Source organism: Rhyacophila brunnea, unplaced genomic scaffold, assembly GCF_057557595.1.
Source record: "Rhyacophila brunnea isolate RB1 unplaced genomic scaffold, BYU_Rbru_1.0 scaffold_14, whole genome shotgun sequence".
Classification (NCBI taxonomy): domain Eukaryota; kingdom Metazoa; phylum Arthropoda; class Insecta; order Trichoptera; family Rhyacophilidae; genus Rhyacophila; species Rhyacophila brunnea.
Genome location: NW_028232796.1, coordinates 10,186,389 through 10,330,567, shown reverse-complemented (window position 1 = coordinate 10,330,567; position 144,179 = coordinate 10,186,389). Strand labels below are relative to the sequence as shown.

Here is a 144,179-nt window from a genome sequence, read left to right as displayed (position 1 = left end):
CCCCCAGTGACTTTTTCCTTTTCCCAAACTTAAAAAAATGGCTAAGTGGACAATAGAGGTGGGAAAACTGGTCGATTTTGAAGACTAAGTATACCTACTACCAGTATAAAAAAATACTTGGTATCTAAACTTGTTCCAAAATACTTACTAGTATTTGAAATATCAGCTTTAATAGAATCGTTAAAAATACGTCGGCTTTTTGAAATGTCCCATTTTCGAGACAGGTACAGCTGGAACTGTGGCGCTAGTCACTCATGTTTCAGTAGTTATCCATTTATACAATCACGCATATAATTTGAATTCAGTTTATGATTACAAATTACAATTATAACACTAAAAAATCGAGAAACTTGACGTGACGAAACCAGATAAACGCGTAGTCAGTTAGCGTTATCAGAACTCCGTTATTCCGGCTTGCGACTGACGTCAATTCGATGTAAATGTCTTACTCAACTAAAACTAAAATTAAAACCCGTCGCATACTAAACATACGCGAGTCGCGACGCCGAGGCGATGATTTCATACGTGGCAAGACTACGAACTAGCTAGCGGTCGGCGAGATCTCATACCATGCATCGAACTCCTGGACTCGATAAAGTTTCATACTCTACTGAAACCAAAAACTCTTAAACCTAAAACCCTAAGGCGAACTCAAAAGTATCCTATAAAACGAACACGTGACCATTTCTGTCCTTCACTATACCAACTTTACAACAGAGGAGAAAGGGAGAACAATGACAGTTGAGTATAATATCACGGCTAGACATACGTGTATCATGATATCTCGCTCGCGCGCATTTAATATCAATAGCGCTGAATAGCGAGTCACGGCGCAGATATTATCGAATGCGTTCGAATTCGAACATCTAATACGTTTCAAGTTTCTTGAAACAAGTTTATTGGGCAACAAATACTTAGTATGGGTAGTTTCATCCGAAACTTAAGTACACAAACTTGTGACAGTATTTCCAACTCACCTCTAGTGGACAACGTTTTTTTTCAAATGAAGAAGTCATCGATCGGACAAATGCTTATTTTGAGGACCTTCCGAAAACTTATTTTTCTGACGGTTTAAAAAAAATTGAGAAACGTCTAACCAAGTGTATTGAGCTCCAAGGAGATTATGTTGAGAAATAAAAAAAAATACAAAAATAAAAACTGTTTTAATGCTTTTTTCTAAGGAATTATTGACCCACCATTGTATTGTGATTTTTTAGTGAACCAGTTTAATTCAATTGTAGGTCGCTTACTTATGCCCATATTTATAATACATGCGAGAAATCCTTTTAATTTTGCCATAGAAATATTTGTCCATCCTGACGTGTATATTGTCAAAGAAGCGCTTGGTTGTGAAAAATGATTACTTGCGTAATCATTCGTCAACTTGACAAAATCATTTAGCAGAGCGTCAGTGAAAAACAAATTAAAAATATGCAATTGGTGACGCAGTGGGTGGAGGTGCACGTTTTGGCCCACATAATTCTTGGTACTGATTAGATTTAGGTAGGCTGTCACGATCTTCAAAAACTTCTTCCCAATCGTCATTTTCACAGTTTTCTACGTATTCAGTATTTTCACGATCGATTGGTTCGGATGAAGATAAAATTCGTCTGCGAGATCTAAGCGAACTAGAAGTGATATCAGAGACATCACTACCCGAAGAAATTCCCCACTGCTTTGATCGTGCTGCGTTGATTCGTTTTCGCTTTCCAATAAATCGTCAACAGTTATTGTTCTTTTAGACATTTTATAGGATTTTTTTAAATATCACTTTAAGGGCACACATGCTTACCTAGAGTTTCTGTTTTTTCATTTAAAGTTGAACTATGACATTGAATACTAGGTATGATTTTTAAAGTGAAAGTGATATTATGTTACATCTCTTTTACGCATGCTAATATGATTAAAAAGTTTTTCTTTCTCTTTCTGTCACATTCGAATTTGATTACCAAAGTTTAAACATTTACTATGCGTATTAGCTGACGTGCTTCGTCGTTTACAAATTATAACATGAATTTAAAAAATATATGTATTTATAATATTAAATATATTTTATAATGTACACAGATTTTTTTAACAACTATATTATATATACTTTTATTTATTTGTCGCATATTCAAAATGTTCTTGCTATATTAAAATCTTTTTTTTAGCCGGCCAAGTAAATCCGTATTTTTGGCCATAGACTAATAGAAAAAACTCTCTGCTGTCAGATTATGTTGATAGCAAATTGCAAGATACCTAACGAAGGAATTGTGTTTTATATCAGGAATAAGAAACACTATCTGTAAGTACAATATTATGTTATTTATTACTGTAGTAGTATTCTGTGTGTTTTGCATATATTATTCAAGTGTTAATTTATTGTTTTCTTAGTCTACATTAGTTGCGTGGTTAGTTTAGAGGTTATTGCGAGAATGCCTGTGATTTCATATTTATTTGTTTGATATAATCTAAGGCGTTCTAGTTGTTATTAAACATGTTACCTACCTGATTACTTTATTTTAGTTAATCAATCTTTTTTGATGCTTTGTATTATCACTAATCCGTTTTAATTACCATTCTTCAAACAGTCGCACACTATAAAAGATTAAAAATCACACTATTAACAGTTCATATGTTATGTTTTTTGCAGATGGAGAAAATGTCTACCGAGATCTTTGCTTGTCGACGGTTTCATATGAATAAGATGGAATGAAATAAATCTTTTAATTAATAATGAAATAAATCCGACTTTCGGCGTACGATCCGAACATGGCGTGATTCATATAATATTATTTATGAAGTAGACCATCAAGCATATATACCCATTTTATAGATTTAATAGTACAATTACAAAAGGTAAATATAAAGTGACTAATGTTTGTAACCTATAGCTATGTCTATCTCGCATACATATTTAAAAAATAAAACAATTTTATAATTACATTTTTGCACTAAATTTATTATCGATAATGATATAAAAGTTGCTAAATTGATTCATAATATTCTAAAATATAATATAATTTTGCATATCAGTTACTTGTATCATATCAGGTATGTCATTTGGTAGAGCTTACTCTCCAAGTCTTTTCTTTTTCATCCTCAATATCACTTTGATATTAGAAACATTGTCTTTCTAACACCATTTCAAAGACTTTAAGTTTTCTAGATGCTGTATATTAATTCTTCTCTTCGGCTATATCTGCATCTTAGTTGCAGCATATGGATACAATGCGGCGCCTCCAAGAATCTCTGTCACTCTAGTTTTTTTGCATCGTTCCAGGTCATACTAGCAGCCCGTAACTCCGCCAGATATGCTATATAGATAGTATTTAGCGGCCATCCAGGACGCCGGAATCCGGTTGGCTTGAAGAACAGGCAAACCAGATTGGGATTCTCTTCAGGCACTCGCAGCACGTGGCCGGGCCAGGTACAAAGTTGCGTATTCACTCTCAACGTGATGCGAGGCTATTTGGTGCGTTCTTTTATCTCCCGTTACTTCTAAAATTACCGCACACCCAGTATCCGTCGTAAACATCTGTTCTCGAAGCTCAGTATACGGTTGCTCGGAGCCTTTGTAAGGTGCCATGACATAAAAACTAGTAAGATATTTAAAATAGCTGCTAGAATGAATACATTGTTGAAAGGAAATGAAAACTGATAATATGATATATCAATTAATTTGTCCATCTGAAGTTGTAGATATCAGTTAATAATTATGTGTTATACCAGTAATTAAATGCTGACTTCAAATGAAAATTGACTATTAAATATTGAAATAATATATTACCAGTTTTGATTTTTTTAAGTACTATACTATATCCATGGTTCATATTACAATGTCATAGTAAAACTTAGAAGAATAAAATATGTCGTAAGACGAAATCAATCTTGGGGTTTTAATATAAGTTAAATAAATAGTACACAGCTAATTTGTTATTACTTTGAATACATGCCATGTCTTTACATCAATAAAAAACAGAAAAACAATTTAATAATGTATAAATATTTATATAAGACTTAACAACGTCTAGTTAGACATCTAGTTAGACACGATGACCTCCATTTAATTTCCTCTTATTTTAAAATTCACCAAGATATATCCTAATAAGTAGGTAAGTATATTACATTTGTACATATAATAAGTAAATCAAGTACTTAACATAAATAATTATACTGTAAAATTAAATTACAATTGAAGCAGTATATATGGACCCCACAGAGTAATTAACAATATAATAATTTATATAATTATATCGGGTATATACTATATTGACACATTTTAATGAAGTCTATTTTTCTTGGTACCTACGTTCAATGATAAATGTTGTTTTATATTGTAACATAAACAATGGTAATATGCATTGATCTTTCTGATTTTTAAACTGTGATATCTATTTTATATATCTATTGATTTCTATGTGTATTATTGATACATTATTTATTTCAAATACAATAATTTCAAAACTAACAGTAAATAATATATAGAAAGCGTCATGTTGTTTAGTTGGAACATCTACTAGGAAATTCCATCCAATCCAAATTCAATTTTTACCAGGTGGGTACTTGTAGGTCAGTTATTTTTGGAATAAAATGAATCCCTTAAAAAATATGAAATAAGAATAGAATGATAAATATTTGTGAAAATTTACCAAATCAACATGTTTAACGTGAATATTTTCACACTAAAATGATAAATATTGTTAAGAAAATATACACAAACAGTTCATTCAGAAGTTATGACGTTTAAAAGATCCCGCGAGTTAACTCGTGCGTGGCACTGATCATGAGGTGATATCAGTTATAATCATTTATGAGGAATGGTTATAAGCCATTGGCACAACCAATTTGGTTTTTGACCTTGAGAACAAAATGTACTTTTTACACGGAACCAAAACTCACGGCTGCAGAGACGAATGCTTATACAAAATATGGCGCAGTGGAATCGCCAGCAAGATCAGGTATCATTATTTAGATGTAAGTATACATATTATTTTGAATTTCATAAAATTACACTCGTTCTGGGTGTCTCGTAACAGTAAACTATATTAGTAAATTAGATATATCTTGATGAACTATAAAATAGTGATGTAATATAGACTTGTTGAAAATATATTAAGCATAATAAAATTTAAAATAAAAATTTAGAAATTCAGCCTTTCTGGTTCTCTAATATTCATAGATCTACTGGTTCTGGGATCTACTATTTCTGGCAGTAGACAATTCATATAAAAGTGATATATCTTTTTTTCAATCTTTTCAATCCAAAATGTCTCGTCTTTTTTGATTAATTCTATTTTAACAGGAAAATTATGTCCCGTCCAAACTCCAAATAAACAGACATCTTTCTTAGTAATATGAAGCTGCCCCTGAATCTGGAAGTACCAATCGTGATTTTTATCTATTACCATATTCCTGTCTTTATCTACTTTCCAAAATTTAATTTTTTTCTGTACAATAGCTTCATCTGCACTTATTCCAGCAGCTGAGAAAGGACATTTTATTTCAATAATTGTATCATCATCGCTGATGCCATCTGGCGTTGCACCGATAAAATCATACACATCATCGATAAACAATCCACATCTCTCAATCTTAATCCGTTCTTGTACACTAAGCTGTTGTAAAGCTATTGATTCATTTTCTTTACCATATTTTACCGCTTTCACGTTGGCTAATGATTGGCTATATAATAAACGTTTTACCAAAGGCCCAAATTTTGTATTTTCTCGCCGCTTACACACCTTACCAAAAACAGAGGCAGTAAGAAGGTTTCGTCGCCTTTCTAGCCATTCTGCACATTCAGATTGTAATACGGTGCGTCTTTCTATATCCCTCCTCTCATAGTTTGTCAGTTTGAGTTTTTTCAAAAAAGTTTCTTTTAACAATTGATATTGATTTTTGTCCATATCAGGTTTTTGGCAACTCTCTCCATAATCTGGATTAGATAAAGGAACAGTATGTATTGGTTTTCGCCAAGATTTTCCTATTTTTTTTTTATTTATTTTCAACCTTCTTGATTCTAAGCGATTTATGAAGGCTTTTGGGCTATTTTTATAAACTTGTTTTTGAATTGTGCAATGTAACTTATTTGTATTAAATGCGATTACCGCCGCTGCACATCGTCCCATGTACGATTGTCTTTGAGAGTAGTTAATTCTCTTGCCGCCTACAAATTTTGCAATCATGTTATTAAAAGATTCTGAAATATTAGTAGAAAAATTATAAATTAAACTTTTTGAATTTAGCACCAAACGAGAATTATATATCATTAATTGAGAAAATAGACTGCATTCTTTTAATGCTGGTACATAATTTACATCAAGCATGTCCTCTGTATTTGGTTCATTTGTACAAAAATATGGTAGACAAGAAGTATGGTCTCCAAAAACATGGTGCGGTCCATTAAATAAATCTTTTTTCAGAGCGATAACCTTTTCTTCGAAAGTACTATCTTGTAGTTTTCTATACTTGATTGCACCTATGACGGCTTTCCGCAGACGTCTTTTTCTTGACGCAATGATTTTTCTTACATTCAAGGGATATCTTGTGTCTTTGGTTAATGCCTCTATTTTGCCACAATAATTTCTAATTAAATGGTTTTTACATTCAACTTTCTCGACAGTTACATTCGGATAAGGGTGACAATCAAGAATTTTTTTGTATGTGCTGGAATCTCCATCAGCAATCAATTTTGAATAAATCAATCCATGTGTATTAATAGATTCTTTAAAGCCTTCTAATATTGCTGTAGATTCCATTCCACCTGACGGACCGGTATAATTTAAAAAGCATTTATGTTGTTGAGCAGGGATATTTTTATTTTTAGCTTTGGCGCACAAATCGCAATATTTATTTTTCACTGACATGTACAAAATCTTTCCGGTTCTTTGACCAATGATCGTGGCAGCGCCAGATGCTGCGGAATAATTGCATCTGTATGAACGTTTCGACCAACAGCCGTCTGCAACAACTGATATCATGGGAATACCAGAAGAATCGACGTCACCATTTTCGATTGCAAGTTGTCGCTCTTCTTTCGCAGCGTTTTCCATACTCTTATTTTTGGTTTCTTCAAACCACTCGTACACCTTCTGTTGACTCTTTCTGTATGTTCTTGCTGTAATCGATGGTACGTCAATTGCTGAACACATTTCTTCCAGATTTGAAAATCCACTGCCGATACTGATTATTCTGGATACAAATGCGTCACACAGATTCATTTTGTTTTTGTTCATTTCAGTGGTATATAATTTTAATTTTTTACCACAAAGTTTACATTGAATAAAAAATGTACTACTAAAGTTATCCCGATTTTCCCCAAAAATTTCTAAATGTGATAAATTACAATTAAATGGAGAATCATGGTGGCTAATTAATTGAAGTTGTTGGAAAAAATATGAAAAGTCTATAATTCTACGGCCTTCTACACGGAATTTAGGGCTTGAATCTTCAATTTCATTTTCTATAATAAATTCTTCGTGTTCGTGTTCAAATGTGGGATGAAATTCTGGTTCAGGTAGTATGCTTTGAGGATTTCCATGCTCAGGCATAGTCTTCGGCAATATATCAATACTATAATACATTCAAAAATATTAGTTTAGTAGATAGTTAACAGAAAACAAAATGTATAGCTGCTATTAATTATTGTACCAGATTATAATTTTTGTCACAGACACACTAATTTCGAATAAGACATGGCACAAACATAATATAAAAATAATATAAGTACAAATGATCATTATACTTAATTGTGTGTATTAATAAGTAATACGCAAAACTTCCTTTTGCAAGATAAATAAATATTGTGAACCAAAATTTTCTGTGAAATGTGGTTTTTTCAACTATGTATAATTATGTCAAATTATAAAATAATAATTTCAAACCTTTGTGTTTTTAATGTATTAATATTTCCATCTTTTCTCCTACGTCTTTTTTTGGAACTTCCAGCCATCGGATAGTGAGTTCGTGGCATTTTTTGTAAGTACAATCGATATAAATAATTGTGATAATATTGTTAGGTACCTATGTCAAAAACCGAGGATGAAAATTTCGCATTCCCGCTGAAATAAATGACGTTCATAGTATTGCCAGGCTAAACTTTCGAAATTAAAGTTAGTTTTTAAAAAAAAAATTACATTGGAAAATATTATGTAAGTACAGGCATCCATTATTATGTTATTTGATGAAAGTATTCTTTAAAATCATCTGTATTATTATAATCTCGCAAATTCATAATTTAGTAAAAGTTAAATTTTCTGTAATATAAACATCAGTAGGTACCTAACCTATGTTGATTCATAATTTTGGCTAAGTAAAAAATATAGATATTTTTACTTCGCGATGTGTTTGGGGTGTTCTAAATTATGTAAGTATGTTTAAATAACAAATGTGAAATTCGTAAAACCTCATGTGTATTATTTATTAAATAAAAATAGTAAAACTAATAGTAGATACAAATGGTGAAAAACTTCATTCTCTTATTTACTAAAATATCAATTCAATAATATTTTAGTAGATATGGCAATACTGGACGACCCGATATATGTCACTGAAATAAAATAAAATCTATCACAATTTATAAAATACATACCTACTACAATCATAATTATTTTGAATGTAGAGGGAGATAGTTATAGAAAGGGACAGAAAACTGATTGCTATGTTGCAATATTAGGCAAAATAGATTGCAACAGTGTTAAAAATTATAATGTATGATTTAGTATGACATAACGTAGAATTGACGCAAATACAAATTTCTTCAGATTTTTTTTTGTTTTGTCCTCAAATGTCAAAATATGTTTTCCTTTTGAATAATATGTTCGAATTTGTGTTTGTTTCGCCTATTTTTGTGTTCAATTTGTAGCATTCACTTTTATAAACATATTTTTGTACAATACTTGTGTGTTGGCGTATTTTTTTGGTCATATAAAGTTAAAATAATACCAGCTAAAGATTCCATACATCATACACCAATTCGCAGGTGGGTCTGGCGGATATCAAGATGGTCGAATATTTCGTGGAAACAGTTGTTTTAAAAAGGTCTCTATTTAGTATTACAAATTTATAACTAACAAGATATTTCATCATTTATTCAATGATTAATGATAAACCTTCTGATACGTAGCTTTATATTATTTCGTATGTCTATAATTGTAGCATATTTAAATAACAAAATGTCCACTCGCTTCCATTAGATTTAGAACCAATAGAAACTGCAAATATTATAATTATACTGAATATATTTTACTACATTATGTTTTATAACATTACAACTATCTATAATAAATCGTTTGAGATAATAATTAAGGGAAAAATTTGTCATCATCACAGCCTATTAATGTCACAAAAATATGGCTTCGTTCTCAATTATCACGTTTCACGGTTTCAAAGAATATTATTTTACGTCATAAAAATACTTTATGTAGTTATCAAATGTTTTACATAAATATTTGACGATGAATAAGCTTCATAATGATATAAATAGTTTTTCTACAAATCTTACGTACTATTCAGGCTTAACCTCTGAAAATACCAGAAAATAGCTGACATGGAACACCTTCCCCCTTAATACTTATGTGTAAATACAACGACTGAGATTCGCGAAATCGCACGAGAATTCTTCAAAAAAATCCGGTTAAGTATCGAGAACTACTGTAAGAGACTGAAGTATAATTTGTTAAAAATGTTTCATAGCAGCACCAAATAAGCAAAATGTTAAAAGCTATATTATATTTTTTCACATACTACGAAAAGAATAGTGGATATTCTTTGTTACATCATCATACTCATGTGCAAGTTTATGAAAAATCACAATATCCCATTCAATATTCATATATGAAATATAAAACAACCAAAAGGAATATAAGAACTTCCTTTGTAATAAATAATGTTTTATGATTTGTATGACATTCATTATTTTGAATAAAATTGGTTCACCATACACTTATGAGTTATGACATGACTCAAAATATAAAGAGTGCAGAGCAAATAGTATGGTTTATCCACACCAGATGAACAAAGACCAAAAATAATTGAAGAGTGACATTCCAAACCGGCCTTAGTCCAAAATTACAAATTTTCATGTTTTGATGGAATCCGATAGAGTGTGTTGAGATCTATATTCTCACTAAAACTTATATTTTACAAAAAATCCTAAGTCTCTTAAATTTGATGTCGAAATGTGCCTTTTTTCTCAAAACAGCACTAAGGTAACGGTTGATTCTTTGCAAACTGGCCTAAGGATATATGCGCATGCGCAGTTGAACTCTTTTTGCTACATTTACGCTTCAAGCGGCCATAATATAATATTGTAACACGTCAGATTAGAAATGTCAGACGAAATATTAGAGAATTTGTGTTTTATAAGTTCATGTGCACATTTTTATTGAAAATGATCCTACATTGTAGTATTATTTGCCTTTTTTTTCTCAAAACAGCACTAAGGTAACGGTTGATTCTTTCCAAACTGGCCTAAGGATATATGCGCATGCGCAGTTGAACTCTTTTTGCTACATTTACGCTTCAAGCGGCCATAATATAATATTGTAACACGTCAGATTAGAAATGTCAGACGAAATATTAGAGAATTTGTGTTTTATAAGTTCATGTGCACATCAGTAAACTATTTTTTTATTGAAAATGATCCTACATTGTAGTATTATTATATAATATATTATTATGCTGTAAAAGTTACAATGTTTACCTTTTTATCAAAAAATGCATCAAAGTGAAAGAAATTTTATATAATTTTTATTCATTAATCATCCCAACAGAACTGTCCATGACCACATTCTATTACACAATCATAATTGTATACACAAAAGACACTAAACTTTATTTTATTGTGTCCCAAACTGTACTTAGTACAGACTTAGGGCCATTTTGAAAAAAAAGTCAGTTTTTGAATGAATTTTTTTGGAGTTTTACTATACTTTTTAAAGTTATTTATATACTATGTTTTCGAGTCTTTGAATTTTCTATAAAATTGCCAAACATTATAGTACCGAAAAGTTAAGAGGTAAATTGCAAATCACAAAAATATGATTATCTCAAAATCAGATTTTTAGACTTAGGCCGGTTTGGAATGTCACTCTTCAATTATAACAAGTCGTAAATTTGATTCCAAACTACCGGCCGATCAGATGGGTAGTGTGGACAGAAATATCGGCCGGGCAGGAGTAAAAGCGTTAACAGCCCCTCCCTTGGCTATGTTAACTTTTAGAGTGAGATAGACAGTTTTGACAGTTTAGACCAGGGGAGGGCAAACTTTTTGGATGGAGGGCCAAATTCAAGAATTCGAAATGAGCGGCGGGCCGCAAGCAAAATACCATTTTTAGATATACACTATTTATTATCACGAAAAATAAACATTACAAAAAAAATATTGAGAAGAATGAAGTGGTGTACATTTTTTAAATTCAGGTGTTAATTTTGTAGTTGATTTTCTCAAAACTGCTTGTAAATGGACATCGGGGATATTTCACCGTAAAGAATTTTTATTGAGGTTCATGATCGAAAATGTTTGTTCATATATATAGGTTGATCCAAAAATAACGAACATTTTTCTTGCATAATCTTCAAGTTGGTCGAATTTGTCTGAATTAAGGGCATTGTAAAATTTGGAGATTTCTTCACGGCAATGCAATTCTCTTAAATCAGTGTCACACTGCAGATCAATAATCTCAAGTTGTAGCTCTATCGGTACACTATCAATATCTATTGAAAATGGATCGCGTACTATTGCTAAACTTGTCTAATTTTTCGGAAGTCACCAAATCTTTGTGAAAAATCGTCATTCAGGGCTTTAATAATTTTACCATATTCTTCAAATTTATATTCTGGTATATTCAGCAACTTCAAAGTTGGAAAGTGGTCCGCGTTGTTATTTCATATTTGTCGAAGGAATAACTTGAGTTGTAATTGAAATCCATTCAAACTTTTTACCTTATCTTAGGCATTATATTTTTTTCCTTGCAACGCAGAGTAACAGTATTTAAATGTGTCACGATGTTCAACGTAGAAAATAGTGGTTACATAGTGTGAGACGAGACGCAAGAAAGACGTACTGAGATAATACATTTTTACGAAACAGCAAAAATTCTTCAAATTGTAATCTATTGTCAATATTTTTTAAAAGATTATAAAAAAGTTATTCGTAATCAGAAGTACAATTAATGATTGCGGGCCGCAAAAAAATACCCGGCGGGCCACATGCGGCAGTTTGCCCCCCCCCCTGGTTTAGACGGTTAACTTATTGAAGTAATTAACCGCCTCAATACAGAAATATGATAGTGATAATATTTATCAATTTAACCGTCGATAGCCATCTTGTGTATAGAATAGCTTTGGTGAAGTTCTTATAATATTTACCTTATTCTGTTAACTAAATACATATCTTCATTCTATAACTCTAAACCTCATAAATTTAAAACAACCTTTAATCAAGCGATCATCTAATTTCATTTGAAATAGATTTTTTAAAAAATACAATACGCAAGTACTATAGATTCGACAACAATAATACGTGTATTCAATAAAATGGACTTATTGAGTTTCACAAAATAGACTAACATAACAATAATATATGATTGGTCATGGTGCTCATAATATAAGAGACTTATTCGGATAAAGTTGGACATTTCTTTATATGTATATGAAAACAACTCTTTAGAAAAACAACATAATACAGTAACACCCTATTAATTCAAAATGAGCAGGACCTAAAATTAAGAAAATATTCGAATTACTAAATATAAAATGTATGAGAAAAAACAGAACACGTTTTCCGTTTCCAATCCAATTTCTTACAGATTAATATTAATTCTGTGGTTTCAGGGTAAAAGTTCTTAAGTCGCATTTTTACGAAATTAAAATTTGAATGACAATGTGTGTAAAGAATAAATTATTGTGCTCTTTTTGTCTGTCATAAATTTTGTCAAAAATGTAAGCAAAATAAATCGATATTTTAATTTGTAGAAATAAAATATTTAATTTGTAGAAATAAAATATTTGTAAAAATGGAATAGTACAAAACTTAAATCCATTAGAATTTAAATTCAAATTTCATCAAGTATCTTCAAGTGTTTTATTTAAAAACCTATTATCTCAGCTTCAACCAAACTAACTCAAGCACTTTTACCCCAATACCACAGAATTATTATTACATATTACAGTAAATTTATCGAAATAGTGGAAATCGCTATAAATAGGTTTTATGAATTTTATCCAAATATTAGATATGATTTACAGCCAATTTCGAATTAATCGTGTTCATATTAACAGGGTTTCACTGTAACACTGTCAAGTGGATTTATGTGTAATTAATATATTACGCACAGCTAACTTTTGATTACATTATATGTATGTATGTCCATTCGATATTTCAATGTTGCCACTATTGAGAAGTGTCAGGCATTGGAAGCGAGTCGGAAAGCTATCTCCACCATGTTTTGGGGAACTGAATCATGATAGCACACGTACACTTCCGCAGTCTGCCGGTTATCGAATAAACGGCTGAAAAAATACAAACCATAAATAATTATACATATAATTATAATGTTAGCTACAATAAAAAAAATAAACAAAACATAAGGAATAATAATTTATATTTGAAAGAATCAAGTGACTGAAATAAAAATTATGTCTTTATTATTAGGTACATAATACCATTATGTATATCTAAAGGGCTAGAGGGCGCATAACGGCATTACTGAGAGGGTCAACAATTTTCAATACATACCTGAGATTCTCCATTAAAAGTGATAAACTCCTGAAAAACGATATCAAGAGAAGGTGCTATGTTCCAAAGCATAAAAACCGAAACATGAAATGTACAAAACTGAAGAGAAGCGGATTTGGATAAACCTAGATGGAGGCAGGTGCTAAAGGAGGCCAGGACCCACATATGTGTATAGTGTCAGGTATTTTGAAAATGTTATGTTATAAAGACTACTGGACACTGCATAAGTATAATTCTGTCCAAATATTTTTAAAATGACGATTTTGGTATTCACAATTCTCGGTTGATAAGTCCGTGTTCTGAATTTCATTCATGATAATGGTATCCATTTTAACTGAATGACTGATGTGACTCTGTGTCATAATATTTCCATCAGTGCTTCAGTTTCTTTTGCCAATGACACACTGCCACCATGTGAATAAATTAATAATTAAATGCCATCAAAAATAGTCCGAAACAAAAGAGAAAAAAGTTTTATTTCAAGGCATGGAATAATTTAGCAATATTGCAAATATCGACATTGAAAGTGGGATAATAGTAGTGAATTTTAGTGAAAATTTAAGTCACTTACCCGACAACCCAATAATTAAAACTTTCTCCGGGCTTCTTGGTATTTGTCTGCTGACCAATTAGATTGGATGGCACATCGAACAGAACTCCATGCTCTTTGATCGCTACTAAAGATTTATTCACAGAGCTCGAAGGAGACAACATCTTTTTAAATCTAAAATACAATGATAAAAATATTTTACAGCCAACACTAATGGAAAATTCTTCAAATAATACCTGTACAGAACCATTATACAGTAAAACTTCGATTATCCAGACCAAATGGGGATTAAGATAGTTTAGATAACAAAAAATCTAGATAACCGAGAGAAACCAGAATCTGGAGCTTACAAACGCTTCATTCATAATTTTGTTACATGATATTTCGAGTGTTAACAAATTAACAAAATACTTTCCACGTGATCACTCCACTGTGAAATTCATCTATCTCTTACCCAACCTAGCTGTTGCGTAGGTTAACTTTTCTGCAAATTACATATTTCTGTTTGATTTTCTTCACATTTTTCAGGAGACTATAAAGACTTCGCCAGGCTGATACAGCAGTTCACAGACAATTGAGTTTGAAACACCAGAACAAAGACACTAAGACAGAACATACATGTAAACGTATGAGAGAGAGCGAGATAGATAGGGAGAAGACATATGACAATATTGACAGGCGGTACTGCCACCTCGTAATATTTGCTAGTATTGAGTAAATCTAAAAACTGCAATGAAATACTTGTGATTTTTAACAGATGTGAGCCATAATGGTGTAAAGTTTTTTTCAAGTTAATCCAATATGCGAAATGAGACTTGAAGCCAATATAAACACAAGTGCTTTCATTTTTTCATTGTCATTTTCATAAACTTTGACTCTGGTTTTAGAGTGTTTCTTCAACAGACTCAAGTAGTTAAGATAAAATTATTATGATAAGGCCATCCGCTCACGTGAATACTCAAAAAAGACAAGACTGAAACTCCAGTATCTAGCTAATGTATTTCAATGGCGGCTTGCTGACGGCAAGACTGGAATCTCTCAGTTTCAAAATGTCCGCAACTGAAACAGAGGAGACGCGACATGCTAGTCTCCCAGTCTCTCAGTCTACCAGAATATTCCCGTAAATATATTACGGAAAAAGTTCAGAATGAAGTAGGAAATACAATGTGTTTGACAGTTTGAGGTTATGAGATTATTAGGTTTCAGTAGCGCCGTGGGCGAAGCATCAGTCACTGGTTAGTTTATGAACCAACCAGTTCGTCAGATTTTAGTTTCTGCGTGAGCTTATGGCCTAAAAGTTATATTTTATATTGATATTGAGGTACCTTATAGTATTTTGTAGTAATGTATGAATTTTTTGACTAGCTTTTCTAAAGTTTGTCAGAATGTGTCTGTACAGCTCGCTGTCGGATTCCTTTTGTATATCCAGCGTCGGAGCTAATAAAACGCCGCGTTCACTTTCCAATTTTACAAAATGAAAGCACACATTCTCCTCTCCGGCAGATATTCTATAAAAATAAGTACATACATAATAATAGTTTCATAATTGTTAGGGAACAAGGTTGTCTCTCAAATCCCACTTCGTTGACACCAAATAGTGTTCATCAATATTCAATTTATACATTATTATTATTCGTTTAACTTGGCAAATAATACAGAACGCAAAATGTTGCAATTTATCCAAAATTACGAATCAATAAATTACAAACTCAATGATTTATAAGATGAGAAAAGACAGGGCTTCATAATGACACACTTATACATCTTTCTCAAAAAGTCTACATATTATTCAGGCTTAGCTATTAACCCATTGCAGACAGATTTAATTTTTCAGGATCATTTAAAAAGGCACACTGATTACTAAAATTGATATAACTCTTGTATTATTCATTCAATTCAAATAAATCTTTGAAATATTTATAGGTTTTGAATTTTTCTGTTATGTATTTACATTTTAAGTAAACTTTGTGTATAAGTGGAATGAAAAAAACATGTCAAATATGGTTTTTTGGTTTTTTTTAGCCTTTTTTTATACAAAATGACATAGATAAAAAGTCTATGATAGAAGTAAATAATAAAAGGAAGATAAACTAAAACTGGAGCTAAATATAATACTCTTTAAGATATTTAGAAGATGGAGGGCCATTTTATGTTTATTACTGTCTCAAACACCTCATACCTACCGAACTGATCATTATTTTGACAAATTTAAATAAAAATAGATTTTATAAATCAAATATTTCTTAAAAAATATATCGGACCGAATATAACTAACATCATAAAATGATAGCTACATATATTATTAAGTAATTTCAACTTTAAAAAAAATCAAAATATGATTAAAATTTTTTTATTTTAATCATGTCCTGCATCCTGTAACACCGGCGCCAATTTGGCGCCGATAGGGCGCGATGGGTTAAAGAAGTTACAACCCGAAATTCTTAACTTTTGATCATCAAACGTCACAATACGATGAATTAAAATTCAAGGACTTAATTAACTAAATTATGTAATTGGTCAAAATGAATATAAGTAATATAGTCAAGGCCCCACATCCTGAAGTGGGCTCCCAGGCCAGGATTTTTGGCAGGCCCCCTACCTATCTCTAAAGATAAAGGAAGTGTGACGCTCTACAGTAGCGTTTTCCAAATGGTGTAAGCGGTAAAATTAATGTGTATATTTAGTGTTTTTTTTGTATATTTTAATACTTACATCCATTTGAATTATTATGGAGTTGTCGAGTAATCCATACACAATTAAGCATCGCACAGAAATTGTGTAAAAATATTATTGAAGGACAATAGCGCCGCAAGCGACTTTTGTGACTATTAGAGCAAATTTGTGATATGTGTTTATCACACTTATCTGGTTAACTTGCCACGCCGGGCCCCACCTGAGCACAGGCCCCCAAGCTAGAGCCCTGTCAGCCCCCTCTTGTGGGGGCCATGAATATAGTTATATCTTATTTTTAAAGAATTGTTGCACTTACTTGGTGGGCAATACCACACCCATTTTGTCCATCAGTGAATGGCTTAAATCAGACATATCGTAGCTTCCACTTATTTGGCTATTGGCCTAAAACAATAATTTAAATAAAAAACAAATTTTACCAAAAAATAAACTGTATGCAGAGGAATGATAGAATCTACTGGCATTGCAGCCACAACAAAATCACTTTGGAACGGTGTTATTGTCATTTGAAAGTATGTTGGCAGCGATTTTATGACGCTGTATGCAATGGTAGACTTTAGCAGAGGTCGAGGGCGCATAAATATGCCAGAAAGAGCCGAGGGGAACCGTATTTTATCAGATCGCTACTAAGACATCCACAGCCATGATATATTGGTAAAGCTATGGTGTAATATGGCTAAGGCTAGATTACTCTGTATTATTCCATGTATTGGATCATATTATGTGGCACTGGTAAAAATGTGGAATGCAACAATAATCACATTGAATAAATAAACTGCAGTAAGATATATTACTGTTACCTCATAGCCCTCCCACTCTCCATCAGAATCGGAAGAAAATGAATTGGCATTAGGATTGCTCTCTCGTTCTCTCGCAACTCGTCTTCCCTGGACTCTTTCTTCTCCGGCTTCGCTGAAATAATTTACGAAATTTATCACAGATTGTCAAATTACACCACCCAAGTTAACTTACAGTTTGACAATCGGAGACAATAATAATTATTGGTGTCTTAACATTGACGGGCGTACGGTGGCCGCGCGGCTTAAGCGTTGGACTATCATGCCGTGGGTCCCAGGTTCGAATCCTGGGTCTGGCAAGTACACATATTATTTTTCAATTTGTGTGTGAGTCAGGGTATGGACCTAATAAGTTGAGCAAGTGGCTGACATCCATTTCTCGTAAAAAACAAAATCTGTTAATACAAACCTCTACTCAGTCTACTCTGTGGAGGCCCATATGATCCTATTAGGATCGGACATGGACAAATAAAAAAAAAAAAATTGACGTTTTCATATACAGTGAAACCCCGAATTTACATTTTTGAAGGGACTGACATTAAAAAAGTATAATCTACTTATCGCAATATCTAAAAAAATATATTATTTATTACTATTATATACTTATTATACAAATTGGTTAAGTGACAAAAATGTCGAAAAAAACCTTGTTCTATAAAGATAGACTGTAATTGTATAAAAATTGAAGCAAAAGAAGTGAGCAATCCACTGATTAAGTTGGCTACAAGTGACTTCGCATTGCAGGTTCGTTTTCATAGAACTACACACTATTGTTTTAACATTTATTTTCACATTTGCCCATTTACAAGGCAGATGAAAAGACAATTCGTCACAATTAGTAGACAAGGAACTAATACTAAATTCTGGCATTATTATTTAATATAAATACAGTAAAACCTCGTTAATACGAATTCCAAGGGACCGAAAATCGAAAAAAAAAAATGAATTACGAATTATGAAATGTCTGGGAGAAAAATATTAAAATTAAAAAAAAAAAAAAATGGATTTTCATCAATATCGTTTACGATCATAGATGTGCCTACCAAATTTCCGGTGCCGTGTGTGTTATTGGGTCATAAAATGTCAGGATTATTTTTATTACCTTCTTAAAATAAGTAATTTATGATGTTTTACGAAAATTTATGAAAATTTAAGAAAATTTATGAATCGGCGAATTTAGAATTATCCGTGTTCTTATTAACGAGGTTCTACTCATACTTCTTGTCAAAAATGGTATATAACTGCACTCGAGTAAATAATCACAAGCAACATAAAAAATGACAACTATTGTATATAAGGCTCCTTCTATTTATAGTCAAAATTCTTTGGCTCAACGTGTTATTTGACCTTCAAGAATGTCACTTTTCTCTTGATCAGACTATGTTTCTCTATGCTGAGACATTTGAAAGGGTGTAAACAAAAAAAAAACATACAATCGATAGTGTAACCTTGGTGTTGGGCAATGCAGACAATATGTCTATAAATAGAAACACACACATGCATCTGGAATTCATTCAATGATTACCATCAGTGTTGCCAATGCCGTTGACAAAAACATACCAGATGGGGTATGAAAACAAGCTACTTGGCAGGAAAAAACGCTAGATTTTGTGAAAATAAAATATCAACTAAATGTGCCTCTTTTACCAAGAATGAAATTACCTTAGCTTTTGCGTATCGAAAAAAAAGTGCAAAAATCGAAAAAATTTCAATACGTGTAAAAACCACACATTTTCAGACAAACAGAAATGTATTTAAAAATTGACAACAAATACTTATATTTTGTCTACGGCGTTCAAGTGTCGTTTCATGTTTGAAGGCGAAAGCTTCTTTCTTGTAGTACAGACATAGAGAATTAAAGAATATACCTTTTAGATGAATAATAATGTTAAATTATTATATTATATACGCGGAGATTCGGAATAATATATGAAAACATTAAATAATGCATGAAATTGTTTCATCGCGTTTATTTCTTACTAAAATAGGTACCGTCCTACCTGCATTAAGTATCTGATAGTCAAAAATTTGATGCGCATGAAAATAGATAAACTAAATATCTAGCGTTTTTCAATATATTTAAATTTGTGGGAGGCTTCAAAAAAGGCTAGTAAAATCGTCAGATGCGTTTTTTGCAAGCTAGATGCCTATAGAAAAATGCTAGATCTGACAATAAAAATGCTAAATTGGCAGTGCTGATTACCTTGCACTGAATTGAATGTGTTCAAACAGTGAATTAAATGTACTAAAATGAAACAGGGCTGCAGAAACTACACGCAAAAAACAGGAACGGGAAATAACTCTATATTAAAGTTATAACGATCTATGATTGAAAAATAAAGAGTAGGTACCTTATACTCTTTTGGCTTTCCGAATCCTCAGAATAAGTGGTGTCCAAGTTGGATCCGGCGCTAGACTGGCTTTTGGGCCACTGTCCAATGTTGCTGATGTTAGATTGGGATTGGGATTGACTGGAAGTCGGAGTTGTCGCTTGGCCATCGTTTGAGCTGCCGTGGGAATTGTTTATTTGCTCATTGGAGTGGTGGCGCCTTTTCAGAATCGACTGGATTTCAGGTGACTTCTTGGATACGGGTGACGGGTTTTTCTTGGTGAAAGCTGAAAAGTTCATCAATAATAATAAAAACATTACCACCTTAGCTATGAAATCGGAGCATATCAAGACAAATTGTACTTTACAGGAAACAAATTTGAAAAAAGAATTCTATTGGTTTCATGATGTTGTAAGGTCCAATGAAACAAATTGATGGATACATTTTATGATTAACTTTTAAGAGAAATCAATAGCCATCACTTTAATAGTGTTAACTGTCAATTCAACAAGCAACAGCAATTGGAATGGAATTTGAGAGGATTGGAGGTTAATAAATTTCACATGAAATTTTTTTTGTGAATTCCTTGAAAAAAAAATCGAAAGTTTTTTAGCATTTCTCATAAAAATGCAATTAAGACTTTAATCCCAAAAAAAAATTATTTATTCCTGATTTTCACTGGAATTTTCAAATTCTCAGTACTCAATGACTCAGTACAGTGGAACCTATCAAAGCATATAAAGTTCTTACGGGAAAAATCCCTACTGGTTTTCATTGAAGGGAGAAGGCGGTCGGGCCTCGTTATAACTTGCGGCCTGGCGTTGCATTGAAACCACTGCTGGAGAAATTTGTCAAGACCTACATCGATTAGCAGATGGAGGCAGCTTTCACACTCCTCCACATAGAACGCTGACGGTGGAATATCACCAATTGCCTGAAAGCAAACAAAATTCAAAAGACTATTCTCATAATATCACATGTCCACTTATGGATCCGTACATGTTTTTCCTTACACCCATACATGTTAAGTACTCTTCAAAAAAGTGTCAGAAGTATCCCAGGAGCAACCACCCAAGACATTTCTTCTACAGAACTGGAGCCTAAATTTAATATTGTATGAAATTGAAGCACAAAATTTGTTAAGGCTATACCTCAGCTGGGGCACGGTCTAAAACGATTGTGCAAATGACGCCTGCAGAACAAAACATAATTTTTCATAAAAATTCAACATGCGTCTATTTAATGTTCTGTTTATTGTTCTATTAGTAACAATAATAATATATTCATTGACATGTTTTCTTTTTCAAGTAAATGGGTAAAGTTTTTTAGTCATCTTTCACGATTTAAGAATTAATACCCCCGTCGCCATCACGAAAAAATTTGACGTGTTCACAGCTCAACGTTCGCTCTCTGATTGCCAGCGAGTCAAAAATTGCGTCGCACCTATAGTTGAAAATTATTTGCCATTTCACTGAAGTATGCTCTTAATGATAAAAAAATTAAGTATTTAATTAATTAATTATTAATTGAACTGGGATTTACGTGGTAGAACTCCATTATAATTATAGAGCCAAGCAGCAGTCAACGTAAATTAATTACTTTTAATTGCATTAGTATCAGAGGTTTAGGGTCTCCCTGTGGTCATTTAGTGCCCCTTGGGTACCATTGTGTGACCACATTTCAGCCCCTTCGGGTCAAAGTATTTAGTATCTTAATTTTTAGCAATTTTTCATTACATTAATATGGTACTGGACATAAATCAACAAATTACGATAAATGACAAAGAGATTTATCAAAAAATTCAATAGAAATAAGACAGATCAATAAGTATCTCAGTAGACACTTTCATCTTAATGTCAGTAAATTTACTTGCATTTGGGGTCTCCTGTAAATTCCATATTTCTATGACCCTAAGGAGCCGATTGGCAACCTCTATCATAAAAAACTAATAACCCTGGAATTGAAAATTCTGTACAGGATTGAAACTGCTGAAAATAACTTTACTTTGAGACTTACTTTGACAGCTGCACCGCCAGCTTCCAACAGTGTCACGAGGAGGAAGTTTCCTTTTCCAATCACCACAATAAACCAGCGGCCAGTAGGAACCCTAAAACAAAGAAGTATATATATAACGAGAGAAAGGGCGACTGCTTTGGGAAGAAAACATAATATATTACAGTTATGGAAGATTATGATATACGGCTAGCTCATTACCAGACACGACTATCTCACATTTCTTAAATATATAGTTTTTTCCTTCCAAATTACTTTAAGTCAACAATTCATCAGTGCCAGTCACACTTAAGCCGTAATACAAATTCAGTACAACACTGACATCTGTGATTTATTCTGGCAACTATGATTTTATTTTTTTATTTAAACAAAAAACGACTAACCAACATTCAAAATGACAAACAGTGACAGCTGTGATTCATCTTTGTGGATGTGACTTGTGCTTTCATACGACCACTACAAATTATGAATGATAATTATGGATGTTTTAGAATATCTTATGGGTGGAAGAATATATGAATATGTGTAATATTAAGGCGCTAAGTACCAAAAAGTAGTATCGCGTGTGGTTACAAAATACTGATTTGTCAAATAAAATTGCATGAAGTAGACATTTTGAAAAATGTGGTTTCACAGTGTGAAGCAATCTTGGCAGCTTCTATAATTTTAAAACTTAAATTTATTTTGTATTTCCACAGAAGATAACTTTCAAATTGAGATTTTCGGTCATGGTCTAAGTATCACACTAGGAATTTTAATATAAGGTCTAAGTACTAACTCAGGGATGCTGGCAGATCTAAGTACACACTGGTGGCATTCGCAATAGAGATGGGCAAAATTTTATAAACCACAAAATAAGGTTGTTTGAGACTTTTGTTTTTAATAATTCAAATATATATTTACATAATACAATCATTGAGAAAACAAGACGCCATAGCAATAAAGGTAATTAATTTTACCATTCAAAAAACGTTCTTATTCAACTTATTTTTAAATATTTAAAATTTTTTTTTACACAATGTAAGCATCAAACAAAATTTCTTGCGAACATTTACCACTGAAAGATTTTCACTGTCATATTGGAGCCATTGAGCTTTAGCAATACCTAATTTTGTGGCCCACGGTGGCCGCACGGCTTAAGCGTTGGACTATAACGCTGTGGGTCCCAGGTTCGAATCCTGGGTCTGAGAAGTACACATATTGTTTTTCAATTTGTGGGTGTCAGGGTATGGACCTAATAGGTTGAGCAAGTGGCTGACACCCATTTCTCGTAAAAAACAAAATCAGTCAATACAAACCTCTACTCTGTGGTGGCCCATATGATCCTATTAGGATCGGACATGGTCGAAAGAAAAAGAGAAGGAATTTTGTGTTATTGATAAAATGTAGTGGCTGCGTTTTGAAAATCAAAAAAGTCGGTCAATTTCATAGGTAATACATTAAATGGATTAATGTATTTTGATTCCTTAATCTAATCTAAATAATTATAAAATATGTTCTTAAATTATAGGAGGTATATTGCTCATAACGCACGAATAATTATTATTAAAATCTGTAAATGAAGTAATTAATAGTAGTTACAATGTGTTTTTTTTAAGGATTGCAAAGGGACTAAGTTATAATATTTCAAATCAAGAAAAAATATGTATTATTTCGAAAAAATAAAAGTATAGCTTAATATCAATATTATAACGATACGCATTGAACATCACTAGCGCTTTCTTTTTAAATTAGCGGATTGTGTTGAAACAATTATAAAATGTATTTACCTCCGAATTTGGAAGTTTTTTTGGCGGGAATCACTTTACTATTAAGTGTGGAGTACTCCTGGCTACTGTTTTTTAGTTTATTTTTTTACATTTTGGACACTTTCCCCTTTTTGACAACGTTTTTTAACAGAACTCGCGAGTGTCAACACACTGTCATCACCCATTTTATATAGAATACCATTAACCACTGCAGTGGTACTTATACCTATCTCTTTTTTTTAAAAATACTGTTTTATATTTCTTTGTTTCTAAATGTCATGTTGTGAACGTCTTAAACTTATAATTTGTAATGTGCACAATATGTTAAAAAATAAATATTGAATTGAAAATAAATTGAATTGAATTATAGATAAAACACGCCAACGGACTTGCAACGTCGCCAGATTTAAATATTTTACTGTATTTTTTTGACTTGCTTGAGGCACTTAGCCCATTGTTGAGGTTATTGGCGTTGGTATGTAGAACATTTTTGTATACAAATGTCACTTTTCAATTTTTTGGTACTTAGCACCTTAATTAATACATGTATTCATATATATATGATCTTATTAGGATCGGACATGGTCGGAAAAAATAGAATAACTGAACCGCATAATACATTTAAAAATCAAGTGACATTTTACGAAACAAAGACAGTTGGCTGTAAAGATTCATCATTTTTTAAATAACATCTCTGTGCTGGTGGGGTGATGGCAGAGGGTCTGCCTCTAATGCCTTGATCATGGGTGTGTATCGAGCAATTTTTCAATGTGTGTTCGGTAGTGGCTAAGAACCACATTGGATTGTACAGTAAGTCCTCGACTTACGTGATTAATTCGTCCCGAAGGTTTTCGTGTAAGTCGAAAAATCGCGTTAAGTCAAATAAAACTTAAAATCGTGCAATTTTTTAAATAATATGTGTTGGTTTCAAAGGATAAGTGAAAATAAAATGGACCTACATACATACATTTAAGAAAACATTATTCATTGATGAAGTGGTTTGATTTTGCAATCCCCAGCAGCATTTCCACTAAGTAAAAGGGTTAATCTATCTTAGACACATTCAAACCCCGCATAGATTTTTCTAGTTGGGATATATTATGCGTCAGATTTGCATGTTTTCCAATAAGCCCAGTTTCATCCACATTAAAAAGTGGCAGGTAATCCTCATTTTTATGGTTTCTGCTACTCTTGATGAAATTCATAGCTTCTTCTGTATCTGCCAGTGGCGAAGGGTGGAGGTAGGCTGTTAAGACACGCCATTAATAATGCACATTAAATTTTGTTAGTCATACTTATTTGTCTTTATTGAACTAAGTCTACAATTTACAGATGGTGGTGGTTAGTTTTTTAAAAATCAATTAAGCACTGCCTAAACCAATCCATACTAGTTTTGGTATATTTTGGGCGATAAGACAAAATTGTGCACACTTTTTCATTCATATTTATTTATTTTCGTTGGATTAAGAATACATATAACACATATTGTTGGTTCATTTTTTTAAATTCATTAAGGTGACGCATCAGTGAAACGCCAAATAATTTTCAACTGTACGCGCGACGAAATTTTGGACTCGCTGCCATTCACTGAGAGAATGTTGACCCGGGAACACGTCACTTTGCTGCGTGATGGCGACGGGTCAATTAATTCTAAAATCGTGTAAAGATGACTAAAAACGTTACCCATTTACTTTAAAAAGAAAACATGTCAATGAATATATTATTATTGTTACTAATAGAACAATAAACAGAACATAAAATGGACGTATGTTGGATTTTTATGACAATTAATATTTCGTTTGACAGGCGTCATTTTCACCCGCCACCCGCAATCCGCGCATCGCCTAGCAATGATCTTTTTAGACCGTGCCTCAACTAATGCATGGCCTTAAGCCTTACTTAACCAAACTGTAATAGATAAAAAAATATTATTCTATCTATAAATATCCAAAGTTATGTGTGATTTAATTGCATATGTTTTTAGATAGACAAGTATTTTTTGACTATTACTTATTATGGCTTGGTTTCGCAGGGTTTGATTGAATTTTAAAAACTAACTAACACCATCGGTAAATTGTAGTCTTGTTTCAATGAAAACAAATACATATGACTGACAAAGTTTAATGTACACTATTTATGGCAGATCTTAATAGCCTACTTCCACCCTTCGCCACTGGTATCTGCACAATTTGGCAGCCTCACCTGTTACTTCATGTTGTGTAGATTATTACGGCTTTTAAATGTTTAAAACCATCCGTGGCTTTCAATGAATGTATCAGTATTTTTACACTTTATGTCTTTAAAACGACTCAAGACTTTATTCTGTATGAGTATAAGGCTTATTGGAATTTGTTGCTGCATATGTTCCATCCATGTAACCAATATTTTTTATTCCTTCTATTATTATTCCTCTTTTCTTGGTAATTATCATAGATTGCACTACTACTATTTTTTTTTACATGATCCTTAATATATAACATCATATTGTATGTAAACACAGGCGCGGAAAAACAAATTGCAGCAAAAAAAAACATATTTTTAAAAATTGCGTAAGTACGAATTCACATAAGTAGAATTCGCTTAAGTCGAGGACTTACTGTAGTACCAAAGATGATGATGATAATGCTGTCCAATTAATATAAGTGGTTGAAAAGTTTCAAATACCTGGGGGTACACATCACAGGAGGTGGCATTTTGCAAAGAGAGCTTGATATCCGAACGGGAATGGCTGGATCAGCATTCAACTCGATGAGTGTCTGGGACTCAGAATGTACTCAATTAAAATCAAATGCCGCCTATTCAACGCTTGCATTCTGAAAGTAGCGAATCATGGCACATTACGAAAGCTCAGAGCAACCATATTCTGAGCTTTGAGAACAGATGTTTGCAACGGGTACTGAGTATGACTTTAGGAGTAACGATGAGATAACGAGCGAACCAAGCAGCCTCTCGTCATTCTGAGAGTAAAGAGGCGATGTTGGACCTCGCTCGGCCATGTGCTGCGAATACCAGTAGGGAACTTCAACCTGACTTGCCTGTTCTTAAAGTCAACCGTATACTGGTATCCTGGAAGGCCACTAAATACTATCTATACAGCAGAACTACGGAATATTGGTGTCTACTGTGGTGGATACTGGTGTCCATACGCTCCAGCAAAGAACAAGAACATGGCCAAAAAAGATTAATATAAATGTTTTGGAGGCTCACTTGTAGGTTTCTGTCATGCGTGACTGGGTGTCAATATGCAGTCCTCTGTTACAGCTGCTAACGAAGACTTCCTTCCACACGACGAGGCGCTGCAGATTGTCTTCCCGGGACACGCTGAGGAAACCCTGCATCCGGAGGAAGGCGTGGACGTCTGTCAGATCAGAGTCCTGCAGGTGGGATGCAAGCAAGTGGCCTGAATAGTACAGGCAGGTGCCTATCACTATGAATAGACGTTGGCAATCAAAAGGGTCATCGTTCTGAAGACAAACATACAAACAATTAAACTAGATTTATTAATCTTTGGCTTTGTTTTTTGGAATAATGCGGGTGAGGGGGTGACCATTAAAGCCAAAAGCCCTTAATATAAAAAAACAAACCAAATCCTGTTTATTCATATTCAGATGATATATCCAGACACACTCGTGTGGAGTGACATTAATGTTCGATGTCAATGCGCTTGCATTCGGTAATCCTGCTTTGAAAAAAGAATCAAATTTTGTTTGCACTTTTGAAGTCTGCTGTTTGTTTCTGTGCTTTGTCCGGTGGTTGTTTATCCAGTACAAATCTTGCAATCGATTTTTAACTAACTTCCCGACTAGCTAGACATTTGAAACTTTTAGAATATATCAGAACACGATGCCAATGCATTCTTTTAATACTTTTAGCCATCTTTAAGCAGAAGTTAATTCATTTTCAGTTAATTCTGTTTTGTATAAAAAGTTATTTCGGAAGAAATCCGTAATTCAATCCACTATTATTGGTTGCTAAGGAGGTGGTCCTAGCAACTAAATTATTAATATATACGTGCGTTACTATGGAAATCAAAATGACATTTCAGTATTCTATATTTGTTTGTTGCAAAATAGCAAAAAAATGATTTGCTGACAATTGCCTTATTTGTCCTAAATTATCAATACATAGGATTGTCAAGTTTATATGATTCAACAGAAAATTGTAAGTATATAAAGAGTTCTTTTTATCTTGTAATTATTTATAATCAACTCTCCAAAATTACGAAAATGCGTTTACATTTATTTCGTTATCTGACGAATAGTCAATATGTACATGTTATTAGCGTGACTTTGTTTTTGGACGTGTTGTTTCGTTTTCTCGCTATCTTCACTTCCATCCTCATTTTCCAAGATCATAATTTCATCTGCTAGATATGCAATGTATGTACATACCTATTGTGATCTTAAATTTAGTGTCCCAATTAAGCGAAATGTTGTCCCAATTGATGTAATTTATTGTTAGATCCTTGGTATAGATTCCGTTCTTTGCAATCTGACCCAAATGAGCGGAATAGTTTATATATTATATGATATACATACAGTGACGTCCCGTGGGGGTAGGCAGATTGAGCGTCGCTTGGGGGCGGCAGTTACTCAAAGGGTGGCAAATGGAGGAGAATCATTAGGTATATATAGAAAGCTACCTAAACTTAGTAATAATGGAAATATCTTTCCATTCAAAAAATCAGCTCACTGGTTGGAAATAAAATCTATCTATTAATTAGATAAGTACTATAAATTTTCAACAGGACTTTATTTTTTTGTCGGGTTTGCGATGTCTAGTTCACTTCCGTTGTCCTTGGACGTCACGTTCTTCACAGTCACTCGCGAGTTATGGAAGTTGTCAGGTGTACTTTTAAATGTACCTATCTGAAACCGTAGACTTGCAATAATGTTTATTGAAGTAGAGATGGCATTTTAAGTTAGATTTAGTAGTATAGGTACCTATGTCTTGTTAGTAATGTACAACACAATTCTTAGATATTGGAGTCATGAAAGGATGATAAAAAGTACTGTATAAAAAAAATGTGGCGGCATTTTGGCACTGCCTAGGGGCGGCATTTTGTCTAGGGATGTCACTGTATACATATTATAAAAGGCTCTCGCAAATGTGTCTACGGTAATATTAATCCATTAAATGTTATTAGCATGGTGGTACCCAATGGGCGCGAATTTCTATTAAAAAAAAAACATTAGTAGGTATTATATTAAAAGTATATGATAAATTTCAGGTAAGTATTTCACCAAGATTTCAAGAGATGAGAGTGTGTACAATATATAAAATTATTCAAAACAATTGACTATGACTAGTATAATGACTGTAAAGTACAGCGTGTATACACACACATATTCTATGGCTAGCCACGTGTGCACGGAATTGTAGAGCGCATAAACGAGCTTGTGCTATACATCGAGTTAACATGTAAAAAAAAAATCAACAAAGTTGTTGAAAAACCTGATCTGAGCATAATAATTTTAAGCGATACTATTGTCTATAACGTGTCTCATAAAAATATATAAACAACAACTAATTAGACATATTTTGACAGAGTATCGTTTACTTCAACAATGTTGACTGTCAACTATCCAAACCTAAAAACTTACCCATTCTCTGTAGTCGGCAGCCTCCAGTTCAGTCAGGGCGTCATCGATCTGCAGGTGAGCCTCCCAGGGTAAATTCACAATCTGCGCCATCGGGAGGCACTGTTCAAACAGCGGATCGGCAATTGACTCGCTTAATGACATGATATTCTCCAGGCGCACGCTTCTCTGCGTATCCCAGCCATAACCGCATGACAATATTTGCGCAAACAGCCTCGAAAACAGATGATCCAACTTACTCGCATTCCCACTGTTCTTAAAACAATCATCCAAGCTCTGGTAGCAGAACTCTAACATCCGGACCAGTTCAGAATTTACATGCGACATTTCAAACACATTGCATCTCTTATCGGGCAGAGCCAATAACATCAGTTCGCTGCCTTTCGAAGTGTACGCAACGTTTACGTAGCAATCTTTGACAAATACGGTTGATGTGATCGGCTTCGAATGTTTCATCACGTCGGGTATTAGGTGATTGAGAGTTACGAAAGCGCCACGTGACGTACAGAGAAAGTTATGCTTTTCGGGTCTCGGATAACAATACAAGACTCCTTCATTTTCCGGACCGTCTTCCGTTAGCCCATCAGTCGTTAAATAAATAATAGATACCGGCAAGTCACGTAAAACTTGCGTCAAGACGACTTCGTGTTCATTGGTGACATCTGTAAGATGACGCACGAGATCTGAGTAATGGTTTTTACTAGCTTCGAGAACGTCATCTGATACTTCCGTCCCGGCGACACGTTGAAAGACCAACTTGACCTGCACTCTTTTGTCAGCGTAGTTGCTGAAAATCTGTTCGATGTTATCGGATGTGATGTCTTGGCCGTCGATGCTCTTGACCCAGTCGCCGATCTTGATCTGTCGGCGGTGAATGGCTCGCCCATCCGGCATTATCCCCGACACCATTATACGTTTCCCGTCGTCGAAGACGTTTGTCGAAATTCCAATCAACGATTCGAATTGGCTTATTCTTCTGCCGTAACGTAGTCTGTTCGCGAAATCAATCTAAAAATACACATTTTATTATTAATTAATATTACAATGCATTTCCACAATGAATTGACGGTAGTTAACGGACAGAAGAAAAGAAAAACATTTTGTTAAGACAGAGAAATTCTGAATATTATATTCATCACACAAATCACGTAACATAAAGTTGTTTGGATTCTTCTCTGTTGTTCACTGTCTTGGCAAAAACATGGCATCAGAAAACCACCGATCGATCGATCACTGTATTTTTTTAAGACCTAATAAATATTATTATTATTATAAGGATATTTTTCAAAAGTTAATTAATTTAGTTAGTTAATTACGCCTATAATTGTCATACTACTACATACTGATACCAATTACATAATAAATATATAAACCCAAATGAAATTTGTAAATGAATAAAATTTTGGTATTTGTACTGTACATTTACTACGTAAACGAAACACATGTCTAAAATGTAGTGAAAACAAAACAGTAGATAAATTTTATAAACAAATACGTGGGGGAAAAGGGGTTGAAAGTGAGCATCTTTTACAAATTCAATAAAGCTATGTCAATAAAATTCTAGAATGTAGATATTATATTACCTCCATGATGATTTCCTTCACCTCGCCTTCTTGACTCTCACTGAATGTGACCTTTCCAGAGGTATTGACGTTGTCAGGATTAGATATTGGATTTTTCGAATTTAGATTTTGGGTCAATAACATACCGTCTTTGTCCTTGGTCAATTTTGATTTAACCTGAGCACTGTTTCGCTGCTTCAAAATTTTCAACAGTTTACCTAAAAATGTTAAGTTCTGCTAAATTGAATGTATACATAATAATATAACATTGGTACCTAAATCAAAAAATATTGTGCTGAAAATGTGACAGTACCTACATCAAATTGAGTTATCAATATTTAGTTATGGTTTTAAAGTTCATGTTTCAATTGGGGAACGATAATATTTGAATGTGTAACCCATACCCAATACTGGGAGGTATAAGAATGGCAGTATCTCCACGGGCCGGGAATTTCTATGAAATAATAAAATCTTTTACACATTACATATCTTTTTTGTAAACATATTACAAGTATATCATAAAGACTTGTATTTCAGTTAAGAATTTCACCATGATTCCAAGAGATGGCAGTGTGTGTACTATGGCCCCCACAAGGTGGGGACTGACAGGGCTCTAGCCTGGGGGCCCGGCGTGGCGGGTCGGCCAGTTAAATGAGACACAACACATATTTGCTCTAATAGACAGTAGAAAGTAGATAAAAGTCGGCTGCGGCACTATTTCACGGGTAGAATTTTATTTTATAATTATTTTTAGTGTATTACCTGACTAAAGAAAATGACTATTTTTCCAATATGGCGAACGGTCGAATGTTACTTGGCTATCACAAAACGGGGTCGCGATCAACGCTTCATAATACGATGCCAAAAATACCAAAAATCACTAAAAATATACGGAATACTCTTAATTTTACACGGAACCCTGGAGTTCCACGGAATACCATTTGGGGCACACTACTGTAGAACATTACTCTGCCCTTAACCTTAGTGATAGGTTGGGGGACCCGCCAAACATCGTGGCCAGGGGGCCCGCTTCAGGATGTGGGGGCCATGGTGTGTACAGTATATTAAATTATTTAAAAGAATAAACCAGGGCTAGTATAATGAGTGTAAAGTGCAGGGTGTATACACGCTCATTTCTTATAGCCGGCCTTGCATGTACGGAATTGTAGAGCTTGTGGCATACATCTTGTTAATCAGTAGTGTTAGGAAGTGTTTTTTCGGCATCGCCTTTGTACATTCAAGCTTCATCTTTTAGAGTAGATTTAGAGATCTAGATAGTAGATCTTTGGATGAAAATAGAGCATACTACGTGCTTGTGACATACATCCGGTTAGTATGTCAAAATAAATGTGTGCCGCCCCTTCCTAACATATTTCGTCATACATTTTTTTTACATCCATTCTATCTATAGTTTATATAGAACTGTAAAGCTAAGGAAACTTAACCTGATCAGTGCCACGGACGAATTAACTCGCCAAAGCATGTATGTCACGTCAGGCCACGGACGAGTTAACTCGCGGATTCTTGTAAACGTCGTAACTTCTGAATTAACTGTTTGTGTATATTTTCTAAACAATATTCATGATTTTAGTGTGAAAATATCCATGATAAACTTGAGAAACATGTTGATTTGGTAGTAAGTTTTCACAAATATTTATCATTCTGTTCCTATTTCATATTTTTAAAGGATTTATTTTATTCCAAAAATAGCTGGCCTACAAGACTTGTAGGCCTTACTTTGAAAAGGTTCTAATTGCAGTCGACCATGTTTTGAGCTATGAGTGTTTGAAATTTGGAATGGTCATAGTTTGCATATAAAAAGACATGTAGATAGAACTCCAAAATACTGTTAATTCCCATATTTGACAATAGATGACTCTGAAATGAATGTATATGACAGAATATGGCTAATGGAACCTTTTCACACCAAAAAGTCATTTTAGGCCAAAATGTCAGTTAGAACCTTTTCAAAGTAAAGTAACGAAGTGTCAAAAATCGGCACTGGTATCCAAGCCATTTACCATGCGTAAAGCGTTTTAGATTTCCGGTACATGTACATGAAGAGAGGAATGTCTATAATAATCAAACCTCTGGAATTCCTGCGGACTGATTGTCTTTTGAAGCCTCCGCGGCCTACGGTGGGTTGGTTATTGTCATCCTGCTTGGAAGAAAGAAGAGACGGGGCTGCGGAATTGGCGAGGCACGAATCCTTCTTCAAGTTGCACACAATGTACACAAGTTCTCCACCCGGCTGTACATTCGGCTCCCATTCAGGTACCGAACTGAAACAACAATCACAATTTTATAGGAATTGGATATATTACAGAAGCTTTAAAACTTTACCTTCCATAGTGCACTAGTGCATAAAACTGTGTGTATTTAGGGGCCAATTAAAATTTCTCCCATATGATCAAATTTCAATTTATGCACAATATTTTTGGGGAATAGTTTAAGATTTCATCTGTTATGTCAGTAGATTTTTGAGAATAAATAAATCTGAAGAACACGGCACACTAAAATAAAGATTGAAGATTACTGTCGCAATAAAGTTAGAGCAGTTTATTATTGTTAATATTATTATTGTTTTTAACACAACAGCCTATGCGTTCCAATGACAGTAGTGTAATGGAACAGAGTATTATAGTAGTAAAGTGAAACGTACATAGCCATTTAACACATCTTTCACTATCTGGGTGAATGCTCTCACCTTTAAACTATCGATCCTTCTATGATTCATGCAAATTATTTCTAATCACTAAGTATCAGCGGCGAAGGGTGACTTTTGGAAAGAGGTAGGCTGTGAAGATAGAGGAAAAAGAGCACACTTGTCAGGTAACACACGCCTAAAAATATATCATCGGTAAATATTATCAACAGCCCAATATGACAAACAACTAAACAAAAAAATTCTATACTTATATGTTCTGTGACTGAATTAAATGATAAACAATAATCACGAGATAAAATTATTAATTATTTTTAAAAATATTCTATTTTTATATGACATGGTTGAACAAATAAAAATTATTTTTTTTGATTATCGCATTATTAATTATTTGAATAAAGCGCCAAAGCAACAGTCCTTGACACTAAATATATAAGCTTTGCCTTATAATCCTATAGATTCGTATGAATAAAAGCAGACTTCCCCAATGCCCTCGAGAAGCAGTTCATACAATAAGCTCGGCAAATTATCGTCGAGTGAATCAATATTAATTCAATACTCGCTAGAGGCGCTGGTTTGTCACTTATTATTTATTTATTCTATATTATTCTGACAATAGATGGCTCTCATTTATGTTTTTTTTTTAAATATTAATAATTATTCCGACGATATATTCAATTGGTTCCCGCACATTAAGTATTTAAATTTAAATACTTTCTATCTATTTTTCTTAGAAGGTAGGCTTCAAATAATCGCCTACTATGGAGCCTTCACCACTGCTAAGTATGTACCTATTATCCGAGGTACTTCACATTCCGCTAGTCGGAGATGGTCGGCTTTGTAATCAATTAAAGATATTAGGTACTAACCATGCGCGGCTCCCTCCTTAGGTCAATTAGTCAATGACCTCCCAAAATAAATACCTTACAATCGACAGAATAATATTAATAATATCTACAATGTCATATATAATAATAATCGGTGGATTTGAAATTATAAGGCGTACGCTTGTTTTTGTTTTGTATTCTCGATAGGCGAGAATTCCCCGCCAATTGCCGGACAATTCAATTCTTGACCCAAAATTAATATTTTTATAAAATTTTCTCTCTCATTTCTCATACATTAGACAGAGAAAGATAAATTCAATATTCGACGCTTTGAGTTCCAAAGATCCGTGCATTACAGGCCTCTCGCCCATTGTCCGAGTGTGAAACAAAAAATATTTTCAGCTAATTTTGCGAAACAGAATGATAAAGTCGACTGAATGATGGAGTCCCATGCTACTGCCACGCCGAAAATTATTGTATACTGTATTTTGTTCTGACAGTTGACAAGTTTCGACGAATGTCTTTTGGTTGTTTTAAACGTATTTAAATAGTTTTTGGTGTAGTTATTATACGAATTTACACACAAAGTTTGGTTTTTAGTGATTTATTACATTTTCGTGAAGTTTTGTGGAATTTACGACGGTTTATTTGTTTGAACTGACACAAAATGTCTAATTCAGTGGATTATATTTTAAACGAAATAAAGAATGAGACATTTAACTATGATAAACGTCTACAAGCGAAGATATTAGGCAGGTACATGCCGGATATGAAAATAATTCAAACAACAAAAGAGAAAAGCAAAGATGTTAACAGATATTTCAACAAGAAAAGCTATCATTTTTGTGAATGGATATGTGGTTGCAATGAAAGGAATTTATTTTTTTGTTTTCATTGTTTAATTTTTGATTGCAAAAATGAAAAGCAATGGACAGAATTTGGTGTTGGTGATCTAAAACATCTTAAAGAAAAAATAAAAAAGCATAGCAAGTCAACAAACAGCACACATAAATAATTCTATGAGTTTTGTTTTATTAGGAACAACAGACATCCGAATTCAGTTAGATAGTGCATACCGCAGATCGATTGCTGATCACAATGAAACTGTCGATAAAAATCGTTTAATTTTAACAAAAATTTTAAAGTGTATTCAATTTTGCGGATCGTTTGAGCTGGCCTTACGAGGCCATGATGAGTCTAAAGAGTCTGATAATCCTGGTATATTTCGTGGATTAATAAATTTCATGCAGGAAATAGATATTGTTATGAAGGAGCATTTAGAAAGGTCAACTTCATTCAAAGGAATTTCGAAGACTATCCAAAACGAATTGCTAGATTCAATATTAAAAGTCACTCAAGAAGAAATTAGATGTGACATAAAAAAATCTAATTACGTAGCTATTCAAGTTGACGAAACGACAGACAGCTCTACAAAAACGCAAATGGTTTTCGTTGTAAGATATTTAAAAGACAATATAGTATGTGAAAGATTTTGGAAGTTTGTAAATCCAGAGGTGTGCACGGCAACAGGATTAACAGAAGAAATTTTAAAAGAGCTGAGAATCTTGGAAATTCATCCTCGACAGCTAATAGCGCAAAGCTACGACGGAGCGGCAATAATGAGTGGGAAAACTGGAGGAGTTCAGACGAGAGTCCGCGAAACTTTTCCACTAGCACAGTACATCCACTGTTATGCTCACCAATTTAATTTAGTTATGCAAAAAGCATCCACCATAACCACTGGTCTGAAAGTTTTTTTTGCCACCGTCCAATCATTTTCTGTCTTTTTTTCGAGATCACCAAAAAGAACGAAAATATTAGATGAATTCGTCAAAGTGCGTCTACCGAAAGCAGCTCCAACTAGATGGTGCTTCAATGCTAAATGTGTGGAGACAGTTTTTTTGTACCGAGAAGACATTTTACAGTGTTTAAATTCAATACTGGACAGATAAAATGACACCAATACCCTAAGTCAAGCCCAAAACTTAATAAATAATTTGGAAAAAAACACTTTTATTTATTGGTTGACTTTTTTTCACAAAATAATGCCTCATTGTCAAATTTTATTTAAACAAATGCAAAAAAGAAACTTAGACGCTATTAAGATAAAAACATACATCGATAATTTTAAAAAATATATTTCCGAAATCAGAAATGAAGCTAGCACTAATCCGAATTCCCGCTGTGCAACGGGTGACCATAAAAAGAGACGGATAGATGACAATAGCAACGCAGTAGCAATTGAAGTCTGTGATACAATTATAGCGAAAATAGAAGCACGATTCACATCCAACGATCATCTCATTATATCCTATTTGTTCAATAAAGAAAATTACGCTGATTTTAAAAATAATTTTCCCACAAGTCAAGTAAATTTGGTAAAACAGTTAGAAGAAATAAACATAACCAAGTTAAAAAATGAATTATTGGTGTTTTATCAACGAGATGATTTGCATGGCGCTAATAGTGCAGTTTCTCTTCTACATTTTTTACTCAGCAATAATTTCAATGAAACATTTTCAGAGTCGATCAAAGTTCTCCAATTTATTTGCGTCATACCAATGATAACAGTTGAAAGTGAAAGATGTTTTTCCACTCTCAAAAGAATAAAAACCTTTCTACGCAATACGATGGGCCAAGATAGACTGACCGCTCTTGCAATGCTCAGTATTGAAAAAAAATATGTGGGAAAAATAGACAATTTTTATAATCGTGTGATTGATGATTTTTCAAAAAGTAAAGAAAGAAAAGTGGACTTAATTTACAAAAAATTATAACGCGTTGTGTGCAATTTCGGTTAATGATGGGTTGGCGTTATGAAAAATGGACATTTTTTGAAGGGTAAGTAGGTACCCACCTATAACAATTTCTAGCACTTATTATATAATGTATAAAAAGTCAATTTGCAATACGTCTTTTAAGTATACAACGAAAAGGCAAATTGAAATAATATATTCAAAATTGACCTACCAGTTTTTCGGGCCTAAGGCCGCCAATGGTACTAACTTAATTATAACCAACATAACACTTTTAGGTTGGCCGTCAGTCACCTGTGTGAAGCCCTGCTACCAGTTTATAATGAATGAATCAATTTATGATGAATTATTTGCACCAAAAGTAATTCTCTGAGATAAAAAAAAAACTAAAACAAATTTAGAATTTTACTGAATATCAAAAAAATGGGGTTTGAACAAACGGGGATAAACTGTAAATATATTTTAATTAACTATGTGTATGTAGGTATGTATGAAACATGCTATTAAAATAGATTGGTTAAAAATAATTAAATTATCAATTTTTTTATATTTTGTATGAAACTCGACTTACAACCAAAATAAAGTAAAGTATCTTCACGGTCGTAAGTCAAGAATTACCTGTACATCATTGTTATGGAACGGCGGGATCAACTTCATATACACCTTTTATATTTTAAACTGGCTTTATTAGAAGGTAATAGGTATATATTATAATAGATTATGTTTTAGACAATAACTTGTTAACAGTCTGATTTGATACGATGATTGAATGCAGTCAATGCGTCCTTCTTTAAGGTTAAATTAAAACTGAATTGATAAGCTATTTTGATTCTATATAAAACAAACATTAATAATAGGCATGGCGTTCTCAGACATTTACTTTAATAATAATAATAATAGTAATAATAATAATAATAAAACAATATCTGTTAGAGGGAAGTTTGAAACAATGAGGGATAAAGATGCATTGCATTCAATCTAATATTGATATTATCAAATGCATTTCCAGCCATTCATTATACATGCTCATTAATACTTGATAAGAATGCAACGATAGGCTCAAAGCTGCGGGGGCTATAACAGTGTCGTGGGGTCAAAACGGATCGGCGAGACATTCTAGTGGGCTTCTTATCGGTGTGATATCTGGGTACCTAATAGATTATTACTTTATTATGTTTAAATACTAATAATGCCATAAAACATCGAAAACTACAAACCTTTCAGAGTCCGAGTAGTATGAGCTGGTGGAACCGGGAGACCAATTATCGTCAGAACTGGAACCTGAGCTATTATTATCCTCGCGGGTCTTATTGCTTTGAGACGAATATTGCCTATCCGTTACCAGCAACGGCTTCCGCTCATGGTTATTCATTTTGTATTTTAAAAAAAACTTCTAAAATCGCCAGACCTATACTCCAGAGAAGAAAATTATATTGAGACCAGAATTTACATCATTGTATTATTCTAGCTACAAATAAAACGGTACACTTTAAATGGCTTAAAAACAAAAACAAACATAACAAACATATTATTATTCAACAAGTTGTCATGTCAAGTGACCATAGATATTATATGTAAAATGTGACAGTTTCAGTGTTGCCATTGTTAGAACTTGCGAGTTGTAGTCACCCGGTCGACATGACGTAATATGACATCATTGTGACGTACTACCGGAGTGATAATAGCATTCGAGAAAATAACGCTAGTCAAATACTGGCGTTATTCATTGTCCCCATACACAAATAGGTGTTTCAGCATATCTATGGTGAGCAGTGTGTGTTGGGCGGCTTGCCTCGAGCGTGTATTGGCTTACGTCACAATTACGTCATGTCGTCGGGTGACTTTATAATTATCACCAGTTATAACAAAGGCCTAGAGCCTCCAAAATTATAGTATTTGGGGAAAAAATATAGTAGGCATTGTCATCTGTTAAAAATATAAAGGTTTGTTTCTCAGAAAAAAATTACCGATAATTTGAGAAACTCCGAGACCCCTTTTTATTTAGGTACCTCATCCATCCAAAAATGCTTACCAAAGGAATTCATGAAATTTCATTTTGAACCAAAGTCAAGGGTTTTTTTACGTTTTTCGAGCATTTTTTTCCAAGTTTTCCAAATCTTCTTATATTGCGAAATTATAGTACTTTGCGCTAATTTATCGAACGAAAATATCGAAATTATAATACGTTTTACATATTTTTTCCAATATTCAAAATTATAGTATTTTGGGCGTACTATACCTGTTTTATATCGTACATAGTACGCGGACCAAAATTATAGTACAAATACTATAATTATAGTACCGTTGGCAACACTGGACAGTTTATACATAACTTTTTTTTTTCTTTGTATGGAGAAAATAAAAATACGAAGGAGTCCAGTCCAATCTCTTTGGTATTCGCTTTGAATTGGTTATTTATTTTTTTACTTGAAGGTATGACTTCTTTCAGTAGTTAGGTAGGTACCTACCTATCGATACGCATTGATCTTTGTTCTCGTGTTTTAAACAATGTTCATTTTATATTATGTTTTTTGGAAATTGCTAGATTCATGGAGCTTTTATCTGAGAAAATCTGACAATTTACCTTATAAGAGATTAGAATGTGGAGAGTGAACGAACACGTACGAGCTACAAAACAGAAAAAAGTCTGTTGGTATTACTGTAAGCTGTTACTTCACTATCGCTTGCTTTTGTGATGTAAAAAAAACATGGCGGATAATTGTTGTATGTTGAGTATTGTATTTTACAAAGATTTCAGATGTTATTCGGTTAAAAAACTGTTTATTAATGGAAGAATACAAAGGAGTAACAGCATTTCGGAACAATATATGCATATTATAAATTATACATTGATAGGTTTCCTTAACCGTCTGTTACAAGTTACAATAACAATTATGTCAAACGTCAAAATGTTTACTCTCCAATGCAGTGTTGCCATATTTTGAAAGTGGAATTATAGTACAGAGCCTCCAAAATTATAGTATTTGGGGATAAAATATAGTACGCGTTGTCATCTGTTGAAAATGAAAATTTTCCCAATTTTTCGGCTTGTTTTTTTTAGGAAAAATATTTAGTCGCGGGCCGCAGGTTTCCAATTTTTCATGGTCGGCTTGTTTTTTTTAGGAAAAATATTTCGTCGCGGGCCGCAGGTTCCCAATTTTTCATAGTCGGCTTGTTTTTTTAGGAAAAATATTTCGCCGCGGGCTGCAGATTTCCAAATTTTCGAAGACCACTCGATTGCGAAATGGCAAATGCAAAATTATAGTACTTTTATATTAAATTATAGTACGATTTTCAAAATTATAGTATTTTGGGCGTACTATACCTATTTTATATCGTACATAGTACGCGGACCAAAATTATAGTACAAATACTATAATTATAGTACGATTGGCAACACTGCTCCAATGTCATGTGCCAGAACCGTACTAATATTATTTTGAACCCAAAATATAAGATGTTTTTCAAAGTAAAAAATATTAGTGCTGGTTAATGACATTCATTATTTATTTAGGAAAAGAGTATTACGGCATTACAGCGATTGGCCAATGCGCCATAATACATAATAAATACAAAATTATAAAAATATCTGAATTACAAATAACAACTAATATAACAAGAAAGTAGAAAAGACAGCATGTTTTTATGTAAATATTAAAGAAACATGATAATATTATAAACAATTATAAATTTAACCTATTTAACACCTTCACAAACATTATATAGTTAATAAAAAATAAATCAACCTTTATGGTGCCATCAAATAAGTTAATCGCACGATACACATCATCATGAAACATAACATCTGTCCTGCGACGAGGTATCTTGAAGACCGTAGAGTTACGAGTGATATTGGTGGGAACATGAAATATAATATTTGCCAGTATACCTATACGGATTGTAAATCAACCCACGAAGAAGTTAAATAAATGCTTTAAAAGAGCAATCACTCTTCGGGTGGTCAGGGATTCAATTGATAGCATACCCAGAAGAAAACGAGTCGGGAAATTCATTTTATTATCATGTCATAAGGAAAGAACCCGTATGTTCTTGTGAAATCTATTGTGGACTCGATCCAACTCAATTGTGTGGATGGACCTATTGGGACTCCAAATAATGCTAGCATATTCAAGAATATTCAATACAAATGATACGTATAATGTACGTAGCACTCGGACGTTTTCGAATGATTTTGAAACCCTCATAACAAAACCAAGCATTTTGCTAGATCTAGTACTGATGTTAAGAATATGCTGATTGAAAGTGAACTTTGCATCATACAATACACCCAAATCTTTTATCTCCGTTACCCTACTCAATATTATAATGAAATAATATTACATTTGGAGGTAGCGAATTCAAGTTTATTCAAGATAGAGCATTGCGAGATAGTATCTAGATCAGACTGCATCATGGCACACCATAATGGAGTTTCAATAGTTTAAAAAAAGTTTAAGATCATCTGCGAATAGCAAACAAGAAGAATTGGTTATAACTTTGACAATATCATCAAAAAAAATTAAAAACGAAATTGGACCAAGATTTGAACGTTGAGGAACACCAGAGTTTCTTCTAAAAATCCGCGATTCATTTCCATGGTAATCGACAAATTGACGGTGATTTTTCAAATAAGAAGCAAAAAAACATATTATACTATATGACGCGCCAAATGTACAAAGCTTTCGTAATAAAATATCGTGATTAACACGATCAAATGCCTTGGAAATATCTGTGTACACAGAATCAACTTGAATTGACTTATCCATAGAATTTGAAATAAAATTATTATACACTATAAGATTTGTTACTGTGCACCGCCTAAGTCGAAAACCATGCTGCGAATAAGAAAGGCGAGGGTCTATTTGACGGTTGATATGTATATGTAATATCGATTCAAATAATTTACATGGAGCCGAAAGAACTGCTATTGGCCTATAATTAGAGATCTCTGATCTAGATCCCTTTTTATGAAGCGGCCTCAGACGGGTTATTTTCCATGCATCAGGAAAAGTGCTGGATGCTATGATTAAATTAAATATATGTTTAAATGGAAAGGATATATGTTCGTAACAGCCCTTAACAACATAAGGTGTCAAGCTATCTGGTCCAAATGAACTTTTGGGAGACAAATTTGAAAACCCATATTCCATATCTTTGTCGTCAAATGCTGAGATTTGAAGATCTTGCGTTGCAGACGAAGGGCCAACAGAATTGGGGTCAAGTAGCGGTTCTATTGGGCTATAAAGTGATTCAAAATGCTTAGCAAATGCATCAGATATAACATGGTTCTCTATAGGATCATTATTCAACGTCATCATGGCATTGTCTTTTGTAGTACTACTGGAGCTAAGCGAATGACTATATTTCCAAAAACAATTAGGATCTGAGACAATATTTCGACCAATCGACCTTAGATATGATTTGTGAGCCGAAGTGATGTCACACTTCAATGAGTTTCTGAGACAGGAAAATATACTATAATCTGCAGTCCGTCTATGTTTTCTCCACAGTGCGTGATAATATGCCTTTGACCTCAGATTAAAACCACTTAGGATATGAGTACTTCGGTAGATGAACGAGCCGCCGAGGGAAACAGAAGTCCAGACTGTTATAAAATTTGTCATAGAAAATATCTAATGCCGTGTTTACATCAATTTGTTCATATAAAGAGGTCCAATCTATAATAGTACTAAGAGAATTACTACAACGCTAAAAAAATTCCATTTGAAAAAATTCCATTGCGGATTATGCCTATTTGGTGGTGGAATCGACGAATCATCTATGTGCGATACATGCTTAAAAGATACAGTTGTGCAAATAGAGGGATGATAGACATCTTAAAGAACGAGAGGCTCATCACACGCGCTGACCACCGTGTAACCAACGTTAGATAGCACCAAATCAAGCGTCCGACCGAGACTATTTTTCACAGAAGAAAATTGTTTTAAATTAAATAAATTATTAAAGCTGGTATAATCAGATTCAATTATACCAGTGAAATACAAAATAAAATCTCCCAAAAAATTAGTTTTTTTTTTCCGGCAGTACCAAATGTTCCATTATGTGAAAAAAGTCACTGTGTGTAGTCGCTGAGCTGCCGGGAGGGAAGTATACAGCGGCCAAGTACAGTGAACAAAAGTTAAAATTAACTTTCAACAAATTAAAATAAAAATCATATTCACTCAAATTTGATCTGAGTGTATATAAAGTTTGTGTGGATAATGCTACCACATTTCTAATTGCCAGCAAAACGCCCCCACCTCGTCTACCATTTCGACGGTCTGTTCTATGCACAGAGAAAAAGAAACGTGATTATTTAAAAAAGGAAATGATCCTACTCCAAGAACACTACAAAGCCCAAGAAAGTCGACTGTTCTATAGAAAGATAAATAATGCTAGGAAGGGTTTCAAGCCTCGCATCACAATGTGCAAGGATGACGATGGCATGATACTCACAGAAAAGCACCGTATTCTTGCCCGGTGGGTGGGTTTCTTTGATCAACATTTAAATACCCCCCATAATGATGCCGGCAACACTAACATTAATACTCATGACCAGGAATCAGTACAAAGTGGCATGGATGATAACGAAGAACCACCGCATTAAATGAGGTAAAAGGTGCCATGTCAAAGTTAAAAACAAACAAATCGCCTGGAATAGATAACCTACAGAGTGAATTAATAAAATGTGGGAGAGAAAGCCTGCTCAAACATTTTCATAGCCTAGCCTAATCCACCAAGTATGGACTTCAGAAAAGATGCCAGAGGAGTGAAAGGATGGGCTGATTTGTCCCCTGCACAAGAAAGGAGACCAACTAGAATGTAGTAACCACAGAGGGGTGACACTCCTTAACTCTGCATATAAACTGTTGTCGATTCGGATATTCCAGCGGCTGGAATCCATTGTAGAAGGAATACTGGGACACTACCAAGGAGGCTTTCGACGAGGGAGATCATGTGTTACTCAAATATTCACTCTAAGACAGATTCTAGAAAAGAGCACTGAATTCAATATTAACACGTATCACCTGTTCATCAATTTTAAGGCGGCTTATGATAGCATTAATCGATACTGGTTATACGAAGCAATGCGATAATTTGAAATTCCAACGAAAATAATTAAATTTGTAGATATGACAATGACACCAGTACAATGCCGAGTGAAGCTTCAAGCGGAAATATCCGAGCTATTTATATCACTGAATGGCCTCAGGCAAGGTGACGCTCTGGCATGTCTTCTTTTCAATATTGCGCTAGAAAAGGCGATACGGGATGCAAAGATTAATGCCCGTGGCAGCGGCACGATATTTACTAAGCATGTGCCGCTGCTGGCGTATGTCGATGATATCTACATCATTGCCATATCAGAATTGGCACTGAAAAAGGCATTCACAGCACTAGAAGCCTCTGCCAAATGAATGGGTTTACAAATAAACGAGGCAAAAACTAAATACATGCCTGTCTATGTCACACCACGAGAAGTCGCACCAAAGTTAGATATTGGTGCATACAAGTTTGATACGGTCGACAGTTTCGTATACCTTGGATCTCTTGTAACTCGACATAATGATATCACAGAAGAAATCAACAAGAAAATCATGTCTGCGAATAAATGTTACTTTGGCCTGTTAAGATATATAAAGTCCCGCATACTACTCACCGAACTAAAAGCACTCTTTACAAGACACTTGTAAAGCCAGTGCTCACCTACGCATCGGAAACCTGGACATTAACTCTGCGAAATGAACGAGCCCTGAACATCTTTGAAAGAAAAATTCTCCGCCGTATATATGAACCGATCAGGGATGGCACCAATTGGAGGAGAAGATATAATGCTGAGTTCTACGGGCTGTACGAAGATTGCAGCGCAGTTCAATCAATTAAGATTGGGAGACTGCGATGGCTAGGTCATGTGCATCGTATGAATGACAATGAACCGGCAAAGAGAGTGATGTCTAGAAATCCAATAGGACGTAGAAGAAGAGGGAGGCCAAAGATTCGCTGGTTGGATGGAGCTGCCAGTGAATGCCGTATTCTGGGGGTACCAAATTGGAAAGCGGCCACACTGGATAGGGACAGGAGGAGGGAGCTGTTGGAGGAGGCCAGGACCTACGCCGGGTTGTCGCGCCCCTGATGATGATGATGTTCTATGCACAGAATATTCACTTCCGAACAGCTCATTGGCCGATATGGTGTCGTCGAGCCATGTTTCGCTAAGAGCAATTATCGATGGTTGGACACACAATAAATACCCTCTTTAAATGTATTTACTTTAGTTTTTAAGTCTCTTACATTTTGATAATAAATCTGGAATGACTGAGGTGCAGGGGTTGTTGAATGATGCTTATTATGAGCGAGTCATGCTGTGGATGGGTGAGGGATTTCATTTGAGTGGTCCGTCATTGATCACTCCTTCTGCTCCGCGTACAGGCGAGCCGGACATGTTGCACTATGGGTCGGGTGGTCATATGGCCGCTTGTGACGGCGGCAGGTAACGCATTTTAGTGAAGCTTCCTTCGCGGGGCAGTCCGCACGGTCGTGGCCTGCTTTGGCACAGTAAGAACAGGTGACGTCTTTTGCCGAGCATGATTTGGCAATGTGCCCATATGAGTGGCATTTATTGCACTTAGTTACCCCTAGATAGTTCTGGAGTGGGAAAGAGTCCCACCCCATGTACAGTCTGTCATCTGCAATGAGAGCAGACCACACCGCGGCAGGTACATAAGTGATATTTTCAATTTTCAATTTATTTATTTATTCTTTTAACATATTGTGGACATTACAAATTATAAGTTTAAGACGTTCACAACATGACATTTAGAAACAAAGATATATAAATATAACAGTATTACATAAAAAAGAGATATATCAGTAGATGAATTAGATAGGTACAAGGAAGTACACCAGGTGAGTTAAGCAGACCCTATTTTAAGAATTTATAAAACAACATCCACCTAAACTTATTCTCACGTAGGTGGAATATATCAACACCCGAAGCAATTTCGTTGAACATAGTTATCACTCTCCCAATTGGCATTACCAGTGGCAGGTTGGTTCTGCACCTTGGGAGAATAAACAACTGATGGTCTCTATTTCTAAGATAGTTATCAGGGACACACAAGTCAACACTGCCCAGAATGGCAGAGTTCTCATTTATACCTCGTATAAGTCGAAAAAAATACGTGGCTAAATAAAGATTTCTTCTAAATTGCAGACTGCAGTATGTAAGCATGCCTAAGAGAAAGTCAGTTGGATAAAGCCACGGATAGTATCCATACAACCTCAAGTAAAGGAGTCTCAAGAATTTCTTCTGTACCCTCTCCACAATAAGGTCATACTGCGGTATGGCCTTATGCTGCAGGTGCGGTGCCCAAACAATAGACCCACTCTCAAGTCTGCTTCGAACTAAAGAATTAAATAATAGTTTTAATACCGTAACATCTGAAAAGACCCGGGAAGTACGCATGACGAAGCCCAACATTTTAAGCGCTTTGTTACAAATGGTAACTATACGGCTAATAAATGTCAGTTTACTCTCAAACGTAATGCCAAGATCCCTTACAGATGATATTCGTGACAGAACTCTGCCATGCATCGACTATTGGAAAAACAACACTTTTGAGGCTCTAGTAAACGATAAAAGATTGCATTTATCAATATTGAATTCTAGTTTGTTACGCCTGCCCCAATTTAATATATTATCTATATCAAGTTGGAGCTGACGACAATCGTCTAAGGTGACAACTTCCAAAAAGAGTTTTAAGTCATCAGCGAACAACAAAAACATAGCATTTTTTATTACCAATGCTATGTCATTTATAAAAATCGTGAACAGCAACGGCCCTAAGTTTGAGCCCTGGGGGACACCAGAAAATGTGTAAAAGGCCTGTGACTGATAAAGGCCTACGATACGTATTGTTGACGGTTCCTAAAATAACTCCCGAATAGCTTCAAAAATGGATCCGATAATCCAATAAGTTGGAGTTTTTCCATCAGGATGTCATGATCGACCTTGTCAAATGCTTTTGAGAGGTCATTGTAAGAACAGTCAACCTAGTGGCCTCTATCCAGTGCCGATGACACATAATCGGTAAATACCATCAGGTTAGTTTCCGTTAATCGGCCTGCTCTAAATCCATGCTGTTCATTTAATATAAATGACTCAATTTTTGGAGAAATCATGTTGTGCATGATCATCTCAAGAACTTTTGCTGGTGCAGAGAGAACAGCTGCCGGCCTGTAATTCTCCACTGATGATATAATGGCATCTGCCAGTCCTGGGACCCGCCTTGTGGCTGAGGCGTACGGCCTGGTAGGCCTCCTCAGATAGACCCGTCTGCTCTCTTGTAGTGTTGTAAATCGCCTCCCGAAGCTGGGGTTTTGTAGTGAAAGCCGGCATATTAAAAATGATAATACGAGTCTGCTTTTCTCCTGCGAGTTTAACTCTCAGAGCAGTCTCTGAGGTCCCAGAGCGCTGACGAGACGCTTAGCCTCGTCCTCAGAGCGGGGGTGTACGATAGCACCTCCGTTTCTGACGTTTCTAATTTCCGTTATTTGCACACCAATATCCCTTTGATTAAGAGACTTCTTGATGAGTTATTTAGTCGTTTCCGATCGTTTTTTTCCTTCTCCCGTAGGGAAGAAGAGGACTCCAGGCCTTGGTGCTAGCGGCAACAGCGAAGGAAATGCTGACCCGGTGACAGCAGGTGCCGTAAATGGCGCCGCTGCCGGACGCTGCCGCCTTCCTAACGCATAGGTGGTATTAATAGGGGGCAGTGATGGTAGGCTCCTTGTGGATTTGTAATGTGACAGTTTTGAGAGTTTTTGTCTGCTCTCTCAAATCAGCAATGGCCAGGTTTTGATTTTCAATCTTTAATTGTCTATCACGAAGTTGAATCTGCAGGCCCTTAATCTCGCATTCCTGCGCTACGACTTTTATCTCCAGCTTGGCCATGCACAAATTCTGCCTTCCAACGGCCTCGGAAAGGTTTAGTAGGGCATTATAAAGCTTATCTTTAGAGGCAGCCTGCTGCAGCCTAAGAGTGGAGTGCACTTCATGTAAGCATGTTTGTATGTTTTCATAGATGACACTATTTTCAGGCTCGGCTGTGGTGTCTGATACTGCTAAATCTATAACGACGTTGCAGTCGCTTTCGACATCCAACGTACTTGGGGGTGCAGGCTGGTGGCTTCTTTGTTTAGTTCTCTGTTGTTTTGGCTCTCTTTCTCCATCTTCAGCAGTGGAGGCCATATCTTGTTGTGATTTGGGGCTCTTCGGCGAGCGTTCCTTTTTTGACCGCTTGCGTACGCGTATTCCAATTCCTGAAGCAGTGTTTGCAGGGCCTGGAATGTCCTGTACAGTGCTCGAAATGGAAAATTTCAACAGGAACGCTCTATAATTTTCCGGAAAAAAAGTATGCTTGATTTTTTTCGTTACATACGTACGTACTTTGGATGTATAAATGCAACAATAAACTTTGAACTTCTTACGTGGATGTATATTGAGCAAGTGGGCAAGGATTGTCAGTGCCGCAGGTGAAAAAACATCGTCTCAACAAAGAATACCGTCAAAAATTGTATTATTCTTTATTCTTACTTTATCTACCACCCATAATCAGCAGGCATGATACTTCTACCACCACTCGTCACTGCTTATAACTTATATTACTGTCTTATTTGGGATAGTTCAGTTTGTTAATTAATTAGACTTAAAAAACAATATATCCACATACCCACCATAAAGATTCAAATTAAAAATTAATTTACATATAGCAAATTTTACAGATTATAGATTCAAGACGAGCGCAGAATATTTAAAAAAATCAAAGAAATAGTATTAAAATAGTGTTTAAAAAATAAAGAAATATACGCAGTAACTATTAGAAAAACTAGTAAGTACCTATACAGAGACGAGTAAATACAACATTTATACAGTACATATCTGTACACCGATAGCGCTAACTACGCCATTTAATTATTTAAGAAGTTATAAAACTAAAAATTTATAAACCGTTTACATAAACTCGTTCTCACGCAGGTGGAATATAGCAATATCCGAAGCGATTTGTTTGAACACAGTTTTTTCCTGCCCAATCATTATTAGCAATTGCAGATTAGTTCTGCATTTGTTTGAAGCTGTGTGGATACCATCCATGGCTTTATCCGATTGATTTATCTTAAGAAGCATACTTAAGATAAATCAATTAGATAAAGCCATGGATGGTATCCACACAGCTTCAAACAAAGGATCCTCATAGATTTCTTTTGACCCTTCTCCACCATAAGGGCCATTAGGCCATACCTACTTCTAAGAAAAGTTTCAAGCCATCATCACCAAACAACGTAATTATAACATTTTAAATTACCAATGGTGTATCATTACTTATCGGCTTTTGAGATTTGAGAATCGATGTCTCCGGCGAATCTTAGGGGTACATTGGTACGACCCCGTTACAAACACCCGAGTTCATGAGCAGACACAACAGCTTTCGGTGATTGAAGTTATCACGAAGAGACGATTTACGTGGCTGGGGCACGTATTCCGGATGCCGCCAAAGAGTACGGAACTTCGTAACCTTGTGGCACAGCCTCAAGGGTTCCGTCGCCGTGGCCGCTCCTCCCTCACCCTGCAGCGGTGCTACAAAAGCGACCTATGTGCTGCAGGTCTGACATGACGGGAGGCGCAGGAGTTGGCGATGGACCGATGGAAGTGGCGCCAACTTGTGCTTGCCCTATGCCCCAAAGTTGGGACGTGACAGGGTGGAAGAAGAAGAAGAAGTATCATTAATTATATAAGATAAAACATGACGGAAGGTGTAACTCGAGTTGCTAAACACGATTCCTATAGAATAATATAAAATTGTCGTTAATCAGTAGGTACCTACCTATATTCAACATTATAAGGACTAATATTATAGTGTATGTATGTACCTATATCATGGGCCCCACATCGTGAAGCAGGCCCCCAGGCTAGGATCTTTGGTGGGGCCCCCTTCTTATCGTTAAGAATAAAGGCAGTATGTACGCGGTAACATTAATATGTATATTTAGTGTTTTATTGTATATTTTAATACATCCATACGAATTATGGAGATGTCGAGTATTGACACACAATTTAAAATTGTATCGTATAACCACATAACTTTAAATAATATTTTTTTACTATTAAAACAAATTTTTGATATGTGTTTATCTCACTTATCTGGTCGATTCGCCTCGCCAGGCCCCTCTTGAGCCCGGGCCCCCAGGCTAGAGCCCTCTCAGACCCCACTTTGTGGGGGCCATGACTTATATGTTACAATGATGATGCTTTGGTTACCATTATTGTAATATACCTACACTTACCACCTCAGATTAAAGAACTTACCACCGTATTTATTTAATCTATGACTACCACCTAAAATTATTCAAGGTCCGCACTGAACACGTACCTACCTAATTTGTGAGTGTATTTTAAGCTAAACGATTCAATTTATGATGTTTGTCCTTACCTACTCTCATTATTATTGCCACGGCGATGAATGATGATAAAATAGAACAATAATTTATTTTTATGATAGTAATAAATTTTTATTGGAGGATATTCCTATTTTTTTAAAACAAATTTACAAACAAAAATGAACTAAAAGTTCTCTACATAGTAGGTATGTATTATTTCTATTATTTTTAAAGTAGCAAGTTACAACGTATGTAATTATAACACAATATAAACGTCCCTTAAAATTAAACTAATTACGGTAGGCTATTCAACAGTTTCATACCAAAAACATTTTTGTTGGAAAATAGCATAATGGTGCATTCATTCATTATTCATTGTAAAAATATGTGTTTACGACACGTCATAAATATTTTTTAACACGAGTCAATTGTTGAAATGACATTGAATCAGAAAACCCTGTTTCCACTGTATTGCCGATTTTAAATGCTTATCGGAGTGAATTCATAATGTTTTAGCAGATTTACACGAAGTACTCGTACCTACTACTTAATTATGCCTTCATTAAATTTATAAATATCCACTCATATTTATTATTTTCAAAATGATAAAAGTCTGCTTGTAGCCACTGGTCAACAGCATTATAAACAGCGTTAAAGCCTCCCCAAACCAAAGCGAATATTCGCAGCGAATTCGCAACGCCCTCGCTGTCGCTGTCGCTACCGCTTGGATTTGATGCGAATTTCGCGTTTGGCCCCACACCAAAGCGTCAGTGACGCAGCCATAAACTAAATAATTTTATTTACGCGCCAGATTTAAAATTGTAAATAATATTAATATTTTACGCCAAATATTCTATTATTTTTATGAATTAAATATGAAAAATATACGTACACTGCTACAACTTTTACCCACTTCGCGTAAAGTGTATTTTAATTATCAGAAACAAGGTGGCAGCATTGAATGCAGCCATAGACTAAATACATATACGAATGTCAAAGTGACAGTTCACAGTTGTGTGTTGACAAAATGTACACGTCTTCTGAATGCTTATTACACGCTGAAGATATAATGAGATGGCGTGCGACAAATTACATCGAAATTTAATATAACCTTACTTTATGACAGGGCAAGATTGCCATGGCTCATAGGTAAGATAGATTTACTCAGTTTCATAACTGCACATATTATAAATAAGCATTTACCATGAAGGGTTAACAGGATTTGAAGGTAATATTATGCTATTGAAATAACATGTCTCCGTTATTTGAATTGTAGGTTTTGGAGCGTACCAAAAACGGGTAGGCCAAGTCTTCTGCGCAATGAGCCAGGCATCAGTAAGCAGATGCATAGGAAACGTGTCCGATGCTATAATAGCAGTGCTTAGTAATACTTACATACAGTCGCCATACAGCGCTGACAGTCTTTAGTGTTGTGTTGATACCCTCTGATCAATTTATTCAATATTACAATGTACATGTCATGTAACTAGAGTAACTGCGCATAGACACAACAAGTACATTACCTACTCAATAAGAATTTAACGGGAATATTATTTTGTGTCGGTAAAAATATTTTTTAATTTCAGACTTCAAGAAAGGGCAGGTTTCCCGAAAATCATTGGGTGCATTAACTGCACCCATGTGCGAATATACCCGTCATACTTGGAGACTTTCAAAAATGAGCGCAGAAAATTTTCTGTAAATGTGAAATTCGTAATAAAATCTATGTTGTTTCTGATACATTCATATTCATTACGTATAATATCATAACATGACATTTATTTTTATGCAGGTATCTGACATGGACATTCTGGCAGTGAGTGCCAGATTTCCTTTGAGTGTTTATGACCAATTCATATTTAGTGGATCGTTGGTAAAAACTGAAATGAAACATCTACAGAACGACAAGAATTGGGAATTTTGTTTTATTAGGGAAGTATGTTAAACTTTACTTTACTATGGCAGTACCAGTAACAAATATTTTTGTTTGGTTTATTATATTCATCCGTATTTTGTATAGGTACTTCAAAGGAATCAAAATTTTGCATAGGTATGAATATGATATTTAATGAAACAGTTTTTTAATTATTTAAATCCTGATTTCTAATATTTTTACAACTTTCAGTCGAAAACATATTCAAATTAACAGACTGTGTATATTGAAATCATTCTAGTGCCACCATAGGCCAGCCAGACTCACTACACGGCTGCCCGCTGTTTGACCAGGGATGTGATGGAGTGTTTTTGGATAATGGACCACACCAGATCGCATAGCTACAGCAACAAGTGCAAGACCAACCGTGGCTATACATACAGTATACATGTATATATTAAATATAATTTATGTATATTTATTTATGGCTTATACACCGAAACAAAATATGTCACTTAACTGTACTTGAATATTTTTGCAGGATCATTCAATAAAAAATACTTGGTTTAGGTTAAGAAAGTTTTAATAATCATTTTTGCACAGAATACAAGAAAAATATTTATATAATTATTAGAATTACAATGAGCTTTAAAAGTAACACGATATTGTAATAAAATGGACAAATATGAAAAAAAATAACAATAAATTGTATATAGATAGGTAGACAGGGTTCAGATGATTCTGGCAGTGCAGGCGACTCATTTAGGTGTCAGTATTGTTACTTTCAAATGACAATAACACCGTTCCAATGTGATTCGGTCGTGCCAGAAGACTCTGTCCTTCCTCTATTTAGTAACCGGGCGTTTTACAACTATAAATAAAAATTAAGTGGGTATATAGATAGTATATTTTTTCTAGTATAATATTATTTAATTAGGTGACTTTTTATTTCTTTATTACTTGAAATGGTGTTTATATGGTAGATGGATAATAATGGTTTTGAAATATAGTTACTTTTGTTAATTCTACTTTAACTGAGTCATTTACCTTGACAGCTGTTTCGGCACATAAACTCATTTTCGGAACATTCAACAATAATTTGTGATTATAAAAGAGCTACAGGTCACGTAGCAAATTAAATACGCTTAGTTAAATAATAAATACGTACCAAATATTTTACAAAATACACCACATACATCCATCGAATATGGTATATAAAATACAGATTCAAGCATCAAATAATTCTTGGATAAATAGATGTTTATGTAAGTATATGTTTTTTTAAATACTTACATGATACTGTGTTGTATAACATTTAAATTTATATTTTTGATTTTGATTTACATACTTAAATGTACCTACATAAATTTGTAATGTACAGTAGGTACTTAATTACATTTTTAACATTAGGAAATTACCATTATTCGATTCTATCCACCCGCCATGTCTATAATCACCCCAACGCTGGATAGAAAGAGACATCACACAAAATTGGCTGTTTGATAATAAATGGTAGTTGAAAATATTTTAGAGTATGATTATGTCCATAGAAACAGGTTTTAAGTCATTCATATTTGTCCGAATAATGTGAGGCAGAAAAATAAAAATTTTAAAAAGGGTCTATTCAGTATTCACCCCATTCTACGGCAAACATTCTTCTTAATAAAAATAGGTACATCAATAGAGGAATCATAAAATGGACCTTGGCCCTCGCCCACGCCTTATTCATCCTTGTATATTATATTATCACACTTAATGTTTTGGAAAATTCATTAACATTGTGCACAAATGCCACTTTTGTTGATTGACACTTCACTTAGTTGATCTCTTTGTTCACGTGAAGTACAATAAAAGTATGTAGCAGCGAAGAACTAGAGACCGAAAATAGTAGAAGGAGCTAGAAGAGGCTTTCATCTAGCAGTGGAATGACCCCGACTGATGTTTATGATGAAATATTATTTTATTCCTGTTAATGCCGGGGGTTTCATTTTTAATTTCTTCTGGTGCTTTGTACCTACGTTGAAAGGTTGAAGATCTTTGCTAAAATTAAATTCATCACAAAGCATTAGTATATCTCCAACATCATTCAGGTAGGTATCCATGATGATAATATAATATTATGTACTTAGAGGAGGTACCTGACCTTTATATTTACATGCACATAAAATTATTAATCTTATTGCCTAATGCAGACCAAGATATACCTACTGTGACGCCCCCGTATGGTCCCCATTTGGGTGTGTCTTTGTGTACCTGGAGACGCCCGAATCGGTATCAAAGCCAACAAATAATAACGGCTGATTGCGAAAATAATTAAATAATGTATAATACCACTAATAAATAATATCTGACCGGCAACATTGTCCAAAGAAAAAAACACGTATGGCAACGTCGCATTGTGCACAGCTCGCGAGTCCAACGGTTTTTTTTTTTTGGCGCTGAGATCGCGACAAGCAGCAAAATCGCGAACGCGTACATTTTGCGCTCCGTAGAATTAAATGATAAAAAATGTAACCATATAGTATATATTAACACCAAATAAACCTCGTCGTTTCCGAAACCATTCCAGTGTGTCAATTATCCACCTTCATCCCAAATACAGACGATAAAAAAGAAAACAAAACAAAAAGTGACAGTTGAAAAATTCACACACACACGCAAAATGGAGGGGAGTGATAAGTGGCCCCAGTCAACGTGGGACTACGCTTCTTGATTTTGATCGTCTGGAATCAAGAAGCAGGTGGAATTTCTTTCACCCGGACACACAACCCTGAGATCCAAACACCGGAATAGGAAACGGCGAGGAAGAAACATCCAGAGGCTTGCCTCTGGTGGCGCTCAACAAAGTATAATAATAAGCAGTAGAAAGAGGATGCTGCCAAAGCCAAGCCAGTGAAGAAAAGAGCAGAAACACCCGGATTGCGAAGTCATGGCTCCCGATGTACTCCCGACCAACTGCATCCGCCAGCGAACTTGGCCCACGGACGAGTGTATCGGGCAAGACCCTGGCTCCAGCGAGGGAAAACGGCGTCAAATGCCCTGCATCATCAGCCGCTTGAGCCCTCTTCGTCAACAGCAGCGTGTCTGTGAGCCTTGCAAGCAGCCTGGCCCAGATGCACCATGATGAAAAGAGCTACAAAGCGGCCTTCTTCAGCTGAGCAAAGCAGCCTCCATCAGCGGATAGCAGCCAAGCAGCATCCTCAGCCATTAGCATCATAGATTAGTTAGTTTTAAGTGTTTTGTGTTTGGAAGCGATGTATAATAAGTTATTTCAGTGCTCGAAGTGAAAAATTTTACAACCCGGAGCGGTTGTATGAGGCAGAATGGCGTTCTGGTCCATTTCGGGCCCTGATATATTTTTAAAATTATTTTTATAAACTCTAAAGCCATTTTAAGTATTAGATTAAGTTTTCTGCATATTATATTAGTATAATATCAGTGTAGTGCGTGTAATTCGATAGCCGCGGCAGGGCAAGCGAGCAAAAAAGGGGGTCGAGTAATGTGCCGGTATGCACTTTCGTGAGGGATCGACTGATTTTCGGACGGTCGCTGTTGGGAAGGCTGGGTGCGACGTCCTCTCTCAGCATCCGCCCGTACGGTAGGCCTGGGAGCCGCGAACCACTACGCCCACAAAGCGGCGTAGTGCTGCATCCGAAACTCTCCGTTTGCCGACGGTCCGAGGGTGTTGAGAGGGCTGGGCGCGACGCCCTCCTCTCTCAGCAGCTTTACGGTGGGCCCGGGAACCGCGAACCACTATGCTACAGTGCTGCATCCGAGTCTCTCCGGCCGCCGACGTACCGGTGGGGCTTCGATCCTTCAACGTCTAGAGACGCAACCACCCCTTATCAAGCCACCGCACTGTCCAGTTACACACGCTATCGTAATCAGCCCTTAGTTGGCCCGACCCCATTCGGGCCTTTCCAGAGAGGTGCGCTTGTGACGCCCCCGTATGGTCCCCATTTGGGTGTGTCTTTGTGTACCTGGAGACGCCCGAATCGGTATCAAAGCCAACAAATAATAACGGCTGATTGCGAAAATAATTAAATAATGTATAATACCACTAATAAATAATATCTGACCGGCAACATTGTCCAAAGAAAAAAACACGTATGGCAACGTCGCATTGTGCACAGCTCGCGAGTCCAACGGTTTTTTTTTTTTGGCGCTGAGATCGCGACAAGCAGCAAAATCGCGAACGCGTACATTTTGCGCTCCGTAGAATTAAATGATAAAAAATGTAACCATATAGTATATATTAACACCAAATAAACCTCGTCGTTTCCGAAACCATTCCAGTGTGTCAATTATCCACCTTCATCCCAAATACAGACGATAAAAAAGAAAACAAAACAAAAAGTGACAGTTGAAAAATTCACACACACACGCAAAATGGAGGGGAGTGATACTACCTACATAATATTACATGAACAGAAGTTTAAGAACATCTCAATTAAGTTTAAAATGTTTGTAGGTATACAAATTAATGTGAAACAGAAAACATTGGTTATGTTAGGTAGGTACATGGAACATGTAGATATTATCTTGGTTCGCGGTCGGCACTGGGCAAAACCAGTTTATTAGCTCAATATACCTATACATAATGACGGAAATATATACCTAGTAGGTATATAGGTACATAATATCGTTTTTGTGATTGAGGTCTCTTGAGATCAAAAAACAAACACAACCTAGGTATGTCCTACCTACTGTAAATAACCCGATAGTAAGTAGTATGTAAGGTTTTTGGTCTAAAACCTTACAAAATACCACAATGACGACATGGAGTACCTACTTATCTACCTATATGTATATTATATCTTTAGCTACAATAGAAATGCTATGCTGCATAATGTTAGATGCAAAAAAATAATCTTAAAGACTACCTATCTAACCTAAAAAAATATTATCAACGAATATAAAATGGGTATTTACGTGACCGATACCGAATATGATTGAAGTAGGTATTGTAAATGATACCTAATTATAACATTATTGATATGACTGCTCGAAAGTCGAAACCAAAACGTCAAACGATCGCAATAAGTTAGAACTGTCAGTGCACTAACAATCAAAGTTATAAAGTTTCTGTTATTAAAGGCTGTGCATGACGCAAATTAATAATACCTATGTATTTTTTAAATATCGGGACCTTAGATTAAAGTTATTTATTTATAATAGCGTATTCACCCTGTCAAAAAACTTTACATACTTTGGTTAGACAAAGATACCTACATAATATTATTATGACGACCTTCATACCATTTTCAACCATTTCCCTGCCAATTTCATCCCATATCTTATCTTTCTTTCTTATGTTTTGTAGTCACTGTCAGAGAAATCATAAAGGATTGGATATTTCCGGACCAACTCGATCAGCTGCTCAATGTCTTCGCCATTTTGATATGATTTTGATTTTACTAATTCCCTTGGCGAAATTGTCCGCCGCGAATAAATTCGCTGTCGACAGAGTTCCCGAAAATCGCAGCGAATATTCGCTGCAAATTAGCACTCAAGACGCAAGGAGGTCGCGCAAGCGTGCTCTGTCCCGTAAGCCAATACGAGCTTGATTGGCGAATAATTCGCTGCGAATATTCGCTTTGGTTTGGGGAGGCTTTATCGACAAAAAATATATGTAATATATAGAAAGGTATCGTCTGCTGAGACGTTTAACCAAATTTTAAGAGAACAAATTTAAATAATACAAAATGTTTTAAAAAACAAGCGATGATCACTAATAAGTATATTTTAGCGGAATTGTACGATTTAAATTACCAAACATTATCATAATAATTTTACCACCGAAAACTCAACTCATTTGCCCGCAAAAATATACGTGGGTATAAAATTAACACGGCGATTAGATGGCGATGAAAATAAATAAGTTTTATCACTCAAAATAAAATATAAGTAATAAATTAGTAGGTAAGTAAATTCGCAATGCATACCAGTCAAAGGTAAAAGCGAGACTGTACTGAGATGATTCATACGTTAGAAATTATTATACAAATATGTAGGTGCTTACTTTATTTTTTATTGAATTTAAGTTATTTAAGTACAAAAGGTTTTCAAACAATGTCAGCCAAGGCACAATTTTTTTGTAGCTTGCAGCTGCAGTTACTTTTTTCATGTAAATATGATATTATTTGGAGTGTTTAGACAATGCATTTAGACACGGACGTATCGACACAAAAAAATAAAATTGAAAGAAATTGAGGGATGTCATAAATTTTATTTTAACCCTTTCAAGCCCGGCATAACATAACTTCGTAAATTTTTAATTTTGAGAAAAACTTTAAAAGATACATTCATACATAATTATCTCAATCTAACGAACCGCAACGCAATTTTAAATTAATCCACGAGCGGGAACGGTATATTTTGGAATTCCACGAACCACAACGACGCTCCGGTGCGTTCCGGTCCGTTCCGAGCGCTGATCCTGTAGCGATTCCCCACGAGGAGGGGTCCGCTTGAGTGGCATATTACTATGCCTTTGCTGCCAATATGGTTTAAATGTCTGAACGGTTGCTACCTTAGGATATTGCAAGATCACTTAGTTTTACCGAATATAGGTCATTATAACCAAACACAAAGTACGATATTAAATTGTTTCCTTAATCCATAATAATAATAAGAAATTATACAATTACAATATTAAACTATCCCGTTTATTTATTAACTACAAAATAATAATTATTAATAATTATTATAAATATATATATATAACTATATAATATTATATACTATGAAATATATATAATATAAATATATAAATACTATATAATATGAACTAAATCGAAACGCTTTGTAGGTATAACGTTGACAAATTTTTATGAAACACCAAATTTAATAATTAGCTTAACACTAATTTAACGATTTATAATGATCGCTTATGAGCGAAATAACTAATTAACCAAAGTAATAATTATTTGTAATTAGACGGCGAGAAAAATGTATTGAAAACACGACTGTTCACGACGAAGACTCAAGACTATATATTTAGATAAATTTATAATTCATTTCAGAGTACAATATATTTTTAAGAATACGTAGGTACTGACATATCTAGGGGTGTCGGGTAGCTCAGGTGGTGGTGTTTAGCACCCCTCGATAGTACAAAATTAAAATTAAGTATTATTTTTTTTCTTTTTACCTTTTTTTTAGTGACTCGTTATTTCTAGTCGTTCTTGTTGATTAGGTATATCCGGGTGTGTAACACAGTTTTATTTTATTTCCAGTAATAAAAGGCTTAGAACTTTTCGAGTTATTGTTTATTCAGAACACAAGTAGGTACACATTAACATTGTTTTCTCAATTATTTTGATAGTCACAAACCACAAAAAGTTAGGGCCACTTTCAGTGAACCCCTGGTTTAATTATGGTTCATTTCTAACTATATGTCGTTAGATAAAATTTATTACCAATCTCGATAATAGTTCACAATTAAATTTAGGTTCTCTCTTAGAGTACCTCTAGCTTAATATACTTCGCTTCCAACATCAAAAGTTAAAGTTAATTTCATTTAAAATAAACTTCGTTATTATTGTCAATTAAATTTAGGGTCCCACTTAGAGTACCTCTGATTTAGTATATTTCGCTTCCAACTTCAAAGGGTAAAGTTAATTTTATTTAAAATAAACTTCGTTAATATTGGCAATTAAATGTAGGGTCCCACTTGGAGTACCTCTGGTTTAGTTTATTTCACTTCTCACATCAAACGGTAAAGTTAATTTTATTTAAATTAATAAACTTTGTTAATATTGTCAATTAAATTTAGGGTCCCACTTGGAGTACCTCTGGTTCAGTATATTTCGCTTCCAACTCGTTAATATTTCACAATTAAATTTAGGGCCTTACTTGGAGTACTTCTGTTTTAGTATATTTACTTATTTTATAACTTATTATTTAATTATATATAATTATTCTATTGCTTATTAATGTTTTTTTTTATAAATAGCTAAGTGTCAAAGTGACATTTCTTTATTTACATCCGGAGTCCGGAGAATACCAGAATGGCCACGAAACTTGGATTAAACGGACGTGGTGTCCAGTGGCGGCCGGTGGTCTTCAGAATAGCATTTTCTGGTAGTGCGCATGGTTTACCTTCTATACCCAGCATTGGAGCATAGGGCAAGCACAAGTTCGCGCCACTTCCTTCGGTCCAACGCCAACTCTTGCGCCTCCTGCCATGTCAGACCTGCAGCACGTAGGTCGCTTTTGTAGCACCGCTGCAGGGTGAGGGAGGGCCAACCATGGCAACGGAACCCTTGAGGCTGTGTCATAAGGGTATGAAGTGTCACACTCTTTGGTGGTATCAGGAACACTTGTCCTAGCCACGTAAAGGTCGTAAAGCGTCTCTTCATGATTACCTTAATCACCAAAGGCTGCCGTGTCAATAAGCTAAAATAATAACTTAGTGTATCGTGCACTAATACGTATCTGAAACGTCGAACTTCTCAGAAGGTAAATTAAATATGTCTCTGTTTATTTATTCTATTTTTTTAAAAAGTTTTTAAACAGTTAAAATGATTAAATATCAATAAAGAAAAATAAATGTCACGGTTTATGGCTTTACGCTCGAACAATGAATGCGTCAGCCAAATCGTCGCTATAGGATTTGTTTCCCGAATAGACCAAATGTCAATTTTTCAGGAGACGAAAAACAAATTTCATTGTCGTATATTGAAATATCAGTAGATGTATCAATCATTCTTTCTACACTGTATGATTGCAACATTATCTAAGAATAGATTCCAAGAATAATATACTGGTATAAATCAGTAAATGCACAGAAAATGCGTTTTATTTACAAGTACTCGTTGTGGATATTCCGGAAATTTTTAGCGCTCTCTCAGAATAATGGATATTCGGGACAAATCATGGACGTTCGGGACTTAAGACCGTAGCGTATTGCTGCACGGCCCACGGATTACTGAGTGGTTAAAAAGTACGCACCTCAAATGTTATATTTATTTACACGATAATTGGTAATGATTACTTTTACTATTTAAATACCTAATGATCGTAATAACCCAAGTTCGTAGGTAATAATAACATGCGGCATTCGCTTTTTTCGGTTTTTTTCGTAATAAGTAATAAAATAGTTTTTAATAATCTTTTTTTTTATTCAACGAATAATTCACAAGATTTAAGAATGTACCATTCTAATTATTGAACATACATAATTTTGAAAATCACTTCTGAGAAAATATATTAAAACCAATAGAAAAAATCTTTTTGAAAAAAGTAAGACACCCGGCAGGAATCGTCCCTGCATCTCTTGGGTTTACGACCAAGTCCACGAATTATCCACCATGCTACGAGGTGACATACTTATGGCGACAAACTTTAACTATTGGCCTGTTAATACCTGCTCATCAGTATTCTTCAAAATCAAGCGACTATTGGCGATCGGTTTTTGTTTATTAAATAAAAGTAGGTATCTACTACTTCAATTACTAACCGACGTCATGGATTTCTCCAATATTTTATGATGGTACTTACTCGTACTTGCTAACAATTTTATATTAATACTTTTTCAAAAAAAAAAAAAAAAAAAAACTATGTATATATATCTGTATATTATTATACCTATATATTTCTATAATTAACAATTAAACTTATTACAAACCACCAAATAAATATTATATATTTACTATTGGAATGACAACACAAAATAACAGCATCTATAAATTAATTACCATTGGCTGCTAATATTAGGTAGGTACCAATATCCTAAGTATATAATATTCACCAAATAAATAGTTACTAACATACATATTAAATTAAATTAACTATCAGCGCATTCAAAAATAAATCATAGCATCGCCTTTATTTTCATAGAAATACCTAGATTAAAAGTAAAATAAAGACAAACAATGTTTGATTAATAATAATTTGAAATAATAATTATTTTTTACGTCATAGTAGTTGCCGGGTCATACTGTAGAATTCATATAACCGTTGGGATTTTGTGTCATTTATCAAAACAAAATGCAGTTATTTAGGTTAAAATACTCACTTCCATAACTTTACTATAAGTTCAGGGCAAACTGGTGATGTATCAGCTATAAACGATCTCTTCAAATTAGATGAATTCACTATTAAAACAATAGTAACTTTAAAAACAATATCAATAAGACGAAATTTGAAAGAGGATTCCAGACGGCCGAAAAATATGAAAGTGGGCGTGATTGTTTTAGAGCTAGACAGCGTGAATGTGGGAGCGAGATGCACGGCGTCAGCGCGGTTTGATTGGCTAAAAGTCATATTCGGGAAATAAAAACTCAGCCAGAGATTTATTTCGACCGAAATTAACTTGGATATTCAGGTACGAATAGTTGGACATTCGGGAGAACAACACGGAGTAATTGTAACTTAACATGGCGTATTCGGGTTTTTCAAAAAAATATCTCTGTTCCTAGATAAAAAAATATTTTTTTTATAAATGATTTCGGTAGAGTTCGATAAAAGAAATTGAACTGCATTAAAATGTCGATTTCGACAAAAATGGATATTTGGGAAACAAATCCTATAGCGACGAAATATGAACCGTTCTAAAAACGGATGACGGACGCTTGGTCACTTTGTTAATAGTGAAAAGCAGTATGTTTATTTCTTAAATTTCACATTATTATTAATTTAAGTGAAATTATAAAATAAACTAACATTGCGTGGGTAATATTTATATTGTAAATCAGCGTTCCTTCGAACTCAGATTTATTTCTGATGTATTAATATGTCATTAAAAGTATGTTTCTCATATATTATCGTTCTTATTTATTATTCAGCTACGACCTACTACTCATGTAGTGCTGCTGTGTTTTTTTGAATTTTGATTTATTATATTGAATGTATTTGAGTGGTTTAGAAATAAATGCGAGAGTTGGTATTTTCGTAAAAGTTTGCCGATTCATTAAATCTTAAATGTGAAATTGTTAAAAATTAACTCGCCAACATTGTTATAAAACAGAAACTGGCATTTTTGTTTCTAGAGTCCTAATTCCTAATAGTTTTATATAAACAGTAAGTAATTTTATATATAAACAATATGTCGAAAACCAACCCATGCTATATTTTTCTTTCATAAAATATTTTCAAAATACACATACCCACATGAGTGAATAGTTAATATAATTAACTTTTTTTTGTTTATAATTAATTGTGTAATTATTTTTCAACATATCTGTGTTTTGTATTTAACAGTTTTATTTAAACAACAATATGTAATTTTATATACTTATTATGGACAATATATAAACACAAGATCATGTATTTTTATTCCAAGATTTACCCATTTGTAAACATGGACGTATTGTTATTAACCGATTTGTGTTTAATTTTTTAAAATATTATTTGTTTTTTGTATTAAGTACAATAGTATTTTATTTTTAATAAAAAAAAATACTTCCATTTGCATTATTCTTTCTTACCCTCAATCCTCATAAAGTTTTTATTGCGGGAACTTTTCATAATGAAAATACGCTCATCATAAATTGGTTGCAAGCTAATGCCGGCGCTCCATTGGCACGCAAGTCAGACGATTTACAGTCTTCGGACTTTTTTTTCGCGTGGAGCACCCCAGGTCTGCGGACTTTTTAATCCGCAGACCAGGCTCGTTGGATTTCAAACATGTTTGATATTTTACTCGCCGAGCCGCTGAAATTCGTACGTTCACCACGCTTTACCGTCACATTATTTATATCTATGCCGACGGACGACAGCGCCATCATTATTTTACTGTCATTCAAAGTGTTCGGACATCTCACATCGATAACAACAATGGTAGATCTACGAGTGCATTCGAAAAGTTTCTTGGAAGATTTTATTAGTTGTTTTAAAGACAACCCATCGTTGTGGAAGACGACCAGCCCACTATACAAGAATCGTGATGCCAAGTCCTTGGCGTATGCGGAACTTTTGGAGATTTTAATCAAGGTGGAGCCGCAGGCAAGGGTCGACGATGTTAAAAAGAAAATACAGACATTGAGGTCGGGTTACAGAAAGGAGAGAAATAAAGTAAGGACATCATATCGAAGCGGAGCCGGCACAGACGCAGTTTATCTACCCAAACTGTGGTACTATAAAAATTTGGAGTTCTTGAACGACCAAATGGAAGGTACGTAGGAATGCTTTAAAGCTATTTATTATACACGTGCAGATTATGAAATTGTCGTACCTAGCTCTGAAAGTGACATCGCATTAGATTAGCTACTATTAAGCAATTAAAACATACAGCTATGAATCATTTCTAGTCACAATAAAATTTCTTATTCTTTGCCGAGGTAGGTAATAAATAATAATAATATATAGGTACGAGGGAATGCTTTAAGCCGCGTTGACACGGTCCAAGTACGATCCAAGTAGACTTGGAAAGGAATAATTAGTATGAAGATGTCTCATCCAAGTGACAGCTTCATACTATGTATTCCTATCCAAGTGACAGCTCCATACTATTTATTCCTATCCAAGTTAACTTGGATGAGTAGGACGCGGTCCAAGTAGCTTGGATAGGAATAATTAGTATGAAGATGTCACATACGAGTGCCATCCAAGTTTACCTGGATAGGAATAAATAGTATGAAGCTGTCACTTGGATGAGACATCTTCATACTAATTATTCCTATCCAAGTCCACTTGGATCGTACTTGGACCGTGTCAACGCGGCTTTAAAGCTATTTATTATACACGTGCAGACTATGACATTGTCGTATCTCTGAAAGTGACATCGCATTAGATTAGCTACTATTAAGCAATTAAAACATACAGCTATGAATCATTTCTAGTCACAATAAAATTATTTATTCTTTGCTGAGGTAGGTAAGAAATAATAATATATAGGTACGATCATGGCGGTGGAAGCGCGGCTTATTGAGTCGTGGTCGGGTCCCAGGTTCAAATCCTGGGTCTGACAAGTACACATTGAATTTCAATTTGTGTATGAGTCAGAGTATGGACCTAATATGTTGAGCAAGTGGCTGACATCCATTTCTCGTAAAAACAAAATCTGTCAATACAAACCTCCACTCCGTGGAGGTCCATATTATGATCGGACATGGTCGAAAGAAGAAGAAAAGAAATGATCATAAAATCAAAAATCGCTCGAGTTAGGTTCCTTCAGAGACAATCAATAAATCGTCAATCATCAATCAAAATTAATGGTACAGTTTGGTTATGAGGAATACAGCGGAAAACACATTTTGAAAATACCCGATATACTGGATTACACCAATTATACCAATATCAATATTAACCGTATGAAGGAATGGGTACTTAGGGGAGAGATAATAAAAAACAAGTTTGAGTATTATGTTGTATTTTAACAATTTATATTTTGTTTTACAGAATCGAGCTCAATATCCAGCATGGTGGACGATTTGGAAAACATGTCTCCTGATGAGAGTTACTCCAACTCGTTAAACAACGAAGATTGTATTGAGGTAAAACATTTTAACTAAATTGTTACATTGGTTTAATTTATCTATTGCTTATCATACTTTCTTGCCATGTGACAGCCCCGGTAGTATTAAAATATTTTTCGAAATCTCCTCGCGCTTTCTTAGCATTGGCAGTCGAGTTCCGATTAGTCGTTGCTTCCAAAGGCGCTAAGGTGTCCTGTGACCTCAGTCCGAGCTCTATTAAACCTGTCTCAGGATTTTCCCTATCAAGGTCATGAGAAGGAGTATAAGTATGTGTTGATTTGCGACGAAGAAAGTTGTGCAGCACACAGCATGCTAATACAACTGTATTGATATTTTCAATTTTCATGTTTATTGGAGCTTGAAAAATGCGGAATTTAGCAGCTAAAATGCCAAAAACATTTTCTATAATTCGCCTGGCTCTGCATGTCCGATAATTATATATTCTTTTACTGTGATTTAATTGCCTTTGTGAATACGGCTTTATGAAATCGTTACGTAATGCAAAGGCTTCATCGCCAATATAAACAAATGGCAGTGCATCAGAATTAGCAGTAGGTTTTTTTGGTGCAGGTATTTTTAATCTGCCTTCGTCTAAACGTTTGAAAAAATCAGATTTTCTCAGTACGCCTCCATCAGAAATACGTCCATTTGTTCCAACATCAACATAAATAAATTCATAATTAGCATTTGCAATCGCCATCAAAACAATGCTGTGGAAATGTTTGTAATTATAAAAGTGGGAGCCGGCGCCTGCAGGTGGCACGATTGCAATGTGTTTCCCATCAACTGCGCCCAGGCAATTTGGAAATTGCCATTTACTATTAAATTCTTCTGCAATCGTCTCCATTTCTTCGTGCGTATCAGGGAACTGCAACAAAAAATAATCAACATTTTATTTACAGATAGAATATTCGCCTTCAACATCCACGTTGTCGACTACTCCAAGGTCGAATCTCAATAGAGCACCAGAACCCCCATCGTTCAAACGAAAAAAATCGAATGATAGCGCCAACAAAGTGTTAGAATTAATCACCGACAAACTAAGCAAGACTGAAGATGAATTTGATGTTTTTGGCAAAATGATGGCCATGAAACTACGATCGATGTCACAGGGACAAAGATTGCTGGCCGAGAAGCTGATGCATGAAGTTGCCTTTATGGGACAAAGTGACAAAATAATGCCAGCAACTACTGTTCATACTCAACCAGTTTATCGTATATTAAGCAAAAATGTACAAAAGCCGGTATAATAAATTAATGTTTTTTGTATGAATAAATATCTTGTAAAAATATTTGTTTTTTTGTTTGTTTTTATGCCTATAAACCTTAGCTTAAGCGATACAACAAATGGTAAGTATTTGAGCTATGTTAGCAAACCTATATTATTATGTGGCCTCATTTAGAAATCAAATTCCATGCTTGCTTTTCGAAGAATATGACTAGTATGACAATACATTCAACAGGAATAATTAAGCAGCTTGCTTACAGCCTATATGGAGAGTCCTGGCTAGGTACAGCATTCTAATGGTCTATTGAATATTTAGCATGTCAACGATGGCCTTATTTGTGACTATATACATACCTATCTCAAATGCATCTTGTCTGCCATTCTTATGATGTTGCCGTCTATGATTTATATAGGTAAAACAATCCACTAAACGTTCACTTTATAAGACCAACCAATGTCTACTTGTTAATGATATATTTGTAAATTTGCCCAACTTTATTAGATGACGTATAATATAATACACACCTTGAAATATTCTCCTTTCAAAACGTCAATGATGACTTGGCAAGTTTCGGGAATTATCTTGCCCAGAGTTTGTCTTCCAATCGCAGTTCTATAATGCAAGTCAGTGAATGTTCCGCCGGCAGCCAAAAATCGCAGGGTTGCACATAATCTATCATGAGGAGAAATAGCTTCCCTCATCATAGTATTTTTTTTTTAATAAATGGGGAGACCAAATTATACAGTTCTGTGTATACATCCTCCGACATTCGCAAATAATTGCGGAAATCGCTCGGTTGCAAACGCAATTCTCGTATTAAATTTGTGTGGGATAATGTCGTTCGTTTCCTTATCCAATGTTTCACCCAGTATTTGTGTACCCTTTGCTTCGTTATTACATTATCTGCCACCCAATAACCCAAAAAACATTAAACGTCGGTATCATTTAACGCCATCACGATTTAACTGTCAGATATACGTATATTATCTATGCTGTCAAAGTCGACTGTTTTACTCGTCAAATTAATTATATACTCGTTTCGTTGAACGTCTGTTGGCCAGTAGCAGAACGTAGAAAAATCTGAAGACTTATTGTCGTCGGACTTTTGGCTCGCCAATGGAGCGCTGGCATAAGGTATTGATAAAAAAAGGGTGGGAATTAATCGCACAATGCAATAATCAAAATTCACAAAAAAAAAAATAACTTTAACATTTGGAAAGTTGTTTTCACATATATTAAATGATTTCACAAATAAATAGATGAAATCACATAAAATAGTTTGTTTCACAAAACAAAAATCATAAATCACTCATTGTAAATATAAATTCACCCAATTTTGACAACTGCACACATTTGTAAAATTGTTCATCACAAAGAAAAGGTAGAAATTCACAAATGTCAAACTAATAATTGTAGCAGCAATACAATTTATTCGAAGGCAATCGCAAAAATGATGCTTAGGTGTCAATATAATTAATGTTTAACGCAGTAATATAAATATGTGTATATTCATGCTGCTGTCGTTCATATATTATTTGATGTAAATTTACAACCAAATAACACCACCTAGGTATATCTTTTTCGGTTCATCGATATAAATTTTGGTAAATGTGGCGCAGATGCCGTTATAAGATTGTATAAGTATCATTTTTGAACTTAACCTAACCTAACCTATTCTAACGTAATCTAACCTAATATAACTTAACCTAACCTAACCCAACTTAACCTAACCTAACCCAACCTTACCTGACCTGACCTAACCTAACCTAACCTAACCTAACCTAACCTAACCTAACCCAACCTAACCTAACCTACCCCAACCAAATATTAGGTACCTAATAATATAATCTTAGATTGTGATAATGAAGTATCAAAATCTATGAGCATTTCAAATTTTAAATTAACATTTATTGGATCGAAAAACCTATGTGCCGACAGAAAAAGGTATGTATTATAAATGTCTACTGGAATAAACTGTTTTCGTAAAAAAAATCATAAAAGCTCATGACGGCATCTGCGGCACAATTACCTAAGTTTTAATTAACGTCACTTTCTAAATAGGTATTTATAGTATTATTTGAATCTGAAAGTAGGTGCCTAAGGCCATCCTCCCACGGCGCAACTTATGTCCGTCGGAACTGAAACTAAAATTCCAGCCAGTATCTAGCTAATGTATTTCAATGGCGGCTCGCTGACGGCGAGACTGGAATCTGTCAGCTTCAAAACGGTCGCGAAGAGATGCGACATGCTAGTCGCGCGGTCTCTGAAGTTTCCAGACACCGTAAAACAGTGGTACCAACATCATTAGATTTCGGTGAAAAATCATATTTTCTTACCAAAATTGGTTAAATATTAATTGTAAAATCAAAATAATCTTATGTAAACGCTGCAGCGCGCGTGTCGTCAGTTTTTGTACAACACGGTTGATAGTTGAGTTTGACAGTTTGAGGTTATGTGATTATTATTTCAAGTGGGTTTCAGTAGCGCCGTGTGCGAAGCATCACATTGGTCAGTTTATGAGTTCCTTCACAAACCAGTTCCATCAGATTTCAGTTGCGCCGTGGGAGGATGGCCTAATACACACTTATGTTTTGCCAAAATATTGTTTAAAATCATTAAACCTAATTTTCATAGTGTTTGTATTCTTTTTCGATTAATTGGTTACAATAGTATATTGATACGTGAAGACTACTTTTTCCTTAGTGCAAATCGATTATTTGAGTGTTGTAGCTGATTTGTGAATATCATCCATTTCCGATGTGACGAACATCTTTTTAAATGTTGTCAGCGCTTTGTGAAAACAGTCTATTCAATTGTGCGAATATATATTCCCCATAAAAAAATACTCAATGGGCCGTTTTTATGTCCGAGTACGGCCCACTTCATCTGTAGGCAATTATTGCCTATAAAACGTGCTTCAGTCTGACATTTACGTGCCCGTCTGTAGGCACCGTGCAATCTCTTTCCATTTTACTTATTTTTCTACAAACTACCCTGGCTAATTTACCTGCCTGCAAGTTTTTCTCAACGACAGGTTGCCTCATAGATAATACATAGATAATATACGGGTTGCCTACACTGATCAGAATTAAGACAGTCTCGAAATATCAATCTTGTCTATGGTTTTGATTTCTTCATCAGCGTTGCCATGTCTACTGAAATTTCAGTAAATCTACTGATATTTTTGGCAATATACTGAATCTACTGATATTTTCTGAAATCTACTGATATTTCTTCATTTCACAAAATTCCCACCAGCCGGGAAAAAAAGCCTAGCCATTTTTGAAAACTTGGGAATCTGCGGCCCGAAATTTTTTCTCCTAAAAAAACGAGCCGACTATGAAAAATAGGGAACCTGCGGCCCGCGGCGAAATATTTTTCCTAAAACAGAAATCTACTGATATTTTGTCGAATCTACTGAATTTTTTTTACACATTCTACTGAAATTAAAAATTTTGACTTGGCAACACTTTTTCTTCTCATTGTTGTTTAGTTTTGGGACGAAATGAGTCATTTTATTTTCTGTCTCCGCGGATTATTTTATCACAAAAGATTAGGACTTTTACATAATATTTGTCATTTCTTATTTAATTAAACGCGGTGTTCGCTCCCTTGGTTTCTGATTACATCAACAATGGGGTGAGTATTATTATTATTTCCTGGACTTGTTCGTGCATGTCTATTATATTCTAGATTGACAGATACCTGATAACAGTGTAGTACATGCAAAAACAATAATAGGTATAGCCTGTAACCTATCTGTTGCATTTCGAAATTTAGCCCTTGTAAAATAAAAAATATTATTTTAATGCTCTACCGTGACCATTAAATTTCTCACCGGTAGTTTAAGAAATAAATACAAGCAATTGCTTTTTATTTTAAAATCAACCATATTATAGTTTTAACGAAGGCCCTCGGATATTTAGAGCACATTCGCTTATCTTTCTTAACTTTATCTCTTGAAAATCGCCTCAGCATGCAACGAGCCCGCAATTGTGTTGAATGAAGAAGGCAGAATACATAGTGACAGTCCAAAAGCCAAATATAATCTAGAATAATATATGTAGGCAGGAGCGGCTCTACCTTACGGGACCATGGGGACGATCCCCCCCATCATTCTATAATCAATATTAAATTAAATATTCGTTACACGTGCCTGCCACAATACATTGATTTTGTTAACTATAAATTTGTACCGTTTGCCCATCCTTGGTTCTTGTTTCTTAGCGCAACCCTGTTAATGCTATTACACTAGTCTACAAAGCAGGTACCTATATACAACGATACTGGCGGAGCACAGAACTTCTGAGAACAGATTTCTGAGTACATAGTTCCCTGTGGCGGGGACTTGGGGGAAGCAATGTTTATATTATGAGATGCTATATGCGATTGTCAGTTATGATTCTCAAAATTCTGTATCGCGTAACTGTGTAGAACATTTAGCACGTCATATGCACGTTTAGCCCTACATGTATTGGTGCTGGTTCGGGGATGCAATTCAAAATACCCAGTCCTGCATAAATGTGAGTACCTCGTTAAGAGTTGACGTGGTTGCATACTATTCTTATATTATTATATATTATTATTATATTATTATATGTCGGGGCATGTCCTGTCACACACCGCTTTAGTTTGCCAGTCAGACAACAGTGATCAACGGTCATCTATCTATTAAATAAGTTTTTAATTATATTATTTGTTAATACCATTGATCAATGGTTAATACATACTCTTTATTAGTATTGTAAAGTACTATTTGTAGATAGTTTTCATCGCACGTTAGTAAAATAAATTAGTACTAGGTATGATGTATGATGAATGAGGTGGATTTTTTATTGAAATATAGGTTTATTAAATTGACATAGAATCTAAAGCAACAGCTACTATACAAAATAAATGACTTACATACAAGTAATGTTATAATTCAAATTATTAATAAAAATATAATATACGTTTTGATTGATATTAATTAGGTATATATGTATTAGATATTTCACACCATCTGACCCCACTTACTAAAATATGCTAGAGCCGCCACTGTATGTAGGTACCACTTATATTATTTTAATATCATGGTTGCTCACAAAGGTATCACGGCCTGTGTGAGGTTCTTATATCGCTGACTACCACGACGATTGTGCGATTGCCCACTGCGATAGATCGCGTTCTGTGTGCCTAAGCCTTAAAGAAATACTTAATATAAAAAAGATAAAGGTACTAAAACAGTAGCTAGATGTAAAATAATACTCTTTAATGATATTCAAAAGATATTTACATTTATACCTTTTCTTAAACAGCTCATGCATCTTCTGAACTGGTCGCCATTTTGATCAATAGATACTTCTACTATTATCTAAATAATTCTCAATCTCAAATTATAGCTACTTCTTCTATTGCACAATTTCATTTAAGAACTTTTTGTAATATGGTAATAAATAATGGTTTCAACCGCAACCTGTGACGGCTATAAATTAAAACCCATTGTTTTCAATCTTCCTTAGCTTTCTTCCGTTATAGCACCTGTACATGTACATGGATTTACTTGCAGCAAGTGTGTAATTTAAACTATCGCGATAGCAACTGTTTATATGTAAAAGTGCTGACTGTCTCGCCAATCTCATTCTTCAAGAGTAAGCGAGAGGCGATGTTGTCATTTTATAGTACTATTTGACAGGTTGTGAAAATCGGTTACCGTCTAAATGAGTCGGTATAGCTCGTATTTTTACCGGCAGGTTCGCCACTATCGTTCTACTGCGCAGGCACAGATATAGTTCCAACAGTCGCGTGGAAACTCAGAAGCATCCGAACTTTTTTGATTTATGCATGCAATCTTGCAACTTGCATGATAATGCTTACACGTGCATTTTCTTGTTATAACCGTGATCATCCGTACTGTCAGCAGTAAATCCATGCACGTGTAAACGAGGTATCATGTATAATGTATAACGTAAATTTAATAATACAATAATTATGGGAGGCTCATGAGTGAAAAATGAGATTTTGGTAAAATAAATATCTTTAGAAATTCAGACGTTGCAGTTTCAATTACAGTACTCTCTCAGTAATCCGCCACCCCAAAAACCAGACAAGTGTCCAATTAGTGAAAACGGTGGATTATAGTGGGAAAGACTCAGAAATAATGGGAACTGAAATACCCAACGGGTAAGGCGATAGCAGGTAACCGTCTCGAGTAAGGAAGGATCCGTGTTAAACTTACACACGTGTCAAGAATACGTTGTACGTCTAATACTGAAAACTGCTCTCGGTATATGCATTTACGCTCATTTAATGTTGGTGTATTACACACACTATTGCAGGTGTGTAATGCGTGCTTCATTTTCGTAGGACACTCACACATTTAAAAACCCTGCTTCAACGTGCGGCGTATTGAATATAGCCGATCGGTATTCTATTTATTATCTGTTCTGTGGTGCATACATACAAAATGCTAAAAATTAAAACAGGTATTTCATAAAAATAGTTTTTTTTGAGAAATTTGTACTAGCAAATTACGGTTTTATTTATAATCCAAATCAAGTAGGTGTTTACTAAATTGAACATATTTATAAACTAAGTTTATTAACTAAATATTAAACAGTAAATCACTTGACACAACCAGTCATTCAATGAGGCAGATATTCTTGAATGGCTTAGGATTCCTGGCTTTCCCTATGACCAAAAGCTTCAGTTTGTGTGTCCCAGTTGCATTGGATTACGGCATAATAATTGTGATGCGGTCCTTGGGCACTTTCCTCCCTGGTACATTACTTTTCTTCACGGCGAACGTACGTTTTACGAAGGAGGAGTTTCCAAAATGTCTCATCTGCGTTGTTTGTATACTTGTACGCGGCGGACTACTGAATTTGATAATCGAATACCGGCGAATTATAGAGCTTGATTTTGTGCTTTCAACTAGTAAAAATAACGGCGGATTATAGTAGTTGTCGGATAATTAAGCGGCGGATTACTGAGAGTGTACTGTAGTTTGTTTGGGTCACATTTCCTCGATTTCCATAGTGACATTATTACTTACTGATAAATTATTAACTATACATATATAATATATTATATAACAATATTTCTTTAATTTTCAGGGAGTCGGCGCCTTCCTATTGGGGGTGCCATTTGAAAAATTTTCATGAGGACATCATTCGGGATTTAGATTTTCTAGATATCTTACCTCGACTCAAATCCAGCAATAAATTTAGAGACAACGAGTTGACTGCACTACTCAACTCTAAAGTAAGTCGTGAAACGTGTCGCGTCACTAGGTATTAAGAGTATCATTCAAAATGATAAATGTCTATAATCCTCATCGGTTCAACCGATTTGTAATTAAAAACATGAATATTTTAAGTATTCCAGTTTGAACAGTATATAATTAATTATTATTCTATTTACAACAAAACATTCCAAAATATTGACTGGAATTATTTTCGAGTCCTCTTTATATTTAAGGTGACAGAAACATTTATGGCTCTATTTACCCAAAGTCTACTGAGAGATTTTAGATACGTTATCAGTGTCTATACCTGAAACCATCCAATCACCACATTTTGAGCATAGACAACCATGGCAAAACCGCTATTATAAGAGTAGACAGTTTCAGGTATAGACATTGATGACGTTTCTAAAATTTCTCGGTAGGCTTAGGGTGAACAGAGCCACATTTATTTTTAGTTTTGCGTTATTTAAGTGAAATGAAAAGTAATGAATTTTACAAAGCGAAATCAATTCTGGCGTACTGAATAATTAACAGAAATTTTTAATACCTCTTCCATACGCTTTCAGGCAGATCGTGAGGAGAAAGTGGCGATTCTTTTGAGGATCGTGGAAAATACCGGGTATGAAGCGTATGTTGCATTCAAGGAAGCTTTAAAATATGATTACAAATGGCTGGCGGCCCTCCTGGAAACCCGCTCTTCCATCACAGATGAGCAGATTGATGAGAAAGTCAAGGAAAGCCTCCGGAATGGGGGTGTGCCGGCCCTGCCCAAAAATTATGTTAAACGGGAAAAACTGGTGAGTTTCCGTGTGAAATATTTCTCTGTATATAGACAAACATCTGTATTGTTCTCTTTGGCTTAAGTCCATTCACATGCGTGGCCCGTGATGCTCTCTTTGACGGAGATCACTCCGCTCTCCTTCGCCTGAGTGATACGTCCAAGAGAGACTGTAATGTGAGATTATTCGGTACATTCTGATTGATTTAACAGTATTCATGTTTTTAAGGCTGCAGACACACGGCATTGCAGTTGACGTGCGTAGACGTGCGTCGACACAGGATCTTATTTGTGTCCAATTGCATCCGATTAGAATCACCAATTAGATTTGTTTTATCCAGTTGGTGTTTCTAATCGGATGCAATTGCAATCAAATAAGACCTGCGTCAATGTACGTCTACTATGACTGCAATGCCGTGTGTCTGCAGCCTTAATAGGGATATCATTATATATATTTAACAATATAATCCGAAAAATATATTTAATCCTGTGACTTGTGGAGCACACCGGAACATTTCAAATCTCATTGGTTTTACCATACATGTGAGCTGAAAATATTCATTTTATTAGGGCAGAATAGAGATGTATTATTGTTTTGTGTGGTGCAGGAGACGAAGTTGTACACGGCGATGGCAGCGCTCAAGCCCTCGGAGGTGTTGGTAGTGGCAGGCATGGCGGGCAGCGGCAAGTCCTCTCTGGTGGCTAGCGTGCTTCGCGGCAATCCTCCCCTTGTCTTAGACGCCTTCCAGGGGAAACTGTTTTGGGCCAACGCGACCGACTGCTTCACTCCTGACCAAGTCGAGGACTTCAAAACCAGGTCTGCCTCATTTTTCATTTCGCTACATCGCTACACGCGTAAAAGATAAATATTGTTTCTTTGCCTATTGCAATCGCGTCGGTGGGACAATTTAGGAATCTAGTAGCAATTTATTACACGCAATGATTTAGGTACCGATTCCATCATTTTGACATGTATTTTAATATGTTCATAACATAAGATTATGTTGTGTTACTAAAAATCATAAGTAAAACTTCCTATCGGTTAATTTTTTTTTTTCTGAATCAGAAACTTTTTAATTTCCGACTCTTCAGTTACAACTTGCCAAATCTTGTAAAAAGTTGTTTTCATTCTCAAGTATGGATCAGTAGAAAAGTTTCCTTCGATAGATATCGCTTGCTCCTGTGATATCGTAAAGCTTATTTGTGATTTGTGGTGTTTCAGAATGTATGGTAAGTTATGCGGGGCGACCAATATGGAACGACTGAGCAGTCGGGAGAGTGAGTTTGAATTGGCGCGTGCGTTCTCATCGCCCGAGCTGCAGGGAGCACTCATAGTGGTGGATAACCTGCAGTCGGAGGAGGCGTTACGTCCCTTCCTGTTGGGATGCAAGGTGCTCGTCACTACCCATACGTCCGCTCTCGTGCCTGGTGCTGCAAACGTACATGTGAGTGCAGAGTGTCCAATTAACCGAGGGAAAAATACTACTTATCATCAGAACCTTAACAATACGATTACATTATTTTCCAATATCATAATCATAGTACCTATCCGTACAAGACATATAGGCTTATTTTTTCATTAAGCAAATGCACATGGGATCTGTGAACCAAGTTAATCGGTTAGCATTTGAGGAAATGGGAGGTTTTATTAGTTGACTATGTATCTCTGAGCAATAATAAGGATCATTCGTTAATTGCAGAGTAATCTGGCTAATAATCTGTTCTGTGGCGATAGTAAACAAATTTAAGTACGTAATATTTTATTTTTGTACCTTCTGTTTTGTTATTTACATCCAAATATTTACCCCATTAATTTGAAATTGATGAAATCGAAAAATTACGAAATACAAAATGAATGGCAAATGACTGTAAAGTCCCGTCTACATGATTCACTTTCGACGATCATCGCGGAGGAATCCTCAAATCATTTTTTTATCACTACAGATGATTTCGCGCATGCGCCCCTGAGCACTGTCATCATATTCCTCATGTTATTACGTCGCATTACCCATGGTTTTATCCACTAATGCCTCTTTTTCCTATCCCTCTTTCTCTCGATAAAATTTCTGCATTTATATAACAAATAATCACAAATTTTTTGAATTCTAACCTACACCACAATTTTACTTGACGCCATTTTGGAATGAATTGAGTATTTTACTTTCGGTGACAAATGTAAACAAAAAGTGAATGCCTGAATGCAATTCTCTGCGGATGATCATCCGCAGTGACTCATCTAAATGAGCCTTAAAAAATAGTTACTTTTTCTTTCAATTTTATAACATTGTTTCCCGTTTCCGATACAATTCAGATTAACATCAGTAGTAACTATTGTGGCACCCCCGTATGGACCCCATTTGGGGATGTCTCTGTGTTTTTGGAGAGGCCCGAATCGGTATCAAACTCAACAAATAATAAAGCGCTGATTACGAAAATAAATAAATAATGTTGAATATCTGCTGGCAACAATGCCATAATTTTGACCGTTGGAGATATTGCAACGTCGCCTTGAAAACAACCGTTGAAAGCGGAATACAAAATGGCGCGCAGAACGCTACAAACAGCTAAATCGCGAACACGCCGATTTCGTCCTCCGCAAAATTAAATTATAAAAAAATGTAACGATTATAATATTAACGTAAATAAACTCGCCGTTTCTGATCACAATTCCGGTGTGTTAATTATCCACCTTCCATCCCGAATCCAGACGAAAAAACCATACTAAAAATAAAAGTGACAGTTTGAAATTCACATTCAAAATGGAGGGAAGTGATACTATGTATTATGGTTTATTCATCGAATTATTGGAAATCGCTATAAATGGATTTAATGATCATCCGCAGTGACTCATCTCAATGAGCCTTAAAAAATAGTTACTTTTTCTTTCAATTTTATAACATTGTTTCCCGTTTCCGATACAATTCAGATTAACATCAGTAGTAACTATGTATTATGGTTTATTCATCGAATTATTGGAAATCGCTATAAATGGATTTAATGAATCATAGGAAATATTTCAATTTATTGCGAATTTCGAATTAACCGCATTCATATTATTAACGGGGTTATACCTACTGTACCTACTAAGAATTTGGTCAGTTAATTGAGTAAAATTACCCGGTTTTTAGTTATTGTAGAAATTCGCAGCGCGGTTAAGCCAGTTGGCTACGGCCAGCTACAGTTTAAACCGGTTTGGATGCTCTAGTTTAGACTGATAAAAGGTGAGATTGAATTCCAATGAAATTCTTTTCTCTTGATAGTGTTCTCTCAATCTTTTTACTTCCAATACGGCCGGCCGGTCACCGAGGAAGATCACGACCAAAACCCTCCAAAGAAAAATACAACGACGCTAACAAACCTTACATCTATCTCACTAACCAAGTGAAGATAAGACCCGCTATTATGGAAGCCCATTAGCCCATATTATGTACTACTTAAAATTTGAAATGATATTAATACACGCCTGTTTGATGTTCATACAGGTGGAAGCGGAACTGACCGAGGAGGAGTCCTTAAAGGTATTCGCCTCAGCCATGGGAGTGGAGATGAGGAAGCTACCCATGCAGGCTGTCAGCATTCACAAGTATTGCAAGGGACAACCCCTCTACGTGGCCATCATGGCGAAAGTACTGGCTGGCAAGAGCGAGCTCTTGATAAAGAACCCGAAAGAGTGGGAAAACTGCATTCCCAATAAACACTTTGTCAAAAGGTTAGTTTGCCTTTCTGTTCTGTCTTTGATTTGTCTCGTCTCTGCTGCGTATCCATGATTGTTGCCATATTTGTACTTTGGTTCCGCCGAAAGTTGCTGAAATGCATCCTATTTGATATTTTTATTTGTATATTTCTTTTTTTTTATTATATGCCTTGATTTATTTTTATATTATAGGTATTATAAGCGAAAAGTCTCATGAATTTTCTTAAGTTTGCCTGTCGTACCGCGAGACTGTTTCGAGATTCTCGGTTGCAATGGATATGATATTGGAAAAACTAACCGAGGAATGTGAAATATTTTATTTTATTTCCAGTTTTTTAGGGACAAACACATTTGCGCCCATCAACATCTGCATCAAAACAATGAGTGCGAAGAATAGGGAAGCTTTCAGGAGGCTGGCCGTCCTCCCGAAAGACGCTAAAGTATCAGCCGCCGCTCTGGCCATTATCGTAAACGCGTCGACAGAGCACACCAGCCGCCTGGTCGAGAGTTTCACAGACCACAACCTCCTCACTGTGCAGTTTAACGAGCGGCTGGGGGACTACGAATACGAGGTGCACGACCTCATCTTGGACTATCTGAGGAGCGAGGTGAAAAACGGGCAGCTGCGCAGCTTACATGCGGCTCTCCTGCGCAGGTACATGGACATTTGCCCGGGTGGCAATCTCGCCCACCTGCCCAACGATAACTACATCTGTTTCTACGTGGGTTACCACCTGGAAAAGGCCGATGACGGTACGCTCTTCGATTCACTCTTCACCGACCTTCGTTTCATCGGGAACAAGATCCGACTGGGAGGGCCCGCTGACTTCTTGAGCGATTTGAAAAAATACCGCTGCAAAATAAGCAAGGTAAATATGCCCTCGTCGCTTTTGTGATACCGTTATGATCTTATTTATTGTCAATTGCCAAGGGGGAGATCTAATCTTTCATTCTTCTTTTCGTTAACTTTTTCTATGCTCACGACAGTACATAGTATTCTGTTTTTATTTTACTCATGACACATGTTGGATGTCGAACCGACCTATTATTTAAATCGCTGTATAGCTGCTAATTTTTATAATCCGTCATGTCTTGGTATTTCATCATCATTCTAAAATATGTCTATTATCAATGTGTTCAATACATTATTTTGATTATCCAAAATACTCCACTTAAGAAACTAATAAAATTGTCAAACTAAAAGTTAGAATATTTAAAGTTTTCAAATAACAGTTGCAATTTTTTTTAGAAACAATAGAATGAGTCGATTTGAATTTTTTCACACCACAATTCACCGCTCCACGCGGATGCAAATTAACAATACATACTCGGCACTAAATCGCAAACATAACTATATGATAAACATATTTATTAAATGTTGGACAATTTGCCTGAACATTTAACATCCCGACCGTTTCTATACCCTGCCCTGTGCCCACAAGAATTGTTGCCTTGCGAAACAAATATCACATTTGAAGATGAATAATTAGATATTTATTTTTTAATTAAGGAAACAAATAGTTACATGTTAATTACAAAAATTTAAAATATAATTATGAAAAGTTATTGCAACCAGCAAAGTTTCCATGTATACATTATAATATAGTTAAGTCTAATAAGATAGAGATGAAGAATAACATAAATATAAAGAAATTACATAAGAAAATTTCATGAGAAAAATGAGGAAGTATAATGAATAATTAAGTCATACACAAAAAAGTAACATAAAAAATAATATATAAATATACAAATATCTATTTATACAAAATTTTGGAGATAGCGCTTTTAAATGAAACAGGTGGACTATTTTAATAAGTAAATAATTTAAACAAGAGCGCCGAATAAAAGAGTTTTGTGCATAATTAGAATCGCTACAACTGACATGGTACAAAGTTTGGTTTCGCATAAATCTTGATGGACAATGGAAACCCACCCTTTCGAGTAGGTTTGGCGAGTCAACAAAACCATTGATGATTTTAAAAAGAAAATATTGATCAGATATAGAACGTCGACTTTCCATTTCCTTTTTATTTCTGTGTTATTTCACCATGTCTTTGGAATTTGAGTTTGAATATCAATTTTATTTCAAGAGCTCAATTTCTCCAAAAATCAATGAAACATATTTATTCAGCTGCTCACTATCCGACATTTTGACCGTAAACATAGACATACCTGTGTCTATTCTGGCCAGATTCCTATTATTCATACTGTGGGTACATATTTTCCTGTCTTGTCGCATCTGAAAGGTACCTTGATACCGGTTTTCTGAGCTGAAAAAACAAAATATCATGATAACATGAATAGCCCGTAGGTTTGTGGCCGAAAATACCATTCCAGAAACAGACTTAAATGTTGGAAGGGCGATTCTAGTATTGGTGATTTTTGCTTGCAACCGAGACAGTCACAATATAATTTTCGTTTCAGATGATAAGTGAGCCGGAATTTTTTGAGGACTTAGAAATATTCATTCGACTCCATGGCCACGACTTGTATCATCATCCCAAAACGGAGATTGTTCAACACATCCTGCAAAACGGAATATCTAACACCCTCTACCGTAAAGCGGTCGACGTGGCGAAGGAAAGAGATAACCTGGCCAACCTATATCTCGATTTTCCGTGAGTATACATACTATTTACACTATTTAAGTGTAAATCTCATAAAAACTGTTGAAATGCAACCACTCCATAGAAGTCTGAATGCTCGGCTTTGGAGTTTAAATGGTTATCTCTCTTTTACCTATGTAACTCAGCATTTTAACATAAATTGGACGCTGTTATGCAATAACCAGTTCAGCGACACTTTTGTGTTTTTGCGTTTTTCGTTTTAACGACAATATGAATATGATTTCTACGTTTTGCAAAAAAGATCGTCGTTAAATTCGGTCTGTATTGCCGTCTATGAGACTTGAAAAATGGATGTATACAATAATAAACAAATCCATTTTGCAGTAAACAGTCATCCACCAAACAACATGGCCGTTGTTGTGAATGATGTTACACATTGTCGTTACGTGTCGTTGACGTTACACAATATCTACCTAGGTATCGTCACTTACTTAAATTCATTATAATTATTGTTTTTTTACAGTGGAAATACAAGGCTAAGGTAAGTTGGATTGAATAATAAATATGATATATTAACGGCCCACATGTTCAGCGTAGGTCAAAATGGAGCTTTTATGGTATATTCAGAGCATAACCCTGAATATTGTTTAACCCGGCACCTGCCTCAAAAATCGTATGACGCACCATAACTACGCATGAATTTCATTATCGTCTTTGTTCTATACTAAAAAAAGCAATAAAAAATATGTCACAGCTCCAGTCGAGAACCCAAAGCCATTAAGATAATTTCGACACACTAAAAATTCGTAATAAATCAGTTATAATATCAGAAACACTCGAACAAACGAATGCTATCCAAATTTGAAAGAACTTACCGAAGTCGCCATTTTGTAGCAAATAGTTAGAGCTCTGCGCGGTGTGTAATATTTCGACACTTGTGCATACGTTCCCACGAATCGAGCGTTACTAATTTTCAAGTGCATATCGATAAATCACATATTAATGTCTTCGGGTTGAGTCGTAAACAAATATAAAGGGGACCCTTTTAATATATTTAAACTACACAAACACTTCACTTATTGAATATTATTGATAAATTAACACGAACTCACATATTGAAAAAAAAAAACAAATACAATAATAAACCTATTTTAAAATTCTTTAGATGTGTGATATATTTTAAAGCAAGGTGACAGACATAACGCAACATCACACGTTGGGCACATATAGCGAGAGAGTTTTGTTTTTTTCGGATTTTTTTTAGAATTCCCGCATACGAAACATCTTCTTCTAGGCTTATCGGTATTTTGTGTCGGTAAAATGTATTCTGGCAAATGTCCCGTTGCACTTTTGGGCAATAATCGTACGGGATTATCGCTAGTTGACGCTGTCGGCTTAGGCAGGGGTGCATTTGAAATTCTCACACAATATTTGTCCACTAGTTGTTTTATTACACAGAGTTGAAAATCGCCCAATGTTTTTTTGTCAGATTTAATAAATTTATATAAATAAAAAGCATTTAATAAATATAAGTCGATCATGTGGAATGCGACCTTTTTATACCACTTGATCGATTTTCTCATACACGACAAGTTGCTAAGCATCATGTCGGACTTATCTACCGTACCCATATTTTTGTTATAATCTATAACACATTTTGGTTTTTCAATGTTTTCGCCAGTTCTATAGTTCACTTTTCCCGTTGGTCCAAATGATGCATCGTGGAGGGTGGATAGCATGTGAACATCCCTCCTATCGTGCCATTTCAGAGCCAAAAGTGGACTATTGTACTTAGCCTCGGTATCTCCCTTTTTCAGTTTGCTGAACTCTGGCATATCTTTACGATTTTTTCTCACTGTACCGCAAGCATTCGTTTTGTGAGAGTGAAGGTATTTAAAGAGCGCCGGACTCGAATACCAGTTATCACACCATAAGGTGTGACCTTTCCCGATATAGTCTTTCATTAGCGTTGTCACTACCGCACCGGAAATACCGAGATTTTCATTGTCTTGTATGTCAGTCCCTTCCCCACAATAAATTATAAAGTCGATAATATATCCTGTCATTACGTCACACATCACAAACATTTTTATTCCAAATCGATGTCTTTTGGAAGGAATGAATTGTTTAAAAATTAATCTACCCTTAAACACGATTATGCTCTCATCTATGCAAAGATTCTGATACGGTATCATCGTTTCCCTAAAAATTGTTCTTGTGTGTTCTAACAGTAATCTAATTTTAGCTAGTCTATCATTTGAGGCGGTCACACTAGGATCAGAAAAATGAAGCATTTGTAAAATAAGTTGGTATCGATTTCTAGCCATTATTTTCCCAAAAATGTCTGCATGCAGGTAAGGATCGGTACTCCAATGTTCCTCTATCGACGTGTGCTTATTTCGAGTCATCAGCATTGATACGGCAAAAAATGTATACAACTCCGGCACTGACGTGTCTGTCCAATTGTGTGACCGCGATTTCGGTCCGAGGTCTCCCGCACTGTACGAATGGTTAAAAAATGTATTCGTTTGGTTCACTATTTCCGACATTATATTTTTATTCAAAAAATGTTCAAAGAAAAGACATTCGGGAGAGGATTCGTCCAAGTCGTTCGATGTCACGCCAGATCGACAATCATTGAATTCGTGAACTATTGGAATATACGGACCAGTTCTCCATGACCGCAAAAATTCAATTGGCTCGTCAGAGTCCGTATCGTCAACATCATGATCAGTCTCATGTTGTTCCAATTCCTCTTCCGACATGTCATAATCTGAGTCCAATTCCTCATTAGTACGCACATTTTCTTCCTCCATATTTACGCACTATAAAACTATGAAATGTTTTTAAAATGTTTAACTACAGTATTAAGAAACGCCAAATCACAGAAACCATTAAACTCACACACCATAGTTATTGATATCAGTATTAATTTTCACATTCACTAAAATGGGACACGGTAGACAGTACAAAAAGTATTTTAAAAATCGCGATAAAATAAAATCATACGTTCAATAGTTAATCATGCCAGTTTTAATGTGATAAGTACACCAGACAGCAAAAAAAGTATTTATCAACGATTGCGGTAAATATTCAACTTGTATGCGATAAATACAATCCCGCGCAATGGCCCGCTCGGTTGAAAGTCTGTCGTATACTGCGCAGACGCGGCGCGCAGTTCAAACTGATTTCTGTCGACCGGCAAAACTTGGCCGTACGAATTGGTTCGAAACTTTGGTGATTATTTTATATTTAGAACCAATGCTTTTAAAATATGTCATAGGTGGCAGGAGAAGGACAAATCAGGCCAAATTTACGTGAAAAAATCAGTCCCGTATGGACCATATGGACGCGGTGGCATCGATTTATACACATGCGCATTGCGAATTTGGCCGATTTGTACAAGGTGTGTGACATCGGCGCCGGCCGGGTTAATGAACATATTTATTTAGTGAGAATTAAATAGAAATTGTAGGTAAGTACCTAACAGAAACGTGTAATAAATATATCTTAGCTTTCTTGTTATGAAGGCAATAATGTTTTCGGTGTCTCAAACCAAAAAGCCATATTATTTTTCTATTTAGGTATAACATCATTTAACCTTTTTTTCTTACGTAATTTTTACAATTCTAGCTCAAAATAAGTTAGTAAATACCTACCTACATTAACTTAATACATTCTTTTGGTCCCTACAGGCAATGGATTAATGACGCTTGGTATTTAGCACAGAGATAATTGAATCGGAAATTTGGCTGGGACATCTATGATCGGAAACAAAATTAATGAAATTTCAAAATTTTAGTATCTATTTTTTCCCTCATACATTTCGTAATTCGTAATTCGAATTTTTTTCGATTTCCGGTCCCGTGGAATTTGTATTAACGAGGTTTTATTGTTTCTGAGAAATTTTTAAAGAGATTTTTAATACAGTAACATCCGAAAAGACCCGGGAAGTACGTAAGACGATGCATATATATTTATAGCGCCTTTTTACAAATTATAGCTATATGTCCACTAAATGACAGCTTACTGTCAAACGTAATGCCAAGATCCTTTACAGATGGTGTTCGCGAAAGAACTCTGCCATGCATTGAATATTGGAAAAATAATATTCGCAAGGCTCTGTTAAACGATAAATTTTTTTGCAATTTTCAATCTTGAAATCCAGTTTGTTACGCCTGCCCCAATCTAATATATTATCTATAAATTGGTACAACCTAAGACACCTTGACCGCTCGAAAGAGTTCGCAGATAAATAATTATAATGAGGTAAAACCCTGTTAATATGACAGTTAATTTGAAATTTGCCATTAATCGAAATATTTTAATTTCCACTTTGATCGAATGAACGACAGTAGTCACCACAGATATTAATTTAAAAGAAACTGTATCAGAAACAAAAATAATATTACAGAGTTACAACAGAATGTTTTACTGTTTTTTCCATACATTTTGTATTTCAAATGTTTTTTGATTTTCGGCCCAGTCGATTTTGAATTCACGGATTTGTATAGTTTCTGACAATATTAATAAACATTGGTTGGTTGCGCTTTTCGCAAGTGGACTGTATAATTTTGAGGATGATGAGGAGTCCGGATCTAGGAGTGGGGGCGATTTAACAGAATGCCAGACACGTGACTTTTATGATGATTTATGATGGCCCCGTGGTCTGGTTTCACTGTCACTTGCGCGGTACTTGTTTGTTTTAGGTCACCCGGTGCGCGGCACTTGATGATACACAGTTTATGGATGATAATGAGGTTGATGAATGGTGATGATTGATTGTATGAAGGATGATAGCCGGTATCACGGCTTGCCAGGTATCCAGAAGTATCCGACGGTTCCACTATATCAAGCTGACGAAATACTTTTTAATCAGTCGGTCTTATTAAGTCAATCGCGAAAGCGATTAGAGGCCCACTCACGTATGCTATGTAGATATAACTGAATGTCTCTTGCATTTTCGCTCGAATTATCACCGTAACTCCTCGCTTGCCTGGTCTTGTGACAATACCAAGGAATTAGGAGGTGGGTGGGGAAATAAGGAATAAATGCAACTAAAAATGGCTCAACCATTAGTTCAAAAAAAATTTGCAGCTTACGCATTGATGGTTTTTGCTGTAAACGTTTGTGAACGTGCTTTTTAATGAGACAGGAAAAAAAATATATTATTCATAGCTGACTTTGAAGTCTGATTAGAAATGTGAAGTAAAACTTTACCCTGGTTAAATATTACACAGTATTCAGAGCAATTACCATGGACCATGGACCACTCCATTCATTCAATACACTTTTTTTTGCATTCCAGACATGACAACACGGGTGATCGCTACGGGAAAAACTTTATTATCAGCGATGTGAAAGGAGAGGTTTCCGCTGTACGATTTTTCCAATCTTCATATGTGTTGACCGGAATGACCAACGGAGACATCCTGGTAAGAATAGAATCCTATTAAAAATGAACTTTTTTAAAGAAATCCATCGACAACCTTTTTATACCTACCGCCAACTTTTGTATCTCTATTAGTAGTAAAATTTTCTAGCCGCCCACCGGTTCCACAGTAATGGTGATTTATAAAAAAAATAATCATAATGAATATCTTTTTAAAACCCCTACCACCCACCTTGAAAGCTGGAACGCCCTATTGGACGGTAGGGACCAGGTTGACTACTCCTGGCTTAGATGATCTGTCCCAGCGACTACTTTCTAAAGCTCTAAAGCAGCACACTTGACCCACTATCGAACTTCCCCGCCACACAATCATCGACATTATAATAATTAGATATGAAACAATAAAGTTGACGAATTCCTTGGATGAATTCGTTCATCGTTGATGTACTCTGAATACTTCGTGATATATGCAGCAGTGTGTAATTTGTATTGTTGGATTTTGTTGTTTTACACATGTGACAAAACCATTTTTAGTGCCCATCATTGTCACAGCCATACTTAAAATGGTGAAAAAAATATTAATCACAATTTTTTTTGGAGTATTAGATAATAAATATGTATGTAGCATATTGTACGGTAAGGCAGATCATGCAGTTTAGAGGAATTTTTATTATTTATGATAAAATCTGATTATGATATATTGGTATGGCGGGACCAAATTATGTTTTATTACAAATTTAGGGTTAGAGATACTCTTTTATATAAAAATTATATTCGCTGGACTGTAATTTTAGTGAAAATTTCGAATTAGCCGTGCTTGTATTAACGAGGTTTTACCGTTTGATAATAAATGCCTAATAATGTCTGATTCATTTTTGAAATTTTCTTTGTCATGTAGGGATGTATTTTGTATTCCAGCTTTTCAATATGGATTTGACGATATTGAAGACATTCAAACGGAAGGAAGGCAACAAAAAGGCCATCTCTTTTATTGCCGTGAGCTACTTCAAACCCTACAGAATGGCCACCGCCAGGGTTAACAGCTTGCATCTCAACATTTGGATGATTGAAGAAGACAGCAGAGGTATGGGAGGCTTAAGACCGCTTCAAAGTCTTCAAGAAATAATGCCCTGTTATAAAATATTTTGTCTCTTTAAACCGTGGCTATGTAATCAGAGTCATCGTACTTTTGGCTTATCAAAGCTTGACTGACCGACTCCTTTTTTGTATATGTTACGCCGAATCTGCGAAATTGACTATTACATGAAATGGGCAAAATTTTGCCTAATTCATGTAATAGTCAAGCCCGTTGCCTTATTCATGAATTGGGTAAATTATCTGCCGAGTGCGTGAATTCGCCAGGGTATGGAATTCTTAAACTGTCAACATGACAGTAGAAAAAGTAAATTTAAAACGGATGGTTTTATTAGTTATAATTGGACATAATATAATATTATTATTATTAGGTTAGGTTTAGTAATTTTGAATTAAGAAACTGAATGTAAAAAGTAACTGAATGTCCATTTTGAGGTTAGCTAACAAGTGTCAACAAACTATCAAATCATACTATCACAAACAAACAATCGACCATTGCACGATTGATACACAAGCACGAATCAAATCGCGAAAATACCTTTTAATAAAATTCCTCCGTTATCATATCATAGTTCTAGATTTTTTTGGGCATAGTAAATGGATATTAACGTCATTGTAGTTATTGATTGGTATATTTTTATATAATCAATGACATTTGGCACATTTGGTTAGTTTGATTAGTTGCAAAAAACACCGCGACCAGCGCGACCATCTATTTTGACCAATGCATGAGCATTATTTGACACATTTGGTTTAGTTGCAAAAAACACCACCATAGCGCTACTATCTAAGTTGCCCAATGCATGAACTAGGCAGAAAAATAACTGCCAAATTCACGCACTCGGCAGATATTTTGTCTAATTCATCAATAAGGCAACGGGCTTGCATTTTTCATGATTTTGGCAAAATTTTGCCCATTTCATATAATAGTCAATTTTGCACATTCGGCGTAACATATACATACACATTTTATTGTTTTCACATAATCAATCTGTTATGCATATTTGACAGTACTACTTTTATGTTTTTTTTAATTATTGACTTTTTTTATTGTTAGACAAAACAAGGGGTCTTGAGTCGCTGTCAGATTTGGAGGCAAAGTCATATTGTTTTAAATGACAACACCATTATTATTACACCACTATTTTAACACACACAGACTACACATTCGATCGCCAGGTGCAATTTACAATACAAATTTTACACTACATGTAGGATGTTTTTTGACGTCTAAAATTCTAGAATAAAAGTTAGGCCAAGTGGGAGTTGAACTTCACATCTTTTTCCTGTCTGGTTGACTGCTCTATCCCCTGAGCTACTGAACGTGACCATGAATAGTGTGAATTAAATCCCATATTTATATACACTAAGGTACATATTCCAATTTTGACAAGATGGAGCAGCTGCCTCTAATTAAATCAAAGTAAATTAATTTTCATGTTTCATGGTTGTGTCAGTTGCACTGGGGATAGAGTAGTCACCCAGAAAGTGAAAAGATGTGAGATTTGAGTCCTACCTCGTCTAACTTTTTATCGAATTTTTCTAATATTTATATTTTCTAAGGTATTTCAAAATAATGTAATTTCAATAAGAAGAATTTAACATTTTTAAATACTGTCTATTCAATATTGAATAAAAAAAAATAGGATGTTCATTTTTATTTTTCCATAAAATAAAAAGTTCCCAGGGTCAAGTTAACTGACTCATGGCTTTTAAAAGATTCATTTGCTGGTTTTCTTTGGCAGAGACGGAAAGGCAAAATGGCTGCAAGACGATCTTATTAGAGAGTGGTCCTATCGGCGGCGCCATTTGGGTGCACAACTCCAAATCTTTGCTCGTCTACGCCGGGAATAAGTCTACTTTCACCGGTACGATTGACTTCTACTGCAAAGACGGCTCCAAGGAGGGCGGCACCATCTCCACAGAGTGGGTGGGTGCGGCCGTCATGTCTCGCGATGAGGAGCTCATCGCTGCTGGGATCACGGGCCAGAAGGGATCCAGAGTGGATGTCTACCAAACCCGCTCTCGCCAACTAATCTCCTCCATACTTCAGTCGCAACCGGCCCTCTCGCTTTTCCTGATTCCCGGTAATGACCTTGCTAAATTCATATTCTCTACTAGTCAGACTATTCACAGTAAAGTACACACAGTAAAAAACAGGTAATATCACCTCCGAGTGAAGAAGAGGGAGCATTGGGTACTCCCTCTTGCTTGGCTGAAGTATGACATTGTCATATTATTTATTTAGATTTATATGAATAAAAATGGCCTTGTGGGACCAAATTCCATTTCGAATTATGAAATAACGAATATTTCAGTTTGATCAATTTTTTTGTTTAAAAAATGATTTATGGGTGTTAAAATTGACAAAAAATTTGAAATATGTACGCTGAGATTCAATTTAGCATGTTTCGAAATATAGGGTTTGTACTGTATTAAGGCTATACCTCAGTTAAGGCACGGTCTAAAAAGATCGTGGCTAGGCGATGCTCGGATTGCGGGTCACGGGTGCAAATGACGCAGGCCGAACGAAATATAATTTGTCGTATAAATCCAACATGCGTCCATTTAATGTTCTGCTTATTGTTCTATTAGTAACAATAATAATATATTCAATGACATGTTTTCTTTTTCAAGTAAATGGGTAACGTTTTTAGTCGTCTTTATACGATTTAAGAATTAATACCATCACGAAACAAATTGACATGTTCCCAGCTCGACGTTCTCTCTCCGAATGCTAGCGAGTCCAAAATTTCGTCGCGCCTATAGTTGAAAATTATTTGCTGTTTCACTGATGTATCGTCTTAATGTTTTTGACCTGCCACTGATGAATGACAAACCAAGTTACATATTAAATTTGGGGAATATTTTTATTATAACCATGATCTTTTTTGAGGAATATTTATTACCGATACTGCCTACTAATACAGTGACTGACTGTGAAATAATATTAACTTGTTTTGATATTTTGAATATTTTAGTATAACTGGACTTATTTCATATTATGAATTCCGATTTTTACTGTACTGTGTCCTATATAAAAAATATATTTATGGGCCTTTATTATAGCGAATACACATTTAGATTCATGGTGAATTTCAAATAGTAACAGGGTTTTAGTGTACATTAGAGGTGGGAAAACTGGTCGATGTTGAAGACAAGTGAGTCGCTTAGAATCATAACTCACATATTGCAATTTTGTCGTTTTTTATTTAAATATGCCAAGTGATTCTAAATGAATTAATCTATATACCGAAAAATAGTTGAGTATTAAAAGTCAATTTAAACCATGTGAAAATCGTTGACAATAGAGTTTTGTCACCAACGCCTTCCTAACCAATCGGGGAGCTCTATTTCTCATAGTATGCTGTATGTCTGCAACGTTAGGAGTATTAGGTATATATATTTAAAAAAAAAAAAGTTATTCGACTCTCTCACTCATTAATATTCTGGGGAGTTCAATACTGTTCTTCTAATTACAAAAAATAGTGCTCTGTTGGTTTTTAGCGATTATCTCAAAACTTGATTTTTGGAATATGTGAGTTATGATTCTAAGCGACTCAAGTATACTTACTATCAGTATAAAATACTACTTAGTATCGAACCTCGTTCCAAAATACTTACTAGTATTTGGGATATTATATAGAGCGTTTGGCATGTAAAGCTGTGTCAGTGCTTTTTAGCAGCCATTTTTACACAAATTGTTTATACAATTATTATCCATTTACACAATCACGCATAAAATTTGAATTAAGTTTATAAGTTCCAATTATAACACAAAAAAATTGAGAAACTCGACGAAACCAGATAGACATGTAAATACTAAATCAATCTCACACTCAACTGGAACTAAAACCATCTCCATATTATCACTATAAAACGAACTTGCCACCATTTCTGTCCTTTACTATACCAACTTTATAACTGGGGAGAATGGGAGAGGAATGACGCCAATGACAGTTGAGTATATTACGGCTCGACATACGTGAATTATGCTATCTCGCTCACGCGCATTTAATGTCAACAGTATTGAAAGTCTACCAACTAGCGAGTCGCATGGGCCACACGTACTGAGTATGGGTAGTAGCATGCCGAGACTTGAGTACACAAACTGGTTACAGTATTTCCAACTCACCTCTAGTGTACCTACAATTGGTTTTAAATAATGCACATTTTAAAATCCAGGTGATGGGTTCTCACATGAAAGTCCAAGACTGATCCTTGTGAAAATGCTGAATAGAAAAGTTTGCAGTATTCTGCTGTATAAAATGAGGCCTTTCCTAGCAATATATTTCAGTTGTCATGTCATGAAAGATGTTTGGATTGTCTCGCAGGTGAATACGAAACAGTGTACGCGGTCACAGAAAAGAGTCTGCTGAAACACTGCTGGAAGGGGAATTTGGTGACCTGGCAGGGCGTAGCCGCACCACTCGACGCCTCGCTGTGCGGTGCGTGCGTGGCCCCTGACTACTCCGCCCTCTTCCTCTCCACCACCAACTCCCGCGTCCTCGTCTACAGTTTGAAATCTTCTTCTGTCGTCGCCACATGGAACAATCAGCGAGGGTGAGTGTCATTTTTTCTCATTGCGTCATCATTTCTACTGTGTTGTATTTTGTCTTGCTGCAATGACTTCAAACGATAATAGATTATTACCCTGGACATTTTTATATTACACGAATCGTACCACATTGAGACCGGACCTGTGAAGCTCTCCTTTTAAAATTCACCCCGAGTTCATTGAAGGAAATTCATTAAAGAATCGAGCTCAATGATTTTTTTTACACTACAAATTGTCCATTAAAGCGCGAAATATATTATGGTGCATACCGCGGACTATCACTTGACGTCACAGAAAGCTGCCGCTACGGGAAAAAAGTGTGTAATGTCGTTTTTCTTGGTGTTTAAAATGTTATCAGACTAATGCTCCCATCCCGTAGCACATTTTGAACCTTTAAACGAACATTGTCAGTTGTCAAAATCTGCTGGAATCACTAAAACAGCAATGAGGTCTCCTCACGTTGAACCGCACTGCATTCACACCTGCATGACATTTTGAACGTTTTTATCATTTTCTGGATGTCTACACATTTGAATCACGTCAAAATCACGTTTTTTGTTTTTAGTGGTTGTTGGCACTATGTATTTTCTATAAGAATATTGTCTATTATCTATGGTCAGCAGGTCGGGTTCTGTTCAAAATATTATCTATGGATATAATATTGCAAGTAATTTTAACGTACGCACACGTAGAAACTGTTAAAATTAATTGAAATCAGCATGAATAATTAACAATAATTTATTCAAAATACTACATTAGAGTTGGCACTCTCTATAATTGAATTTAGGGAGGTGGTGATCGTTCAAAATATTCTAAATTAAAAATAAACCATAGACTAATTTGTCACCGTGACAGTGATGTGACATGCATCTCAATTTGATCACAAATTAATGCACCATTTACGGTAGTGACATAGATCCCTGAAACACTCAGGCTTGAGAAGGTTACATAATTGTATTGTGCATAAGAATTATGTATTATAAAAATCAAGGGAAATTTTGTAAAATTGCTACATGGAGCATAATATGGTGACATGAACCAATAAGTAAGTTTATGACTGACCCAATTATTATGTTCCATATTTAAACATTAATCCAAGGAATGTTTTTATATAACTAAATAAGAGATACATTTAGAATAAGTACTGAATAGACTAAGTTAAAATTTATTATGTAAATTTAAGCAGAGCATTGTAGCGGAGTTCGGAGCAGGAGCACGGAGCACTGGAGCAATGGGATTTTACCCGGAGCACCGAACATTTGTAGTGCTCCACTGCTCCGGATGTTTTTTTTATTATTAAATTTTCGTCCTAAAATCCAATGAAAATAGTATATATTTAGACATTTTGCATCACTAGAATTATTTGAAATATGGTAACACTGCCGAGTGATAAATTACTTGACAGAAGATGCAAATAATGGGAGATGATTAGCTGTCAGAATTTTGTTTAATAGAATTAATATTGAAAATGACGATTATTTTAAAACTACTTATTTTTAATTTTTTTAACATTTGTATACATATAATACTTATTAAATTATTATTAGGTCTCGGAGCGGAGCATTTCAAAAAAGGGTCCACTCCAATACTTTGAATTTAAGAACTAGCAAATTCCCACAATGTTGTGTAGAGTGTAGTACGTATGAATTGTAATGTTCACAACAGGAAATCCATAGTTTATGATGTTTTTGTGGATCATCTGTATATGGAATATAGGTATTCTTACGGTGACCGACCGTGGGAAAGTAACAATAAATCACTATTCATCCTATATATTGAGCATGTAGCAGTGGCAAAGGGTGGAGGCAGGCTGTATTCGTAGGTCAATTAAAACAAATAAGTATGACTGGCAAAGTTTAGTGTGCAGTATTTATGTATTATATTATGCAGTATATATATATATATATATCTTAACAACTTACCTCCACCCCTGGCCACTGGCATGTAGTCAATGTAAGGTGGACTTTTGTATCAGACTCCATACTGATAAGTTATGTTTAATAGATACATGATTTTACAATTGAATCCAATAAAATATTTTAATAAGATAAACTTATTGTGATTGACATTAACGGTTTTGTTTCATTTCGAAGAGCCGTGAAATGCATGGATGCATGCATGATAGATGAGGTCTGCCACATGGTGATAAGCGAGAACCCTGATGCGCCCGACTCTGTCAAGCTGTGGCACATGCCGTCCGCTCTGGTGCAAGCGCCACCCCAATCCCGCAGGTATTAACTTCACATTATCTTCTTCCGTTAAGTTACTGTTACCGTTACTGACCTTTTCATTCGCGTTGTTGGCCATATTTTTTTTCGAGTTTCAGCCTCGTCTACAGAACCCTTCTTCGCATCTAGAATCTCAATATCAAAATTCAATATTCAATGGCGTGAACAAGTTTGTAATGATGATTCTTATTACAGTAAAACCCCCGTTAATACGAACACGATTAATTCGAATTCGTCCTAAATCGAAATATTCGTTAAAATTCAAAAAACCTTTTTTTCATGTTTTTTTTTTCCATCCATTTTGATTCTTTTTGGATTTTCAGTCCTACGATTTAGAATTAATGGGGTTTACTGTAATTATGTATTTATAAACCTAGCAACAATGTACGGAGAGTTGCAGATGCACAAGCAGAATAGGACACTGAAGCTGTTGGATTTGAACGCAGTTTTGCAAAAAAATCCTTATTGCAATCAATGTTCCCGCACAGTCCTCACACAAAAATATTGTAAAAGAAAGTTTCCTTTGCCAGATTTTAATTTGGCTCGAATGCACGAAACCATCACATGTACGATTCTTCGACTCATTTCTCGACAAACTAACAAAAACAACCCAACATACAAATGTATAGATTTAATATAAATATAAAAAAACGTTCTGCAAGTTTAGTATTTAATATCTTTTATCTTTATTTCCTATTTTTTTTATTTACTTCAAAAATTATTGTTGTTAGTGTTAGTATTATATAAAATCACTGAAAGTAATAAATACCTTAAAAATATAAATTTTAATGGAAAATTATATATGTGTGTTTGTGGGGTGGGGGGGTGTAAATTTACCGCACCTGGTGACGGCCCGTCACTGACGCCAACCCAAGTTACGCCACTGCTCAGATGCGTTGATGATCCGCATACACAATAAAAAAATTAGAGGGAACGTTGATTGCAATGTAGGTACAATTTATGTTTCAACAGCGTTTATCTGTTTACAAAAGAATGAAATATAATATATGAAGAAAGTTATATTACAAAGACCTTTTTACTTTTCATATGCTGCTTCCGTTATTAATCAATACCAGCTTATCTCACCTTACCTGCCTGCCAAAAAATCCATTTAAATTACGATTTTAATCGTTCCTTCTTTAATACAGAGAGCTACAACTATCAATGAAATTTGATTGCGTATTTGGCAAAGACTTTTCTGAAGAGAGTGAACCAGTGCGGCGATCTGAGTCGTTTGCTCCGGGCGTGACCGTGCCCCCCAAGACGCCCAAACGACATGCCTCCCTCCTGCACAAGCACCCTTGTCCCCCTCATAAAAAACGCACTATGGTTTTGACTGCCGCCATCGACAATTCCCGAAGGATTCAAGTGAGTTGAGTAATGTTCTTGTCGCTTCTTCCATTTTGTGATGATCAGTCGAAATTTTGCACTTTTCCTGCACTGAAATGAGTTTAAAACTATATCAGGGCATCTATTGAAAATTTCCGGCATTACATGTGTTCAGAAACAAGTTCACTACAGGATGGATATATTAGAAAACAGGGATTCTTATCGACCAGGATAAAATATTGGATTTGAAAATATCATACAAAAAAAATAGTACAGCATTTTCAATTTTTTTTTTTAATTATCCGTTTGTGACATCTGTTGATTGAATCTTTAGCCCAATATTTAATAAAACAGTTTACTGCACAGAATGAAACAATGTATTCATGTTTCAGTGATGAAAAACACTTAAAAATATGTGTCACAAAGGTAAGTGACCTTTTTTTATCAGCGTTAAGAATGAACCTTGGAAGCGATTTTAGATACAGGATAATACAGGGAACAGTTTTATTACAAATTATTTGTAGTTTCCGAACAAAAAATCTGAAATTTCAGAAAAAGTTTGCAAAATTAGAATTATTGATAGGAATGCGTACGGCATTTGTCAATAATTTTCAGATATTTTATGGGTTATCGTATGAAAATAGATTACACTAACGAGCAGTTTTTTTAAATTTTTAAGATAATTTTAATTAGATTTTTATTTAGCACTAAACTTAAATTCTGAAAAAAAATAACAGAAGGTCACTTTAGATATATTTTTTTCTTTTCTGTCTTTTAAATCATATTAAAGCATCCTTTTTTTATTTATGTTCAAAAAATCAAATGATTTAAACACATATGTACCTACTTTTTGAGTTATTAATTAACACATTGACTGCTGACTAGATAATTACTTTTTAATTATCACATTTCAATAGCATGCTAATTATATCGAATGGCCACCTGATCGTTACGCGCTAGGTGTGTCTTTAGCGTCCAATGACTTAATATTTGTTTGTTGGAAGTCAATTTTATGTTCTATAAATACAAAAATAAAGTCAGTTACAATGGGTTAAAAGAGGGTACTTTAACCAAAATGAAGTTTGTTCGTGATATGGTAAGAATCATAAATTTATTCTTTGTTTTGTTTATCAAAATCAAGAATACTTTAAAGAAGTTTCACACACACTAATTTTTTTTAAATTGTCAGCATGTTGGCAGAAAGTAATTTACCATGTTTGCTTCTAAACGAAACTGTGGACTTTTTAACCCTTTCTAAGCGTTACGAATCCCGACTTAGTACAACAGTGCGCGTTGTTATTTCAAGCATCAATAAATCGTAATAAATGTCAGTCAAACATACACAAATAGAGTAGTAAAAAATCGGAGTCAAGTTCAAAAATGATTATGACAGAACCTAATATTTTATGTGACTCTAAAAATAAACATTCGTCGCCTAAAACTGATAAGAAATCACGAACAAGATTTCTTCATTGAAAAAATGCCGGCTTACTCGAGCGGCGCCATGACACTTACGAAATGGTGCTGGACTAATGCGTCGATGACAGATTAACAAGTGTAAGAACAGTTCAGTATTATAGTCTACGGCTACGATTTCGACAAATATGTCATACACATAATGAATAATAATATGGTTTATGACTTTTATGAGCATTTTTGTTGAGTGTGTTAAAAAAATATCAGTCATAAATAGCTCATTTTTATAGCATCCAGGACATCTCAAACTGTGTAACTTTTATTTGAACTCCCATACACATTGCAGCACTGCAGGTCGAGTATAAATAAATCATCCTTGAGAACTACTGGCTATTTGAGAGTAATGTACTTACCACCAGTGCCTGGTTTGTACCTACCATTGACCCCGAACTGAATGGAATCGAATGACACATAGTTTATAACAAAACGGTTTATTTTTCGAATACCTATTAGGCTATTACAATTCGTAAAATATTAAATTTCAAACACTTTTTGCACTTCTAAATGCTTTATAGTCACCACAATTTTATTTTCAAGTTCATTTGTTTTTTTTTTTATTATATTACTTCAATAACCTGTGGGTCTATTCTATACTTATCGAACACTAAAGTGATAAATAGTATCAAACTTAGGGTAGGTTTGTATCAAAATATTAGCACTTATTGTAACAATTACACGAAGTTGGTTTTTATTGTTGCAATAAGTGCGATATTTCAACAGCAGCAAGATAGGTGCTGTTAAAATATAGCACTTATTGCAACAATAAAAACCAACTTCGTGTAATTGTTACAATAAGTGCTAACATTTTGATACAAACCTACCCTAAGTATGATAATATTTATTACTTTATCACTTTAGCGGTCGATAAGTATAGAATAGACCCACTGGTACTAGAATAGGTAATCTCTTATTTTATTATAATGACATGATAGTAAGTAACTCGAGTTATTTTCGACTATAAATATAAGAAGAATTCTCCATAAAAAAAAATAGTAGTCATGAATCAAACCCTTTTGAATAGTGTTACGAAAAAAATAATTCTCAAGTGTCTGTCTCACACCAGCAGACGATGATTTGCCGCGCAGTGTATAAAAATTCAGTAGCGCGGGACCTGGTGTAGCGTAATACGACAATTTCCGCATTTATGCGGGAACGGGCATCTGATTGTTCGTGTCTTTTCTTTATAAATGGCTGATAACTAGGGTAAATAAATAATTTTTGTCTGTTTCACCTAATTCTATAACCAGAAAATAGTATTTAAAAATGTTAATCAATGATAAACAAAGAGACATATTGAATCGCGGACTCCTAGGTATATTTAAATGACACCTTGTTCAAATTATTTTCCGAAACTATTTACTCGCGGATAATATAATAGCAGATAGGCGAATGAATGCAATCTCCAAAAGCATTCCTTTTGTAAAAATATTTTGTAAATTCACTTTGATCAATGTAAATTTCGAATATTCTATTTAACAGTTTACGCACCAAATAGTTTTTCAATCATTAAAAAACAATATAACTTATTATATCGCAAACTCGTATCGTTACAAACACGTCAGTCAAATGTCTTCGACGCACATGCACTAAGAAGCGATAAGACACTATATACGCGGCAAATTTGAATTGGCCCGATGACTGATATTTTTTTATTCAAGACACTCCCGAAAAATATTTATTTAAATTAGATAGAACAAAAGTTTAGGCTATCCATTGACAGATGTCAAGAGAAGGATGATTTCTGAATAAATTAAATCAATGTTCGAATTATTCGCGCCTGGCCGAAAGGAGTACTAGGCAAACGAAAATCGAAATAACTTTAGTCAGCTGACGCGCGGATGACTCGCGCGTATAGGCTGACTAAAGTCAGTTGCCGCGTTAGAAAGGTTAATAGGATTAACCATTCACATGACCTTTCAGGACTTTGCTTTGATCAAACACGACATGGGATTTTTGCTGGACGAGATTTGAACCTGTATCCTCAGTTTAATCCACTCAAGTAGAAATTAAAAGAAAATCTATAGGAGTGCCTCAATTTGAGTGTGAAATTTCTTTCTTATTCTGGTTGGTTTGGAAAAATAATCTCAAATCTCGCGGGGCGCTCTTTTGTCTCCCGCCATTTGAAGGGATCGGACGCGAGAGTAAAAGCGGATATTTCATTTCTAGATACTGCTTGGGAAGAAGCCGGTGGCAGAGAGTTTCCCGGAAGAGGAGGATATCACGGGTGTGGCTATCACCCCCTGCGGCCGCTCTGTGCTGTACGCCCTCCGCAATGGCCACGTCAAATGCTTGAAGTGGAAGGACGGGACACTCCCCGTCACCGTCACCCTGATGACTTTTGATGAGCCCGTTGAATATTTGGAGATGCTCGATGAGGAGACGGCGGTGGCAGCAGGAAAACACAGTCTCATGGTCTGCTCCTTCCCCTCTTTTCGTCACGACCCTCCCGGCGCTTTTGTGGTGAGGAGTCTGCTGCACGACGGAGGCTTCGGGTCGCAAGAATACTTACAGAAAATGAATAATAAACGCTCATCCTCACCAGTGGAGAGGAGCTCTTCGCCCGGTTCCGGGAGCACTGACCATCGCCCCAGTCACATGGAGAATGCGACCACCGGCGGGGCGGCATTTTCTCTGTCTTCGCCCGTAGTGAAGTGCTTCTCTCTGGGCAAAGCGGGCGTGGTGAGTGTGTCACGCAACGGCTCTTTGAAGCTGTGGCCACCTGGCTCCACCCTCTCTGTCCCTCTTCTCTGCGGGACTGACGCTACTCTAGCCTGCGTCTCCTTGCGGAATAGTTCTCACCTGGCCATGTGCTTCACATCGGGAGAATTTCGGGTGAGTCTCTTTTTAGTCTCTGGTGTATATGTAAGTTTGAAATGAATTTGAAGCAAAGAGTGATCAATTGGTGCTATTGTATTTCACAGGTATACAGGTTGAACGTGCGAGATAGAAAAGTGTTACTGAAAGAGGCGTACAATGATGAGGTGGCCCCCTCGTCTTGTCCCGCCATCACCAGCTGCTGCATCTCTGCTGACTGCGAGATATTGGCTATGGGGATGGAGGATGGCCGCATCGCAGTGAGTGGTCCACCTGCCATTTTATAATGTATAGAACGGCGAGTTACGGGGGACCTCTCGAGGCCTGTAGAGAACCGTGACAGCTTTTGTAAATTCTTTTAACTATTCATAGCTATGAATACGTTGCTCTCGTCCTGATGCGAATTATATAATTTATATGTAATAAAAATGTTAATCAAAATATTTATTATTGAAGATTTCACTTGTTTGACTGTTGATATTTTTCTCATGTGTTTGCCATCCGGCATGGAATATAATTAAAACATTGTATATGCCGTCTATTCGACGCTTGCATTCTGACGGTGCTGCTTTACGGTAGCGAATCATGGCACCTTACGAAGGCTCAGAGAAACCGTATACTGAGCTTCGAAAACAGGTGTTTTTCCGAATTTCGAGATTGAGATTTTCTCGGGAAATACCCAACTCTAGATACATACTAGACTTTTTATAGAATAAAATGTGAGCGTTGGGAAATAAATCAATGTCTCTTTTCAGTTGTACGATATTCCAAAGAAGCGTGAAATTTTTACCTTGCCCTCTCTTGACAAGAGTCCAGTGTTAGAGGTGATTTTGTCCCCTGTTCCGCTGGATACCCCTCAGACAGAGAAGGCAAACGGTGCAACGAATGGACGAATCGAGAATGGCATGCGAGATGATGCGGAACCTCTGACTCCGCTGGTTCTTGTTTCACTCTCCTCTCATGTGGCGTGGTGGGATGCCTCCGCCGTTATCCGAACCGCTGCCGAAACCAGAGCCCAAAACAAGAGCGGGTATGTCTCATTTATTATACACATAAATAACACTTTCATCACCGGCAAAGATGTTCTATTTTCAAGTTGCTATTCTGCACCTACGACTGTTAGATTTTATGAAATTTTCAGAAAACAATCGTTTTATTTACCTTTCAGAAATATTTCTCTGCTTACTTCACACTCCTTCAATTCGCTGGCGAAACCGGTGTCAGTCCCCATCGCCCCTTCCCAAGATGTGACGGATGGAAATACTTCCTCTGACGAATGGGAACAGATCTGGAAAGGAAAGAAGTATGTACATAATATTTTTTGACATTAAATTAACTCATCAACATACCATGTTGCCCAATATAAATAGTACTAAAATAATATTTTATTTTCCATGTATAAAACCTACAGCACATTGTGTTTTGTTAAAATTTTTTGGTAAGATTGGTAGTTTGCTAAAGATAAAAGCGGTTGACTCCCGTACGTAATTATGACTTCGGAGGGTTTGCAAAGATCTATATTTGATTGTCTAAGCCTCGGCCGCTTCTGGTATCTCACAACTCCAGTGCATTCTCAAACAGTTGTTGGTGGGGACCATGGTTCAGTCCATGCTTAGTATTTATATACTGCTTGTTTTTGTGTAAAGTTGATTAGGTACAGTAAAAACAAAATAATGATTCGGTTGGTCAATGGTGTGCATGCGGATGGGGTACAGAAAGTCTCAAAACGTTACTAGATTTTTTAATGTTTTTCGCGTATTAATTAAAACACATTGATTCAGAATTAATAACCATTTATTGATCTTTTTCGTCGTGTCGGGTCTTAATAGCTACAATGTGTCCCTCCAGAAGTTGGCGAAGGCAACACCATTTTCCTCCGCTTGTACGATCTCGTTGAAATTGCAGCTTACTAGGCAAGCCTTGCATGAAAAGAGGTGCTCCATGCTTTGCATTTCACCGCACTCGCAGGTTTGGTCATCAGATAACCCCCACTTCACCATGTTGTCTCGGGTGTGCCCTACCATAGTTCTGTCTGTTTAGGGCTTTCCATGTACGGTACCCGAGACTGGCTCCGAGTGGGAGATGCTCTGCTGGCCCCATCTTTTACCCAATCTTCGAGACTACAGAGAACCCTAGGTTCGCTTCTCATGCGGATAGTCTATATTCTTCGGGTATGACCGTCAGAGGTATGGTTGTCGCCATAAAGCTTCTTCTGAGTATGGACCTACATAATAAGTTGAGCAAGTGGCTGACATCCTGACAAAATAAAATCTGTTAATACAAACCTCCACTCTGTGGAGGCCCATATGTTCTTATTAGGATCGGACATGGTCGAAGAAGAATTTGATTGCAGAAAGTGACGTTGCCTTATTAATTAAGATTTTCGCGGCTGTCATTCTATTTTCACACATGGCTTTTGATGTTATTTCGATTTAAGGTAACTCAACATTCTATGCATCTCGTCTTAAACATTATCTTGACATGATATATTTCTTTGTGCAGTAAAGTCTGAAACGTATATTATATAACATGATTGCCATTCTGCATATTCCTAGTGAACTCTTAAATAACTTTTTGTATGTGTTTTATAGCTTTACATGTACATAATATTCATGCCACTGTAAATAAAATGTGTCATTTTCACAGGAGTTCTGGTCCGAAAGATTATCTGCTGGCGTGCATCAAATTGATAGGCAAAAAGGCATTGGCTATTCGGACGGATGACGACTTTGCTTCGTTTGTCACCGTCGACGACAGCGGAAACTTTTACATCATGAATGTCTTGGATAACGACCGCCCCTCCGTCGCCCCTGCGCCTTCTGAAGCTTCACCTTCGAGACACGTCATTCAGCATTCATATTGACACACCGATTTGGGGATATAATCCATATTATATCAAAACCTTCACTATAAACATACTATATAAGCGTGAAGTTCGATAGTTTTGACAGAACATATGACGTAGTTGCCGAGTAAAAGAAAACGATGCAATAGGCTTCATGTAAGAGCAGTCAAAAATAATAACTGTAACAATAATTAAATTTAACCTATGTGATTCGTGCGTAGGTAGACGAAATCGTAATCTGTATAATTTCAAGGTTCAGTTATTCTACTGTAACAATCTTTAGTATATTTAGAGTATGCATACTACTTTAGCTTATGTACCTATCTAATGTTACATTCAATTTTATTATGTAATACCTATTTTTGATTGCGAAATTCTTAATATTGAAAGTAGCTTTAAAATTAGCTGAAACATATGACTGCTTGATATTTGCTCAAAATGGTGCTCATTAGTGGTCTGCTCAATTTTTATAAATCACAAGTGGATGAGAATATCCACTACATTTCCTAAATGTAAAATAACCAATAATTAGCTTCAAACCAAAGGTTTTTCATAGCATTGTTGAATATTTCAATTGATCTTTAAAAACAATTACAGTACCTACATAATATGTAAAAATAAAATTAAACAAATCACCACGTTGACTCCAAAACGGATTGTTAACCTGAGGAAAGTTTTTTTAGAAATTCCATTGTGCCATCGGATCAAACTGACATGCAATTTTGACAGCCGCGGGATCGAACCCACAGCTTTGCAGAACGCTGTTCTAACCAGACCACCGGTCAATGTGTAATAAATAAATATTTTTGTGTGCTATTATTTTATTAAACAAATGAAAGTGCATTTAAAGTGAAATTATTGACTGATTGATGTATTGTAGGACAAATATATTTAGCACATTTTTTGTGTAGCGTTTACGAATTAACATCGAATATTGTGTTCACTGAGTCACGCTTATCTCTGACCTACGTATTTTAGTGAGTAAGTAATCTTTAATTACTATCAAATCATATCTTTTGTGTAGAATGAAATTATTATCCTAAAATCCTATCAAAAACCACGCGAGGCCTTAGGTAAGGTGATTAAAAAACGTGTTATGTAAAGACAACATGAGACTTATTGTACCTAACTAAATAAATAACTACATAGGTTGATTTTTATAGTCAGTCCATTTTATTAGAGGAATATACTTTTATAATATTCGATTAAACTTTCTAAATTGCGAGTTTGACTCCATTATTAAGTATAAAAAATGTCTTATTGATACGAGTGATACTTTTCATTTTGTAGAGATAAATAAATGTATCTCGGAAGACCGATTGAAAGAATCAGATGACAGTTGATAGAAAGAACGTCACGTCATCACAATTCGTGTGGATAAAATTACGTTAAAAAAGTTTGACATTTAGACCAAGCAATTGATGGATTGTGCAATCGCTTAAATACTTTTTTCAACGGTCAGCGATCTAGTATTTGCGTACATATTAAATAATTGTTGGGATGATTTTAGAATTTTACGCTCGTGTCGAAAGTATTGGATGGCATTATGCCGAAAGGAATTAAATTCACATTCAAAATGAATACAATCAATTTTAAGTTTATATGACCTTTTAAAAATTGTAAGATTTGGCATGACGATGTAAGTTTATTTTGCGGAAATGGACAGTTTTTTCTTTCCATGAAAAAACTGTCCACACTACCATTAAACATTCGTCCTCTACTTTCATGTTTAAATGTATAAATTGGGTAATATTAATGAATATGGTGACGCTGCGTTCTTCAACCTCATTATCTCAGTTTGAGATGAATGTGGACTGATTCCTTTCTGCATAACAGCAGCTAATTATACCTGCTAACTAAACTTTGCAGTGTCATGATTGAGAAGTTTTATCTCCCTTTTCTGTACATATTATATTTCATAATAATATAAAAGTCTTTTAGCCAAGTTGGCATAGTTGTAGTGATGGATGTGTATACTGTAGATTTTGTACAATGCATATTATTCTAAATAGGTTTTCATAAAAAGATAAATAAACAATGTAAAAAAAAAGTTTTATTTCGTATTGAATATTATATATTTTATCTTTTTACCCTGTGGGTCTATTCTATACACAAGGCGGCTATCGACAACTAAATGAAAAATATTATCTCTTTATCATATTTATGTATTGAGGCGGCTAATTATTGTTATAATAAGTTAGCCATCAAAACTCGCTCTAAAAGTTAACACAGCCAAGAGAGGGGCTGTTAAAACATCGCAGTTATTGACAGTCAAATTATTCTAACAATTAACTGCCTCAATACATAAATATGAAAATACAAACGTCAATAGCCGCCTTGTGTATAGAATAGACCCGACCCGCTGATGATTGAAATAATTCTTAAATTTACGAATATTGTATTATTTAATAATTAATTATTCATTCATGCATGATTTTTATTTGAATTTGTGTTAATTCATTTTTATTATAAGTAAGTATATTGTTTTATATCAAATGTAATAATTACACTGTTTTTATTCCTTACCCAATACAATAATTATTGTCAATCTGTCAAAATATTATTTTTTATTTGCTAAAGATTTATATGTATATAAATATAAATAGGAATTCTAAAAGACTGTTTCCAGTTGTTTAGAACACTTTCTGTTGTGCTTTTATATTATACTTGTGTATGTGTATATCTGGTATCATGCTTAACACTTCTTTACAAATTATTGTATTTAAATATCTCATCTCTATAAATATTAATCATTGAAAATGAAATAAGTAATGGAGTATTTTCATATTATGCAAATCATATTATGTTCAAAAATTTTAATCACAGCATGTATCTGAAAGTTCTTTGATCATTCCATTAAATTGAACAGTTTTTAATTAAAAATATTTATATAATTCGTGTTTCAAACAATGAATTATTCATACAGGTAATATATGTTATAAATTTATTATCTTTTGTCTCGGAGACAGAAACGTACATTATTCTTCGGTTGATTCAAAACGATGTACCTTCTATCTCATAAATTCATAAATGTAATACGAATTGTTTTACGTCTCAAAATGCCAACAGATTATTTGCCGTCGAAATGTATTATGCTGTATTGATTATTTGTGTCATCATCAGCCTGAATCTTTCCACTGCTGGATGAAGGCCTCCAAGCTGATTCCACTTCTCTCGGTACTTCCACAGAACTAAACCATCTCTCGAGTACCACTGGATGACTATATTATTGTCCAGCGATTGTCCCTTCTGCGAGCTATGTGTCCAGCCCATTTCCATTTGAGGTTTTTTACAAACTCTATTACATCATAAACCCTTGTCTGTTTCTTTATCCAATCATTCCGCTTTTTGTCCTTTGGTGTTATGCCCAGCATGCACCTCTCTATACCACGCTGTGCTACGTTTCTGGATCTCTCTTTTACTTAGGGTACATGTTTCACACGCATATGTGATCAAACACTTTGCGCTTTAGGCACAGTGGGAGGTTATTTTTGAAGACATTATTCAGGCGGTTAAAAGCACTCCAGCCCAGCTTTACTCTGAACAATTTAATCAAATGTATATTCATCTATACTTGACACTTGGTGTCCCAGATAGATGTAGTTTTTCACTTGTTCGAGCTGAGTGCCATTGATAAGGATCTCTTTTTGGCCCGCAAATCAGTTGAACATAACTTTTGTCTTTGTTACATTTATTTTCAAGCCTACTTTGTTGCTTACTTCAGCGAGTTCCTGCATTCTGCTTTGGAGGTCTTGTGAGAAAATTACTATGTCATCGGCAAAGCGCAGATGATTCAGGAATTCTCCATTTATGGGGATCCCTTTGTCATTCCAGTCGAGTTCCCTGTATAAGTGTTCAAGGGTAGCTGTAAAGAGTTTAGGTGAGATTGTATCACCTTGTCGGATTCATTTGCTGATAGCTGCAATGATCAGTATCAGGTTGGCCTCTGGAGAATGAGGACTGGGTTTTAGAAGATTTCATTTTATTTCATTTGAAGGTTTTGGACATAACACACCACGCTATCCAGACGGGTTGGTGTGTGGTTTTTCTGTCTGGGTGTTCATTCCCGTAGCCAAAAGGTCTCTCATTTTAAAGCGCCAGAGTTTCGCCTTGTACCCTTCTCTATTAACCACATATCTTCGCCGTAGATGTCAAGGGAGCCAGTTCACAAAATCATATTGCTGAGAAACAGGCACTCAAAGATTTTGTGTGACAATGAAAAGTAACATTTCTTTGTTGAACTTTTTTGTTTTTAAAGATATAACGGTGAAATTTTCAACATAGAATATACTTTGTGGTGTTATCTTTTTATTATTTTGTACAAATAACTAAAAAAAATAGTATCTTAGAAGTTATGTGTGTTATATCTCTTGACCACTGAATATTGAAATGTACAAAAAATGTAGTCAAAAGAGTTTTGCGGCTTAAATCCATTGACCACTGCATCTTTGATGATTTTAAAATGCTTTTGTGTACTTTACTCATTTTTGCCAAATTTGTGGCTTGGCTCCCTTGACATCTACGGCGACGATATATGCATTGTGCTGCAAACTATCTGCATTGCCCGGGGGACGCCGCGCGCAGGCTAGGCCATAATCATTGTTCGTCACCCACTTATTAGTATTTATGTAAATATTTATTTGTATTTTAAACCATATTGAGAACAGTTATATATTTTTTTAAATACAATTATTGTAAATTTTTGCTAAATATAATATAACTCGTGTACCATGTTCATTTTCTACTTATCTCATTGGTATATTGTGTGTAATGGAACTTAATTATATATTTATGACAAATCTTCATTTTAAGTACATACATAATAGGCACATGAAAAGTCTCTTTTTTCATAATATGTACATGTATCATGTACATAACACTCATGTTGATTGTTATAGCTTCTTGAAAGTTATAATGACAACAGAAATGTACATTAATGTCAGCATTGTCATGTCATCTCATCTACACATGAGTCGATAACTAATGACTACCTAATATATTATTTATTATTTAAGATTATGTGATAAGAAAATTCAGATTTGAATTAAAATGAGTTATACCCCGTGTACACGTGCATGGATTCACTACTGACAGTATGTATTATCACGGCCGTAACAAGAAAATGTACATGTCAACATGTATTATCCTGCAAATGCAAGATTGCATGCATGAATCAAAAAAGTTCGGAAGCTTCTGAATTTTCATGCGACAATTGATAATTTTTCGATCTGCGCCTGCACAGTAGAATGATAGTGGCAAACATGCTGGCAAAAAACCTAACTACAAACAAGTTTTGAGGTTAACCGATTTTCACTACCTGTCGAATAGTACCATAAAACGACAACATCGCGTCTCGCTCACTCTTGAAGAATGAGATTGGAGAGACAGTAAGGACTTTTACGTGTAAACAGTTATTATCACGATAGTTTAAAATACGCTCTATTGTTGCCAGTAAATCCATGCACGTGTACAGGCGTTATTATGTTATAACTTATACCAGGGATGGCGAATCTTTTCGACAGGTGTATCAAATTACAGTAGAACCTCGATATAACGGACTAATGCGGGTGAGGGGGTGTCCGCCCCCCCCCCTCCCAAGAGCGTGACGTCATACAGACAGCCCCTTATTAGATTATCATGCGCAGAACGTTGTTTACAAGTGGTGACATTTGGATTTAAACGTTTATAACGTTAACAGGATGTTTTTGACAATTTTTACATTTGACCGGATATTTTGTCCACTATATCAAGGTTCTACTGTATATGTAAAAATCTTAAAAATATAGACACGTGTCAGTTAATAAAATAAAATAACCAAAATAATTCATTTTAAAGTTACCAAAAAATGACAGATGAAGTAAGTTTGAAAGACGCAAAACGTTTTAGTTAATTTAAGCATTAAAACTACTAAACCTTTTATATACATGCACAATTTGAAATTGGTCCGTGTGTCACACAAAAGACAACGGTCTGTGTATTACTTAACGAGGTTCGTTATCCCTGACTTATGCCATCGGTGGAGAGATTTTCGAGTTTGATGATATTTCGTTTGATACATTTGAAACAATAAATGGTATTTAGCATGACAGACATACCACACCGAGTTACCCAAGTATATTTTTATTCTATTTCATCTGTCTTTCCATTTTTTACAATATTGCTAAATATATCTAATCTAATCTATAAAATATAGAGCTCTCTCACTGTATTTTTTGTAAATAACATAAATATTAAAATAACGTTATTAATTGAGAATGTAAGTATTCTCGAATGCGTGATAATAAATGTCACAAAGAATATGTTCCAGAGGAAAAACTGCACAACTTGTAAAAATGCAAATATGTATTTTTTATATTAAATTTATGACAATGTCAGTCGTCATTTTATAAAGTTACTTAATTACTAAGAGTATTAAAACATAAAACAAACGAGCCTTATGCATTTTTGTTAAAAGAGTGATTTGGAAAGTATCCAACTATGGTTACCTACTCAATGTACTGAAGCTAGAAACTTATATCTTAGTCAACATAAACATCTTAACCTGATCTCAAAACAGCCAATGAAATTGTTTCTCGACTGCAAATGGCTGTTTTCCAACCTACAATGTTGTGTCAAGTCTGTGCAGTAGCGCATTGAGTTACATCGTCTGTATGTCTTTCAAAATTCATAAATCCCGTTTTTTATTTTTTTAAATTTTATTTATAATGAATACTCCAAGTACAGGCATGTCCAGCTTCAAGTAAGCTATGATCAATACTGGTAGTAATCTACCATTGTCATTCTTTAACTTGAACAAACATATTTCACTAAGGCAACTTCTTCAACTAAATTTCTATGGACCCAAATCCATCCCGCAATTGACGCGTTGGACATGCCTGTTCTTGCACCCATAGTGTGTGTAATCATTAGAAAAATGAATCCTCAAAACTTCCTAAATTGTGTTCATATAGTAAGACAAAATATACTAGGCATAGACTAATATACTATATACTAATACTAGGAATCAATGTCATTTTATATAGCGTTTCTCATAATTTAAATTTCGAATTTGTATTATATAATTACAAGATAAAAAGAACTTTTTATATACCACGTTTTTAAATTTTCTGTTGAATCATAAACTTGAAAATTCTATGTATTAATAATTTAGGACAAATAAGGCATTTGTCAACAAATCATTTTTTTGCTATTTTGCAACAAACAAAATATAGAATACTGAAATGTCATTTTGATTTCCATAGTAACGCACGTATATATTAATAATTTAGTTGCTAGGACCACCCCCTTAGCAACCAATAATAGTGGATTCGATTACGGATTTCTTCCGAAATAGCTTTTCATACAAAACAGAATTAACTGAAAATGAATTCAATTCTATTTAAAGATGGCTAAAAGTATTAAAAGAATGCATTGGCATCGTGTTCTGATATATTCTAAAAGTTTCAAATGTCTAGCTAGTCGGGAAGTTAGTTAAAAATCGATTGCAAGATTTGTACTGGATAAACAACCACCGGACAAACAAGAATACGAGCTAAGAAAAATGTGATAATAAACTAAAATTAGATAGTTTTTTCTATGCTCTAAAAAAAGCTGTTTTGGATTTGTGAGGTTTCTAAGGTTATAATGACATATTGTGTTTTATGAAAGTCAACTAAATCACATAGGTATAGCTACACAAAGTGGAGGAGATGCAGTCGTGTTGAGTTTATACGTAGTTGCCAAGTTTTTACAGTCACTATGACACAACATCTCTCCGATACGTAGAAGAAGTGAGGTATAGATCAATATTATGTCATTCGCAAGATAATTAAATGTCATTAATTGGTACAACATGGATACTTTTTGACTCACTCTCTGATCTCTGTTTTAAATACTCTTAAGTCAAACATACATAGCGACACCTACGTAAAAGGTCGAAACTGCCTTTTTGGCTATTTTGACTTAATTGCCTTTCATTAAATAATTTTAAAGATAAAAGAATATCGGAAAAAAACAAAAATTCTATTACTACTGTACGAAAACATCTTGGCTATGCTTCCAGGCGCTGTTTACTAAATGGGAGGAGCTTATAATGGAATTGCAGTTAAAATGGGCAGAGCATGTTAGTTCACAGTTTTAACACGTAGCCAAGAATTTTTTTTTGTACAGTACCTACAAAATTACGTTTCCGGTAATCGCAACATTAAAATCGTTCTACGGTTACCTTTAAGTTTTAGTGTTAAGTTACCATTTTGAAGTTTTGACCTTATACGTAGGAGGCGTCAATAGATAGTTGATGTTATAATTATACAATAATTGAGCTGCTGAGTATTGATCGAGTACAAATGAAAAATAAGTCAATTTATTCAACTCGGTCACCGATGGACTTGTATTCTTTCAATCTTCAGCATCTCAGTTGTGCAATAGGTATTAGACGTATAGTAGTCTATCCTAATATATATTATCACTGCCATCAATCAATGTCCACCATGCTCCACCTGACTGCATAATATTTTTGTCTTTATTCTATTTCTAAAAATGCAATTATTTAAAAATTTATATAAGATATCGAACAAAATACGATCAAGAAAAATATTTTTTTTTATTCATTTATTGACAACTTAATTTTTATTTCATCTTCAAATATCCTTTTCATTATAAGATATTTTTTACAGTATGCAACCCCATTAAATAAATTTGGCTAACATACATGATACGTGTAGAGATTGCGATACCGGTAACTTAGTATTTGTCAATACTAAAATACCAGTATTTTCGCTATTAAAAAAAGCAGAACCCAGATGTATATAAATTACCATTTAAAAAAATAACCATGACCATTAAATTATTGTCTTTAATTATTGCAAAGTGATTTACTCAAATGCTTTCAGTCATGGATTTTTGAATTTGTCGAGCTTACTTTTAGATTCATCTAAAATCGTGATTAAACACTTTTACGTTTTTATTATTATTAGTGATCCTCAGTGGTGAATATTTCATGATAAAATGACAAGAGAAAAAGTCTGCAGCCGGACACGAAGATAATATTGAGATTAGTAGACTACTCCTGATAAACCATTTGCCTTTTCGATGTCATATTTAGTTCATCAATAAATTTAATAAGGTATTTGTAAAAGTCAGCATTTCCACTATATTATTTTTTAAATATTTTCTGTACAATATTAATGTTTTAAAGAGATTTTTTAGCCATCTATATTGATTTATGGATATTTTTTTTCTGTATGTAATAATGAATACCGGTATCCTTTAAGAAATATCGGTACATATTGATATTTTCATTCGGTATTGCAATCCCTAAATATGACATGTATGCATTATGAAATTTCCTTCTAAATGAATAAGCAATATTATTTTTGTATAAAGTATAATGTTGAATATTTTATAAGTGGAATTTTTTGTAAATGAATTTTATAAATAAATCTATTATTTTAATAATGTTGTTATTTAATTGTTAATGTTATGTTAGCAGCAAAGTCGATGTTAGATAAGGGCTGCAGCACAACAAAGGTAATGTGTCATAACTGATAAATTTGGGTTTTTATATTATAATATATCGTCGTGGTAAATGCAATAGGTTGTATGTCAAAAATACCAAACTTTTCAGGAGAGACAAAAAACTATCCCATCTTAACCCCATTTCACCGATTTTTTTCACAAATTTATTTTCTTGGTTAAATTTGTTCCCTGTTAAGATGGTTATCAACATTTTTACGTAAGATGAATATTTAGAAAGTTAGGTTGACATACGACTATTTGCTCATCAATGTTGGCCACTTTTGTTGACATAAGTCCAATTTTTATGTATACATACCTATATTTAATTCACTAAAATTTGGTATTTATAATGAAACGAATATAATATTATACAGATTATATTATATTAATATACATATTGTTATACACTTGTACATAAATGCTTAAAAAGTAAGCTTAGACTAATGAAAAAGTAGATTTATTATAAATTGGAGATCTGTTTAATTAGGTACTTTTAAAAACAATTACAATTTTTAAAAGAAAAGATTAAAGTTAAAATACAATACATAAAATATTTTTTAAAAAAGCATTAAAACAGAGCAGGTAAATACCTACTTAAAAGTAAAAATAGCAGTTTTAAAAGAATACTTAATTTTTTTTATAAAAAAGTATTTTTTTTATTTAAACGGTAGTCTGGTGTAAAAATCTCTGTAGTCCTCTGGAATTAATAGTTTTAGTACCTGCAAGTGTTGGTATTTACTCTCCTCAATAGGGCAAGGCCCATTGTATAATTTTAATCGTTCACTGCTTGCGATTGAAACTCGCGCTCGTGTTGGAAGTGGTTTCCATGTATGGCCGAAGTCCAATTTAAAGTTTATTAAACCTTCTGGAGTATACTGGTATGCAACGACATCGTTTACACATGGGTCGCCAGTTTTCTTTCCAGGCCGAATACTGCTGTAGTAGTCTGTGCTGAATTGTTGAAAATCGTCATGGCTGAGATAAAGTGTTTTGTATGGTTTCTTTACTCTTGCACTTTCAATGATAGCCATGTAGTCGGCAGGGACGAAAATTTGTTTTCGATTTCTCAGCTTCGTTTCGATTGTTGAATGGACGCTGTCAACCTCCATGTGTGTATGCCCTACTTCCAGATATTTGTGTTCTATGATAAGATTATTCTTCATACTGATGTCGAGTAGTGCGTTTGATAATTTTACATTCCTATTTTGATACGCACAACCATCGCTCCATATTATAACTTTTTGCGGTACCAGATGGCCGATTTCCTTCAAGATAAATTTAGTAGCTATAGTGCAAAAGACGTCACTTTCAAGCCCCCCAGCTCCCTCATGCCATACATAACACGAGACGTCCTTCGTGGCTTGGTTATAATAGACTTGGTTGTGTACTTTTAATTTTGTTTTATAATAATTTGCTGAAGCATTTAAACGAGGCGAAAGAAGAACAGCTTGCAAATCGACTGTGTAACATCTGATGTTTTCATTTTTCAGAGCTAAGGATTTATCAGACTCTTTTTCCGCATTAGCATCGTTCTTTTTTTTAATGTGTTTCTGAAAACTTTCTTCGTCGAGTGTCCCGTTTTTGTGCAAAGTGCACTCATTGCACTGATCTTTTTTTGGCGTGTAAATGTCTAGATTCAATTTTTTATAAGTATTTTGAAATGTACCCCATGATACTTTTCTTTTATTTTCAGAAGCACATTTTTCTAGATATAAGCGATGCATGTCTCGAAAACTGTAAAAAATTGGCTCCAGGTATAACTTACTTGAAGAGGATCGACAATAGTGCGATTCAACTTTTGGCAGAGAGTTAAACCAGGTCTCTAACTCTTCTGAAATAGTTAGTGTTGCATCTTTCTGGTTATTTAAATTCGTTTCAGATGACTGCGGCTCTTCAACCTTCGAGGTCCATAATTTTAAGCATTTTTCCCCTATACTTAAAGTGTTTAAAAAAAATTTTTTGCAAACTTGTTTTTTAATTATATTTTCAGTTATTTCTTCAGTTTCTTCATTTTTTGCTGTAAAATAAAAGCGAAAGCTTTGTTTTCTTCTTGAGTTTTCACTGGCGATTCTTCTGTATTTTGGGGTGGTTTGCAAAACGTTTTCGGTGACAAATGTTTTTTTGGAATCCCAACTTGTTTTTTTCCAAAAATTTGTGAATATCACGGTGCGTTGTTTATCACTAATTGTATCGCACTTAAAGGCTGTTTTTGGCCCACCCTTTTGAGGACGCACATTATGCCCACCACAACGTGGACCTATGGTCTTAGATTTTTTTTTAGACGTTTGTCTATACTTGCCGGACTCTTCACTCTTCTCAAAACCCACATAAGACTTGCCTAGCAATCGCAGTTGAGAGTTTTTTTGCCTCTTCCACAGTTTACAATTAATGCTTTGCCCTTTTCGTTTTCTTTGATTGACTTGCTCATTAGGTTCATCACCATGGGTGTCAGACTGCATAGCAAACTCCTCTAAATCTTCTGATGAGCTTGATTGATTAGCTTCAGGTTGATACAGATCTTCAGAGTCACTACTGCTGTCAGATAGTGAATGTTCAGGGCCACTTAGATGTTCAGCCATCGTCATATCATAATTTATATTTTGTCTCAGGGCTGATTGTGTTGATACAGTGTTCTCTGCTATCTCTATGTCCGAAGGTTGCTTCAACAATGATTCTGCTTGTTCTAAAATTGGAGTTTCAACAGTCAAAGTATTATTAACTTCAGCAAAATCGAGTTCTATTTCTGAGCCAATATTTTGAAAAATTTCTTCTAATGGATGCTTTAAGAGTTCAATTTCCGCCGCATTCCCAGGTTCAACTTGTAACGCCACATCGTCAGTGGTTCCTACGACTCCACAGGTTACTTGAGGTCCTGAAGAAAATAATGATTTTTAAATTTGATAATCGTTCATGCTCCTCAGCAAAATGTCATCTCCACTCCACACCGTATTGTTTTATGACGAGATAAACTTATTTATTCTTACCGTTATTCTTAGATGAAGTAATTTTGCTGACTGCTAAAGATACCAAGTACCGCCCACGACTTCCATTAATCATTTTGATAGCTTTTTGGTAATCTGGAACAGATGCAATTGATCGTATGTCAAAACCGATGCTCGGAATTCCCTGATGCAAAAGGTTCTATGTCAAAGATTCGTGTACCAAATTTCTATTTAATTAATAATAATTGCATTATTATATAACTAATTTTTACTCTAAATAAACAGTGTCTTATTAAAACTGTCGATCTTGAACAAATAATTACTTTGGCAATAATAAATAAATGAGACAAAAAGTAAGGTTAGTATCTCTAGAAAGAATCTTGAAAAATTTACTAAAATTAACAACAGTAATGTAATTATAAAGTAGATTTAAATAAAACAGTGGTTAGAAAATTACTTACATCGAATTATTTGATGAATTCTTGAATATAACGTCAAGAACGAGGAATAGAAACAAACAAAAACATTACTGTCATGATGAGGTTTGACATACAACTGTTTGGCTTGACCAATATCAATGACGTGTCGATTCGTCTTTTTGCAAGTGTTGAAATAGTCGACTTCTTATTGGTTCAACGACATAAGAGCTATTCGAGGTCGTGTAGATGACTGAGCTGATCACTATGGCGCAATAAAACAGTTTTGAGATTTTTTTGACATACGACCTATTGCATTTACCACGACGATATAGGCATCAGGATACAGAGGAAAAAAGAAATAAGTAATCCATCTTAAAAGTATGTTTATTTGGTAATTAAAATAGTTTCAATTATTTTTATATTATAGTTTCAATGTATGATTTAACACGTCAATACGTTGGCAGGTCGCATCAGATATCTTTCCTTTGGTCGGCGTTCGGCTTGGGGGCAAGAGCCGGTTTCTCCCACCCTCTTGTGTGGACAGGTTTGACCTTTTCCTGCAACAAAAATTACGTTAAGTAATATTAGTTTTCTGGGTCATCAAAAAACAAATTTCTCAATGGTATTGGATTATCAATATATCTTAATTTTAAAGAATCGTATTGCATCCATTATGGATAAAATCTACCAAAAGATATAAATTAATTTACTTGACATGCCGCCACTGTTCCCAACATCAGAGTACATCTCATGGATGGTGTATGAAATGTCATTATGTATTATTTTCATATCTACATTTGTACGATTTTACATTTTTTTTTAATTGAAAAAAAAAAGAAAAATGTTTGAGAATGTTCTTTTTCTCCTGAATATTTTTCTTTGCTGAGGCATTATGAGCGTAGATAAAAAAAAGAAAACAACAAACTTATACAATTGCATTATGTAACCTTGCGTACATGACGTTTATAAATAGAATGCAAACATTTCAATGATGTCATGAATTGAATTGAATATGTCAAATAAATTGGATTTAAAGTTTTACTTAAATTTTGAATATTAGGTATGTATTTCTGATGTAAATTGTGGGAAATAAAAATGTAAAACTGGGAATGAATTATACTAAATTGAAACAGGACTGCAGAAACTATATGAAAATAGCAGGAAAATGTAAATTGCAGGCATGTAAAATAGGTGTTCCACTGTATGTATAAAATGTGTCGCTACATTTCAAAACCAGCCAAGTCCACCTTTAGGTATTTTTGACTTTTTTGTGATTTGCGGAAGAACTAATGCCTTCTAACATTTCTGCATTATCAAAACTATCCAAATCCGTCTGTATAATAAATAAATGGAAGCTAAAGATGAACAGTTTTTTCAAACTCACCCATATCCACTGAAGTCATTTTATCACACTCAACCATGTCCATTCAGGCCAATCAGTGAAGGCGATTACAACAACATAGCCGTCAGTTGTTTACGAACCGTTGAGTGAGTGAGTGTCAATAGTGTCTTTTTCGACATTTTTTAATAGAAATAATTAATAAAAATAATGTTTCAAATATCAGAAGTGACCCCTGCTAAGGCGAGAAAACGAATAATTAAGGCAGAATCGACAAAACGCGCCAAAGATAGGGAAAATCGGTAAGTTTTATTCTGTCTAACCTGCATCCTAAAAAGCGTCCGGTGTCAAGCAGGGTCGCATTTGACATTTTCAGTACTGAGAATATAAATTTGGTTTTATACAATTCTAATTTATGAGACTTAGAACCCTTTGTACTTCTTAAAAAAACACACATATCAAACCTACTCCTTAATTAACTTAAAGATTTTAATAATAATTATTGGTGCATGTCTATTTAAGAGCGTACTTCAGTGAAACGGCAAATAATTTTCAACAGTAGGTGCGACGAAATTTCTCACTAGTCGCCAATCGCAGAAGGAAAGTCGAGGTGTCCGCACGTCGATTTGTTTTGTCATGGCGTCTGATGAAAATATTCTTAAATCGTGTAAGGATGACTAAAAAACTTTACGTGTGTACTTAAAAAAGAAAACATGTCGGTGAATACACTATTATTATTAGTAATATAACAATAAACATGACATTAAATGGATGCATGTTGGATTTTTACAAAAAATTATATTTCGTTCGGCGCGCGTCATTTACACAATCCGCGCATCGCCTAGCCACGATTTTTTAGACCATGCCTCAACTGAAGTATACCCTTAAATATAGTTTGCTGTTCTATGCAGACGCCTCTTAACCCTTTCTAAGCGTTACGAATCCCGACTTAGTACAACAGTGCGCGTTGTTATTTCAAGCATCAATAAATCGTAATAAATGTCAGTCAAACATACACAAATAGAGTAGTAAAAAATCGGAGTCAAGTTCAAAAATGATTATGACAGAATCTAATATTTTATGTGACTCTAAAAATAAACATTCGTCGCCTAAAACTGATAAGAAATCACGAACAAGATTTCTTCATTGAAAAAATGCCGGCTTACTCGAGCGGCGCCATGACACTTACGAAATGGTGCTGGACTAATGCGTCGATGACAGATTAACAAGTGTAAGAACAGTTCAGTATTATAGTCTACGGCTACGATTTCGACAAATATGTCATACACATAATGAATAATAATATGGTTTATGACTTTTATGAGCATTTTTGTTGAGTGTGTTAAAAAAATATCAGTCATAAATAGCTCATTTTTATAGCATCCAGGACATCTCAAACTGTGTAACTTTTATTTGAACTCCCATACACATTGCAGCACTGCAGGTCGAGTATAAATAAATCATCCTTGAGAACTACTGGCTATTTGAGAGTAATGTACTTACCACCAGTGCCTGGTTTGTACCTACCATTGACCCCGAACTGAATGGAATCGAATGACACATAGTTTATAACAAAACGGTTTATTTTTCGAATACCTATTAGGCTATTACAATTCGTAAAATATTAAATTTCAAACACTTCTTGCACTTCTAAATGCTTTATAGTCACCACAATTTTATTTTCAAGTTCATTTGTTTTTTTTTTTATTATATTACTTCAATAACCTGTGGGTCTATTCTATACTTATCGAACACTAAAGTGATAAATAGTATCAAACTTAGGGTAGGTTTGTATCAAAATATTAGCACTTATTGTAACAATTACACGAAGTTGGTTTTTATTGTTGCAATAAGTGCGATATTTCAACAGCAGCAAGATAGGTGCTGTTAAAATATAGCACTTATTGCAACAATAAAAACCAACTTCGTGTAATTGTTACAATAAGTGCTAACATTTTGATACAAACCTACCCTAAGTATGATAATATTTATTACTTTATCACTTTAGCGGTCGATAAGTATAGAATAGACCCACTGGTACTAGAATAGGTAATCTCTTATTTTATTATAATGACATGATAGTAAGTAACTCGAGTTATTTTCGACTATAAATATAAGAAGAATTCTCCATAAAAAAAATAGTAGTCATGAATCAAACCCTTTTGAATAGTGTTACGAAAAAAATAATTCTCAAGTGTCTGTCTCACACCAGCAGACGATGATTTGCCGCGCAGTGTATAAAAATTCAGTAGCGCGGGACCTGGTGTAGCGTAATACGACAATTTCCGCATTTATGCGGGAACGGGCATCTGATTGTTCGTGTCTTTTCTTTATAAATGGCTGATAACTAGGGTAAATAAATAATTTTTGTCTGTTTCACCTAATTCTATAACCAGAAAATAGTATTTAAAAATGTTAATCAATGATAAACAAAGAGACATATTGAATCGCGGACTCCTAGGTATATTTAAATGACACCTTGTTCAAATTATTTTCCGAAACTATTTACTCGCGGATAATATAATAGCAGATAGGCGAATGAATGCAATCTCCAAAAGCATTCCTTTTGTAAAAATATTTTGTAAATTCACTTTGATCAATGTAAATTTCGAATATTCTATTTAACAGTTTACGCACCAAATAGTTTTTCAATCATTAAAAAACAATATAACTTATTATATCGCAAACTCGTATCGTTACAAACACGTCAGTCAAATGTCTTCGACGCACATGCACTAAGAAGCGATAAGACACTATATACGCGGCAAATTTGAATTGGCCCGATGACTGATATTTTTTTATTCAAGACACGCTCCCGAAAAATATTTATTTAAATTAGATAGAACAAAAGTTTAGGCTATCCATTGACAGATGTCAAGAGAAGGATGATTTCTGAATAAATTAAATCAATGTTCGAATTATTCGCGCCTGGCCGAAAGGAGTACTAGGCAAACGAAAATCGAAATGACTTTAGTCAGCTGACGCGCGGATGACTCGCGCGTATAGGCTGACTAAAGTCAGTTGCCGCGTTAGAAAGGTTAAGTTAATAATACCTATTATATTGAGAAAATTTTCTAAAAATAAATTTATGTTATCATCATTTCCTAAGTCCAACCCAAAAGAATGACACAATCATAGCTAGTAAAATGGCTGGACTTGGCTTGGAACGCGTGGACTTGGCTTATTTTGTGACAAACTAAGCCATGTCCATATAAAAAATCCACTTTTTGAAGAATCTATGAAAATTACATGAAAACTAATAATGTGGATCTTATTAATTTAAAACATTATATAATCGCAATAATATAAACTTTCACCTTCATGACCGTGTACACGAAGAAACAAAAAAGGTGTTTTTCTCCTTTTCATCCATTATGGACATGGCTGAGTTTGAAATGTAGCGTCACAAATATATTATTATTCTGTTTAAAATTATTTGGAGAAAAATGTGCTTGCCATTGAATTCTTGGTTCAAGAATGTTGTCATGATTTCAAACCAGTCGGGAACCCCTGTGGTAGGTAGTTCAAATTCTTTGAATAAAATTGAATAAAGATCAGCAACTCACCGGAGCGGCGGCAGAGCTGATTCTGCGGGGAGCGAGGGGACGAGGGAGACGGTCGTCAGCAGAGGAGGCGCGGCGGTGGAGGTCCTCCTTGATGAGATCGTTGACAAAGTCAAAGGGCTCACGGGGAGGCCCGACCACTGCGTCCACTACCGGCTTCACCATGGCGGTCTCCTGCTGCAGGCGCGCCTGGGCGTGGCGGATCGGACGAGCCTCGCAGGCGTCGGCACGGAACCGCTCCGCAAGTGCGGCCGACATCTGCTGCACTTCTCCGGCCACTACCCGGACGGCAGCCTCATGCCGCATCGCCTCTTCCCTGGCCGCAGCCAACACAGCTCGTGCCGCTTCCGCCACATTATACCGGTTCTCGACGCACGCTTCCTTCAGTCCCATCTCAAACGGATCATTTTGGCCACTCTTCGTCGGTCGCTTGTATCCTGACACCTGCAATTTCACCCTCACCCCATTAACATTCAAGCATTCATATAATAACTTAATGAACCATAACATCAATGCATTAAGTGGATGTAGTATGTGAATAATAAAAGGGCACCATCTCTCAAACATTTAATTAGTTTGTCCGAATTTTCTCATATGTTGTAATAAGGTTTGTAAACTACTTTATCTTATGTATGTCATTATTGTAGAAGTATATATCGTTGTAAATCCCATTTTGGTCACACATGAGAACAGGAGCATGCTGGGTCAGCAGCCCAATAACTTTGTTCCCAGGCCGGAGCGTGCCCCAGCACTTCTCCAAACAGTTATAATCAATCACATCGACATGGTGAAATATTTTTGTTGAAGTTGAAGTTACTTAATAATAGATGTAGCCATCATTTTATGGTGTCAGTTATATAGAGTCCCATATATTTTTTAAGAATCATTTGAGTTGCATATAAAATCTATTTTTATTTAAATTTGTCAAAATAATGACCAGTTTGGTAGGTACATTATGAGGTGTTTGAGTGAGTAAAAAACATATAACGGCCCTCCATCTTCTAAATATCTTGAAGAGTATTATATTTAGCTCCAGTTTTAGTATATCTTTCTATTATCATTATTCTAATTCTATCATAGACTTTTAAACCTTTGTCATTTTGTATAAAAAAAGGCTAAAAAAACACAAAAATCTGTATTTGACATGGTTTCTTGATTCCATTGACACAAAATTAACTTAAAATATATAAAATAAATAATAGAAGAATTCAATACCTACAAATATTTAAAGGATTTATTTGAATTAAATGAGTTTTATCAATTTTAGTAATCAGTGCCTTTTTAAGTGATATTCAAAAATTAACTCTGTCTCCAACGGATTAACATTCGAAATACGGAATGTGTATAAAGTTCCTTCTATGCACAGTTCAAATTCTTTGATAATTAGGAATATAATATTGTCTCATTCAAAAAATCAGATAAAACTGTTCATTTCGCGTTCGATTGGAATCTTCCTGATGTTATTTTCTCAAAACATACAAAATCGGTACATTGACGGCATGAAATGTCAAAATTTGCCGCCATTTTTTAATGCGCCAACATACAGAACATTTATTTTTCTATTGCTACCAATCCAACTACACTAAAAATGTATTGGAATTGCCTAAAGTGGTGTAATATACAAAAAGATCATACAAATCTAAATTCTTTGGGCACAATTAATTTACTAAATGTAATGGATGGCGCAAGCAATGAAATATGGACTTGGAAGACGTATTCGATGAGTATAGCACCTGTACATCTGCATGGATTTACTGTCAATAATAGCATGTACATTAAATTATCGCGGTAAAAACTACTGTTTACACATAAAAATGCTAATTGTTTGCCAATCAGTGAGACGTGTTAGTTGTTGTTGCAAGAATGTCTGCTGTACCGTGCGTTGTAGTTCATATTTTTGCTGGCAGATTCGCGACTGTCGTTCTACTACGCTGAACTTTTCTGATCCATGCATGCAGTTTTGCAACTTGCACGATAACATTTGTTTACACTCGGATTTTATTGTTATAACCGCTATAATACATCCTGCCAGCAGTAAATCCAAGCACGTGTTAACGAACTATTATGCAAGAAAAAAAACATACCGTCTCGCCCAAATTGCTGGTGATATCGGGCAGCGGTTCCATTGTACCATGTTTATTGACTTTGCTGAAGCGATAGGTGTATGTGTGTGTTGAATTGCTCTGGCTCTGTTGGCGGGCGATATTGCAGCACAGAAAATAGCCACGATTGTTGTCGGAAAAATACTTCTGCAGGCCCCTCGACACGATCCTGTCGCGGACCGTCGGCTTCAGGGAATCGTTGTTTCTGTAGCGGTACCATCCGACGACCTCTGTGGAACAGTCCGCGAGCAAGGCTTCCAGAACCTCCTCTCTTATCTCTCCGGTGGGGTGGTAGAACACGCCTGTGTCCGGCGCCGGGAGCACCGACGTCACATCGATGACGACCTCCACTCGCGCATTGTCGGTTCGAGTGTCAGATATATGATTCTTTATACTCTGCGTAACTTTGCCAAACAAAAATCCTTCCTGAAAAATTGTTAATATTATTCGACATTATGTTCGAGGGACACCCGTAATCGGGTACAAACGATTTTATAGATTAATATGGCGTACCTGACTGTTTCGCGAGTTGACACACTCGAACAATAAATATGATAAGGCTGTACTACTAATGGAAGTACGCTCTGTGAACGCCATGTCAATTGTTTAAAATTTTAAATGTCACTTTTTGTATTTATGTCATTTGCGTAATTTGACATTGCCAGTCAATGACGCAAAAATTCCCGTGGAAATAATTTTATTTTAACGCCTTCAATTATTAAATTTCGAAAACACTTAATTATTAATCAGATAAATATTATTATATTGGTATAACACGTTACCTGTTTAATCTAGCGCATTATGTAGGTATCCTGTACTTCTACAGACGATACAAAATATTATTATTATGGTAGATGAGTCATTGACATTGACAATTATTCATAGATATTGTGATTTGGTATTCTCCTTCTTCTATTGGTACGCCGTATTAGATATATCTACATGTATTCACTTTGTAGCTTGTTTACGTTTTCGACTTTTCTTTTATGAAAATACTAACAAAAGATAAATTAAACCATGACTAACCCTGCAATGGAAACGTTAGAAACGGCCTCTCAAATATTCATGGTCAGTATATCAATATTCCTCAGGTTGCCGTAAAATTTAACCTATAAATAAAATCGCAATCTATGTGACATTTTACCATTTCTTTCAGGCGCCTCCGAATTTAGTGACTCCTCAACAAAGGCAGCTCGCGGAAAATATAATTCTCGATTTCCGCAAAATAAAATGTCCATATCAACTCTGCAAAGAAATATTAGAGTCTTCAGCGTCTGAACATGTCCTGTTTGAAGCTGTCGGACTATTGAAGTCAGCTATCATAAAAGAATGGTCCGATTTGAACGACGTTGATATATTATCCTTGAGGGCTTATCTAATGCAATATGTGCTACAAAAACAGCTACCAGCATTCGTGCGAGAAAAGATTCTCCAGGTAATTTCTCATCTATCTTCAATACTAATTAAACAGCAATACTTACAAATCTTTCTTTTAACTCTCATTAAATCCATGCATCCATAATAATTTTGCAAGGGTATCGTAAAGTCTATCGAAATGACCCAAAACTTAGAAATCTAATTGTTGTTTCCACAGATCGAATTAAATAGACAGAATTGTAAAAGCCACTGCCCTGGACCAAGGTATTTTATGACGATAAGGCTATAAAACCCAAGTAAAACAAAGTGCGCTAACTGTATTCAAATATTGAATGTGCGTCCTCAAATATTTCCAATATGAAATTGCGTTTCGTTGACGTGACAAACATAATATGTCATATTATGATATAGATGTAACTACTTACTGAAAATAATATATTTCCACGTAGCCTGTAATATCACATCCAGTAGCGTAAGCCATTTCCCATTAATTTTGTGTACTGTGGTTGTTTCCTATAAAACTAATCATATAGGTTATCTTATTACCGTAATAGATTTTGATAAAAAAAATACAATTCCTTGGTTTGGTATTTAGTGAGAGGTGGTGGGGGTGCTACTCGACTGAAAAATTAGAACAAAATGGATTGACTCGACTAAATGATTTACTAAATTACCCTTCACTAGACTAATCTGAACCGGCTTAAAGGCTTCAACTAATTTGGTACATTTCACAGATACAGTGCACTATTTTAGCACATGTCTTTTTTCGTGTAATATTTCGTCTCTGTTCTGGCAGAACACACTAACTGGAGAATACTAGTTTTGAGTAATTTGACTTTGAAGTTGTTAAAATGTTTGAAATGAACCATCATGTGAGTTTATTAAGTAATCGTAAAAAGGATGACTTTAAAATAAAGACTGTTTATTTATTAAGAAGGTTTCCAGACGGTAAAGTTTGAAATAAGGAACATTTTGGTAAACTAACTCAATATGTCATTTTTTCGAATTAGTGTCTTCTGCCAGAACAGTGACGATTTATTATAAAAATGTAATATTTTTCTATATTCTGAATATAATAAATTCAAATTTAAGTCCTGTAAATATAGCTGTCGTAGGATTATCTTTCTGTCATTTACCACAGCCTACCTACCTTCAACAGGCACCCTTCGCCACCCGTAGGTACTACATATTTTGTATTAATTTATTTTAAATAATATTTATTGTGGAAATTTGTGTGCAGCTTATGGCGATAATGGTAAAACGGCTCAGCCTAGATGATCACGGCATCGAGAGGCGAAAGTTGGTGGATGAAGCCCACAGTCTGATCCAAGAAGGACCGCTTTCGTCGAACTCAGCGCTCGGCTGCTCCATGCTTCTTGCGTTGATACAGGAACACTCCATCACGGTGCGATCGGCCGATCTGGGCTTACCTTGGGCCCAGCATTTTAAACTCAAGAATCAATTCGAAGCTGTCGAATTGAAGATCATATTCAGTTTCGGCATAAGGGTAATTATAATAGTCATCATTAATTATAACTTGATATAAAAAAGTCTATTACCATTTTCGTTTTCAAGCCGGCCTTCGTGGGTACGGTGGTTACTTTTTTTCAGCCACATGATTAGCATTACAATTTAACATTTTTCTTGCCAGATTTTTCAATAGGCATCTAGCTTGCAAAAATCGCATCTGGCTTGTGGCGTTTTTACTAGAGTTTTTTTATGCCTCCAACAGCTCTAAATTTTTTGAAAAAATGCTGGATATTTAGTTAATGTATTTTCATGCGCATCAAATTTCTGACTATCGAATACTTAATGCAGATAGGTCGGTACATATTTTAGTGAGAAATAAAACAACGAAATAATTTCATGCATTATTTTAATGTTTTTGTATATTATTCTGAATCTCCAAGTTAGTATATAAAATAATAATTTAACAATTATTATTTATCTAAAAGATATGTTCTTTAATTCTCTATATCTGTCCTACAAGAATTGACTTCGTTCTTTGTAGAATAAATAAATAAATTTACTTGCAATTGTATTTTCATAAAATCTAGTGTTTTTTCCTGTCAAGCTTGTTTTCATACCTCGTCTGGCATGTTTTTGTCCGACAGTTGGCAACACTGCACAGGATTAAACCTGCTATGTACGATTTTAGCCACTACCCTTCTACTATCTAGGCCACCGTGGGTGCATTTTAATTTGTGTAATGTCATAATTTTTTATGTGCATTAATTGATTGCAAAATAATTTTCAAGAGTGAGAAGATCTCATAAATACTCCATTGTCTCAACAACAAATTATGTTATTTTAAAATTCTTCTAAGGCATATAACAAGATATAGCATCATTCCATTGTAATCTGGCTTTGTTTATCTTATTTTATTATTTTGGTAACAAAAAGTGATTGAATTTTAAACATAACAAGCTTCTTTCGGGCGACCCATAGTTTTATCAGTGAGTGGTTATGATATAATATGTTTTATGCAGGCACTCCAAGAACTGGAGAGGTCGGGGGCGACAAGCAGCCCTGCCGGGATAAACTTGGCCGAGAGACTGTTACTGGTGGGGGAGGCGGCCCTCTGCTGGGGACATGTATCTCCCCTCCTGCCGCGCCGTCTCGTGGGCGTATTCGAGGCCGTGCACGAGAGTGACGCAGCGCCCACTCTGCGACGTTCGCTGGCATGGCGCCCGCTACTCACTGACCACGCCCTGCCGGCTCTTTTCAGCGCGCTTGCCCTCAGGGGACACCCCCTTCTGAGGCCGGCTCTTGCTTCCTTGGGTAATTGTTCAATGTCACTCTTACTTGCCTATTTTACTTTGATGTGGAAGAAAATATAAAATTTGACACCTTCATGTTGTATTTGAAATAATCCGTTGTCTCAATAACATGGTATTTATTATTTTTGTTGTTACACAATTTTTATTCAATCAGTAAGAATGTTATATCAAGCTTGAACTGATCGAGCGCACATTGGGAACACAAAAATCACTTATGTTAGATACGTGGGACGCTAATCAATGTTCTTATTATTCTGTTCCAGGGCAGCTGGCGAGTTTGAACGGTGCAGCACTGGCTGAAGAGGAGCGAGGGGGGCACGCGCTGCGGATTGCCAGCGGTCTCTTCCCCCTCCTCTCCACCTCCCTGTCCCCGTCGGCGGCTCCCGCCCTGCGCCGTCTCTGTCTGCACTCTGCCAAGGAGCTGCTGGCACTGCCCCCCGCCCATCTCACACACTTGCTCAACACGCTCGCCCACTACATCGCTTCCCTCGTGCACATGGCTACCCGCGAACAACCTGTAAACTTCCATTTACTATTATATATTATAAATTTATTGCACTACTAGACATTGAAGAAAACTTTATGTAGACAAGGCCTAAATAAATGAACCTGATTAAAAGGACTACTTACTAGAACTAAAGTTTATGTTTGCCTGGTCGCCAATATTGCAACACTTCCGTGCACGCAGCCTCTGCATGTGCGCCAATATGAAATTTTGTTATTGTGCCCAATATCGAATGAAAATTGAAAAATCACGCGACAGGCAGACGTTTTCTTTTTCCACTAAAAATGTCCCACCAAAGCTATGTGTGACAGTCAATGACATTATTAATGGACGACGCACTCAGTACAGTAGCTAGCAGGTAAATTCGCCCATAGTGACATTCGCACGTGCATAGGTAGACGTCACATATCCAATATGCGATATCACGCATCGGGAATTATAGCAATATCACCTTTATTGTAACGGCGTTAGAACAGTGTTTCTAGTATCAATGTTCGTTTGAGCGAACCTGTTCGAACCGAACCATTCGGCAGACCCGACAAAAAGTTTCAGGAATTTATAGCATTATCACCTTTATTGTAATGGCGTTAGAACAGATTATGCCATTCGGCAGACCCGACAAAAAAAGTGAGTGTCATTTTTTTTCCCAGATGCTTCGTCCATATTAATGTCATTGGTGACAGTACATTAAGTTACATGTGTTTTGTCAATGATAACAAAATTACATCAACAAATTCGACATGTTGATTCAAGTTATTTCGCATTGTGAATTCATTTGTAGCAAACTTTCACCTTATCATCACTCGCTTCTGTCAAATTGTTCAAGTATTTCAATACAATTTTCACTCTTGTCAGTCAATTCCACAGATTATTAAATAAATATTGCCTAGATATTTTAATTTGTTATAAAAGATTGACAGATTTGACACACCGACTTCGAAGTCGTCTGAATTCATGAAGGGATCTAATTACCTAAACTACGCAATTCTAAATTAAACCTTTATGTAACTATGTAATTGTATGAAATCGTAAATATCTTTTAAACATATTCACAATGTAATTAATATGACTATTATGATATACTATTTGAATGTAAGACGTCTACGAATTTAATTATCTCACGCCCTACATAGTTCGCGGATAAAACGTTTGAATAAAGCTGCTGTAGTAAACTAAGAAATAATTATCTTATTATTATTGTATTGTTAAACAGGGGTCAGATGAGGAGACGTTATGCACAGAAGCCTTGGAGGCGAGTCTGGAAGCTTGGGTGGGCCTCCTGCACACGGCTGTCCAGCCCTGCATCTCTACCTCCGCTGATGCCCCCGCCCCTGCACCTCTCTGCCCCGCCTTCATGGAGGGCTCCACTCACATCTTTGACGCTCTACTCAAGGCCAGGCTTGCGCCGCCTGATGGGAACAGGTCAGACATTTTTTTGTGCTACTATGTACTCTTAAGTGAACGGTGATCCCGACATAATCTGAACTCACAAAAGCTAATACAGTCGAACTTGGTTATTACGAGGAAGATGGGACCGACTGAATTTACTCGTTATAAGCGTTACTCGTTATATCAGAAGTTGTTTATTGTAATGAACGCTGGTAGGTACCTACTGACTTCACAAACCTTGGATTTTTTACTTATTTCAACCATATGCGTGGATACTTTTTCAATATTATCGGCGAAAACATCAATTAGGTAGGTACTTAGACACTTAACTAGCATCATAAATGTAATGCAATCCCGGTGGCATCCTGTCCGGTCAGATTTTATTGCTTAGGGTCGAAACGTTTTTAAACGATCGACACATTAACAGTTTTAAGAAAATTTTTTATGTTATTTTAGCCTTGTATATCCGATAAGTTGCTTGTTATAACAGTGAATAAATGTATGGAGAAAATCATAAACTAAAATGTCAACGAATGTTTCCTCATTACATCCGAGATCTCACTATTTCCGTGGTCGTAATAACCGAGTTCGACTGTATTAAAAATGCTTTCTTTCATGACCTCATACATACACAGATGCGATTATTCATTCTACAAAGTCCAAATATCAACACTCAAAATGTCAAATTATTGAATTTAGAACTTTTAGCAGCAGCCATTTATGTATTATGTTATACATATTTTTAGAATATATCGTTTCATCTACAAAAATGCATAAAGCTTTCCAAGTTTATAGTGTATTTATGTCTTTTCTCCGAATTGACAGATGGTAATTGAATACATTTCAGATGTGCCGGCATAGAAGGCGAGTCAGAAGTGGAAGAAGAAGGGACAGATTTGGAGAGATGCGAGTCCATCTTGCAATTGACGGGGGCCATCGGTCGCTTCGCCCCGCATCACTCCTTGCCTCTTATCAGCTGCGTCATCGAAGCTAGGACCAACAGGTGCCCGACCAATAACACTTTCATCCTTCATGATTACCGCACTAAGCAGAAACATTAAATTGGAACACTCATCATTTAAATTTGATTTTACAAAATGGTGATATGTGTCGCCTAGAGTCATAATTCACATTTTGTCATTTTTGAGTGAGGAACTTTCCGAACTTTTTTGATTTATGCATGCAATCTTGCAACTTGGAGGATAATACATGTTTACACTGGGTATTATACCCTGTTTACACTTATCGTGCAAATTCCAGGATTGCATGCATGGATTAAAAATGTTCAAAATCTTCTAAATTTTCACGCGACAATCAGACTGCGATATCTGCGCCTGCACAGTAGAACGATAGTGACAAATCTGCCGGTAAAAAAACACTACACCGAGCAGAGACTCATTTTAAGGTTAACCGATATTCATGACCTGTCAAAAATAGTACCATACAATGACAACATCGCATCTTGCTTACTCTTAAAGAATGAGATTGGCGAGACAGTCAGTACTTTTACGTGTAAACAGTTATTATCGTGATTGTTTAAAATACACACTAGTAAATCCATGCGCATGTGCAGACGCTATTAATTGTACGTTACAGTGAGTCATACAATACATGAAACATGTTCGAAAAGTCAGTTTTTTAAATTTTCTTCCGCTTCTTGTTGCTTCCATTGCCCCCTTTGAGAAATACCGGTGTACACAAATGAGTATTAAATCAATTCATTGTTTTAATAATCCGTTTATTAATTTTTTTTATTTCTTCAGAATGCAAGAGCTTTTGCGGATGGGCGTAGACAGTCCGGACCTCTGCAATGTATATGAAGACCTTCATTGGACATTATTATTTGCAGGTTATTAATTCTATTCATTTTTCACAAGACTTGATGCTTCCATTATATAATATGTAAATGTTATCCGATCAGTTTATTAATTTTATATATTCAAAGCGATTCAAAAGGCACCTACGATGGACGAGCGGCAGAATGACATTTTCAAAAGCAGGTTCGCGTCTGGCAAATTTACATATTTTTTTTGAATGTGTGTTTGGATCCAGGGCGAATGGCTAAAAACCATTTATTGTAATTTAAATCTGTTAAGAAATCACATTGAGGCCGAGAGTGAGATATACAAAGACAATCCGTCGACGATGAGTAGATAAGCAGCCAATAATACTACACTTCGGCATTATCATTTAGTTGAAAAATAATGCCGAATGCCTCTAGTTATTGTAAAACCCTTTTGATTGAAATCTATATAAATTAATTACCATCGTCACTGATTATTTTGGTTATGATGATGAATTACGCAGGTCACGTGCTGACTATAGAGGGAGACGGAGATGGTGATGGAGAGACGCCATCCATCCCAGGAGAGCTAGTGCGGTACAGCGCAGAGGCGGCGGGAGATGTTAACGCTTCCATCAGACTGCTGCAGAGCACCCACTCCGATCCACACCCTGATGACTTGCAAGCTGCCGACCATATCATAAGGTGACAGTTGATTTGTGGTTATGGTGAATACGGTGTTGGATCCCCAATGACAGAATGGTCATTTGTGGCCAGTGACATGCTAAGATTAATTTTGTATACGAAAATGTGTTCTGAGCTTTTTTTGCCAGAGTCGCCATTTAATAAAACTCTCGTTTTAGTGTTGCAATCCTGAAAGAACTTGTTATATTATATAATGAACACTTATTTAGAAAAGTGTTTTCCAAACTCTGGTACGGATGCTCCCGGCGGAACGTGAAATATTTGAAGGGGTATGCGGGTGAACTTTTATTTTGTAAAACCTTTTGACACCAACTATTTGTGGAGTGTTGTATTATAGTATTTTTACTATAATATTATAATTTTTGAAAATCATAGTAATAAAACAAAAATTGTGTATAGATAGATGTTATTGACAAGCTCAAAAACGGTATCGAATCTGATTGTAAGGTCATTTTTCAATCAGTGGCGGAACGTAACAAAGGACTCAAGGGGTACACCGGTAAAATCCATGTCTATAAAGGTGTACTAGTACATTGTACGTTTGGGAAACACCGATTTAGATAAAAAAATTTGTTAAATCGCAAATAATAGTATGTATATAAGTAACCAAGGCAGAAGCGTTAATAATTTAATTCCAAATAATGTATTCAGTACTGAAAATAGTAACTAGTATTCAACCCTACTAAAAATATTCAAAGTTCATATTATGTACTCCCTCAATTACAGTAGATGATCAACCTCTATTGTTCTATTTATTAGTCCAAACTCTTTGGAGTAAACTGATATTAAAATAAAGTCATTGTTGTTTTCCAGGTTGATATGGGGCGTATGGCGGCTGTGCGGGACATGCGGGTGGGGTGGGGGAGGCGCGTGGGGGTGGAGGGCGAGCCCGGCACTGGCGGCCGATTGTACATGGCTTTTGCGTCGGTGGCTGCGCTCTTACCTCCTCCCAACCCCGTGCTCGGGCGACGGTCAGCTGTCAGGCCGCGCAATCCGCGCTGCGTGGGCCAGGGGCGGCGGTGCAGACGTGGCGGGGGCGGTGGAGCGATTAGTGCGGGGGGCGTACGCCACGCTCAGCTCTCTGCCCGGAGATGCGCACTCTGCCAAGCGGGCCGTCGCTTTGATCGCAGCCGTTTCTGCTATCAACCATGCGTGAGTCTTTTGCTTATATTTTAATATATGGGTCTCTTCTACGGGGCTACATCCCGGGGTGGGATTTGGCCTCCTCCACAACCGCTCTCCACTCACTCCGGTCTCTCGCCACACTTAATATATCGGTGGTTATGATATGTTATGATATGTTAATGATCAAAATGGATCCTGAGATATTTGGACCTAAAGTTAAAACTCCTTTTGTAAAATTCAGGAATGTTTTCACTGTATATACTGATACCGGGGGGAAAAGAAGAAGAACTCACATGCCTTATAGATATATATTATAGGTAGATGTCCTGGTCCGGTATCACTTCGGGTTGCAGGTCATGTGTGGACATCAGGATGCATAATTCAAGATAAAACACGTCTTTAATTTGACAGTCCCACGTGGAACTACATTTATTTAAGCTAGGGCATAGGCAAACATTGATAATATTACATCATTTTTACATCTAAAGAGGTCTTAAATTAGTTACCGCACTGTCTTTATATTAGGGGTCGGTTTATCATTATTATCCCGCACACTAAGCACTGATTCACTTTGATGGCAACTATATAGATTATTATTCACGCGACAACGATGAGGGGTGTCACTCTTTCTAAGATATGATAGCTTTTGATTGGTTATTTTTAACGCGAGGATCCTAACTGAAACACGTGTTAAAGGTATCCGCCGCGCCGTAGACGGCGGGGTAATGTTTTTGCCGGCTTCACTGCCAGATCGGAACTGAGCCTCACTTTTGAAAAATATCTAAAAATCTTAATGGCGAAGGGGTACTTTCACGCCCTGAGGGCGCGATTTCCGAGGGGTGCGGGGGGGTTGTTTGTCACAGCTTGGGGCTGTACATTTTGGACGTTATTTGTTATCTTGGGACGCGCAGGTACCCTGGTCTCGGTTCGGAAGGGATGCCGAGGGGTCGCCTTTGTTTTGCAAAAAATGTTTAAATTTTTGTGTTTGTAGTGCAGGGCTGTTTAACTTTTTCAGGGGCATTTTAATATCGATGCTAAATGCCTGATGCGGTATTCGAGACTGAGTATTTGGTAATAATATTTACCATATTTTGATAGTACATGGATCAATTTAAATAAATAGTCGAAACATAAAGTTTATTCAGGCTTTATTAATATTAGCAAATTAATGTTAGCCAATACCTCTTTACACTGCTGAAGGAACTGTCAAATGGACATGATTCACATTCAATTTGATGTCTTATCAATACTAGTATTGCCATTTATGCGGAAAATTGTAGAGCTATGACACACAATATGGAAATCTGTTTTATCTAGCCATTGAAATAAAAAATCAAATTTTATGAAAATTGGACTTGATCCATAATTATTATGAACCACCCATATTATGTAATACAAAGTGTATTTAATGAGTACATTACACCCACGGTGGCCACGCGGCTTAAGCGTTGGACTATCACGCCGTGGGTCCCAGGTTTGAATCCTGGGTCTGGCAAGTACACATATTGTTTTTCAATTTGTGTCTTGTCAGGGTATGGACCTAATAGGTTGAGCAAATGGCTGACATCCGTTTCTCGTAAAAAACAAAATCTGTTAATACAAACTTCTACTCTGTGGAGGCCCATATGATCCTATTAGGATCGGACATGGTCGAAAGAAAAGAAAACTATAAACAATATCAATTTATTTATTCATATGGTGACAGGTTGTCAATAAAACAATGGTGAAAACATTGAAATAAAACACAATGTGAGTCTTTTTGTCACTTCACTTTTTATCTGCACTGCGTGTTACAGAGGGTTACATGTAAATTGTACATAAAACATTTCACCGTGTCACAGTTCGCTGTGTGCTCTCTATCGGATAGAGATGACCGTATACTGTACGGTCTCCAATTTTATTAGATTCAATATGAACATAAATTCTATTTTCATAGCTGATTTTGGCAAAATTCATGAATTCAAGAATGAAAACCTAACCTAATCTAATCTAAAAAATAATCCAGTATATCGGCTATTTTCAAAATTTGTTTGCTGTTCACTTCCTATATAGTGTAAACCGACTAGAACCGTATTTTATTTAGACATGAATTTTGTGTCGTATAGGACTGACATAAGAACTGAAGAGGTTGGACGGTCTTTAATATACGGCCATATATTTCCAATACAACATTTCACGGTGAATGCTGAAATCGGGAGGCTTACATTTTAATAAATAATACTTCAAGTATCCTTTAATACATATTATGTAAAATACTTCCTCCAATCCTTGTATCGATAACAGCAACCATATTACCTCCTTCGATTCCTATGCTTATTCGTTGTCACAGAGTGGCACTCACCTGTTATGTTTTTCAACTACCAACCAATCTCTGGCCATCCAAATACATGTTTTGTTTTTTATATTACACCTGTATAATCTGAATAGTCATTATTATGTATATAACATGGGGTGTCGTTCTTTCCTGATCAATTTCAGTAGACTGTCAAATTTTATGTGCTCTTTAACTAAATAAACTGTCCATATGGACATTTTTGTTATAGATTGATACAATGAATTCTAAAGATGAAATCCTCGTATGGTGACTCTCAATGTTATACATAGTAGAATGCTACTGGAGGAGACACGATTACGCTATGTACTCCTGCCTAATTAACATATTTTTCATTTAGTGTAGTTAAATTAAGGGACACATTATTATTGTAATATGTATTTTTAGGGAAGCAAATGTGGCACGGTGTGAAATACTGAGCGAGTCGTTCCGTTGGGGTCTGGGAGAGGATGGCTACCGGCTGGAGGCGAGCGCCCGACGCGGTCTTGCCAAAGCGGCCGTCCACGCCACGGCCAACATGAGCAACGAGGAACGGGCGGCGCGCCTTCACCTGGTCCTTGCTGTCCCTCAGAGCGCCCTCCTCAACGCCAAAGACCCCGCCGATCCTCGGCTGCTCGCCGCTCTTGACATCTTTGCAGGCATCGCTGACGGAGCTGTGGTATGGATGCCCTATATTTCTATTAGCTTTCAATCTTACTTCTCCTTAGACCGTAACCAAATGAGAGAATTTGCAAGAATAATAATATATTACGGTCAATCCTCGATGAGACTCGCTCGCTGTAAAATACTGCAAACATTTTGAAATTTGAGAAATTTTCACTCGTGTAAATATCAAGTTGCATTGGCCGATCTGAGAAGCCCTTCCCTTTTAACCGACAGATCCACACTCCCAGAGCTGACAGAGCTTGGAGGCAAAGCCAGCGTATCCAGCTAAGAACTGAGAAGTCCAATGGTTTGAAGTCAACCTGATTATCATGTGCCACTTTGTATTTCAGACATTCTGAGGACAATAAAATTGTGGTATATCTATGTATTTTGTATATCTAATTAATTTGCACAATGTATTGTTTGGTTTCCAGTTCAGCTCGGCAAAGTGCGTGTGGGACTACATCCGGCCAGGGCTGGAGGCGAGCGTTCGCCTGGCGGGGGAGGCAGGATGGCGCGCGGGTGGGTCTTGCGGGGGGGCACTGCGACTAGCAGCCGCCTCTGCCACCACACTGCCATGCCTGTTGCCTGCGGAGGCCGCCGCCCAATTGCTGCACACCCTGGCGCGCCTTCTCACCGCTCATGCTGCCATGCCGCCTCCCTCCCAGCACTCTAGCACGCCCGGCGCTCTGCAAGCGCAGGAAGATGAATTCTGTGAGGTATCTATTCCACGCATCTTCAAAAATATATTTGCTGCCTTCTAAACTAATGGTGACTTTGTTTCACCACCAAAAGCGACAGTTAGTGGCCAACCATCCTACTCATTTCACTCAAGTGACAGCTAACGTTGAGTAATCTAATTTCTAATATTTTATCAGGGATAATTCTATTTTTTCTCCTGTTATCTCTCTATAAATCTCAATAACAGTTATTTCATACATAATTTGGAAACACCTCAGAAACATACCTATTATTATAAAATATCTTTAAAAAATGTGGTGACTACATAGTAAACGATGAAAACTAATTCCACGACATTCTCTATAGTTTGGGTTTCTCTGCATTTGCTCAAGGATAATTAATTACCTTGATCAACAGTTGTGAATTTGTTATTTAAATGATTTATATTTTCAGGAGATATCTCTGGTGATGGAAATAGTCAGTGGCATAGCGGACAGCTCTTGGTTGCTTGGCCTGAAAGAAGGAAGCGAAGCGCTAAAAGCGTCGCACGCGGGGGCCCGGGCCCTCCTGCCTCGTTTGGCGCCACCCTCTCCCCTCCTACAGCACCCGCAGATTGCACACCGCTACTACCGACTACTGCAGGACCTCGGTTCTTTTGTGGTAACCATATTCAATTCTATGTTAATTTTTGTTTTCCCGCAAGTAAACATTTTATCATAGTCAATTTGGCTTAAATTGCAATCAATTTGTTGATTTTCTATTGACTATTTAATGCCCAGAATGACGGTTACGTCAAGTTTACAATGTCGTGGGTTTGAATCCCGCGTCTGACAAAATTCACATGTTGTTTTTCATTATTTGTATAGACCCAATAAGTAGAGCAAGTGGCAAATTGATATCATAATATGTCTCTGTAAAGTTTTCAGGATTGAAAATGTTATTAAATGTGAAAAATTATGTTATCTTCATTTGTGAAATAATCATTATTAAAAATAGTGCATTTTTTGGCAAAATTTCATGGTTTTTGATCCCGGAAATATAAATACTAATCGTGAAATCGTGAGATTGAAATTTTGTCTGGCATTGTAATGCCTAGCTGCGCTTCTATTCTATACACAAGACTGCTATCGGCCGCTATCAGCAGCTATTGAGGGTAGATATGTATCGAAGTATTAGCACTTATTGTAATAATTACAATAAGTTAGTTGTAATTGTTACAATAAGTGCTATGTTTTAACAGCACTTCTCTTGGGTGTGCTAAATTTTAGAACGAGATAGACAGTTTTGACTGTTTATACATCTAACTTATTATAACACAATAATACTTTGATACAAACATATGAAAAACTACCCTCGATAGCCGCCGATAGCAGACTTGCTGGTATCCCTACTTGGTATACTGGTGTATATATCTTGTATCTAATGTCAAATGATACAGAATAAGTTGCTCTGTAATGGATACTAAAGTAATCAGACCTCGAATGTAATGTGTGTTTTAATTTTCAGATATGCTCATTGGAAGATGAATATTTTAATGCTGTGATAGTCTCCCTGTCGGAAGGTGTTGCAAGCAACGAAGGGTCGGGACCGGTGTGTACGCTGCTGGCAGAGCTGGCGATGGCGGCCAGAGAGAACGCCCACCCCAGACTGACGGCCGCTTTGGAGCCGTTGGCGTCGCAGCTTTTGTCTCTGTGTGTGAGCGGGGCCATGAGGGAAGCCCTGCGCGGCGCCTCCACCGCCCTGTACCAGCTGGCCATCGCTCTCCCGCGCCTCCGAGAAGCTCTGCCCGCCTCTTTGAGGGTGTGCGCCTTCGATGCGCAGCGCCACGACGGCCTGAAGTTCCGGGACGAGTTCGACAAGTTCATCGCGGAGGTGCAGGGTTCGGATCTCATCGCTTGAATGTCTCATCTGAAACCTGACGGAAACAGTGTATCGCTTGAACTTATTCTGTTTAAGTTTGCGCCTGTCGATCGGACGAGCTTCTTTTGTATTACCCACATTATAAGATTAATTGAGACAGCTGAGAACCTAATTCAAGTCGCCCACATTAATGTGTTTTAATAACCCATTCGCAGCATGTGAGACAGTTGGCAACCCTTTCGAACGGTTATTACATTTCCACAAAATATTAACAAACTCACACGTTCTACTACTCGTATTTTCTATAATACAAATAGTCAAATCTGTGGTTTCTTGACTTTCCACACAGAAGAGTTTAAAAAATGAATGTGTATGGCGAAATCATGCGACTGAAACATTTTGTTTTGCTACCCATTCTCGGACACGATATGTATCAGTCATAGTAAATTGCATACATATATATATTTATTTGTTAATGTTTTAATGCAATTTGTATTTCAATTAAAATACTTAATTACAGTTTTTTTTTTTTTTTTTGAATTATTAATAACCATGTCCTTGCTTTTTCGTACAAGGTGGTTGTTGTTAGTAATTTTGAACAATTACAAACGCCCAGGCTTTGAGAAAAACACATAAATATTGTGTGTCCTGACTGGGAATCGAACCCAGGAACTCTCGGGTGGAAGGCCAGCGCCTTACCCACTGCACCACGAGAGCCGCCACTTAATTACAGTTGAAATGTATACTGCCAACTATTAAATTTTCAAGTAAATAATAATAACAATTTTATATTGCCATCTGTTAATACCAACACAAACTAATACTTTTAAAAATCAGTGATTTATTGGTTTGCGTCTTCAATAATAGTTTTCTTCTCCATTGTAGAAGGAAAATCAAATAGATAAAAATCATGACTCACTCAATGGTTGTAATAGTGCAATTGAAAGGACTATGAAATGTAACAAATGACATATCTGTAAGTACAGTAGAATCTCACTATTCCGGCACTGTATAAAATGTGATAGTGGTATTACTGAGAAACGGTAAAATAAAACAATATTATGGGTACACTCACACCTTGTTTAAAAACTCTCTCCTGTTTATGTGGAACCTAAATGTCTTCAGATAATAACATACTTCGAAAGTGCTGAATTAGTGAGATCCTACTGTAATACATATGTACAGTTTGTTGAAAATAAGTCATCTATGTATTAAGATGCAAAACAAAAAAGTACTAACCTAAAACTGTTGTGTCAATGTGCGCTTTACTTCTGTTCTCAGCTTGTTGTTTGAAATATTGAATTGATGGTCGTGGGTGTATGTAAAAATTTTAAATCTTCACACGGGATGATTTGTTGTCATCCGCAAGATGATCTGTCTCGTCATTAATTGAACTGAAAATATTTTAAGGTGTCACCGCTTGACTGAGTTATCGCTCGATATATTGATTCATCTTTTGTTTTAATCACATTGAAATGCATCCGTGCGGCTGAATTATTACTTCGTTATAATTATTAATTCTTAAATTGATTGTTGAGTCACTTGTTTGATAATTTGAACATAAAAATTTGTACTAAACAAAGATGTTGAAGAAACCTTGTATATAGAGATGGAGCCTAAATGTATGAAATTTAAACAACAATAAGGACCACTGGTTCACTGATTAAGTTAGCTACAGGTCATTTCCCACTACAGGTTCATTTGCAGATAACTTCACACTACTGCTATAAAATTTATTTTCCAATTTGCAGGGCATATAAAAAAACAATCCGTCACGATAAGCAGCCAATAATACTACACTTCTGCATTATTATTTATTTGTAAAATTTTTATAAAACCATTTATAACTGTACTAAATTAAATAAATAATTACAATGAACATAAAAAATGGCCACCAAGAAAATCGGAGTGCCAACGAGCGATCCTAATATTTGTGAAGTTTACCGACTTAACCATTCTCCATGCACTTTGCACAAAATAATTTCAAATGTTATAACCGAACTAATATATAAAATTCTTTTGTACTAAAAAACTCATCATGCTGATAGTATTTATAGAATTGTGTAGTTCTCTTCAAATGAATGTGCAATGCAAAGTCACTTGTAGCTAACCTAATCATTAGAGTCTATGTTTTTTTTTTTTGCTTCACTCATATGTTTAGACTATATAGAAGAATTCTGTCTTCTACATATTTAGTGAACCTCATTAATTCAAAATTGAATAGACCAAAATTTAATGAACCACAAAATGCCTGACACTTGATTTGAATGTGCAGTAATATGAAAGAGTAGTTTTACCAGCACGGATTTTTAATTTCTTTTTAAATATTATGAATAATTTGCTACACGCAGTGGTGTCATTGGTAGAACGTCTATTTGTGAAGTAATGGGCCACAGGTTCAATCCTGCGACTGTTAGAAAATTTAATAACATGATGATTTTTCAATGTGTGTACAGCAACAACCCAAATGGCTAAGAACTGTTCTTCGTAAATCGTCTGTCAATATTGCTTGGACATAATATGCTCCGCTCTCGAATGAAAATTATAATTTTGTGATTTATAATAGTTTTTTTTATCTAGTTATGATGGCAAAAGTCTTCACTTTATAGAATTTTGTTACAGTAACAAATTACCTAAATATTCGACCATATTTTGATAAAATTGATTTATGAATTTATGTATTAACAAGGTTTAATACAGCATTTCAATTGAAATTATTTTTTAACTTATTAAATTACCTAATATAAAATAATGTATAGTTCTTCGTTTTGTGATGACTATTCAGCCATATTTTTTTGTATGTATCAGTTATTTTTTGATTCATTGATCGCATTAGCAGCTTTATTCAGTGTCCGCGCGGCAAGTTCAATCTACGGTTACTCAACGCAACTTCTCGTGCGCATGCGTATTTTAACAAATTATTCATGTAATTTTGTAATGCACTCGAGAAAATGAAATGTCATTGGCAATCATGTGTCTAACTATTTGCTTCAAATTATAAAATGACAATAGATTTGGAGATGATGAATGATTTACAACTGTGATATTTTTTTTTCTTCTTTTGACTATGTCTGATCATAATAGGATCATATTATTATGAGGCTCCACATAGTGGAGGATTTGCATTAACAATTTTTGTTTTTATGAGAAAAGAATGTTAGCCACTTGCTCAATCTATTAGGTCCATACTCTTGACTCCAATCACAAATCGTAAAACAATATGTGTATTTGCCGGACCAAGAATTCGAACCTGGGACCCACGGCATTATAAACTGATGGAATACAAAGCGACTGTGATAATACATAATATTATCTCCACATGTTTCGCACCCTAGGATGCCAGTCGGAAGGAATATTTGTATAATTAAAACGATAACAATTACTGTTATTGTATGAAAATCAAAGAGCTTGCTTCAATTTTACACATTTGACATTGTCATTGTCGATTTCGAAACAAGCAAAAAGTAACCTAAACAACTTAATATCAGACGAAACCTTTATGAAACACATTGTATGAAATCGTAAGTATTTTTTAAACATATTCACAACATTGTATTACTATATAGTATTTGACAGTAAAACATCTATGAATTTAATGATAATAATCACAACCCACATCATTGAGCCATGTATTCACTAGGGGACAAATGGAGCAACATGTCACGGGACATTTTACTTGTACATACCAGGACTCAACATCAGTTGTGGCAGAAATGTCGCCCGAGGACGTTGTGTTGGTCAGTGCTGCGTATATATTTATTCTAATGAGTAGTTTATCGAAACGTAAGAGAAAGAAAAAGTGGTTAGTGCGGAACTATTTACTACAAAGAGAAAGAAAAGCGGATATTCGAGTGACTCGTGTTGAGCGACATGTTGCACACCGGTCTACACTCGCCAACATTTGGCGCGGGACAGACGAAGCGAAGCGACGACATCCGTGTTCTGCGTCATGTAGAAATGCCACACTATGTTGAGTGCAAGGTTGGGGGACAACGTTGCAGCGTCACGTAGACTCTATGTTGCGCGTCATGTTGAGGGACATTTTGTCCCCTAGTGAATACGAGACTTTATTCGCAAATTCGAACACGGGATGAACCATGTCTTGGAACTGAAACTGAAAAACTGCAGTATATTTTGTTAATTTATTCTCTTAAAAGGCATAGGTATGTAAGAAATAAGATTATGCCTACATCAAATTATTTACATTATAATTATTTTATTGAGATATTATTAATATAGTTAACTCTATATTGAAAGTTCCTAAATGTATGTTTTTGTTATGTCAATTTATTATGAACATGCCCTATTCAGTGCAATTGCTGAACAGGTATCATTTTGTTTGTCCATTACTATAATATAATATTATGTACATAGTAATAGTCTGATATAAACATAATATATTTGATGTTATATCACTTCTTCCTAAATAATTTATATTTTAATTTTCCACAGCTTAAAATTATACAAATTTTTTGTAGTAACACCTTTTTATTTTTATTTCACGCAAACCTTAATATTTTATTGAATAATTGAGGCACTGAGGCTTAAAAGAGTACACAAATAAAAAAATAGTTAAGAGCAGTTTACACATCACCCGTACCTATTCACATAAAACAGGGTATGTAAAATGTTATTGTTTTTATTGTAATGTACCTAATTGGTATTTGGTATGACCAATCCTCCTTCAAACACGAATGAACAGAGAAGGATCGTTTGATTTCTTCTTGGAATGGTAATAATAGATCATTTGAGAATTAGACATTGTTTGAGGGGTTTATTTTTGAAAACTATATGGCCAAAATAAGTTTGACATGCCGTCTAAAATCAGGCATAATGGTAATTTCTTTTTGCTTTATGTGCAAGTTCTACAATATTGGATGAGCTTGAATTTTTTTCTAGCATACATTTATATATAGACACATAATCCATTGATAACTCTAAATAGGTTCTAAATTATCGACTTTTGACAGCAGCAATCCTACGATATATATGTGTAATTTCGCATGAATATGTCATGTTTAACTTACAAAAATCGCCAAAATATATTAAAATTCATGTTAATAATATTATGTCAAATTTAATTTTGTTTATATTTATTGTAAAAAAGCTAATAATATCAGCTAAGAAATTGGACATATTGTTTTAATTTGATAATACAATACGATTATAACGAACCTGTTACGCTTGAGACATAAAAATGCTGTTTACCACGAATATTAAATTGTGGCTTTTTGAAAATAGACCCCCACCCCTCATTTGGATATTATGTATATTTTACACTTGCACTTGTATTCATTCAATACTCAGATCATCGATTAATCATCTTAACCTGGCACTCGCGGGCTATTGTAGTATGACGAATTCACTCTCCGCGGTGACGGTTTTTGTTTAATTTAACTTCTGTGTTTCATAATAAAAATGGTAATAAAAAATGAGTTTTATGGCTCTTTAGGCGCCTAGACATGTTCAGATTATTTTACAACATTAAAAAACCGTAATAAATCAGTCATAATGTCAAAAATATCCGAAGAAATTAATTCTATACAAAGACTCACCATTTAGAAGATTTCCGCCATTTTGTTTTATGTATATGGAGCACTGCAAGGCTTGTATTTTGTTATTCTTCACGCTCGTGCTTGACGCGAGTATAGAAACACTTCACAAATGGTAATAAAATCACACATAATGTTTTTTCCCTGAGTAGGGTCGTAAATATAGCACAATAATTTTAGACTAAACAAACTTTTAGGCAGACACTTAAACAGCTATTAAATATTATTACTGAGTTACATATTTATTTTTACTTTTCACATTTAAAATTGTTTTGAAGAGTGGTAGATTTTATAACACGGACTGAGACATAAAGCCACATTGCAAATACAACACATATATCTAGATAGAGATGTTTTTTTTT

The 144,179-nt window shown here is 35.3% G+C and overlaps 5 protein-coding genes and 1 long non-coding RNA gene across 7 annotated transcripts; 3 read left to right on the top strand and 3 right to left on the bottom strand.

Annotated features, from left to right (window-relative positions):
- Positions 1-12,226: 12,226 nt before the first annotated feature.
- On the bottom strand, positions 12,227-38,819 carry in (inturned planar cell polarity protein). Of its 2 annotated transcripts, XM_085941914.1 has the most exons (13): positions 38,480-38,819; positions 33,103-33,296; positions 31,036-31,232; positions 29,456-30,460; positions 27,060-27,316; positions 22,108-22,198; positions 20,842-21,025; positions 20,113-20,377; positions 17,765-17,876; positions 17,263-17,348; positions 15,599-15,781; positions 14,295-14,447; positions 12,227-13,497 (listed from the first exon to the last, which is right to left on the bottom strand). In XM_085941914.1, the coding sequence occupies exons 1-13, from the start codon at positions 38,632-38,634 to the stop codon at positions 13,392-13,394; spliced, it is 2,988 nt and encodes a 995-aa protein (XP_085798040.1). In that variant the 5' UTR covers positions 38,635-38,819; the 3' UTR covers positions 12,227-13,391. The 2 variants fall into 2 exon arrangements, with proteins under 2 accessions (XP_085798040.1, XP_085798041.1); XM_085941915.1 differs by lacking the exons at positions 12,227-13,497; positions 14,295-14,447; positions 15,599-15,781 and having other exon boundaries at positions 17,262-17,348; positions 17,765-17,871.
- A 25,481-nt stretch (positions 38,820-64,300) lies between these two features.
- Positions 64,301-67,277, top strand: LOC147075600 (uncharacterized). The gene is made up of 3 exons (XM_085942222.1): positions 64,301-64,690; positions 65,917-66,011; positions 66,896-67,277. The coding sequence occupies exons 1-3, from the start codon at positions 64,354-64,356 to the stop codon at positions 67,241-67,243; spliced, it is 780 nt and encodes a 259-aa protein (XP_085798348.1). The 5' UTR covers positions 64,301-64,353; the 3' UTR covers positions 67,244-67,277.
- A 3,443-nt stretch (positions 67,278-70,720) lies between these two features.
- On the top strand, positions 70,721-112,546 carry LOC147075599 (apoptosome protein Dark-like). Its single transcript, XM_085941913.1, has 19 exons — positions 70,721-70,861; positions 74,317-74,464; positions 75,014-75,244; positions 75,834-76,042; positions 76,448-76,670; positions 78,708-78,934; positions 79,251-79,788; positions 81,344-81,537; positions 86,795-86,921; positions 87,797-87,962; positions 89,719-90,060; positions 92,308-92,536; positions 94,625-94,762; positions 95,908-96,127; positions 99,731-100,396; positions 100,486-100,638; positions 101,134-101,408; positions 101,547-101,681; positions 103,025-112,546. Exons 1-19 carry the CDS (start codon positions 70,857-70,859, stop codon positions 103,239-103,241), a joined length of 4,443 nt encoding a protein of 1,480 aa, XP_085798039.1. The 5' UTR covers positions 70,721-70,856; the 3' UTR covers positions 103,242-112,546.
- Positions 112,547-114,131: 1,585 nt separating this feature from the next.
- Positions 114,132-116,410, bottom strand: LOC147075598 (uncharacterized). Its single transcript, XR_015069945.1, has 3 exons — positions 116,122-116,410; positions 115,703-115,795; positions 114,132-115,590 (listed from the first exon to the last, which is right to left on the bottom strand). It is a non-coding gene; the product is annotated as an uncharacterized LOC147075598 (long non-coding RNA).
- Positions 116,411-116,443: 33 nt separating this feature from the next.
- Positions 116,444-123,706, bottom strand: LOC147075597 (BRCA1-A complex subunit Abraxas 1-like). The gene is made up of 4 exons (XM_085941911.1): positions 123,597-123,706; positions 123,066-123,509; positions 120,985-121,425; positions 116,444-116,636 (listed from the first exon to the last, which is right to left on the bottom strand). Exons 1-4 carry the CDS (start codon positions 123,678-123,680, stop codon positions 116,550-116,552), a joined length of 1,056 nt encoding a protein of 351 aa, XP_085798037.1. The 5' UTR covers positions 123,681-123,706; the 3' UTR covers positions 116,444-116,549.
- Positions 123,707-124,030: 324 nt separating this feature from the next.
- On the top strand, positions 124,031-143,587 carry LOC147075596 (exportin-4-like). The gene is made up of 14 exons (XM_085942352.1): positions 124,031-124,151; positions 124,240-124,518; positions 125,701-125,967; positions 126,950-127,241; positions 127,504-127,757; positions 128,959-129,167; positions 129,982-130,137; positions 130,898-130,983; positions 131,442-131,622; positions 132,436-132,774; positions 135,467-135,737; positions 136,159-136,443; positions 136,859-137,065; positions 137,912-143,587. The coding sequence occupies exons 1-14, from the start codon at positions 124,101-124,103 to the stop codon at positions 138,302-138,304; spliced, it is 3,270 nt and encodes a 1,089-aa protein (XP_085798478.1). The 5' UTR covers positions 124,031-124,100; the 3' UTR covers positions 138,305-143,587.
- Positions 143,588-144,179: the final 592 nt, after the last annotated feature.

Coding starts and splice junctions, on each gene's coding strand:
- LOC147075597 (XM_085941911.1), bottom strand. CDS start 123,680: ATGGCGTTCACAGAGCGTACTTCCATTAGTAGTACAGCCTTATCATAT. Junction 123,510..123,596: donor TCAACTCGCGAAACAGTCAG/GTACGCCATATT, acceptor ACAATTTTTCAG/GAAGGATTTTTGTTTGGCAA. Junction 116,637..120,984: donor TCAGCTCTGCCGCCGCTCCG/GTGAGTTGCTGA, acceptor TTTTTGTTGCAG/GAAAAGGTCAAACCTGTCCA.
- LOC147075600 (XM_085942222.1), top strand. CDS start 64,354: ATGGTAGATCTACGAGTGCATTCGAAAAGTTTCTTGGAAGATTTTATT. Junction 64,691..65,916: donor CTTGAACGACCAAATGGAAG/GTACGTAGGAAT, acceptor TTTGTTTTACAG/AATCGAGCTCAATATCCAGC. Junction 66,012..66,895: donor ACAACGAAGATTGTATTGAG/GTAAAACATTTT, acceptor TTTTATTTACAG/ATAGAATATTCGCCTTCAAC.
- LOC147075596 (XM_085942352.1), top strand. CDS start 124,101: ATGACTAACCCTGCAATGGAAACGTTAGAAACGGCCTCTCAAATATTC. Junction 124,152..124,239: donor CGGCCTCTCAAATATTCATG/GTCAGTATATCA, acceptor CATTTCTTTCAG/GCGCCTCCGAATTTAGTGAC. Junction 127,242..127,503: donor GCCGGCTCTTGCTTCCTTGG/GTAATTGTTCAA, acceptor ATTCTGTTCCAG/GGCAGCTGGCGAGTTTGAAC.
- in (XM_085941914.1), bottom strand. CDS start 38,634: ATGAATAACCATGAGCGGAAGCCGTTGCTGGTAACGGATAGGCAATAT. Junction 17,349..17,764: donor GAGAGTGGGAGGGCTATGAG/GTAACAGTAATA, acceptor TTATTGTTTTAG/GCCAATAGCCAAATAAGTGG. Junction 15,782..17,262: donor GGTGTGGTATTGCCCACCAA/GTAAGTGCAACA, acceptor TTATTTTTATAG/AATATCTGCCGGAGAGGAGA.
- LOC147075599 (XM_085941913.1), top strand. Junction 86,922..87,796: donor TGACCAACGGAGACATCCTG/GTAAGAATAGAA, acceptor TTTGTATTCCAG/CTTTTCAATATGGATTTGAC. Junction 90,061..92,307: donor CTCGCTTTTCCTGATTCCCG/GTAATGACCTTG, acceptor ATTGTCTCGCAG/GTGAATACGAAACAGTGTAC.